Source organism: Lycorma delicatula, chromosome 1, assembly GCF_047948215.1.
Source record: "Lycorma delicatula isolate Av1 chromosome 1, ASM4794821v1, whole genome shotgun sequence".
Lineage (NCBI taxonomy): Eukaryota > Metazoa > Arthropoda > Insecta > Hemiptera > Fulgoridae > Lycorma > Lycorma delicatula.
Genome location: NC_134455.1, coordinates 10,674,619 through 10,783,319, shown reverse-complemented (window position 1 = coordinate 10,783,319; position 108,701 = coordinate 10,674,619). Strand labels below are relative to the sequence as shown.

Sequence of the window (108,701 nt, the reverse complement as noted above, 5' to 3'; positions counted from 1 at the left end):
TTGTATCATCTTGATACCTGTGCCCTGATGCAAGTCTTTAGGAGGTGTGCCTGTTGCTTGATTAAATGTTAAGTATTGTGTGTATAAATATAAAAAGTAAGCTAAGAATCACAAAGAAACCAACTGACAAGACATAATTACAATTTTCTTTATGTAACATGCATCTAAATTTCATTTCACATAAGTGTCCAACATTTATTTGTGTTCTAGGTTCAACAGTTTTTGAGGTATAAGAGTGCAAAATGTTACGATGAAGAAAGACAAATACAATAAGTGTTATAACATCCAGATCCAGTTTTTCAGATGCTACATTTTACTTCAGGTATGAAATTTTCCAATTTACACATTTTTCCCGATTCCAAAGTAACAACTTTTTAAAAAATATGTTTATTAAATTTCTACATGTTTCTATGTTTATGTTTGATAATAGAAAAGTTTTAAAATGTGCATAAATATTAAAACTTTTTTTTTGTAACAAACTGCATCCATTCAGGTGAATAATGTCCATTAATTTCAACGTCCTAAAGAAGCCATAAAAAAGTACAGATAGTCTGTTAAAAATACTGTGGTAAGTTCAAAATTTATGGATATGCAATAATTTCAATACTTTCATCATCTTCAACTGCTGCAGCAAATGAACTTCCTGAATGAACGCCTGAATCTGTATTTTGAGAACTACCACTTACTAAAAATATTAATATAAAAAAAGATTCATTTTTATATATTAGAATCCTTACGGTAATACTTGCAATAACCACCTAATTTAAGTAGATTATCCTACAATCAACTCATAAATTTACAATCAATGGTGCCTTTTAACTTCCAGTAGAAATACATAGAAAGCAATGTAAAAGTCTGTCTTATTTTATTGTTCTGTCTTAAAAAGACAGTATTGTTCTTATTTTAAAAGTTCTTTGTTTTAAAAGTTCAGAATAAAGAACAATAATTGCATTTAAATAATTGCAAAAATGACTGATAAAATGTACTAAGTAAATGATTATAAAGTTAAATATGGAAAAGTGCACAGCTGAATGTAAAGGAAAAAAGCAGATTATAATGTAAAGCTTAAGTTATCATCAGTAAAATAATGGTTAGATCTTTATCATTACTATTATCATATGTTATGCAAAGTTGAGTATTGAGAAGCTATATTTTGTACAAATTTGTAACATTCCTCAACTCCTTAATTCCTCAAAAGCATACAGTTTGCTAGTGACCGCTAGAACACAAACAAAAGATAGACATGACAAATCTAAACTTATATATCCATCATGTATTAATAACAACTACTAATAAAGTAAAATTTAATGTTACAATTTAATAATAAAATTGAGCCAAGAACATGAACTATAGGAAAGAAGATTAAGGTAAAAATATTAACAGTATTCTATAATATATAAATAAGTGTGCTGGAGGTCCTGTTAAAGAGATCAGGAATACATATAATGGTCTTAATGTAGAGACAACCAATGATGCACAGTCGCAGAAAATCCTAGGACTGAAAAATATTGGTGACTTTGCTGTAAAAGTCAATCCACACAACACACTCAATACATCAAAGGGTGTTGTGGTCTGTCGGGTTCTGCTAAATTGTACAGTGCAGGAGATGTTGAGGAATTGACACCACATGGAGTGCCGCAGGTTGAACATGAGAAGAAACGGCAAAGTTCTACCTTCTGCTTCCATGTCCTCACCTTAATAGACCAACCCTGCAGGAAAAAGTACATGCAGGAATCCACAGATTAGATGTGCACGTTTCTGTACCACAACCAATGCGGTGCTGCAAGTGTCAACATTTTGGCCACACTGCAGCTCAATGTGAGAGACCGCAAATATGTGTGTGTGTGGTGAAGAGGTTCATGAAGGGGAGCCATATAAGGATCCTCCTTTATGTGTAAACTGTAGAGGGCAGCGTTTGTGCAGATCCAGAAACTGTTCTGTTTACAAAGATGAAGTAGTTCTGAAAGAAGTCAAAACCCTGCAGAAAGTCAGCTACCTTGAGGCAAGGAAAATTGTAACGTCCGCAAGCCTACAGCAGCAACAACTTATGCTCAGGCTGTGGCTGCTCTTCCTGCTCCTGTTCCAGCTGCTGTCAATGCAAACCATCTTATTGGCAAACTTGCGCCCACTTTGGCTGATATGATTGAGAGAAATATAGAAACAAAAATGAATTCTCTCAGTAGCAAAGAATTACAAAGCCATGGATAAAAATACAGCCTCCTGATGATACCTTGACTAAGAGCAAAGGTGCTCTTGAACAGAAGAAAGTAGCTACCAGAGGTCCAAGTTCGTTTAATATTGGCTGATGGTTCAAGGAAAGTGACTGCTTCACAGTCTTCTATGGAGGCTCCCAAGCCTTCTGCAACCAAGGTGGCCTCTAAACCACAGAGGCCACTAAAAACACCACAGGAAGGGCCTATTTCCTCCCTGCATGAGGCAGTGACTGATGCGACTCCTGTGTCGGAGGCCTCTCAGGTTCCTGCTTCACAATCAGCACCTAAACCATGCGCCTATCCATTCCATCGTAGTCCACGACTTCAATGGTCTCCAATTCAGAAGCTGGGAGCTATACGGCCGATGGCATTTTGAACGAACATAAAGCTGTTCGTAAAATGGAAAAGAAGAGAAGAAAAAGATGGCCAAAGACTAACCCAAACAATAGACTAATTAAATATTAGTGACTCGATTCTTCAGTGGAACATCAATGGATGTTTGACAAACATCCATGAGCTCCAACGCTTGGTACATAATGTGGGCCAAATTTGTATATGCCTGCAAGAAACACATTTCTGCCAAAATGAAAATTTCCAATTAAAAGATACAATACATTTTGGTGAGATCAACCATCGAATATTAGAGTTAAAGGTGGAGAAGCCATATTAACATCAACTAGAGCTACCACCGAAGCGGTTGAAATAAACACAAATCTGCAAGTGGTTGTAATCAGAATGAAGGGTCTGCTGCAAATCACTATCTGCAGCATATACCTGCCAAATTTTTATTGGAAGCAGGATGACATTACACGTTTAATTGCTCAGCTTCCCCGACAAATACTACTGGTGAGAGACTTTAATGCACACAATTTTCTTTGGGGGTTGGATCGAGTAGATTGCCATGTAAGAGAATTGGAAAAGTTCCTGCTGAATTCTGATTTCGTTTTCTTAAATGATGGTTCAGGAATGCTTTTCAATGCTAAGAGATGGATCGACATCCTGAATAGATCTAGCACATAACTGGGTCGATAGCACCAAGATACACTTTCCATGTTTTAGAGGATCTACATGGAAGCAATCATTTTCCGATGCAGATTGTAACTAACATTACAAGGAAAATATATCCCTTCTCCAAAATATGGCGGTCTGATAAGGCAGATTGGACAAACTTCACTCCTAGGACAATACTCCCTGAACCAACTGGAGTTATCGAAGCTGATGTTGACGCAATAACTAATGCCATACTTGATATCAAGATATATTCCCAAAATATCTGGGAAACTCAAGAAGCAACCCATTCTGTGGTGGAACGATGAAATAAGTGAAGCTATTAAAAGAAAGAAAAAAGAGTATAATGCTTTTAAGAAATGTCCAACATTGGAAAACCTGATTGCCTTTAAAAAATACAGTGCACCAAAAGACTTAAGATGCTAAAAAACGATCCTGGCAGCAATATGTGTCATCCATTAACAGAAATACAACTGCGTCAGACGTTTGGATGAAAGTGAAGGCTATTAGTGGGCATGAAAACTTTACTCCCATAACTTGCCTACAATATGAAGATGACGTTAATGAAACTCCAAATGAAATTGCAGAGCTACTAATTAATCATTTCAAAGAAGCCAGCAAGACGCTAACTATGATGCATTTTTTAGAATGCATAAAACAGAACTTGAGGGTCTACTAAATTTCACAATTGAAATAAATTATTCATATAATGTACCTTTTAAAATAGAAGAACTTGTGAAAGCGTTAGAGAAAGTTGGCAACAAAGCTGCTGGTCTGGATGAAATTTCCTATGACATGATCAGCTGAATACCACTGCAAAATGTAGATTGTTAGAATTATATAATCAGATGTGGCAGGATGGAAGGTACCTGCAGTGGTGGAAAAAAGGACATATTGTTCCAGTTCCAAAGAAACAGATCCCAGTAGTTACCGTCCTATTTCTTTGATGTGCACTATGGAAAAAATATTTGAAAAAATTATAAATAATCGATTTGTTTGGATTTTAGAAAAATAAAATCTCTTATCTTCACATCAAACAATTTTTTGACAACACCACTCAACTACTGATCAAATGATCAACTTGGAGAACATCATATATAACAGATTTATCACAAAAAAACATTGTGTCGGAGTCTTCTTTGATCTGCAGAAGGCATTCGATATGACCTGGCAACATAGAATAATACTTCAAATACATTAATGGGGCTTTCGTGGCAATCTGCCAGTTTTACTCAGCAACTATATGAACGACCATACTTTCCAAGTACGCATCAACAACAAATATTCAACAGAAAAAAATTTTAAAATGGCATGCCACAAGGCTCGCTGTTGAGCGGCACCTTCTTCACAATTGCCACCAGTAAACTAATATTAGCCATTCCAGCAGCAGAAATCAGCAAAAGTGTCTATGTCGATGATCTGGCAATTGCATATGCCAGCAATACTACAACTATGGTGAAGTACAAATTGCAAAGAGCAATAAACGTCCTCAATGAAGTTGTAAGGAATAATGGATTCAAATTTTCACTACAGAAAACGTGCTGTGTACATTTCTATAGGAAGAGAATTTCTCACCGAAGTCCTGTTTTGACCATCGTATACAATACAAGGACATTCTATGATTTTTAGGTCTATTACTAGATAAATCCCTTATATGGGGATTACATATACAGGACCTGAGTGTTGATGTAAAAAACCCCTAAACATTATTAAATGGTTAACCAACAAGCAACGTGAAGCTGACTCGCAGAGAACAAGTGGCAATGACCAGACTAAGAATCAGTCACACACGAATAACAAATTCATATATGTTAATTGGTGAAGAAAGACCAATGTGCACTATTTGTAATAAAGCAGTTACAGTCAAGCACCTAATGGAAGAGTGTACCATATATGAGGACCTCAAAAATCGGTTCGAACTAAGAAATAATATTGTTGCTGATTTGGAAAATGGAAGTGAAGAAAAAATAGTTACTCATCATACCCCCCCGTTTGGTTGCCCTAAAGCATAAGACTGAGTGTCTGTGCCACAAAAGGCTACTGAGCCTCAAAACAGTTTAGCGACTAGTGTCCTAAATAGTTCCTAGAACTTACCTAACAGCGAGAGCGGACTAAGCGCTGTGTCATACACCACGAGTCCCAACCGCTCACTTGTAATATTTTTACTAAAATGGGTAGGCGCACCCCATCAACTACTAAAAATAAACATGACATCCATAAATTAAAATTTACTTTGTTAAGACAGCAATTCGCTGCGACGCCTAGGTCGCTGAATGCCAGCTAGTACCTGACCACCATATTAAAGTGCTTGGAGACCTAATTGGCTAGGTGTCGGTCAGCTATATATCTCAAGGTTAGCTTTCCACAGCAGTGCGTTAGGAGTCTTTCCCTTAAGTAAACTACTGATGTCGGCTGAACATAGGACACATCACGGAACTTCCACACGGTCCGGCAATGCAGCTCTCGCCGCTTGTGAGTGACCAATTTTCCCCTTGACCTCTAAGTTCCAGGGTGGCCCAGTCTCTTGCTCCCCCCCCAGACGCCAGACCCCCCCCCCCCCAAGAGCAGAGCAGTCAAATATCAGGTGTTCATTTGACTAGGCCTCCCCGCAGACGCACAGCTCATCAGCTGCCAGGCAGAACCGAAACATATATTGGTTCAAATTAACATGGTTGGTGCTTACCAACCTGGGCACACATTGCCCTTAAAAACGAACTCGAGGCATATCATCCCCCCAGATCCCGTATAAACTTGTACAGGGATCTTCCCATAGTCGTGGTGTCACATTCCAGCTGTAATGCTTCCAACGCAAGGCTTCTGCAGCCTCTTCCACAGGCGGGAAATGGGCAACTGAACGAAATTTAGATCTGGTGTATTGTGATCACCGTTCTGTTCCGGTACTGGCCCGGCCCGAAACCGCATCCCAAATCTCGGCCTACCGGCCTCTTCGCAATCTCCACATGGCTGCCCGAACTTTCACCACTAAATCGCTTGGGAGTGCCTTTCCCAATACGGAGGTAGCCTCGTAGGAGGTTGTTTTAAAAACATCAGTGTATACAATTAAGGCTCTGCGCTGGGCACTCCTTAAGTTTTGAACATGTGCTCTATTCATATTCAACCTATACGCCTAAACGGGCGCCGCGTAAGAGATCATGCTTTCGAAGACACCTCGGTGCACCACGTACATTTGACGGCCAGACAATCCATAGTGCTTCCGAGCAATCCTCCTAAGTTTGTGTATCACTGAGACGGCGTCCGCCGCCATTTGCCTAATGTGGTTGCTAAACAGCAACTTCTCATCAAACAAAACACCTAGGTACTTAAGAACTCTCACTCGGCTTATTGCAAAGCCTTTATACTTAATATGGGGATTTCGACTGTATGATAAATTGTCTGCACCTTTGAGAAGCATAAACTTGGGCACAGAAATCTTTAAATTTTGAATATTCATCTATCCCTCCGCAGTCGACAAGGCCGCTTGCGCTCGATCTTCCAGCTGCGGTCGTGAATTAAAGGAGGCAGTCATCGGCGAAAGCCTGGGCAGTGACCACTTCTGGGAATTCAATTTCAGAAAACCGTTAAATACCAAGTTCCACAGCAGGGGACCGAGAACGGAAACCTGCGGGCTTCCCCTGGTGACGGATTTTTCCACAGCTAGGTGCGCATCTTTAAACAGAGTCGTAAGATTAGACAAATAGTCACGTACTACGGCCTGCAGGGCTACGGGAACATTGCGGCGTTCCAACTCATAGAGAACAGAACTCCAACACAAGGAAGGAAATAGTGCCTGTGTCTATAAAAATTGCCAAAACATATTTACAGTCGGCGAAAACAGCATTTAAGATGCAATCCTCAGTGCCAACCCCTTTCGTGAAACCATATTGGCCTTGATTTACAAAACAGTTCACCTCATTGCTTTCCCAGAGCCGTTCCACAACCAGCCCTTCAAGCAACTTGCCGATTACCTACAAGAGGCTGATGGGCCGATAACTGCCGACCTCACTAGGATCGTTTCCTGGATTTAAGAGCACCCTTACCAAAGCCACTTTCCAACAAGTCGGGAAGCAGCCCCACTTGTTGGAAAGACTTGCTGATCACGGGGTCAGTTTCAGTTTGCCAAGCGGGTCTATTATGTGATCAGTGATCACATAATCACTGATCAGTTTGCCAAGCGGTCAAACTGATCAGTTTGCCAAGCGGGTCTCTTATGACAGGCAGCAGATGGTAGAATATATCCGGGTCAAGTTGGTCAATCCCCGGTGCCTTTTTCAATACCATTCGAGAAACCACTCGGTCTATATCTACCGGATCCACAGCCCATATGCCAGGGAAGGACGTAGCCCCCGCCCTAACGCCGACTTCTGCTTTACCCTCCGGAGCATCTGGAAACAGAGTATCCAGGAACACCTGGTAAGTCGCCACAGATGTTAAAGTGTGGTTACGACCACCAATCCCGCATCGAACACTGGACGGCACGTGCAATGGCTTTGGCTAGTAACATGATTTTGCAAGCTGCCAGGGGCTGCGCTGCAACTCGCGCATGGAGTCTTGCCATAACTTGAGTCTGGCTTCCTTAATGGCATGAACATACTCATTACGGGCGCGCCGGTAGATAATCCCAGTTAGGGAGCAACGCTGGCATCTTCTCATGGCGGACCTAACTCTTGCGCACACCACACTAAGGTCAGAGGATCACCACTTTTTCCCGGGTTTCCGCCTGCGTTTAACAGACGGCTCCCAGCACTCCCCGATCAGCAGACTGGCCACTACCTAAGGGTGTTCCATTAGCCGAAGCTGCCGTAGGACCCTATCGCAGCCAGTCTTGATGGCCCGGCCGAATTGTTCAGCCATCAATGTTACCTCCTCTCTGTGCTCCATGCGCTATTCCAACCCCTGCAAGGCAGCCGCGCACTCGCGCCGCAGCCTGTGCTGATCCAGGCCCCTTGGAGTTATAGCGTCCCCAATCTGGAGCTCTTGGACCGCCTTCGTAAACTATCTCATAGGTTATAACCTATGATCGCTCACACTGGCCTCGGGCCAGACAGTCTAATTACTTGCACTTCCCCAGTCACCAATGTGTTGTCGATGTAACTTTCCCCCAGTTCGGAAGAGAAAGTTGCCGGTTGTTCTGCATCATCATTCAAGTAGATGTTCCTGGCTTCCACCAACTTTTCGAGACCACCGCCTCTGGGATCAGTGAGTGGTGAACCCCTGGTGGGAGACTTGGCATTAGCATCCTTACGAGGTCGAATTGCTCCTTTGACGCGGGGGGGGGGGGGGACCCCGATGGGTTAAGTCCTTCAAGACAATTTAAAGTGGCAAGTCAACTGCCATGTCCTGTGGTGACTGGTGTAATGCTTTACGGCGGTTCCAGTTACCCTGGGGGTGCTTAAAGAGAAAAGAAAATAAGAATATTGGTATTGCAAAGACGTTCTTTTTCATACGTTTTAAATGTTTTGGACAGTAAATTTTAATGTTTTTTTAGATAAAATGTAAGGGCCGTTAACACCCTTGCATATGATGAACCTGATGGTGATCTACACTTCTTAAAGAATGTGATGAAGGCTAATGACCTTAGAAGTAGATGGCCATATAAAAAAAATTAAATATATATATTTATATAAATAGGAAAACACTTCAATAGAAAGAATTTACTATTTTCACTGAATAATGGAGTTCAAGTGAATTTCATCATTAGTAATTTCCTGACTAAATATGATATCTCAGAAGGATCAATTAATGATAAAATAAGAATAGACATGGTTAAACGTTTTTCAAACATAGATTCTGTAAAAAAAATCTTTTACAGAAAAATTATCTGTAAAATTTTTATTTTACTGCAAAGCCTTTATTAAAATTTAAATAGATTGGCAAAAGGATTGATTAGGTAGATACAAAATTGATTAAAAAGAAGCAACTAAATTGCTGTTTCTAAAGCAATAATTTATTCTGTAAAATGACTGAATCATAAATATATCAAATTCAATTATAAGACACACAGGTACAATATTTAAATTGTTAAAGATAAATATTAACAATATTAGTAATAAATAAATAAGCACATTTAGATAAATGTTCACATAAATAACATCATAATAGATACATACTGCATATTAATAACAAAATACACAATGCTGTATAATTAAATAAATGTGAATGATAAATCATTATTTATAACTATAAATTATCTAAATAAAAAAAAACTTTAAGTAAATTATAACTTTTAAGAAAAAAAAAACATTAAATGGCATAAACAAATGCATTTCAACTTTAACTGAAATTAATTAGTTACACATAAAAAATGATTCCTTTGAACAATCAGTACAATAATTATGAAATACTTTAAATACAAAGGATTAAGTATAAGTTCATAAGTAATATATACATAAACTTTATTTAAAAATAAGATTTTTTTTTTTGACATAAAAACAGACAAAAATATTTTTAAGTAAAATACTTTTTAATAGTATGAGGTCTGACAAATTTCATCCCATTATGCACTCAGCAACAACTTAAGTACTTAAATTATTTTATACAACTTTTACTCAATTATTATAGTGCTACATTTTTTCAAATACCATTAATTATATAAAATGTATTAACAAAAGTAAATTAAACGGGAAGTAAGATTTTGGTTATTCCAGGTTGAAGTGGAAGTATTATTTAGGATTACAAATTAATGTAATACCAGATTGCAGACATGCCAGGAAGGCTTATATTTTTAATTTATTTTGTGAATTTTTTCTCTTGTAATGATTTCTTTGTTCTGCATTCTGCAGTACAGCTTTTAATAATAGCGGTAAATGCATACCTGACTTTGTATTTCTTCAGGTTTCATAATTTTTATCACTCTTATATAATTTGAACTACTTCAATTGTTTTCATTAATTTTATTATTTTCATTTTTTTATGATATATTATTTTCTTAATTTAAATTAATCTGAATTTTTCAGATTTACATACATTAATTGTAACATTTTTGGTTTGAAATATGAATTTGACTACTTCATTTGGTGATAAAAATAAACTATTTATTAAGTTAGCGACTTGTTTACAAGTAGTAGAATATAGCAGTTCTCATTTTAATAGTATCTGCAAAAATTATAAGCCTGCTGTATCGTTTAGCATGATATAGGAGTAGAGTATAAGTATAGCAGGGAATAAGGCAAGCTTACTCATCTTAATATCCCCACAGTTATTACAAACTGAAATCGTATTTCATAAAATTCAGAATTCACCTTGTTTTAGAAAGACTATAAAACAGCAAACTTACAAATTCTTCTAGGAAAACCACCTTTTTAAGAAACTTAAAACTGGAAATGAAACCTTAAGTATTATTGTCAATTTATCCAATAAAATTACAATGCTGTGCTGGAATAATAATAATAATAATAAAAATAACATGAACTTCTGAAGAAGAAAAGAATTACCTCGATACGTCAAAACATTTAATTAAATACGTAAAGCCAACTGATTAATTCTCTTAATTGAAAAAAAAGACAACCAAGCTTGCAATTTGTAAACATTTTAAGAAAGGTAAAAACAGTTGAACCTTACTGATGAGAAACAGTAGATTCAATAAGCTGTCAATACACTACACACTAAGTACTCTTGGTATGGAGGACACATTTAACAAGAAGACAAATAAAAATTCTTTCTAGAAGACCCAAAAATCAATTCTTTTCCATAAAAAGAAATAACAGAAGACACTTGGATAAAAATTCAGAAATCAAGTAAACATGATATCTACTGGATCATGTTTAACAACCTTTTTTAATGACTGTTTTAACTTTATAATATAAATTCTAACAGATATTTTCTAAACTTTTAAATCATTTATAACTTAGTATATGTTTCCTTATAATATAAATAGATTTTAATTTTTTTTCCCTTTAATCAGTGTCAGAACTTACAAGTGTTTTGCGATTAAGAAAAAAAGTGATAATAATATTTCGAAGTTTATAAGTTTGCAAACATTGTCAGACCTTATAATATTCATTCGCAATATACCAATTAATGTGCTACAGATATAAAAGATAATAATTAAAAAAATTTTAAACATTAATATGAAATAAATAATAAAGAAATTTAGTAATACAAAATAAATATTACTTTCTAACAATATAAAAATAATTATTGAAAATATATATATATATATATTCTTTATTTATAAGTATTAATGAATAAATATATATATTTATTATTTTCTTATTTATCTAGTATATTCTACTAGTGTATACTAATACTGAACAGCATATTTTTTAATAAAAATAAATCTTCATTACAAATAAATTCAGGATAAAATTAATGAAATTAAGAATTTAAAAGCAGTATAACTCCATCAATCTGACATTTATTAAAACATAGGTTATTACCTATGTAAAAAGACCATTATAAAATTAAAAGAATAATATTAATTTTGAAACATAACCATTTCTAATAATGGTACAAAAAAATGCAACTGGCAATGCCAGTTGTATTTTTCTTTGCGTATTAATGTTTTAAAAAAAATATTACTATTATTTTATGTATAAATGTATTTAAGAATTTGTGCCACAGAAAATAAAATCATTTTATTAATTTTAATATTTCAACCATTGAAAAATGAATATAATCAATATTTGTAATGCAAGACTTATTCATATTATCAAAAACATTACCCGTACGGCAAATTTTTAAATTAAGTCATCCTTTTGCTTAAAACAGTGTACATTTAGCATTATCACAATTTTTTTTTGTTGAAAACTGGTCAACCCACAACACTGAATAAACGGGGTTATACTATATTTTACAATTTTAATCAAAATAAATAATTTTTTAAGTTAGGTGGAGGTCAGTGATCCAGGCCAGCATCAGTATTGCCTACAGTATCCTTCAACAGTTAAATTAAATTATTTAATTTATATATATATATATATATATATATATATACGTAGAATTATTAACAATAAAAAAAAAATAAACATTAATACTCATTTTAAAGAAGACATCAGCTTTAATTATTTTACATTTATATTATATATCAAGCAATATAACAATACATGCTTGCTTAGTTACAAACTCTGTTCCAGATCATTGCCCATCTGTTACACAAGGACTAAAATCCTCCACCTGACTTACACTGAATTAGCATCTAAGTATTTTAAGGTTTATAATTAACAGCTAACTATATTCATTAAATAAATAAATTTTAAAAACCAAACGGTTTTATTTTTAATTTCATGTAATGTTAGGTTTACTATGTTTCAGTCAAAATCGGAAGGAATTTAAAAAAATGTAAGTCACATGTACTAACATTTTTTTTTACAGTAAAGCTTGAAAAATATACAGAGAAAGATCTAGAAGGTTGCCAGATTATGCCCTAGAACTACATGAAATAGAAGGCCACAATCTTTGGTCTAGAAATACATAAAATATGACGACCTGATTTTTCAGTTTTAAGACTGTTGAAATAATTGATAACAAAAATAATGTCCACTTTAAATTTCACAAGCATTTTTCATAGATATTATTTAGCAATCATCATTCATATGATTCTTTGCAAAGATCCTCTTTTTATTTAATTATTGATTATCTCAATAACTATTTGACTGAAATTTTAATGAAGTAAAACTGTATCTATTGAAATTAGACAAATAATGTTACAGATAAAAATAGATCAGTGAGAATAAACCCATACGGCACTGATTACATCAAAAATTTGATGGGTACTCTAATGCTAACCAAGTAATTGCCAGAAAGAACAACGTACTCAAATGCTTTTGAAACATGACGCTACTTTTATTTTTTAAACTTGCTGTTTGTTAACAATAAACTATTTGTCTGCATGATGCACTAAATACAATTATAGAATCAACAAAAATATATGACCTTTTTATTTCTACCTTTATTCAAAAATAAAAGTCAATGAGTAAATTTGTATTTTACATCCAAACAAAAAAAAAAATAAGTTGATAAGGATGCACTAAACACTTAAACTCTTTTATTAAAAATTAAGCACCAGATTTAATTAAGAATAATATAAATTTAATTTCTCTTCTTTTTCGTTAAATAATAAAGAAAAATTCTCCAAATGTTTTTACTTTGTTAAATTATTGATTGTTTTTCTTATTAAGATTATACAACTTTTATCACTAGTAGTTTACTTAAATTTCACAGAATATAATTTTTTTCTAAACAGACATTGTTAGAGAATAAATTTCCAGATTTTAATTGGAAATACCATGGACACTCTTACAGATCATTTTTTTTCCTCCTGCCATGTGCAATAATGAATTTAATGTGTGTATCTTTCTATATGGATTTATCTAAAATAGCCTATATAGCTTTACACTACAAAGGAAACACTTTGACCCCTAAAATGGATATCTCCCTCCCTATTGTTATAATTATTGTAAAATAACATAAAGTATATGCAATGTTTCTTTGTTTGCTATCTAATTTAAGGTTAAAAAAACAGTCATAAGAAGTATAATTTGTCAATCTAAGGAAGTAGTAGATAGCTATATAGAAGAAAAAATAAAACTAAGGCCAAGTAAAAAAATAATTTTAGAATAATATATAAAAGCTTAATTTAATAAATTGTAAAGATTTTTGATACACAGATAATGAACCAAATATTTACAAACCAGGTAATGCATAAATTATGCTTCCATGAAAGAATGGAATAAAAAAATAAATAAAAATTATAACTAGGAATTCCATATGCAACCTATTTTATACACTCTTTCTTATAATCAGGAAATTAATTAAAAACTGAATAGAATACATTTCTTTTGCCTCAATACACAAAACTTTTCAACTTATCTACCAAGATTTACAAAAGTGTATGATGAAGTATGACAGTTAAACTGTGTAAACTATTTATTGACACATGGACACGCTTGCTGAGATGATTTATTTACAAGTATATAACCCTGCTTCACCATTCAACAATTGATAAAAAAGTAAAACTATGATGAATAGGATTAAGATCAGGAAAAATATACTAACTGAATAGATCATCTTGATATATTACACAAACTTCAAATACAGAAAAAAGTGTTGGTCATGAAAAAGAGAATCTTTAGGAAGAAGCCTAAAAATGTATTAGAAGATTCCCAAATGTAGTAAAAGATTCTATAATCAGCAAGTTTTTAAAAATAAAAGTACCGTTTTTTTACTAACTGAACATCATAAAATATTTTGTTTTTAGTTCCATTCGCTTTCTTAGGTAGAACTATTAAAAATAATGACAAATATAGAAAAAGAAAGGTTTACTTTTAACATTATAATATCAAAGGATAATTTTAACCTGGAACCTTGTACTTGATACAAAATTTAAGAAAAGAACATGAATATTATGTTTACAACCACAAAAAATCATATCACAAAATTCTTCTTGTTTTAGAAAATAAAATCTCTGGTTTCAGAAATATGTGTTAAATATATTGAAAAACTAAATTACTGAATATTTATATATTTATGGTCTGTGCAAAACTTAGCATCAAAAAAATAAATAAAACAAAAAATGTTAATAACAAGAAAAATAATATTATAAAGTGAAAAACAACTGTTTAGATAAAATACAAACATATCTGAATAACATAATAAACCTAACAATTACACTCATTAATGAAATTATAAAAACATGATACAAGCGGTCCAGAAATATTACTCACAGAACCTGTAAAATAAGGAATATAAATAAATACAATGATAATTTTCAATAAACTACCAGGTAATTAATGGTGTTGATTTTTAATAACATATTATCAAGTAAAATCAGTTTTAACACGCACCTCAATATAAAAATGATATTCATATTAAACATACATTTTGAAACTAAATACTAACTGTTAATCAAAAGCAAAATCTTATTTATATATTTATAAAAATAATTTATTATTTATGTACTTATATAATTTTATTCAGTTATGCTGAAAAATGTTTGGTCCTTTAAAAACTAAAAATACAATAATATGTTTGGTCATAAGTGAAATAGATAATCACTAAATAGTTAGGTTGTAAAAAAATGACAAAGGATAGCATGAACAAAAAAATAGAGGACTACATTCTAGATGAATTTTCAGTTTAGGAAGTAAATTGTCAAAAATTATTTCTCGAAATATTTTTTATAAAAACATTTTGATAAAAACTATTTGTACAATACAAAACTACTTAACAGCCTGTTAAATAACAAAATGACTTAAAATTAAAATTCCACACATTTACAATTTCTCTTATTCGTTAATTTAAGAAATATTTACTTGAAAAATAGTTGTAAACTAAGCAACATTACTTAAGAAAATAAGTATAGTACAAATTGAAACAATAATGATGTTTTGCTAATTTGATTTTAATCGGACAGTATATTAATAATTATTAATAAACATAAAGAATGTAGAGTGCTATACACTAATCGCCACATAACTTGGCGGTAACTCCACTATATTGTTGTCAAAAAAAATTAGTTTATAAGGTTGGTATTGGTTGATTTCAATAAGGTTGAATAGATTTAATTATACTATCAAAATTATCACCACAGGTTTAAAGTGCATAACACACGTGTTGTTTCCATTTTTATTGTGTTGTGAAAATAGAAAAAAATACATGGATTTTAAGGGTATTTTCTTAAAAGTAAAATTGAGACAGTTAACAAAATAATAACTAACTGATAGTGATAAAAATTTATATTTTAATAGCAGAAAATTGTAAAAAGTGTTATTCTTTAGGCGAGAATGTGTAGATGAAAAACTTGAGGAATTTTAAAGACACTAGAGATTTAGAGAGCAAACCTAACAAATATGGGTAAAAAATTTATGCTTTTGTTGAATTCAACTACTTTCCTTATACAAATTAGATTGCACCAGGAAGAACTTATAGTATAAGTAACAAATCGTCAGAGGTTTGCTTATTTTCCCAACCTATTTATGGATCAGGGTGAAATATAATAGCTGGTATTAGGTTAATATAATTCTGATACTGTATTGATTGAAGAATTAAAAAGCAGCAATATAAGTAACAATAACACAAGTTTTAAAAATAAGCTTTATATAATCCTTGAAATCATCATAAACACAAAAAGAGACTGGGTTTTTGGATTCAGAAAAAATTTCATGTTTGGATTAAAGAAGTATAATGCGTTCTTATGGCACTTGGTTTATGCGAGAAGAAATCAATATATTTTTATGCAGGGAGAAGCTATCTCTACAGAATTTTACAACAGTACTAAAGCAGGAATAATTACCACAGGTAAATTACAAGATATACTCAGCAAAAAATGTACACCATTCGCCAGTCATCATATTTTGTAAACATAAACATGAGTGATATCACACAAGTTATTTAATCCAAGAATGATCAAGCTGTTGATAAAAGTTTTTTTTTTAAATAGAGCATAAACACTTTAGAAATACAAGAAATCTCCAAGAATATCAAAACATTTTGGACCAGATGACAATGTAGTTAGTCAAAATGGATAAAAGTGACTGCGGGGAGGGAGGGGTGAAATGTATATCACTTGTGCACAACAGTGCCTAACCTCCAATATTTTACATACTTCATATGACTAAATATGCATGTCAAATAAGTTAAAATACATAATTTTATATTACAATACTTTTGTTGTTGTGCAATCTTTTGGATAACATAGGCCATATCAATTCATTATCTGCAACTGGTTAGTATCAATACATATAGCACAATGCATAAGTCAACCAAAAAATGCATGGTTTTAATGGAAATGAATTTAGAATAATTACATTTATTGAATTGCCACACACACAAAAATTTAAAAAGTTTCTATACGATTATAAAGTTTTACATATAAATAAAAAATGACCAATTCAGATGTAAGAAGCAACTGGTTTACAAGTGTAAAACAAGTTTGAGGTTTACAAGTTCAAAAAGAAAAATAAATTATCAGCGTGATAAATCCATTTTGCAGGCACTTGATTTAAAAATTATAAATTACCATTTCAAATCGTGCAGATTTGCCAATTAAAACCTCTGCAAAACCAAACTTCAGAAAATGAATTTTGTTTATCAAGAGTCTTCCTCTTTGAATTCAAAACCAATCTGTGAAATCAGGGAAGTCATGGAAACAAAAATAGGAAAAAGGAGATAAACAGAGGCATGTAATAAGACTGGTTTTTGGTGCCATCAACAGTCACGAGAGATTGTTGTTAAAGTGATGCTTACAAGTCACAGTAGGTCTTCCAATCATTAAAAAATTAAGATATGTTTTTTTAGGCGAGTACCATTTTGATATGTGTCTGGTGCAGTATGGCTGTCAATGTTTCACGCATGTGCACAGAGCAACTATATCTACTGGCTTGCTATAGACGCCATTATGTGATTGTTAGTCTTACAATTTCCTGTGCGTGTTAAAATACACAGTACCACATACTGTGAAATAAGTCTTATAATTTATTTCTTAAATCCAAGATACAAAAACAGCTCAAATTCATAAGCAGATTAGTGAAGGATAACATAATGTCCGATGGAGTTATGAGAAAATGGACTGACATTTAAAGAGGCCTGTACAAATATACAATGTGGCATGGAGTGAGTAACCATCTGTCATTACTGATGATTACTCTGCATGTGGTGCAGAGAGTTAATGGAAAAACCTATGAAAATTGATGGTTTACGTTTTCATTATAGAATGAATTTACTTTAATTTCATGAAATGTTCTCTATGAAACTGTGTCGAAAAGCTTAAATTATCAAAAGTTGTACTCAAGCTGGATACCAAAAATGCTGACCGAGTTGCAAAAAACAAACATTTAGCCAGTGCTTTGAATTTTCTCATAAGATACGACAATGAAGGTGATCTATTTTTAAGCTAAACTGTTACTAGAGACGAGACATGTCTCACATTAAACCAGAAACAACAGTCCATGGAATGGAGACATTCAACATCTCCAATGAAAGTGAAGTTCAAGCAAACAACATCAGCCCAGAAAATCATGTGCATTGTGTTTTGAGATAGACAAGGCCAAACACTGCTTGTTGATTTTTGTCAGGGATGAAATGATAAACACTGAGACATATTGTGAGGCCTTGACTAAACTTTGTCACACAATCCTAAAGTGAAGGCATGGCATGCTGAATACAGGAATTGTGTTGCTTCACGACAATGCTCAGCCACTCACAGCTCATTGCACCAAAGATCTCATTGCATCATTTGACTGGGAACAAATTGAACACTCACTGTATCGTCCTGGCCTGGCATCCAGTGACTACCACTTTGTACCTGCATTTAAAGTAGCACCTTGGCAGTCAGTGCCACAATGATGATGATATCAAAACAGCTGCTTAGCAATGATTACCTTTACAGGCAACAGATTTATATGAAGCTGGAATGCAGAAGCTGATGGAAGTATATACATGATCTACTAATGTAGGTCATGTACGCCTGTCTTATTTGACAGGCATTGTCAAATAATGCAGAAATTACAAATACTGATTATTTTATGTCGCTTCATATTCATAATTTTTAATGAATGAATTATTTTTATACAAAACAAACTATTAATAACCATTCATTAAAGTACAGATGAAAAATAGTAGTAAAATAAGAATTTAAATGCATATTAAATAGTGAATGTATATACACTTTAGCAGATTTCACATATTAATTTTACTTCATATGATGAATAATCCTGTAACTTATAAAAAATAAAATAAAAAGTTCTAACTTTTGTTAGTACTTTATAATTCTAAGGATTAGTAAGAATTTATAATTTTAAGCAAATTTAAATTATCATTATTTGTTCGCCATGTTGCCATGATAAAGTTGCAATGCAATAACATTTTTCACTAAGCCGTTAAAATATTGCGACAGGTTATAAGATACTACATTACAATTGTTTGTAAACTTCAAATGAAAATAAGATACAAGTGAGTAAAACTGATTACAGTTATACAGTAAACAAAACACATTCATCAAAACACGACAAACAAAAATTATTCATGACATTCATGCTACACCGAGGAGTTAAAGAACAATGATGATGCAACGAAAACCATAATTTTATGTATTTACACAATTTATAATCACATTTTTTAAAGATATCTAATTTTAAAAAAATTATTTAGTTTTTAGAGGCCAATAATATAAAACAAATACATTTTAAAAAATATAAGAATTAAATACTCAAAATAAAAATCAATATCAAGAATATAATTTTTTATAATCAGAACACTATAAATACTTTTTGGGACATCACACTTACTGAAGACATAAAAACAATGAGTAAAATTACACAGTTATAACTACTGCCGTTACAAATATAATAAAAAACATCTCTTCAGTTATAGCAAGCAGCAGACAAGGCAACAAGTATTATTTATCACCATTCCACAAAACACCAAAAGTATATACAAATACTCATTTAGTTTTTTATACTACAGTTAAATGCAACACATCACAAAATAAGGATCAGAACAAGCAATCTTTCAACTTATACAAAAGAAATTAATTAGTAAAGGGCAAATTAGAAAAACATGAATTACAAAATTTTCATGTTAATGAAAAAAAATTGACATATATGTTCCAGTACAATATCTGAAGCATCTAAAGCAACTAATGTCTCAAGCACAGGTATTGTGGGTAGATTTGTAATGTTGAACTTAGTTTAAATGTTTTACAAGTGATGAAATATATGATTAAAATTAATACGACGTAACAGATAAAAAGGGCAACAAATTTGCGCAGTATCAATAAATTAGTATTACTGAATAAAATGTCTGACTAATGAAATCTATATGATAGTGACCTTGGGAAAAGGTGTTATTTCATTGTGGACAAGGGTAAAAACCAACAATCACCAGTTTACAACTAATACCAGTAAGAACTGTGAGTTCACACACAGTTCTGAAACATACTTATTGCTGCTATAACACCTAACAGTGAAGAAAATCCATACTTAACACTAATTAAAACCAGTGCTATATCATAGAGAAAATTTAATACAATTTACAATTCTTGATTAAAACTTCACTTAATATTACAGTAAGAAACTGTTTTATGCCTCAAGAATATTCAAGAAATTCAAAGCACATACATAGAAACCTTTGACAAATCTGAATTGAAGAATAATTTTTATTAGTGACGTTATAACTCAGCAACAGCTGTCAGTAATACGTAATAACTTCCATGTAGCAATATTACAATTGCCACCACCAGTATGTCTGACTGAAAGTGCTGACCTGATGGTTGCTAACAATACTGTCACAGCAACTGACCCAAATAAGGTTGTTCACAACTATTCATTGCACAACTCTTCTCAATTTGTTCCATCTTCATTAATGATATACTAAGCTGTCTATATATCTAGCCAATACTTTGAGTAAAGAAGTATTATAAATTATTTTACTATTAAAGCGCTTTACCAAAAGATTATTTTCCCTGCAATATTATTAACATAGAAATAAGATTTGAAATTGGCAAGAAAATGATTATCATATAATATTTTATTATATCATTATCCTTATTAGATGATTTTTCTTAACTATACAAGATTTGAATATTAAATTTCTCTTCTTTGAAATGAAACTTTTGAGAGCAATCTTAAATGGTAGGAAACAAGCATAACCTGTCTAAAAAATTTTTCTATCAAGCCTATAATCATGCCTTGCATGGCATTTAATATATCTGCATATGCATAACCTGTCACTGGAACTGCATCTTTTACATTAAAAATATTCTTTTATTATAATGTCAGAAGAGTAATTATTGCTATAATATAATATAAAAATAATTATCTTAAGGGGAGAACACAAGAAGTAGAGATCAAAACAACCAAACATGGGGAAGAATACACTACAAATTCTAATAGACTTTGTAAAAAGAGGTGTTCCTAAGGGATAAGTTTTAGAAACTGTTTTTTACCTTATGTCAGTGACATTCCCAACTACTTAAATAACTACTCTGCATCTCTTATATTTGCTGGCATTGAAAAATAAAGCTGCTAAAGAACTGGAAATCAGGTCCTTTGCAGCAATGAATATGGACCAGCAGTATTCTGAAGCAAATGACTTGAACTAAATAAACTTAAAAACCTATAACTAATTGTGGGAAGGAAGAAGGATAAGGTGATGCATCTACCTGACATATAATGTCAACATAAGCAAAACACATTGATGTGATAATTGATCAGCTCTCATGGGCTGCTCATATTAGCAAACTATGTGGGAAATTGAGCTCATCCCTCTATGTATTAAAAAGGCTAAAAATAAATCAGCACATTGGCATGGCAAGAATTGCTTAATTTCCACTTTTTCACACTTTAGGTAAAGTCTAGCAGTATGGGGCAGCTCTTCTAAAACCAACCGACAAAGGATCCTGGTGCTACAATAAAGATTAGTCCACATTCTAACAGGTCTAGCCCCTCATGAATCATGTTGTAAAGCATTTAAACAACATGGGATCTTAACTGTAACATCACTTAATGTATTTGAGTGTAGACTACACGCAAAACAAGACTTTCATAGAGGGACTGACATTCATAATCACAACACAAGATCAACCAACAACTTGGCTCTTCCAATGCATAGCCTAACACTATGAGAAGCAACCAATGTACACTGGCATGAAGTACCTAAATAACCTACCACCTGAGGTGAAGACAGCAGACTGTATTAAGAGTCAGAAGAAAAACTACCACCTTCTACAACCTTTTTACATACTTGACAAAATTGAAAACTGAATGAAAAACTACTTTTTATGCATCTTGAAGAACTAATCATTAATTGTCATGAATGAAGCTTATTTATAACATTTTAATATATTGTATTAATATGAAGTAATAACTGTTCTCAATGAATATGTTAGAATGCAAACAAAAATATAAATAAATACAATATTTTTTTAGTTCTGAAATTGAGTCAAATTACTTCCGACTTACATTTGTCATAAATTCAATACTTTATAACTAATATATTTACCAGTAATAAATACTGAGAATATATCAAAAACATCCTGATTTACTCAACATTAAGTGTACTAAGTGAAGTAGGAGACAATGAGAGATTGAGTAGTCTGGCTGACAGAGCAAATTTTGGTAAATTTAGTTTTTTTTAACTGATAAGTTTAATTTTAATTATCTTTTACAATTAAACATTATTTAATAAAAAGCCCTTTGCCTCCAATGAGTTTACTTCAAACAAATCACTCTGCTAATCCTTTTCAATAATACGCTTGAATACTAACTTTTAGGAAACCCTATTAATTTTCATAATGTTCATATCAAAAAGTCACAGCTGACTATTTAGGGAAACGGTAACCACCATAATTATCATCATCAGCTAGATGCTGATTTATTCTGTGTTCTGCAGAAAATTCAAGCATGCAAGAATTCTGCAGATTCATATAATAACTTTTTGAAATACAAAGAATATATTATTTTTAAAAAGATTAATCATCCCAATAAGCCTTAAAGCTTCTAGAAACATACGTGAAATTAGCAATTTGAATATAATACCATTTTGAAAGTTGAATGGGATTAGAAACAAGAGAAAAATACTGTTTATTTCAATTTGACCAGATCTTAATACTGATTGAAAGTCTAAAATTTTAAGATTTTCAAACATGTGTGATTAAGTAAATACTTTGCTAATTAATAAATTAACTGTACAATTAGTAATTATTTATTATTACAGTACAAATTAAATAATATTAATGATTAAGAGAGAGACAAATCTCTTTGCGTTTGTACTGAAACATTTATGTGAAACAACTATGTTTTGATTTATTATGCATCGATATTCAAGAAGATCTAACTGGTTAAATAATTTTATCTTATTACTGCACCTTGAATATCAGAAAAGTTAATTTTAAATAAATGTTAAAACATTTTTATTCATATTTTTGAACCAAAAAATACAGGGAATATGAAGTGATAACCAAATACAAGTCTCTTGACCACAATGGGTTGTCCAGTGGTCTCTGGAAACTACTTCTCTACAACCACCTTGCTTAAGTCAGCTCCAAAGTGGTTAACTTATTGTACACACCATTTTACTAACACATCAGTCACTATTCAATGTTCTTATTTCTGAGGGAAATAAATCTGTCACCAATTCTACAACTTTTGGTTTTGTCCAGCTCTCCTATACTACCTTCTTTCTTTTTCTGTTTAGCCTCCAAAACCACCGTAACGTATTACTTCAGAGGATGAATGAGGATGATATATATATATATATATATATATATATATATATATATATATGAATGTAAATGAAGTGGTCTTGTACATTCGCAGGTTGACTATACTATCTCTACGCTTTCTATAAAAGCTGATAGTTACATTGTTGGAGAACTAGACAGCTTTAGAGTTTGCTAGGCAATACTTATGTATAGGTTTTATAGTTTGATATTTTAGTTATGTTTTATAGTTTTGTTAAAATTTTTTTAACTATAAAACATACCATAAATTTTAATTTATAATTTTTTTTAAATTTCGTTTTATGATGTGATGTTAAATGCATATGATGATTATGCATTTAACATCATAATCATGATGTTAAATACAATACAGTTAATTGTATTTAAGAATACAATTAACTGACATAAATTGTCTTTACCAAACTAACTTTCATCATAATTTTCCTTTTTTTTTAACACGTACTTGATGAAACACACATACTGATTTCAGCTGAAAATATGCAGGTTAAAGTAATACATCATGCGATGCAATGCCTGAAACAATGTAGGTAATTTTAGATTTGAAACTTAATTTTAATATTTATAAAAGAAAATATTCAGAAAAATGTTAACTAAGACAGAATTTAAATATCACTTCTTACAATGGATTCAATATCCATAGTCGGTGAAACCCAAAAAATTAAATTAAAAGACCTCTGAATTCATAAATTTTAATTTCATATCTGATCTCAAATAATTAATCCAAAATTTATATGTAGGTCTTCCATGATTTTATCATGAAATGACCAGTGATGGGCTCCCTAATGATCTTCAAAACACTTGTTTTCTCATTTATTACTGAATATTGACATCACTTTGTCATTTTCCTTTAATCTATTACTGTTTCAAACACACATGTTAAAATTATAATAAATTTCAGCTGGTATTATATAAATTCTTAGATTTAATTAATTAATTCACCTTAAATTACATTCAGCAGAATTTTATATTACAAAACAGTAGTGAGAAACAAATTAGGAACTAATGACTAAGAATTAACTAGAGAAAAAGAATGACCTATACAGCAAAAATGATTTAATTATTACCACACAACAATACTCCTAATATATACAAGAATTTTAAAATGAATATTAAATAAATTACTGAATCACTCCAATTTTTCAAACCTAAAACTTTGATCAAGGCCAGCATAAGAACAATGAATGTTAACATTTTTTAACTTATTTAGATTAAAACACAGCTCAAATGAATGAATAAAACCTAATTCATCAACTGGGTCAACATAGAAAAGAAATATTTCATGAGCAGCAATAAAATAAAATTTGCCAATCATGTAAAATTTTGTTTCTCCCTTCTTAATTTTCTGATCACATATAATTCATGATGTATTGCTGCTTTTAACTTTTTTTACATGGTTTAAAAATCAATTAATACAAGCATAAGAATGTAATAATTTAAAAAAAAAAATAAGATAACAAATGAAATTAATAACTATATTAAACAAAGTAGTAATAAAAATAGAGAACAACTGATATTAGTATAGCAAATTTATACATATACATTTATATAAAAATACAAAATTCCTTAGTTCTACTACAGAGACAGTTTTTTTCTAAATTGTTTTAAGTTTATTATTTACTTTTTCCACACTAAGAATTTCAAGCTACAATCACTTCTTGGTCTAAGCAAATTTGAACACTTTGAGAGTTACAGTTTTCTAAATTTATTCTCAAAACAATAATACAACAAATTTCTAGGTAAGGATACTTCATAGACTACTAAAAACTATGTATTGGTAAAAATGAATAAAAGGCCTTTAGAGGTAGCAAATCCAGTTATTTTGACAAGAAACCTTTTTTTGGAAAATACTATAATTCAAAAACATTGTATCTTAGAAGAAGTATGTGTAAAAATAATAAGTAATTCTGCAATGTTATTTAAATATTGTGTATGGAGGTAAAATATAAATTCCACACTATTTATGCACGTGAATGTTTCCACAACAATTTTTCTCTGTTAACACAGACAAATTTTTTTCTTAAAAGACTGTAAAATAAATACACAAAATATAATAATGTAAAATAAATTTTAGTATTACATTAATTATAATGAATTCTACACTCTTTGGTACTCCTCTATCATAGTATATAGTCTTATTTTATTTAAAAAAATATATATATGTGAATATATTTTGGTCTGATTAAATATACAAAATTGTTTCAGTTTATTTACATCAATGTCACTTAAACTATATTATAAATAAAAACAGATTTGGGAAAAGTAACTTTAAAAAAAATTCTAATCTCAATGAAGAACATAAATATAAAAATTAACAATTTTTTTAATCATTCATAAGCTGACATTAAATGCATTAACATGTAAAAATGTAAAATTTATATGAATTAACTCACATAAAATGACGTTCAGAACTTTTTATATCAAATTAAAAACTTAACCTGATTCATAGGAAGCAGATAAAATGGAATAGCAAGCATTTGGATATAGAAAATAAATGCCTTTAAAAGAATGGTGACAGTAAGCCAGAGAACATCTGCACATTAAAATGAAAATACATGATGCAGCATATTCTTCTATAGGAAACATATTTCATTATATGATATGCTTTAAATTTATATAACGTAAATACATTGATTTTTTTAGTTTTATATACATACATTATGTGTGTGTGTATATATATATATATATATATATATATATATATATATATATATATATACACTGTTAGTTTTAGATACATTTTTATATAAGTTATATATTATTATGTTATATAAACTATAAATTAAAATTTGTACATGAAAATTTATTTGTTGATGTTATTAATATTGTGAGAGACAAAAATAATAAAATGAGGTAAAACAGTGTAGTTAAATATAAATTAATAGCAAAACAACCGATAAGACAATTAGATGTACCCTCTACAACCAGATGGTTCTAATCCCAACTTAAATTAGTCATAGTAGTCCTACCTCTTAACTTATAAGAATCAAACTATAATTCAGAAGAATGTAACTCTTGATCACACCTCAAGAATAGAGAAAGAGTACCTTCTCCATGGCCAAATACTTAACGTAAACCACAGAGTTTAAAATATTAATTAGACCAGGATGACAGAAAATGGATGGATTAGAATCCAAGCTACACAAACAACAAATAATTTTTGAAACAAACCAGACATAAAATAACCTATATTTTTTTTTTTGTTTAAAAAGATTATATATAAATTAGATTTGGTTTAGGTTTAGTTTGTCATTAAAAATTAATGGTTTACAATAATTCATAAATACAGTAGTGCATCAAAACAACAGCCAGCTGATTAGCTGTGCTCTTTATCCAATGTAGAAGGTCTGCTCCATATTATAGTCAATATAGCAGATAATAAAAATGAAAATATAATCTTAAGAATTAATACACCATGAAACACAATTTAATATAACAAAAATAAATAATTAGTAGTAGTATTATAATTATTTTTTCATGATGATTAGAAATAATTACTTGAAAAAAAATACAGCCAAATCAAAGTAAAAATAATTCTCAACTTTTTCTTAGCTAATTATTCTGTTGCACAATAAATGCATAGAGACTATTAACTTTAATCTTCAGTTTTTTCAAAGTAGTTTTAAATTATTTATGAAATATTATTTGCCATTAATCGAAAAGCTATGTTATTGTGACAACACAAACACAATTACGCTTTTACATAATACTAGCGTACACTTTAACAAGAACAAAATTAAAAATCAAAATAAGTTACTAAACACTCCTGCAAAGACATTAATAAATTAGGAATAGTTTTGGTAATTCAACGTTTTACTGAACCTGAAAGGTTACAGTACAATACCTAGAATATCAATTGTCAGACCCATTACTACCTTAAATCACAAATTCACAAATTGATGGAAAACTTATTAAACAATTTCAATCAACTATTTAATAGGACATCAGCAGAAGTGACAGTAGTAAACTTTAATTGCATTCCATGTTCAAATATTTATGCGTTTGTTTTGTAGTTTAAAAATGCATCATCCTATTTTGAAGATTGTTACATGTTCCCAGTTCATTAATTATATCTCTAGCAATACTTACCTCACTGATAAGTTATTTTAGTCAACAGATCTCATTAAAAAATAACATAACTTAATACACTAGTATATTATCTTTAATTTACTGTATATTAAATTAATATATTAAATTAATAATAATGTAAAGAAAAAATCTGATAATAATGAAAATATTTTCCTACACTGGCATAGAGTATAAGCTACAAATCTAAATTTTGAATTTCAGTAATAAAAAAAGTAAAATGTACTCTGTGTTTACAAAACATTGGATTAAACTTTGGAATTTAAATAATAAAAAACTTTATTAATATATAAAATTCTAATCAGAAAAATATCAGTCATTAATTATTATTTACCACTTCAAATAGTAATCAGAAAAATTTGTTGACCTTCCTGGAGATTAACAGTGAAACTTAGGGTTTCTTAATAATTCAAAGAGGTTCTATAACTACTCAGCATATTAAAAAATTATACCATACGTTTCTTACCTAAACAAAAAAAAAAAAAAAAAAATCAATATTTATAAAACTAGTATTTGTCTCTCATTACAGTAGGAAAGTCATCAGAAAAACTGTCATCTACCTAATTCTATATGAAAAAAGTAAGACTAGCAGATTTTGTTAAGAGCAAAATATTTTCTGTAAAATTATCATTAAAATCTTCATCCATTACATTTCAAATAATTACATAAAGGAAAAGGGGTTTAAATAAAATTATTTTAAACAGATTAATTAAAACATGCTGTAATGCAAAGAAGAAAATGTACAATAACTTAAATTCATATTTACAAATAAAAAATAATAATTAAGACTACTTATCAATATTATTATCTACTAACAATTACATCTCTGGATGAATTTTGCTTTATTGTTGGTAGAACTGGCTGATTTAATTTGTATGTTGGTATTGAATAAATGCAAAGTGGTACCTTTGTATAAACTTGTAGAATTACACAAAACTCTTTTCCATCTAAAACTACAAATAACAGGACATAAGAAGCACAATTATAATAAATGGTGTACTTCAGAATTGAGAGAAATATATAACTTTCTTGTTGATATGTAAAATGTTCTGTATGTCAAAAGTGAAAATTTAAAATGTTTGAGGAAAATTTTAGTTATAAATAATTTTTTTTTTAAATACTACAAAATATGGAAAACCAATATTACAATAAACTGATTAGTAATTTTCACAATCCTTAAAAAATTATGTAGAATGTATTATTGTAAAACTGAAATAAAATATTACATCTTATCACAAAAAATTACAAAGGTAGTTCGGAAAGTAAACTCCATTGTAGCATAACGTTAGTAGTAATGTTAATGGCACCGCCATTGACACATTAGCATTAACTCTAAATCAGTGCGCTTCCAGTTGTGTCAGTGTGAGCTGCGTACTTAGCCCATTTGCTTGTTATAAGCTAAAAACATGGGCACTGTTAATAGAAAAATCCTGTGAAATGTGAGCACATGCAGTCATAAGATTTCTTTGGGTACAAAATGTTTTGGCAACAGACATCCATCATCAGTTGCGTACTGTAAATGGCCCAAACATTATGAGTGATGATGTAGTGTGGCAATGGGTCCAATTTTTAAAAAATGGAAGGACAAACATCCATGAAGAAGAGAAGAGTGGTAGGGCTTCTGTTGTGAGGGATAATCTTGTCAGTGAAATTGACATAAAAGTGTGTGAAAATTGAAGATTCACCATCTCTGAATTTTCCAAACAATTCTGATAAATTGGGCTACTGAAGTTCTACTAAGTTCTAAATTGGGCTGCTCAGTGGGTTTCAAAAAAGACACAGAGATCCATCAAACCAAATAAATGGGATCTGTCTTAGACTTCCTTTCACAATATGACGCAAAAGGAAAGAGCTTTTTAAAGAGAACTGTAACTAGGGATGAAAACAGGGTGGCCTATGTGAATACCAAAACAAAAACAACAGTCTATGGCCTGGAGCGATACCTGTTCTCAATGCAAGCCAAAGAAAGACAGCCAAACTCTCTCAGCAAACAAGGTTATGGCTATGGTTTTTTTGGGATGAGAGAGTTCTAGTTGATTTTATGTAATGTAGTATGACAATTACTGCAGTCTACTGTGAAACTTTAAAGAAACTTAGGCAAGTCATTCAGAACAAACGATACATTATGCTGTCATCCAGTGTTGTTTTCTGCAACGCTCCTCACAATGCTCACAATGCTCGAAGAACTCATGAACTTCTGAATAAATTCCAATGGGACATTTTTGATCACCCCCTTATAATCGGACTTTGTGCCAAGTGATTTTCATCTTTGCACTCACATGAAGAAATGGCTTGCATTACAACACTTTGATGACACAAAGAACTTCAAAATGCCATGAAAGGTTGGCCAAGTACCCAGGTGGCTGAATTTAATGAAGAAGGAATTTGTAAATTAGTGAAATGCTTGATAAATGATTAAATTTAAATGATGACAAAGTTGAAAAATAGTTAAAAGCTGTAGTTTTAAATTGTACATAAAAAAATATTTTTACTATGCAGGTTTTTGATTTATAACCAAACAGAGATTATTTTTCAAACCACCCTCGTATATCAGATGAGTTTAATTGCTATTTCATTCAATTATCTCTAGACATTACTAATCAACTTTCATTTAGTACACGTGATTCTCCCAAATTTGAGATTTTAGATGTAAGCAGGTCCTTGAATTTGACTTTATAAGAATTAAGAGAAATGGATCCTGCGGTGAAGTCAATAAAACATAGTTGCTGTTAAGATTATTACGACCATTAAATAAATATTATGATTTAACGTAAATGTACTGAAAAGATTACTCCCAACTTTTAAGGGTTACAAGGCTTTTAATAAATCGATTGATTAAAATCTTTATATACCATGAGGCTACAAAAGCTGCTCTTGTACTGTCTATTTATAAAAAGGGGGACTGTGATAATTTAACAAATTATAGACTTCTGTTAATTTTGCCAATTTCTCTGGAAAACTTTTGAAAAAAATTTAAAAAGGCTTAATAAGTTTTTTTTTGAGATTACTAGCATTTTCTACAAATCAATTTTGTTTCAGGAGTACCAGGAATACACACAACACAATATTGTATTTTTATAAATATACCTTATAGTGTTTTGGAGAATGAAGCTATTTAACAAACCATCTACAAACTAAATAAACCCTTTGACACGTAAGTCTAGTGAATATTTTCAAAGGAAAAGTGGATCACCATAATTTTTCAAAAGGTGTAATTTAACTGATAATGTATTTGTATGAGAGATCCTAAACCATATTTTATAATAAAAACACAACAATTTTTTTTTTTTTTAAATAGTAGCTGGTGTGATTCAGGTTGTCCTTGAGCCACTATTATGCATAATATTTACTGATAATTTAAATTTCAATAATTATTATTAAATTAAAGCTTAGTGACTGATGAATTTATAATAATAAATTGTTGTTTAACCAAGAAAAATTTACTCAACATCACTCAGTTTAAGAAATAAAAATGTTATTCTAATCAAAGAAATATTAAATTTTTAAGTATAAAAACTAGCCCAATTTATGTTGGATCATAAATTGCATGTCCGACATTTATCTACTTTCTTGCTTAAGGGATACAATTAGTTAAAATGTTTCAAGTAACACTTATTTTGGAAGTAATAATAAATAGTATTAAGTCATAGTACATTAAATTATTATAATTCCAGCATGAAGCCGTTCCCCACACGTTAAAGATCTTTTTGCTGTTCAAAGGAAAGCTATAAGAGTATGAATAGCACTGCACTCTCAGGCTGAATGTCACAAAGAATTTATCAAGATCACACTAATGCTTCTTGTATTAACATACTATATTGCAATCTATATGTTAATAGAAACCAGGAAGTACTTGTAATTAACATTAACGTGGATGATTATTTTACCAGACATAACCAGCTTTGTGAAAACACAATCAACTATCAAAGCAATAAAATGTTATTAATTATCGCAGTTGAATTTTACAAAAAAAATTTAGATATACGAGGGCTATTCAGAAAGTAAGGAACGTTTCCACCTGACGCCGTCAGGCGCACGCCAATCGTGTATATATTGGTGTGCTCGTGCTCGGCACCTCAGTCAGCGTCCAGCCGTGACAATGGGAACATCTCTGCACTGCCTGTTTTTTTATACACAAATTTGAAATGTGTGCTGCAATCGAAAATCCCGCCAGTCGTGAGGTGTGGTCTGCGATTGGTGTTTTGTTGGCAAAAAACTTAAAACCAATAGAAATTCATCAGGAACTGTGTGAAGTGTACGGGAACATCGTAATGAGTGAAAGTTCTGTCAGGAAGTGATGCATTTAGTTTAAAAATGGCCGAACAAACATTCACGATAAAGAAAAGAGTGACTGACGATCTGGTCTCCAAAGTTGACGAAAAGATTCGTGAAAACTGCCGTTTCACAATAACTGAGCTTTCTCTATGTTTCCCACAAGTTTGACGGACTTTATTGTTTGAAATTATTTCACAGAAGCTAGGCACCACAAATTTTGTGCAAGATGGGTGCGTCACTGAGTGGTTGAGATCACAGGCGGCAGAATTCTATGACACAGGAATTTCAAAGCTTGTCCACCGCTATGATAAGTGGCTGAATTTGTATGGTGATTATGTTGAAAAGTAGTATTTTAGTCCCTCTTTCACATGTATATAATAAAAAGTTTCTCTTGTACTTGGTTTTTAAAATTACAAAACGTTCCTTACTTTCTGAATAGCCCTCGTATTTCATTAATTTGAAGCAGTTTTATAACATGTTGATATTGGGATTATGTAGAAACATAAATGAATTAGCTACTGAACTAAAATAAAATAATAACTATTATTATGCGCTGATGTAATGAAGAGGAGTGCACTTTTGTTTATTATTTCTATATAATTTTTGCAATTTTTTAAATTGATATTACTATAAATTATGTGTTTACTATGTTTGTTTTAAAGTATGTGTTAGACTATTTTATAGTCAAATACCTATGTGACCTATACTATATATATACTAACCTATAGTCAAACCTATAAAGTGCCTACATGGATAAAAGTACATAGAAAAAGTAAAATAAAAATGAAATTTAGAGGTTAGTTTCAAAACAATAAAATAAAGCTAATTATGTTATGTAATCTGATACTTTTGAATGAAATGAAAGCCTGCAGTAATACAGACTATTTGAACAAAGAAGTGTGATAATTTTACAAAACAGGAATTTTGCAATTAACTACCTAGACCATCTTGCTGATTTCAACAGATGTGTTCGATCTTGTGAAGGGCAATTTCCAGTGCAAAGGTAAAACGAAACATTTTAACAATTCTTTAAATCATCAAACTTCCAGTAATACATGTACTTCAATGATTTTGTTACTTAATAATAGCACATAGTTACTTATTCTATGATGAAAAGAACTGTTAAGACAATACAGAAAACTGTATTGATATTCTCACGAAGGTCTTAAAAGTTCTATAGATGACTTTACTTTCTTTTAAAATAAATTTTAACATAAATACATTATAAATTCAAAATAATACAAACCACAGAATTAACCTGGAAACATAATGCTAGATAAGTTTAAAAACAGAGTAAACCGGTAATCAGAATAACATTTGATCCTAATCAATTTTAATTACAGGCAAGTTAGTATAATTTGTACAAGTATTTTATAAAAATAAGACACAGATTATTACAACTACATAAACAAAATAGATTTTTTATGTAAAATAAATAAATAAATATGTTGGAAAATAGTATTGTAATCCTAAACATAAACATCCTATCCTTATAACAAATGAGTGAATAAAAAACTAAAAAATACCTTAATTAAACCAAATCCACATTCTTTTGGTTTAATGGTTTATACCAAAAGAATGGTTTAATGGTTTACACCAAAAGAATGATTACTAATTAATAAAGTTATTTGGATTCATTTTTTCCAGAATAGAAACAATTTTCACAATGGCAGTTTTTCTTTTTTCATTCATCTAATACATAGAAAAAATTATCATTTATAGTAATTTAAGTAAATAATCACACAAATCTCAAATGCAAATTACATAACAGGTTTGATTAAAAAAAAATGTATACATAAAAATAAGACACATTATAACACCTTAAATGATACGAAATTCATAAAAAAATAACAGTTATTAAAATTGAAAAATGCTTAACAAGATATAAAAACCTTATATAACAAACAATTAAAAATCTACCTAAGCAAAATTACTCAGTATAAATTTATAAAATAAATAAATAAAAAGCTAATCTAGCAAATAAGAGAGGAATACAAATGTAGTTTTCTTTTCTCCTTTCTACATTATTTCTTTACTACCTTTATCATTTTTCTATCAGTCTCATTTGGAAGTCTTCATAAATAACATACACTGAAATATTTTCCATAAAAATATGCACCATAATAGTGACAAGTATTACAAAATTGAATCCCACAGTAGTTTATTAAATATAATAAAATAGTTTATTTCAACCAAATACTTAATAATAAGTGTTGATGTACTTACTGGTATGTAAAAAAATAAATAAATAAATAATTTATTTACTCCAGTTAATGAATTAACTGGAGTAAATAAAATTGTTTTAATGCTATTTTAATAACAGGTTGGTTCTTTTATGTCAGTACAAATTCTGTACAAATAAGTTTATCAGTCAAAAGAGAAAAAATAAATCTATTATTTAATGTGAACATAAAGCTGTTAAAATAGCAATTACACTGATAGTGTGTAATATTTAACTCCAACTATAGGGAAAATAATAAAAAGCATTTTTGGGTAAGGTATGAAACTGCATTTCTTACAACCAGATTGTTCTGTAACACCTGGGATATCTTGGACAAAGCATTCTGAAACTGAAAGATGTAAGGTAAAAGCCAACATGACAAAATACTCTTTTAATTAAAAAGTATTTTCTGTAAATCATTTTAGTCAAACATTAGTTGCAATTTACTTTATGTTTGTTTTTATTAACAGCTAATCACCATAGAAGTTAATATGCCACTTAAAAAAAAAAAAAAAGGTAACATATGTGAATAACATACATTAGTTTAGTATATAGAACAAAAATTTATTTTGATGCAATTGTTCGTACAGCAAAAATATTACACTAGGGAAATTGAAAAATATCATGAAATTGATAAAAGTCTATTTAACTTTGTTATGTCGAGTGACACGATGCTGTACCAGTACAAAGAGCTTTCAAGAATGACTGGTAAATAATATGTACGTTAGCATACATTCATTTTCAATTTCTCACTTCTGCTTTTTCATAAGGTTTATATGTTTATAAATTTATATATCTTTCTCATCTCAAGGAAGAAATTGTAACAAAATAATGTATAAAAAAATAAACAGATTTCTGTAAGTTAATTTTTTGAAATCGATTTATGCAATGAACTTTATTTATTCAGTATACAATTCTTAATAACGCTATTAAAAGTTAATTTCTATTAATGTTCAAATACAATAATTTTATTAACTCTATTGCAATGACTTGTGTAACAGCATGTGTTATAACATGCTGCAAGTTTTCAGAAGCAAATTCAATAAATACACACACGTTCCATTGAACAAGTACTTCTCCAGCATTTTTTATCTAAAAAATGTATTACATAATTTTAAAGAGAGGTAACAGTGTGCAAAAATTTTACATAAATGACTGATACTTTTGGCAGAAACAGTTAAATCAAAGTATAGGACACATTTTCAATCACGTATGTGTTACAGCAGGTACATAAGGTATATATATATATATATATATATATATATGACATATGATCTTAATAATGTAAATATTTCCTTATTTTTTATTTTCAAAAGGTTCTTAATGCATTTAAATTAGAAAATATCATTGAACTGTGTGATGAGATTGAAAGATTAACCCTTGAATACATGTACTGCATCATTCAGTGTTGAAAAAATACATACTTTTTTTTACCAGTCAGGCTATATCAGATTCATGTAGGCCTACAAATCTGATTTATTACTTTGGTATTAGGTCGGTGCAAAATTTTAATTCAGTTTTAAAGTAATTTACATTTTTTATTGTATTTTTTATCATATTTTTTTTTTTAAACTGGCTTTGCCATCATCAGGGACTGACAGGCTTCCAGATGATAAATTATTTGGCAAGTCCGATATAGATGGGGGATAATGGTAGTGAGCAGGAAGATAATAACCTAGCATATTCTGGGACTGATGAGTGTGAACCTTCATCTTCAGATGAGTCTACAGACGATGATGTTCATGAACAACTGAAGAGAAAACATCCTTGTAAAGCAAATAATAAATCCTCTACTTCAAACTCAGTAGTGAATAGCTTGCAAAACTATCACTGAGGTGGTTGTATCACTTAACAGTCATCTTATACCTGGCCAGTTAGTTTTGGCACAGACCCTGTTGATAGCCTATCTGCTGAACCAGAAATGGCATCTGTATGAATAATACACAAACCCCTGTTTGTACATAAAATGATTCTCCTTCTGATTCTGTAACTTCAACTTCACAACGAACAAAGAAAGTGGTAAAAGGAAAAAATGGTTACAGCTGGACTGAAGAACCTACAAGAGTAAGTACTCGATCAGCACGTAAGATACTTTACAAATAAACCAGCTACCTAACGGCAAAGGTAAAGATGTTCAAACACATCTGGATGCTTTCCAAATATTTTTTAGGACTCAATTATAGATTTAATAGTTACTCGCACAAACGAAGAGATAGTAAGAAAACAAACTTCATATGAAACAATTCAGCTTTCAAGTAGTAAAATATCATCAGAATTAAGGCAAACTTAGGTATTTTGCTAATTTCTGTCCTCTACAAAGACAATGACCTGAATACATCAGACATGTTTGATATGTCTCAAAGTAGTAATGTTTATAGGGCAGAATTTACTGAAAAACGATTTCAGTTCTTATTGAACTGTCTTGAATTTGACAACAAAATCACCTGATCAAAGAGAGTTGCAAAGGATAATTTTGCACCTGTTAGGAATCTTTGGGAATATTTCATGAAATCATGTATAGAAAACTATGAGTCTGGGTCATATTTGTCTATAGACAAACAACTGCTTGCATTTAGAAGTAGATATCCGTTTAAAACGTGTAAGTTGAAGAAACTAGCAAAACATGGCATAAAAATTGTCATGCTTTTAGCTACTTGTTTGTAACTGAGCCATATTTGGAGAAAAGTAACTGCATATTTGAAGTAAAGAAACTCACTGCTCCGTTTTATGGTTCTAACCGCAATATAACAATGGACAACTGGTTTTCAACTGTTCCACTGGCTAATGAGCTTGTTATGGATCCGTATAAATTAATAGTTTTAGGTACTATCTGCAAACCAGAGATTCCTAAATATATGACATCAACTAAGGATAGAGAAATAAGTGATTCCAAATATCTTTTTAGTGGGACAACAACATTTTTGTCATATAAACCCAAGAAGAACAAAGTAGTTTGCCTAGTTTCAATAATCCACCAAGAAAAGGGAGAAAACCAAGGAAAACCAATATTGAACGTTACAAGCAGACTAAAAGCAGAGTCGATACGCTGGATCAAATGTGTACCATAATATCGTACTCTAGAAAAACAAAATGATGGCCACTTTGTATATTAACTTTTTTATTAAACTTCTTCATTATAATGAACAGGATATTGGGCACACAAGGAAAACCCAAATGGCAAGGGAAAAGTTCTTAAGATAATTATATGAGCAGCTTCTTTATCCATGGATGGAACAGCGATTGACAATTATAAATTTACCACGGGAACTAAGAAATATCACTTGCAGTGTTCTTGGTCGAAAGGAGACCGCTGCTCCAGATTCTCCCCGTGTTGAGAAAAAAAGAACAACTTTCAAGATTTGTCCAGCTGAAAGGTACAGGATAACAACAAACTACTGCAATAGCTAAGGCAATGCTTTCTGCTTGGAGCACCGTGAAGAAATCTGCAATAACTGCAGCACCTAGACCTTAAATTCACACAGCAGACCTTCCCAAGTAAGAAAACTTTTGAGCTAAAACCAAGACATTTTTCTCTTAATCTTTTACGACAAAAATAATTATCTATTCAAATTCAATTAAGTAATTTTTTTCTTGTTTAAAATCTGACCTTTGAACTTGATGTTGACAACTGCTATTATTTTTTTTTTCAGTTTGATACAAGAAATATTTTATTTTACATTTTACTAAATTGTAGTCTTTAAACGTTTTATTAGAATAACAAATTAGTAAAATTATGGTAATTATGAAATTTTATCTTGAAAAACCCCTTTATTTTCAGAATCGTAAAAACTACATCATACTAATAATGTATCTCTTAGGTACCATACCATTTTAGGGTTAATAATACAATAATTAAAATTTTAGTGAACTATTGAGGGCACTTCAAGGTTAACTGAATGTTTCAAGAGGATTAATAAAAACCACAAAAAAGTCTGAATATAAAATTTGCCAAGGTTTTGAAATCACACACTAATAAATACTTCTAAAATGTAGCAGCACTAACATAACAAACTTGCTAAGTTAAATCACATTAATGTATTCAGCACTGCAAAATCAGAATGTCATAGAAAGAATTACAATAAATAATATAATCACAGACATAAGCAACAAAACATAATGTAGACAGAATCACATAAACAAATAACATTCAACAAATAGCAACTTTTTAACATCTTTATTTTCTATTGTGCAAATTAACTTCAATGCAATTGATCCCATTGCATTTTCACAACCACAACTTTCAGTAATAATATATAATTTGTTTTCATCATTATAAGGACAAATAAATAACTAAATCAATTTTTTTAACTAAACAAAATTTAAACATAATGAGTGTACACATCCTAAACATGATTTTGCAACAAGCACAATCATTCATTAAACTACTCCCCCTTAAGTTCTCATTCTGCTACATTGTAAAACTTTATAAAAATTAGTTCATACTGGCCTTTCATTTTGATAATAAATTAAATGAGTTATTCTATGAAATGTTTTAGTGATAAGAAAAAACCTTTTTGGTGACAAAACAAATTAATTAAAGCCATGAAATCCCCAAAAGATTTAACCATGTTTTAACAATAGAAATATCTTTAGTTAGACTAAACATACTTATTTAATATAAATACTATAAAAAGAGCAGAAATAACCTTAAGTGTCATGAAAATCATGACTGCAATAAGACCAATCTTCAAACAGTTGAACAAATGTTACCTGTAATTTTACATAAAATAATAAAAAATGTTAAAACTAAGTTATTTAAAGCATTAAAGTTTTCATTTAATTAAAGAATAATACTTATGTATAAGTAAACATACTAAGAAAAAGTTAAAAAGACTTCCTTTCATTATAATAATTAATATTCAATCAAATATTCAATTGAAAAACAATAAAATAATTTTAAGCACTAGTAAAATAACTCCTGAATTCATTATTTAAAAAAAAGAAAAAAGTCGATAAAAATTTACTTACTTATCATAATTGCTTGCCTATATAATGAGGAAAACAAATGTACACATTATTACTGAAAGTTATGTTAGTGATAATATAACGGGATCAACTGCATTGAAGTTAATTTGTCCAATAGAAAATAAAGTATTAAAAGGTTTGCCTTTTGTTGAATGTTATTTGTTTATGTTCAGAGAAATTTGAACTAAGCAACAAATGTGTATATATCAACCTGACATTTCAATTACTAAAAACATCACTGCAGATGACAGCTCAACCTATCTGTTTTATGTTACTCATCAATTATCAACAGAGCACATATAAACATTTGAAAAAAATATATAAAAATAATTGAACAAAATGGAAATTACTAAATAAAGTACTAAAGTACTAAATTAGTAACCTGAAACACTATTATCTGAAAAAAAATTAATAAAATTGAACCAACCTGTAACTAAATATAATAAACATAAGTACAAAAATTAATTTTAACTTGTTACTTAAATACAAATGATGTAAAACAAACGCATATGCTTAACTCAATAGTTTTTAAGAGGAACATCAAAAAAATATACACAAAAAAGGACAATTTTTTCTCCAACTTGAATTATTTCACTAACAGAAAACAACTAAATGATATCAATTGAGAAAAATAAAATAATTTACATGAAACTCTGGATTAAGAAATGTCATTTAAGACATTATTTCTGAAACAGTAAGTAATCAAAACATACTCTTAAATAACAAACTTGTATAAGAATTTACAAATTAGACTTTTACTACAGCACAGTAATTAACATACAGATAAGCACCAACATAACTACAGATTAGTTAAATTCTTACAACACTAACAGATGTATTATTTATAAAAGATGTGTTATTTATAAAAGAACTTATGTAAATGTTTGTATTACTTACTTAATTAATTACCATTAGTTAATTTTCTTAGCACTTAAGTAGAAAACTTTAAACTATAATAGAAAACTATTAAAGAACTTTACATTACAATATTTTATTCAATTAAACACACATAAATGTGATGATTATCACATATTTATTTCCTTTCCATGTCCAAATTAAATTTTAAACCGTAACATCAGTCAGCATCAGCATATATAACTATTATAAACAAATTAAGATGCTATATAATTTAATTGGTAACAGGATAACAGAGAACATTATTTATAAACCTTCCTACACAAGAGTCAATGGGTTGACTTCTAAACACTATTTCAGAGGCATTGCTGTATTGTTTAATTCTAATTAATAAACTCTTTAATGTCAAGTTTGGAAAATATATTTCAACCAGAAAATAATCCATGTATGTAACAAGCTATATGTATAATGATCATGAACAGAGATAGACACCTTAAAGTAGCAAATCACAATTCAACTAAGTTACACAAAATCGGAAGATTTCCAGAGCATCATAAAAGATTTTATTAATAAAGACATAAATACACAAAAGATTTACATTTTTACTCCGAAAGATCACAATAATGTTCTGTATCTCAAAAACATAATTTAACAGTAAATATACAGAATCTTGATTGTTTATTTACTATGAAACCCTAAGAGGTTGTTTAATAACTCAAGTTAGTAAGGTTTCAAAGAAATAATGTAAAAATATATTGGGCACCAAATGCAATTGGTCAAGTGTTCTTTATACAAACATTGCTTGTTGAACTGACTACCAACATTCTAAGGACTTAAGAACTGAATAAAAAAATATCTGTAATATTTAAAAATTTCCATCATTCACCTCAAAAAAAGAATTATTAAAATCAACAAAGAATTTGTAAAACAATGTGACAAAAATTTAAAAATAAAAATGAACCAAAATAAAATATACTTAATATAATTAAACACTTACAAAGAAAACTTCAACCGATAAAGAACCTATTATAACACTTTAAGAGCAATGTAATGAATTAGCAAAAATATACACATATATAAAGAAAGATATTTGTAAATAGGTGGAAAAAGATTTTTATGATGAACTTACATTACACTTCTGTAAAATGATCACTAAGCAGACTAGAATTTTGTAAATAAGCACAAGAGTTATATTAATAAAATTTTAAAATAAAATTGAAAATTTAATAATACTTAAGGAAGGATAATTCTCCCTATTTCAGTGAGAAAATCAAAGAGAAGTAACAATTATCTAAACAATTTAATTTTTACTCATATCTAATTTTATTATGATAGTGTTAAGTTAGGAAATGTTTTCAATACATTGTTTTTCATAATTTATTGTGTGATAAAAGTCATATGTTAAGTCATATGTTCACTGTGTATTGTTTGAGTTTAATAAAAAATCATCATTGTTTAAGTTCATTAATATTGAGTGCTGTATATGTTTTTGGATATATACTTCCAGCCCTAACATTTTTTGGTGCCAAAACCCAAGAACTAACGTTCTTGGGTTTTGGTATAACTAAATAATTTTTATGATATTCAGAACATTACATTCATTAATCATCAATACTAATACAAACAGTAAATCTGAACAAACATTGTGCGTATGTAACAAATAAGGTTAAAAACAGAATTCATTAGTTATGCTGAGATACTTGGTATACATTGTAGCAACTGAAACTACCGGATAATCTTGTCACCAATGAAGTCAGCCACCAGCTTATTGTCTGCATACGTAAGTAACTTTTCCAGTTATATCAGTGCATTCCTTTCTTATTTACACATATTCAGCTACACTTCTAATCTCTTCCATAATTACTGTTATGATATTTATGTTAAAACCTCAAATTCTTTCATTGTACTATGGATATTTTCATGTTTTTTCAATTATTTAAAGTCGACTTTATTTTCTTTAAGAGCACTGTTGTTAGTTAAGATGGACGAATTAGACGTAAAACATGCTCTAATAAAGGCTAAAATAACAAGATTTAGAACATGAATGAGAATCAAAAACGTATCGCGCAATTGCCAATGCATTTAAGAATGTTGGGATGAATTTAATAAAATTCAAGATAAAATAGAAAATTTAGATAAAAACTAAATCCAATGAACCAGAGTCAATGGTACGGTTAGAATTCGAGGATTCTTATTTTGAAGAAATAACGGATGCAAAATTATTAATTAGGCAATTTCAGCCTGACTCTAATCAAACATCTTCCATAATTAAAACTGAGACAACAGTTTTAGAATCACAAAATTCAGTTCAAGTTAAACTTCCCCAAATAAAAATTCCTACATTCTCTGGAAAATATGAAGATTGGATAGATTTTTGAGAATTATTCAATACTATCATTGATAAAAACCTATCACTTGATATTCGTAAGTTTTATTTTTTGAAACAATCTCTTAAAGACAGAACTGCAGCTAATTTAATCGATTCCATTGAGTTAACCAGTCAAAATTATGAAAATGCTTGGCAATTACTCAGTGATCATTTTCAAAATGAACCAGTGGACAATTGGACAAATTTCAATGTACAATTAACTTAAATTTAGAAATCACAAATAAAATTACTAAGAGAATTACATTATCAGAGGTTTAAAAAATTTCCAATCCATTGGGTTTAGTTAATCCAGTTATATTGAAGGCAAAAATTATCATTCAGGAATTATGGAAGGTTAAGTTAACATGGAATGAAAGCATAACTTCCATTCATAATGATTGGTTACAATTCGGGACCTCTCTTGCTTGTCTTACTACTTTCAGAATTCCAAGACTTAATCGTTGTAAAAACACAATTGCAATTGTAGAACTACATTCAATTTCGGATGCTTCTGAATTAGGATATTGATCTTGCATTTATCTGAGAAGTAAAGACAAATTTGGAAACATCAATGGTGTCAGTGAGTTCCAAAACACAAGTAGCCCCTATCAAGATGATCACACTGCCTAGGTTGGAATTATGTGATGCAACTCTGGCTGCCAAATTACCAGAAAAGACATTGCTTCTTTGAATTTGAAAATATAAAAAAGTATTTCTTGACCGATTCAACTATGGTTTTGCCTTGGCTTATATCAAAGTCATCAAACTGAGTACACTTATATCAAATAGAGTTGCAAAAATTCAAAGACTATCAAACATAGAAGGTTGGAAACATGTTAAGGGTCAAAAAAATCCAGCAGATTTTGTTTACCGTGGGGGTCACAGCTGAAATGGTTATGAAGTCATTATTGTAGTGGAAGGGCCCTGATTGGTTATTGAAAAAAGGTACCCGGGAGTTGGGTGAGAACATTCAAATTTATGCAGATGATGAACTTCCCAAACACAATGTATGTATAACAGAAAGTCAAACTGCAGTTCACCCTTACTAGAGAAATGCTCAGATATTCAGAAGCTTCAAAGAGTTATTGCTTATATATTAAGACTTTTTCATAGTACCAAAAAACACTAAGCAAAATAATCATCTTTATGGCCCATTAACTAACCAAGAATTGAATAAGGCAGAAATAAAGTTCTTTCAGATAATACAATGGGAACATTTCCCTGGCGAATATCAATCCTTAAAAAATAAGAAAAATATCTCAAATAAAAGCAAAATCACTTCACTATCCCCTTTCTTGGATGAAAATAATGTTATTAGAGTGAGTGGTCGACTTCAAAATTCAGAGTTCTCATTCGATCCTTCAGATTTCAGTCCTCTCACTCCTGGGTACTTTTTAAGTGGTCAACCAATAACAGCTGTTCCTGAAGAAGATGTTGCTGGTATAAACCTGAACAGGCTTACAAGATGGCAACAAATTAAACAATTACTCAACATTTCTGAGATAGATGGCGAAAAGACCGCATCACTGAACTTTAATCCTGAGTGAAGTGGAAGCAACCATATCATAGCATTCAAGTTAATACTCTTATAATAATACATGAAGATAATTTACCACCATCGATGTGGAAATTAGGGCATATTATTGAAACTGTCCCTAGTCCTGATAGAAAGGTCAGAGAGGTTAAAAGAAAAACCATATCATTAAGAGATTTGTAAACAAAGTGTGCCCACTTCTAATCAGTGACAATAATGAATAGATATTCTTGAATATTTATTATGTTATCTTTCATTTCTTGTTTCTATAATTTGTAACAACTATTATTGTGTGTAAAAACAGTAAATTCAGATGTGATGTTTTTCTTTTTCAATTAATATAATAATGTTATGTTATGTTTGATGAAAACTTATGTTTTCAATGTGGAGGGCATGGTAAGTTAGGAAATGTTTTCAATACATTATTTTTCATAAATTATTACATGGTTAAACTCATATGTGTTATATATCATATGTTCATTGTATATTGTCTAATAAAAAATTATCATTGTTTAAGTTCGTTAATACTGGGTGTTGTATATGTTTTTGGAATATACTTCCAGCCCTAACAGACAGTAAAAAAAGTGTTTCTTTTTTTCTTTTTTTTTTTTAAGAGGGAAAATCAAAAAGTAGAAGAGTTCCTCAGTGAAAATACATTAGCACTTCAGAAAATGATTTGCATTGACTCACAAGAAAAAATTATAAGATTGTAACTGAGGTTACTGATTGTTACTGAGAATAAGCCATAGCTCCACATATCAATCATCCAAGCAGTCATTAAATTTGAAAAAAGTCTGTATCCACAGAGTTCCTTGTGACTTAACAAGTGTAATCATTAAGGAAATTATCAAAAAAGCATCTAAGTATAAGAAGTTAAGAAGATTCATTTTTGACATTAATAAGCTTTGATAAGAAAAAAATTCATGACTGAATCCAACATTTGTAAAGTAATTAAGAATAAGCAGCAAACAGCAGAATAACCACTTTGAACGAAATTGTTATCGATGATTACATTTCTTCCTTGGTACTCACAAGCAGCAGAGAACTCATAAACTAATTACCTAACAGAGCTATACAATGAAGCATATAGAAACTTTGAAAGGATTATTATAAGGAGTGTCCTCCTTGTTATAATGTTGGCAATACGACAGTATTGCCAACTTTCTAACTAAAAATTTCCATTTACATACAAATTCTCTACCATATGAACACAATAAACAAGTAAAAATTATATACTGAAAAATAGTGTATTTTCCCAGAATGACAATTTTAACAATACATGAATTCATTTGTTCTGGGAAGTATTAAACAAGGACTAAGAAGAAAAATTAACTTAAAAATATTTCCAGTATTTAAAAATAAATTTATCCATCCAAAACAATAAGAATGAAGCATTTTGTGAACAGTATAAAATATATATATATATTCACACATGTGATCATATACACATCCACTCACACACAGAAAGAATGAAACAGGGAGGGGGGACAAAGACTTTTAAAAAAATAAACTATTGCATTTAATCAAATATGTTTTATGTTCTGCAACAAAAAGAATTGTATACATTAATATCAGAAGTTAACTTTAAAAAATGCACAACCACAAAATCGTCATGGGTAGTCATTTTATTTTTGTTTTTTTTTATATTCAGCAGATAACTTGAACATTTACACTGTATTTCACAGGTGGGGGGGAAGACTTTAAAAAAATAAATAAACTATTACAGTTTAATAAAATATCTTTTATGTTATGTAACAAAAAGAATTGTATACATTAAGATCAGAAGTTAACTTAAAAAACATCCACAACCATAAAATCGTCATGGGTAGCCATTTTTTTTTTTGTTTTTGTTTTATATTCAGCAAATAACTTGAACATTTACACTATATTTCACATCTATTCAAATCATAAACTTTCAAAACTAAATAACAAGATGACAAAAAATGCAATTAGTACTAATGTATTACATAAACTAACTTAATCTAAAAGAGATACTTTATAATTACACAAAGCAATTACCCTAGAGAATGGCAAGACTAAGAAATTTTTTTTCAAGATTTCACCCTAGCAATAGGTATCGCCAACCTTCGCAGCAGAGCGATACTGTCTGCTTTTGATCAGAAAGATTTTGGGTTCAAATTTTAGAAAAATATTGATATATCATTGCTATAAATTTCATGTACCATATTCTTACACACAAGCCTTAGGATTCTTATGAATTTATTAAGAAAAAAAACCCTAAGAAACTGATTTATTTCACATAAAATTAAAATCATGCCTAGATTACAGTCTTTTTTGCCAGTAAAAAATTAATTTGTTCCAATAGGTTAAGTTTAAACCTGACAGTTTATATAAACTTTTAAATATTCAAGCAAAAAAAAATAAATTGCACCACGGAAATTACAGACAAACACTCATTTGAAATTTTGAGATGAAATCGAAAGAGAACAAAAATTAGATCTTACAAAATCTTTAATAGCATAATATTTTTAATATTATGTTAATTTTAATATAATTTTATTTTAAAATGGACTTCTATAAGTGACAATCAACATAATTTTACTACCCGTATAATATTACAGGAAAATATGTAAAAATTAAATTTTCCAAAATATTATAAAAGTTAATTATAATTAACTATTAAAATAGTTATATACAAAAAAAAGTAAATAAAATCTATAACTTTTTTATAATGTGAAACAGTACTAAATTTTTTGGAAAGTATTCACAACCTAAGTGGAGTGAAAATATCAATAAATCACATTTTAGAAAAAATTATGTTCACATAATTGAACATTAAAGCATTATTCCACCAACTGAAATAAATGACACTAAGATTTTAGATTTTTTATTAAACCGATTTTTAGAGCACTTCAGTTCAGGTCAGTGTTGCCACCTGATCGGTTTTCCCCCCGCCCAGACCATCCGGTTTTTCAAATGATCCGGTAATTGGTTCAATTGTCCGGTTTTCTTCCAAACTGAGAATTTACAACAAAAAAAAGTTTTATGAGAATAGAGAAACTTGTATTTAAATTTCAAGAGTTCTGTTAAAGGACGATATTAGTTCACCGCAAGAAGTGACAAAAGCAAAAATGTTTCTTAACCTAACATTTATGAAAACAACTGCTCAATCCTGAGGCTCAATCATCTTGTTAGTGTGCTGTTTTTGATTTCTGAACTTTTTTTATACAACCAGAAGTACATTCACCGCAACATTGATACAACGTACATACATGGGGAAATATAGTACAGCATCTGGTTTTTTAAATAAAATGTTTATTTAATTTTTTTCATAATTTAATAGGAAATATAACAACTGAAACAACAAAGAGGAGACGAAATTGCAAATTTAATCAAAAGTGGTTACAACATGCAGATTATACAAAATGGTTACAAACAGTTCAAGAAGACGATGAAAAGGCAAGATGCTTGGCTATGCAGTATAACCTTTAGTGTCAAATGGAATGGTGTAAAAGTTGTAAAAATACATATAGAAGCAACAAGTCATAAAAAGAATGTAACTTCACTTGCTCATACCTCCAATTTGGAAAACTTTTTTAAACCAAAATGTTCCGAGTTTGAAGATCAAACAACAGCAGCAGAATTATCACAAGTTTACCACGGCATTAAGTCACATCATAGCTTTTTATCCATGACATGTGAAACTAAAGCTAATGCTACATTTCCTGATTCTATGATTTACAAAAACATAAGACTTAGGCGGACGAAAAAAATGTTTTGGCTCCCTATGCACTTGAAATAATTTAAAAAGTTGTGAAACATTTACCATTTAGTACTGATGCTTCAAATAAAGGTAATAAAAAGTTGTTTCCAATCACGATTTGTATTTTAATGTAAATTATTACAAGCAACCTATAGTTCACGCTCTCATCGACATAGTGCAAAACTGCTGAAGATATTTTTAATATTATTCAATCAACAATTAACCATGCAGAATTAGATATTAAGAACATTACCTCATTTGGAGCTGATAATGCAACTGTTAACTTTGTATGCAATTCTTCAGTTTTTACAAAATTACAAGAAAATAACAAAAATTTAATAAAAGCTAATTGTAATTGTCATATTTTTTATAACACTGCTAAATACGCATTAAAAACAATGAAATACGATGTGGAAACACTGGTCTTAAAAATTTACAACAAATTTTCATCCAGCACTCAAACCAAAGTACTAAAAGACTGTTTTGATTTTCTTGACCAGTCGTACTTTCAGGTATTGAAACATGTTTCAACAAGGCGATTGAGTCTGAACCAAGCCACTGATAGACTACTTATGAATTGTTCTGCTATAACTCTTTATTTTTTAAATCAAGGAGAATATGAATGCAATCCCACCATCTGGAAATTCATACGCAAACATGAAGATGGTATTACTGATACAAAATCCCAACCAGAATTCATGATTTATTTTCTTCTCTCTTTCTTACATATCTTCAAAAGATACATCCTAATTGTTGAAAAAGAAGACAATGATGTAATTGAGTCATACCGTGTGTTCACAGGGCTTAAAAATGATATACTGCAGAGAAAAGAACAATGCTTTTATGGTTTTATAGTAAATCAAACATTTTTGGATTTATCGGAAAATAATCAAAAACATTTCAAAGAAGAAACAGATATGGTGTACATAAGAGAATTAAAATATTTAGGTGATCGGTATGATTTTAAAAATCAATTTTACATTTCTGTTCAAAAATTTAATTTAAAAGATAATATTCTTCCCTACTTTCAAGATTATTGCGAAACAGATAAATAAATAAACAAAACAAATTTAAAAGAAAATGGTGATGATATTTTTAATGAAATTTCCACACTATAAAAGAAATAATAGAACATTTGGAAGAGAACATTAAAAAGGAGAAAAGAACTCACAATTACGGGCATACATATCTCACGAAAAGGCAATTTTCCTAAAGTACAAAAATTAATTGAATACTTAGCAACCCAGCATCCAATGCATATATTGAAAGAATTTTCTCTTTAAAGAACGAATTATGGTGGGATAAAAGAAGTAGATTAACAGCAGAAAAAATAAAAGCAGAATTATTAATCTGTAATAATTTAAATATTAATTGTAACTGATTCTTTTGATAAAATAATAAAAAATAAAAAGATTTTGAAAGCAGCGCACAGCAATAAAAAATATATTTTTAAGGCAATAAATAAAACATGAACCTATTATTATTATGTTCTGTAATTTTAATATAATTTTTGTGATTTTTATTATGTATTTTTATTTTTATTTTTATATCATATTGCTTAAAAATTATTTAATATTACTTAGTATTTGTATTTTTGTCAGAAGCTGGCTTTTTTTAATGTTTCTATATTTTATATAACTAATAAACACTGTACAAAAAATTTTATTTTTAGTATCCGGTTGTCTGGGTTTCGATCACTGACTAGGTGGCAACTTTGGTCAGGTATTATCATGTGATGGTCATTTAATATTATGGAAGAGCTATTTAAAATAAAGAAAGCAATAGTTCATGTGATGACCAAAGTATCTTATAAGAAGTCTAACCATTGTTTAAGGGAAACAGCATGGTGACTTTACAAGCCACGCATAAATGTGCATGAAATAATTAAAGTAATGAAGAAAAGTGTTTTTTTCCACATTACTTCAATGTAATTTCTAATATAAAGTTGTCAAAGGTTGTTATCTCAGACAACTTTCTCATGGTTATAAAATTAAACAAATGATTCTGTTCTTTCGTTATTCTTCTGGCAAGTGGATTTATAATAGACTCCAAAAAATGTACACACAAATTGAAGACACAAAATACTATAAAAAAAGTATAAACAAAAAAGGAACAAAAGATATAAATAAAAAGAGGTATTTCTGAATAAGAGCTATAATATTATAAATCAATATGTGAGCAATCGGTGAATCTACATTAAATAAAGAGATGGTTTAACTTGACATAATATTATTGAATTTGTGAAATTCAATTGTTATTAGTTATTATATAAATAACCTCATAATTTATAATTACATTAAGTTATAGCACAATAAATAAATAAAGGTCTATAAACACAAATTTTTATATATATGTCAGTATAAATTAACAGTAAAAAATAACTAACAAAATATTTCACTTAAATTTCGTCTCGTACACGAAACTAAAATTTAAAAATTGTCTGAATGTTGCCTCCTTTAATATTCCATAAAAAGAAAGGTCAAGAAAATAAATAAATTAGCTGAATGATTAAAATCAAATTCAACCTTGCCATTTTCAAGAGTCAAGCTAATAAAAATAATACCTTATCACTATATATTAATATATACGTAAAATAATGTATGTAAATAATATTTTTGGTTTCAAGTTGGAGAAACTTTCTCATCATTGCAGTACATTTCGGTAACAGAGAAGTAAAAAAAAAAAACCTACTTTTATAATAATAATATCATTGTTATTATTATTAATATAACTTAAGTATCAAATTGAAGCTAATAGAAATAATTAGTTAAAGAAAATAAAATACTGATTAAAAACAATAATAATGTAATAATGTAAAATAAGGTACCAGACAAGATTTGTAAGATTTATTTGGTTTTCGCATCGAGTTCAGAACGATCTTCGTCGGTAATATCTTTATCACCATAACCCCAAACAGGACGAGAACCATCCCCGCTTCGAAGGGCTTTGCGTCGGATCATATCAGAAGACACTGTTTTACAATCATAAGCCCATCCTAATCTACTGAAGAAATCAATAAATCCAGTAGTCAAATTCCACGTATAATCACCCAGTTCAGATGTCTTGTAATCCCATGGGAAAACATGATGGTAGTTATGCCAACCCTCACCAAGAGCACCGATGCTTACCATCACATTCTCAACAGGACTGATATTTCTGAAATATATATAATAAATATGTATAAAAAGGAATTGGTAATGCATACATAAATATTAATGATCTTTATGGGTTCAAACTTGGAAGCCAGAGAATGTTTACACTCTTCAAGTAACTGGAGAATAATTAATTTTTATTCTAGTACAAGGAGAATACTTCGATTAGCCTTAAAATATAATTTTTACTCTCTAGCATAAAGTCACACATCCTATTTCAGTAAAAAAAAATCTTTTAAAGCAATGCTAAATTCCTTAGCTATATTACATTAATTTTCTTTAACATGTATAATTTATATCATAAAGAGTAAAATTCTTTATTAGTTTTATTTAATTAATAATAAGTATTCCTCAACATTCATTAAATATTAATAATAAATTTTCCTGATTTTTTTTTTAATTTCTCTTTGTCATTTCAAAGTAGAACTTTTACAACGTTGCTCTCCACATTCTACATTTACAAGCAAATAAAATAATAAACAAAAGTCTTAATTTTAATTACACTGATCACATAAGGTAGACTAAATATGTATTGTCATAAATCAATAGCAACATATTTATAAACCACTTACTCAAGAGCAAATACATAGCAAAAAACACACAGAATAAACAGCAACAAGAATATTTAATTAATGAACAAGTAAAATTTGAACATGATGGCCAGATTAGGGAAATAATATATTTATTTAATTTAGTATATTCATATTTATAGTTAAAATACATACAAAAATTATGGTTTTTTTTTTTTGTCGTCAGTCATTTGACTGGTTTGATGCAGCTCTCCAAGTTTCCCTATCCAGTGCTAGTTGTTTCATTTCGGTATACCGCCTACATCCTTCATCCCTAACAATTTGTTTTATAAAAAACAAAAAAAATTATGATAGCAAAAATAATAATTTCAACTTCAATTTCTTCTTGAAGTACACTTTCTCAATTTTAAAAGGTAAATCTATTTACAATTTCATTTTGATGATTTATAAGAAACCAGAATGAAAGAACTTCGGATACATGGAAACACCTGGCTAAAAGATTAATAGTTTAAATACTCAGTTTAATACTTACTTATCATATGGGCGTTGACCATACATATGAGCAAAACTGTTGACTGCAAATGCCATATTCAAAGTTACAGAGAAACGGGTATTAAAACTGATAAAGAATGATTCTAGCAATGATTCATCCCAAAAATACCATGGAATTAAAACAGGTAACCCAATACATAGCAGTGCAAACAGTGGAATGTATAACCTAAAAACAATTTTTTTTTTTTAATTTTAAAAAATGCACAAGTAGGATAATAAAACAAACAAATATACATGAAAATAAAACTAATTAATATAAGAAAATAAAACTAACAAATAAATCACCATTTATTAATAAATTAAATAATTTATAGAAAACTAAAATATTACATACTGTAAACTAAAATCTCAATTATAATTTTTATAAAAATACAACAACTGTTTTTTGTTAACATCATAAGCAAAGTTAGCAAATCAATTTTAGAGTACCATAGTTTTAATCTTTTTTCTTAGTGATGCAAACATCAAACCCTAATCTCTGATAACAGAGAACAGAGTTAGGTAAATACAATCTAACTCAATTCCACTCGATTCTTTTATATATTTTGAATATTCATTTTAATTAAAATTATATTAATTTATGTTTATATTATTATTAATATTGTAACTTTGTATTACAATGAACATAATTTAATAAAGACATTATATATTGACTCACTCTGGAAACAATAGGGAGACACCAATCACAGCTATTATTTTTAATAATGAATAATTAATTTTGCAGCAAGTGGAAAATACCTCTTCTGGCCAATATTTGAACTCAGAAAATTCCAAATGGAAGGTGGCTACATCAGAAATATTTAATCCTTACTTCAGTAAAGGTAGAGTAAATCTACGTTTTACTGTTAGCCGATTCATAATATTAATACTTGGCTGGATTAAAAAAGCCAGAAAAAAATTCTACTGTAGTAAATCGATATCAAGTAGTTCTTAATTTACAATGCACACTAACTTATTATAAATTTAACTTTTGGTATATGTTACAGTAATTCAGAACAAAATGCTGCCTTTAGCTGCGAACCTGCAATTTATTTGCATTAAAACAAAGCTCTTTAAGGGGGAAAAATTATTTTTGCTAGCTCACTTTTTGTTTCTGCTACAATAAAGGCGTATTTAATTCATGTTAACGTAATTTAATTAAAAATCATAAATTTTATTAAAAAAAAAATTGAACAGTCTATGTAAATGAGAACAGCCAACACCACCTACACAACAATTAGTACTCAATCAGGAAACATAAAGTTAACTAAACATTTATTTCATTTACAAATAACATCACACATATTTTAAACATGACTCATCAAACTATCATTTCTTACATTAACATTAAGAGCAATAGACATAAAAACATTAAATCTACAGTCCACCAACCAGTTTAAACAGCATTTTTCTGGTAAAATCACCATAGCCTCAAGAAAACAATAATTATAATAAAAAAAGAAGCCTGATTTATTTATTGAATTTTATCATTACAAATATGCAATAACAAAAATTGGAACTGCTATAATAAACTAAATGATTTGAAAATTTTTTCAGTATAAAATATCCAATTTCATAAAACTTCAAAAAATTCCAATTAGCAATTATAAAAATTATTCCTAAAATAAAAATGAACAAGCATTATTGAAAAAAGATCTACCAATACACCAACAGGTATCACTCAAAATCTGATCCTTTCTGACTTAGCCTTGAATATTTAAAATTCAAGGATACTTTCTCACAGCAAAAAAAAAAACTGATAACAGCTGTGATTCAACTCCACAACTGTTTTTACAGAAAAGTTTCAAGATATATAAATTTTTTTTTCCCTGAAGTCAATACTTATAAGACCCATATTCCTCTGTACCAATATATTTTATTTTTTATAATCAAAATCCAACTTGAACACAAGTACAGAATTACAAAGTAAATGATATGATACTTATCTAATATTTTATTCCAAAAGCACTTTTGCAGGATCCCACATCATCAGTTGCATATAAAAGATATATTTATAGAAACTTACATCAAACACAAGTTTTTTTTTTTTAATTAAAATTAGAACACATACAAAAACATATTAAGTCAATTAAATACAATAACTATATGTATATAAATGTGATGTTTTAATTAAAAGTTTTTAAAATTAAATTTAAAACAAAATAAATAGATAGAAAATTTATACTATGTAACCTGGCCAGACAATGTTACATTACTCAGTAATGTCTAACATTACTAATAAACAAATAATACTGGATATTACTCAGTAATGTGTAACATTGGCTGGAAAATGTGTAACATTGTTAATGCAAATGATTTTGTTTATTATTGCAGTTCCAATTTTGTTATTGCACATTTGTAATGATAAAATGCAATGAATAAATCAGGCTTCTTTTTTTACTATAATTATTGTTGTCTTGAAGCTATGGCGACTTTACCAGAAAATGCAGTTTAAACTGTTTGATTGGTTTGGGTGTTACCTTAAAATTCATAACCGCATTAAAAATACCATAAAAATATTTAAAATATACCTCTTTTGCCACAAAACAATCGGATCATTCACAAGATCTGACATATCAACAGCTGCTCTACTTGCTTCAACAGCTGGGTGTGGAGTAAGTACAAGCCATCCAACATGTGAGAAAAAAAATCCCCGTCTAGCATCATGAGGATCAGCATCTGTTTCACTATATTTATGATGAACTCTATGGTCAAGTGCCCAAGCATATACATGCCTCTGTAAATAACAGATGCATAATTATTTTTCTAAAATCGATCCTTTTGAGAATCATATTCCTCTGCACTATACAAATTATATTAATCTGATCAACCCAAGTACAGAATTAATAAAATTAATTATTTAAATAAGTACAGAATTTTATTAATTCTACACTTGGGTTGATCGGATTAATATAACATATAATATACACATACATAAACATACAATAAAGCTTATTTCCATCAAACAACACAGAAATTAACTCTAATTTTAAAAAAATTAAGGCTTTGTAACTTGCCTAACTTACTTTCCATATTAAGACGTAACGCTTGAGTGTATACCATATGAACACAACTGAGAATTGTTTTTAACATCAAGAATAGAACAATTTATAAAATAAAAAGCATTTTGTGAAATATGTATAAACTTTGTAATCCACTACATAAAATATTCTGTTAAAGTGAAATAATCTTTCAGTTAAATTAAACACACTATAAAAAACGCAACAGAATTTATATAAAATAATATGTTTTGATTACTTCAAATAACTGCAAACAAGAAAAAATAAAGAATAATTTTTTTATTAACAACAAAAATAATTTAAAGAAAATTTATTTACTTAAAACAATTTTACAGAAAAAAATTATTTTAACAATTGGTTATAAGGATGGAAAACATCTCCTTTTTTCCATATTTTTTGCAGATTTGCAAAGAATTTGGAAACTGCTACTGTGCTCAGTTACGTTTATATACATATATATTGGGATTTAAAAACCTGAAGTAAAGGTGTCAGATGAATCTGTGGAATTTAGAGAAGCTTGAGAAAGAGGAAGTAAAGAAGATTGAGTAAAAAAGATAAGGTAGAAAATGTAGAAGAAGAATGGGAGAATGTTAAAAAGGAAATTCTTAAATCAGCAAAAGCGAACTTAGGCGGAACAAAGAGAACCTTGGGTTTCAGCTGGTATATTGCAGCTGATAGAAGAACATAGAAAATATAAGAATGCTAGCGATGAAGAAAGTAAAAGGAACTATCGAAAATTAGGAAATACTATAAACAGGGAGTGCAAAAGTAGCGAAAGAAGAGTGGATTAAAGAAAAGTGTTCAGAAGTGGAAAGAGAAATGAACATTGGTAAAATAGACGGAGCATACAGGAAAGTTAAGGAAAATTTTGGGGTACATAAATTAAAATCCAATAATGTGTTAAACAAAGATGGTACACCGATTTATAATATGAAAGGTAAAGTCGATAGGTGGATGGAATATATTGAAGAGTTATATGGAAGAAATGAATTAGAAAATGGTGTTATAGAGGAAGAAGAGGAAGTTGAAGAGGATGAAATGGGAGAAACAATACTGAGATCTGAATTTAAGAGAGCATTAAAAGATTTGAATGGCAGAAAGATTCCTGGAATAGGAATTAATTTCCCCATAATTGAAGGGACAAAAAACACATATTTTGATTTATTACAGCATTAAGAAAAGATTTCAATGTTGTTATAATAGACCATTTTGACAAGAATTTTATTCACACAAGAGCTTAAAATACATCTACTTATATATTTATTAATAAAAATATTTTCTTAAGAGATATTTCTTTTATGTATTTAATAAAATTAATCCATTGAACCAATTAAGTTTTAACTATTAATAAAAATAAATGTAAATATTGTCAATTAATTTCTAAATAATTAATTTTTCATAATATATTAACATTTCAACAAAAATGAAGCAAACTCCAAAATACTTATACATAATATAAAATATATTCATTAAATAATAATATATTTATTTGTTTGAACATATCAAAGAACAAAAATAGTTTTAATAAATTAGATGGATGAATTTATCCTAAATTCATATTAATTTGCAATAATCACATGTACCCACACCCATTCCTAATGAAAATAGTGATTTTCTACATTTATTCTCTGACGATGCACTTATAACACAAATTAAAAAAAAAATTAAATTATATAACTTTTTACATTAATATAAAAAATATTTCTTTGAAAATTTTAACTGGTACAAACCTATTTTATGATTTATTCATTACAGATATATTTTAGCCAGACATTAAGCAAAAAGATTAAATAAAACCATTACCAGTGAAACTTTTTGAAATTTAAAATAGGAGCTTGAAAATCCAGTAATTTTTTTCATATATTCAGAATTTATTCTGAAAAAATTTCAACACAAAAATGAAAATAATACAATTCATCCAGGAACCACTAATTAAATTTTGTAACAGTTGATTACCTTTTTTCTATATAATTTTCACTTTTTATTAGTTATTTACTAATAATTATTTTTAGAAACAATCCATTAATATATAACAGATAAAGTAAATAAAATTTGAACAACTTTGGCAAGAAATATTTTTCAGAATTTTTACTATAATTTCCCTTTCTGATAATAGAAAGGATCTGATAGCCAGATGAACGATGCAGAATTTAGCTAATGAATTCTTAAATACAAAAAGAGATAAATATATATAAACAAGCAACTTTAAATCAACAAATATAAATTTTAATTAATATACCTGTCCAGATATTGTGAAAAGGAAGACTAATAGAAGACGCAAAGGCCATTTTGCTTTATACGCTCTATGGGACCATAACCGATGTGCACCAGCTGTAATTCCAAATCCTGAGGTATATATAAGACAAAATGCTACAAAGAAAAAATACAGCAAACAATTAATTATGAGAACAAAAAAGAATGCATATAATAATAAAGTAACATCTAATACACAATCAAACAGAAATAATGAATAGATAAAATGTAACAGAAATCAGCCATCCACTGTCCAGCTAATTATTTCACAGAACAACATAAAACAGGAAAATAATGATTTCACTCAATTTAAAACAAACAAACTGTCATTAAATTTTACTAATATAATTTTGTTTAATAAAAAAAATGCCATACTCCTGCAAAAGTACAGAGCCAAAAACCTTTTTTGTTACCAAATTTGGAAAGAACATTAGTCCTGGTAAAATAGAAATATGTAGCATATGGAAACCTTACAGAAAACTGAGAAAACATACTTAAAACAGCTTTTTCCACCTTTCGGAGCTTTGGCAATGAAGTGTGTCCAATATAGTTACAAGTCACTTGCACCACTAGCTAAGGTTTTATGTAAGTAGTTATGCAGTTATGCATTATTGCATCCAATAGTGTCCAAGATGGTCTCATGGGAAGATGTTTTATTTTGCTGCTCTATAAGTGAAGCAAAGTTTAGTTAATCATTCCTAAATTTATGCCATAAAAATGATGAAGGGAATGTTTAACGATGAATATAATAAACATTCAATCAAGCTCAATACATTAACATTATTAGTTTAGGTTTCATCATTAAATAATACAAATGGATATGTGATGTGAGGAGTGCATTGTTAACATGATAGTACATGAAATGTAAGATATTTTTGCTAGAAAAAAAAAAATTAGCAGGAAAAAATGTTGAAGTAAATTCAATAACTGAAATAAGGTGAAATTCAATAATTTATGTACCATTCGATATGTATATTACAGTAAAAAAATAAATACAAAAAATCTGAAACAAATAACTGAACGCATGAGTACATGACAATCAAAAGAGTGTTAGATTATTAAAACTTCAAAAAAAAAAACTTTAGAACATATTCCAATAGACAATAAATCTGTGAAATTAATTAATAAATTTAATCTGTTAGGTTTATCAATTATTGATGATAAAAACTTTACTGAGGATAACATAAACTTCCTCCTCTATGAATCATGAGACCTTGCCGTTGGTGAGGGGGCTTGAGAGTAGCTGGACCGAAGGTGCAACCATATCGGAGAGGTATCTGTTGAGAGCCAGACTAAGGAATGATTCCTGAAAGAGGGCAGCAGCTCTTTCAGTAGTTGTTAGGGGCGTGAGTCACAATGACTTAAACGGCCATATCAACATCACTCAGTCCTCTGAGTACTGCGCAGCTGAAAGCAATGGAAAACTACAGCTGTTTTTTTTTTTTTACAAGAAAATGTGGCTCTGCATTTTCACTTAACAATAATGGAGGCGCCTTCCTTGGTAAAATATTCCGGAGGTAAAATAGTCCCCCGTTCAGATCTTCGGGTGGGGACTACTACGGAAGGGGTCACCAGAAAAGTAAAAAATAACATTCTACGAGTCGGAGCGTGGAATGTTAGAAGCTTAAAAAAGGTTGGTAGGGTAGAAAATTTAAAAAGGGAAATGGTAAAGGTGGATATAGTAGGAATTAGTGAGGTTCGGTGGGAAGAGGAAGGCGACTTTTGAGCAGGTGACTTTAGAGTAATTAACTCAGCGTCAAATAATGGGCAGGCAGGAGTAGGTTTCGTGATGAACAAGAAGATAGGGAGGAGAGTGAAGTATTTCAAGATGCATAGCGATAGAATCATTGTAACAAGCATAAAATCAAAACCTAAACCGACAACGATTGTTAACGTCTATATGCCTACAAGCGCCCATGATGATGATGAGGTAGAGTGTGTATACGAAGAGATTGATGAAGCAATTAAACACGTAAAAGGAGATGAAAATTTAATAATAGTTGGAGATTGGAATGCAAGCATTGGAAACGGCAAGGAAGGAAATATAGTGGGTGAATACGGGCTGGGCAAAAGGAATGAAAGAGGGGACCGACTTATAGAGTTTTGCACGAAGTATAATTTAGTAATTGCCAACACCCAATTTAAAAATCATAATAGAAGAATATACACTTGGAAAAAGCCAGGCGATACTGCAAGGTATCAGATAGATTATATCATGGTTAAGCAAAGATTTAGAATTCAACTCGTTGACTGCAAAACTTACCCTGGAGCAGACATTGATAGCGACCATAATTTGGTGATAATGAAATGTAGATTGGGGTTTAAAAACCTGAATAAAAGGTGTCAGATGAATCGGTGGAATTTAGAGAAGCTTGAGGAAGAGGAGGTAAAGAAGATTTTTGAGGAGGACATCGCAAGAAGTCTGAATAAAAAACATAAGGTAGAAAATGTAGAAGAAGAATGGGAGAATGTTAAAAAGGAAATTCTTAAATCAGCAGAAGCAAACTTAGGCAGAATAAAGAGAACTGGTAGAAAACCTTGGGTTTTAGACGATATATTGCAGCTAAAGGATGAACGTAGAAAATATAAGAATGCTAGTGATGAAGAAAGTAAAAGGAACTATCGGCAATTAAGAAATGCTATAAACAGGAAGTGCTAACTGGCGAAAGAAGAGTGGATTAAAGAAAAGTGTTCAGAAGTGGTAAGAGAAATGAACATTGGTAAAATAGACGGAGCATACAGGAAAGTTAAGAAAAACTTTGGGGTACAAAAATTAAAATCTAATAATGTGTTAAACAAAGATGGTGCACCAATATATAATACGAAAGGTAAAGTCGATAGATGGGTGGAATATATTGAAGAGTTATAAGGAGGAAATGAATTAGAAAATGGTGTTATAGAGGAAGTTGAGGAGGATGAAATGGGAGAAACAATACTGAGATCTGAATTTAAGAGAGCATTAAAAGATTTGAATGGCAGAAAGATCCCTGGAATAGGAATTAATTTTCCCATAATTGAAGGGACAAAAAACACATATTTTGATTTATTACAGCATTAAGAAAAGATTTCAATGTTGTTATAATAGACCATTTGTCTATTATATTAACATTGTTAATGTTACCATTATCTGGTGTGTAATATTTATAAAAAAGGGGAATTTCCATCAGACTTCAAAAAAAGTGTTATAGTAATGATAGCAAAGAAAGCAGGGGCAGATAAATGTGAAGAATACAGAACAATTAGTTTAACTAGTAATGCATCAAAAATCTTAACTAGAATTCTATACAGAAGAATTGAGAGGAGAGTGGAGGAAGTGTTAGGAGAAGACCAATTTGGTTTCAGGAAAAGTATAGGGACAAGGGAAGCAATTTTAGGCCTCAGATTAATAGTAGAAGGAAGATTAAAAAAAAACAAACCAACATACTTGGCGTTTATAGACCTAGAAAAGGCATTCGATAATGTAGACTGGAATAAAATGTTCAGCATTTTAAAAAAATTAGGGTTCAAATACAGAGATAGAAGAACAATTGCTAACATGTACAGGAACCAAACAGCAACAGTAACAATTGAAGAAGATAAGAAAGAAGCCGTAATAAGAAAGGGAGTCTGACAAGGATGTTCCCTGTCTCCGTTACTTTTTAATCTTTACATGGAACTAGCAGTTAATGATGCTAAAGAACAATTTAGATTCGGAGTAACAGTACAAGGTGAAAAGATAAAGATGCTACGATTTGCTGATAATATAGTAATTCTAGCCGAGAGTAAAAAGGATTTAGAAGAAACGGCATAGATGAAGTCCTACGCAAGAACTATCGCATGAAAATAAACAAGAACAAAACAAAAGTAATGAAATGTAGTAGAAATAAGAAAGATGAACCACTGAATGTGAAAATAGTAGGAGAAAAGATTATGGAGGTAGAAGAATTTTGTTATTTGGGAAGTAGAATTACTAAAGATGGATGAAGCAGGAGCGATATAAAATGCTGAATAGCACAAGCGAAACGAGCCTTCAGTAAGAAATATAATTTGTTTACATCAAAAATTAATTTAAATGTCAGGAAAAGATTTTTGAAAGTGTATGTTTGGAGTGTCGCTTTATATGGAAGTGAAACTTGGACGATCGGAGTATCTGAGAAGAAAAGATTAGAAGCTTTTGAAATGTGGTGCTATAGGAGAATGTTAAAAATCAGATGGGTGGATAAAGTGACAAATGAAGAGGTATTGCGGCAAATAGATGAAGAAAGAAGCGTTTGGAAAAATATAGTAAAAAGAAGAGACAGACTTATAGGCCACATACTAAAGCATCCTGGAATAGTCGCTTTAATATTGGAAGGACAGGTAGAAGGGAAAAATTGTGTAGGCAGGCCACGTTTGGAATATGTAAAACAAATTGTTGGGGATGTAGGATGTAGAGGGTATACTGAAATGAAACGACTAACACTAGATAGGGAATCTTGGAGAGCTGCATCAAACCAGTCAAATGACTGAAGACAAAAAAAAAACATAAACTTACATATGATCAGAAAGGCAAATAAATTAACATAAAAAGTTATTAAGTTGAAGTGAATGTGTATGGTGTTAGTCACAGATGAAGTTTAAAATCTCTCATTAATGTAGCAGTAATAAAATTGTAGTAAAAGGTAATGTAAAACCACGTTATAAGTTTCATAGTGTTATGGCTGGAATGGATAGATAAACAGTACTGGATAAAACAGCAGGTGTAAGAGGTACTTTTGAAAGAGATAATTTCACAAAACACTGTTTATTCATAGATGGTAGAGGTCAATTTAACCTACTAAATAAAATTCTTTCAGTGATAGAGAATGACGTATAAAGCGCTAACTCCAGTCACTGCCTTTGTTGGAAAACTTATAACTGGCCCTGATTATCCAGATAATAAAACAGAACCCAATAAAGTTAGGGCTAATTTTGATTAAAACAATGGTACAATAGACCTGATCCAGGTTAAATATCTATCTGGTTAGATGCAATCATAGATTATTTTGTAAAGAAATCACTTTTTTTCTAGCAATGACTAGAAGATACAAATATCACAAAAAAACGGATTGTTGTATATTTCAGTAATTCATATCACTGAATCAATTATCATAAGGAAAAGAATACAAATACATATATAAAGAAATTCTAAGGATCCAATTAACACAACACTCCAACTGTGACACACAGAAAGAAAAGGTCATACATTTAAAATGTCCGTACTGTACGACTGGTCAATGTAGCATGAAAAAAATTCATCATAGCTTAAACACTTTAGCATTATTCATAAAATGTGGCATTACAATCTTGCATGTAATTTAAAATGATGACACCAAATCGCCAATGTATAGATTTATTATATTAGGTAATTACAAGAATAATTCATACATCTTTGAACCACATTCAAAAAAGTTACACCCAAGCCTATGTAAACCAAAAGATGAAAGTCAAAAAATGTAGATAAGGTTTATGTCATCTCAGATCCATTATATAGGCTGACAGGCCATTATATAAACTGACAATTACTTAGAACAAAAAAAAATTCTTTGTAGTTCCGGATACAACTCTTTTTAATCTTACAGATGTAACTGGGTTTATCAATTTGTAGGAAAACAGAACTTATTAATGATGATCAACAGTATAACTCTGAAAAAGTGTAAGAACTTTATTGTGAAATTAAATCATCCAAGTCACTTATTACACAAAATAATTACATTAATAAGTTATAACAGTCCTATATGACTTCACAGAAACTAATTTATTTACATGTTTACAAGAAGTTTAAAAATGTTAAGAAAAAATTTTCTTCTAACTGCCACTGAGATAAATGAAATAAAATGCTTAAACTGATATTCAAAAGATAGATACCATGATGTTTAAAGTTAAATTTAAATATGATAGTATGTACACATACAAATACATTACTAACTCCATCAACTTTCATGAAATAAATACAACCTACAGTACATCTTGTTTAAATCATACTTAGTTGATGATAAATTGGAGTGAATCTCAGAATTAATTCATTACACCAGGAATGTATAAATGGCAAACTATTAATATATTAATGATATTTTAACAAAATTATCAAGACTAAGATACACAAAATTACATAAAATAAAAATAATGTAAATACATATTATTTACCCCAAAATATTGTTAATGCTTTAGCAGATGTCAATATAAGATAAAGTCCAAACAATCCTCCACAATGAACAAATATTTGTGCTAATAAATCAGGCCATCTTATTTTAGGCACATATTTTTTTCCAATGAGAGAATCTATATCGGTAACTTTATTATTGTTGTTGCATTGCGTGTCCATAGCCAGTTCCATGTCAAAAAATAGAACTTCAGTCTAAAACAGATAATATAAGTTAATAATAATAATAACAATAAAGACCATAAATTATTACACTTAAAAATCTTTTTTCTAAAAATTAGGGGAACTGAAATTAATATACAACAAAGTCTTTCACAATAGACATCATATGGACAAAATTAACATTAAGAGGTTGTCAGGCACAAAATTTCTGTCATTCTAGAAAGCCCAATCAGGCTAAAGATGTATTCAATGCACAAAAGGACACTTTTAATTACACGAGACATAATACGCCCCTGATGAATAAGGACATTGTACATCATCCATTACTAACAGTGCAATGGGTACAACAATCTGTTGCTTTAAATTATATCTTCCCCGTTCTTTTTTACAGGTATGATATATACAAAAGCTCCTGACCCACATGGGTAACAAATTATTGTCAATTTCCCTAACGAAAATTATGTTTGCTGTAACTAATATAAACACAGTAACAATGTCATTCATACAGAAGAATTTCAACTGCATTTTGGTGAAATTGAACAGTAGAGTACACTTGTACATTACTGAAAACAGAGTGAAGAGGGTAGGAAACTTAGTTTAATCCTCACTTTTGCATAAGGAATGGGATATTTGTCATTTTTGAGCAGGTTGTGCCATTTTCAAGAGTGACTTCCTCAGAGAAAGTTTATCTACCACAGATTTTTTACAGATAACTCATAATTAGGAGACATAGAGGCTTCAGCTTACATTATAATATTAGAGTTGCCTACAGCAAAAGGTAGGTCTTAATTCTGTAGTATAACCTATACAATAGTGTATCAACTGCTTGTAAAAGTTCAACCAGATACTAAAAACAAAAATAAAGAATGACTATTCATTGCTCTGTTCATTAGTAGCCCTTAAATATTTTTTTCATTTTATTTCACATTCTCTGTACATGTTATTTTACACTTCTTTTAAGTAATCAAAATAACAATGGTGTCATCTCTCATTAAATAATACTTTTTATGAAAGGATAATTTTAAAAAATCCATTTATGTCCATTTAATAGGAGATTTTGATGTACTAATTAAAAAACATATCTAATTAAACATATTTCTAAAATGAAGTAACAATAATAAAAAAAAAATGAGCAACAATAATGAAAATTTAATTTTTAAACTTCAATGACATTGAAAAAAATTAATACTGGTTCATGCATCATGGGTAGCTGCATAAAAAAAACTTAAAAGATAGGTTAAAACTGTTTAAAATGACAATCCAACTTAAAAAAAAAACCACACTTAACCCTGTTTAATAAACAAGCTACTTGTATTTTATTACTAAATCTATTTACCCTCAAAATCCTAAGTAACATTATGGGTGTCTAAAAATAAAACGGTAAATTTATAATACAAATATCTTTATATCATACTTTAAAATACCATTATATCATCATATTTTACAAATATGAAGGTAAAAACCCTTCATATTTCAAACAGAAGGTTTGAATCCTGTAGAGGCTAGGCTCAAATACTACATACAGAATGTCCATTGGTATACTTCAGGAATGCAAACTACAACTCAAAATAAAGAAATGTTTTACATAAATATAAGTTTCAGAAAATGTTTGTTTTGAGTTGTAACTGACAAAAGGTTTGCCCAACACTTCCATAAGAAATGTAAAATATCATACTGCATTTCTGTGGACATTAATTACTGGTCAAATTTTGTGAAAAAATTGTATAACTGGATTACAAAGCTGTAATATCAATAAAAATGAAAAATTTGACAATTTAATTTAAACCAAACAGAATACAGCAAAATATAAATGACATTAAAAAAAATATTATTATTATATGATGGTGTAATATATTTAAATGAAAATTTAACAGAATATAATAAGTTACTTCGTTCAAGTGTTAAAAAGCTAAAGAAAGGCTTCAATTATAAGTATGTCTGGGTTCCCAACAGCAAAATTTATGTAAAAAGGTTTGATGAGTCGATCACCTTGAATATAGAAAGCAGATGATTTGAGTAAGATTATTATTATTACTGTTTTTTCTTTGTTTTTGCCTAAAACATAAGAAAGTACTGGTAATACTTTGAAACGCAAACAATGAGAAGGAAATAATGTCTGAAATTTTTTTGTAGGTAGATCATCTACATATTCTCTTTTTTTGTTAAACTATATTAGATGGATGTTTTTGATTTCTTTCTTTTCTCACACATTAACTCAATTATTTAGTTATAAAGTCAATTATTGATCTTGTGTATAGTAGAAGTAATTCTTTTTCTTATATTCCTTTTGTTGTTAACCAAATTTTAATTGGTGTATCCATATTTGTTAATAATACTCGTAACACTAATAACAACAGTAATAATGTTTCCGATGGTAGTGAAAAAGATTGTGGTTTCTATTCTTTCTATAACACAAGTGAAACTAAAAGGCGGTTACTAAATACTAATTTTAATGTGTTAAAAAATCTCTTAAGCTCTAAGTATTTTTGCAATATTTTTTTAAAAACTTTTCAAAATATTTATCGAAATAGTTAAGTTTTCCGTAAAAAATCTTTCATTGTTAGTACCAATAGAATAAATTGAAAAAGGAATGGATTACATCACAGTTAGTAGGTCAAAATAAAAAAAAGATAAACTTTTTCAAAGATGGAAGCAATCTCCTCATAACCATGTGCTGAAAAATTGCTATCAGTTTCCAGAATCAATTTGATAAAAAAATTAAACAGCAGAAGAATAAATTTTACTTTGGTAAATTATCTTTAGATAAGGGAAACATTAAAAACACCTGGCATATTATTAAGGAGCTTTGAAAAAAGTCGGGTTTGGAAACTGAAGTAATTAAAAAATATTTTAAGGATGAAGAATTGACTGTAGCTAATCATTTTGCTGATTATTTTATTAAAGAGGTCAACATTATAAAGCACAGATACAATGTTTTGCTATCTCCTTATGTAGATTTGGCTCTGCTTGATGTTAGTTTCAATATGTCTCCTGTCACTGCCCAGGAAGTGAATAAGGTAATTTTGGCGTTAAATAGAAAGAAATCTCTTGGTGTTGATTTATTAGTCTTAAGTTTGTGGGAGATAAGTGCCTTAATTTGTAAATTTATTAATGCTTCAGTTACAGAAGGTATTTAAACTGATATTCTAAAAACTGCTATAGCTCGCCCAATTTACAATCAGGTTTTTATAGTGATGAGTCAAACTATAGATTTCTATGCTTTCTGTTCAGGATAAAATTTTTGAACGGTGTATACATAAAAGGTTATATTAATATGTTGAAAAAAGTGGGTTTTTTGGAAGGAGTCAGTTTGGGTTTAGAAGGCCCTGGGTATAAACTCTTTTCAGATTTTCTATCAATATAAATGGGAATTTGGATAAGGGAAACCCTGTTTTCATTTTGTTTATTGATTTTTCTAAAGCATTCGATGTCTTTTCTCATTCAGTATTATTGAGGAAGCTTAAAGAAATCAGGGTTGGTGGACGTATGCTAAAAAAAAAGGTTTCACAGCTATTTATCTAACCGCAATTTCTCTGTAAAAGTTGGTAAAAAATTGAGTCATAAAGTTCACTTAGATTGTGGAGTCCCTCAGGAGTCCATCTTAGTACCTTTGTTATATTTAGATAGTGTAATTGGTATTGATAAATTTTTAAAATTTTGTAGGTTATATCAGCTTAATGATAATGTTGCTTTAATCATAGCAAATACATCCTATGAACATGCTGTATTTCATATGGAAAAAGATCTTAATGCACTGTTATACTGGGCTCTTGAACAAGGCTTAATTATTAATGAAAAAAAGATGGCTGTAATGCACATCTGTTGCCCAAAATCAGTAATTAAAGAAAAATTATTTTTAAAACAGACTTGTATTTGTTTGCAAAATTACTGATGTTCATGCAATTGCCCTGTAGTAGCTTGTAAATCTGATCATAAGTATTTAGGCATTATTATTGATGAATTTTTTACTTGGTCAAAGCAAATTGGTGTTACTTCTGCTAGATTGCTTAGTATACAAAGTAAAATGTATCATCTAGTTTTGTTTCTTTAATTATGTTTTAAAAATTGTATATTACACAGTACTTGAGTCAATCATAAGATATGGTGGTATTACTGCTGGTGGACATGCTGAGAATTGTCATTTAAATACAATCCTTCCCATTCAAAAACAGGTAATCAAAATTATTCTAAAAGCCTATAACAATAGATATATTCCAACAAATAGCAAAGATTTTCATAGAATCAGCAGACTTCTATCACCCAGAGGTCTGCGGAATCAAATTATTATTATTATTATTATTATTGATAACCTTTTCTCATCAAATTTTTTAAAAATAAAAAATATGAACTATGAAACTCATAACACTCCTTACTTCATATACCGGCCTCATAATAAGTATGGCTACTGTACGTGGTCATATCTTATCCCAAAGATTCTCTCAGATTAGTCACTGGGCACATTAAATTTCATTTCTATGTGGAAGTTGAAGGATGACAATCTTAATTTTTGTTTAACTATTTAATTAATTTTAAATAACATGAAGGAGAGAACTGGAAAGTATACATAATATTAATGTTTATGAAGATGAGAAGATTTTTTGTTTTGTTTATGTTAATAATTCAAAAGTTATGGAATAACTCAATGGAATATAAGTCAATGGAATTATTTCTGTTTTTTTTGTTATTTATTATATTTATTATTACATGGAAACCCAGGACAAACTGTTGTGTCAGTTTAGGGGACCCTTTAAAAATGTAAATTGAATGAAATGAAATATATATATATTACTTCAAGTGTTTATTTTGAGTATTTAGTGATTTTTTAAAATATCAGTAAAATAATAGTAATAATACACAGTAACGGCAAATAGAAAAATACAATTGATATTTATATAAGCTAAAATCAAAATTAAAAATAAACTCATCAAACAGCTGTTTAATAATCATCATACATAAAATACTATTTGTAAAACTATTTGTATTTTCTTAGTATATGCTAAATGAAGTTTGTACAACATAAATTTAAATTATTTTATTTTAGAATGCCATCAATTTTCAAACGAGTGGTATGTAACTGTTACCTAACACTAATTAGCAGCCCTTTCTTAGGTATTGTATGTCACACTTGGCTTTGCATAAACCATCAAAAATGAACATTCTGAACCATATCTTTAAGATATAATTAATAAAATAATTTTGAATTAATTTTAATTTTAAAAAGTAATTATGTTTTTTAATAAATTGGTAATTTAAAAAATTTATTCATTTTTTGTTTTGTTATATTTTTTAAAAACATTTATTTTCTTAAATGTAAGTTATTTTATTTTTTTTAAGTTTATCAGTAATTAAAAAAATTTTATTCACTAAACATATTTTTAGAGATTTTTTTAAAAATTGTCTGTCAATCCTGTAGAATGCACTCCGGAAGCATGTCTATCAGCCTGTGGGACACCTTTGTTTCCACTTTACATGAAGAAAGCTTGTTTTATGAGTTATTCATAAAAAACAGTCAATACTGTAATTAATTTCACCTGTTTAGAAGTGATGTAAACTAACTATTCCAGAGCAAACTTAATTCAAAACCACTCCTACTAAGGTCAACAGATTTCTGTATGTACTTTGTGTCTCATAATACAGCCAGGCATCAGCAGTAATAAAAATAATATTTAATTAATCAACTGGTATGTAAACAATTCAATATTAATTTAGGCCCAATAATTTATTCCACATCAACTGCTTATTTATAATATACCCGCGCATATTATTTTCACGCACGCAAGCTATTGGTTTTTGTATCTTATTTATATTTAATTCTTGGTGCCATGCAACACTGCACTGTTTTCCTGATTCAATTGCTTGCTTCATTCATGAAGAATTTTTAAATATAGATTGCAACTCATTACGTGTAATACCTATTAATTTAATAGTCAGCCTACATTCCTAATATTAGTCAAATATATAACCTCACTGCTAGTATCAATTAAAATATGGAATCTATTGTAAAGCACAACCAAGGAACACATCAAAAAATTCATGATGAAAATTCTCAAGAATTTTTATTTTGCAAGGTGAAAATCTACTTTGTTGGTTTTTTATTACCACAAATACTACAGTGAATAGTCTAATAGATTACTACTAAATAACACATGCAGAAAACCAACCAAGGGACTAGTCATCAATCTCAGAGAGACAGTGAATCGAGCAAACCAGATTCAGTAGCTGGTAACAAATCCAGAATTTGTTTTAAATCCAAATCATTGTATTTTTGTCATTAGTATGACTAATGAGATGTGTCACGTTAAGCATTTCTGTGAGCTCAAGGCAACAAATGACAATTAACCGACAATCAAAATAATAGCAGCATCTGTTCACATCATTTCATTCGTAAGTGAAATGGAAATAAAAAAAAAGGTTAAGCGGTCTGAAGAATTATGAAAAATAAAGCAAAATGATATATTTTTAAAAAAGTATTTACAGTTATAATTCATTTAGAAATCCAAAGATAATAAAGGATATGTTTCAAAAATCAGAATAGTATACTCAAACACACTGAACTAGTAATCAATTTTGAGCTCTAAACATTTTGAAGTTTACATATCTAAATAAGCATTACCAAAAAAAGAAAATAAATAACTTAAAATAATTCTAATCCTTTTTTTCACATTTAATAAAAGAACAGTTTTCTCCACCCCACAGCACACAAAGAATGTTTATGAACACTGCATACAAACTAGCAGCTGCAGCTAATAACACATTAATTTACATAATTTTTTTTCTTAATTAAATTTAAAACTCCTCCCACCATCACTGATAAATTTTATTTAACATTTATTATGATGGATAAATAACATTTCACAGTGTATTGCTATTTCTTAATAAAAGATTCTAATAAACATCAATATACCACTTATTTATTTTAATATCTTCGATTATCTTCTACACCGGATGATGAACCCCATTTATTAGTCCAAAAATCTCTTCTGGAGGATTTAGTTGTCTGTGTACATGTTACAAGCATCACATTTTATTTTATCCAATTCTACACAATTAAAATTAATTTTTACTTTATGATTATCTTGAAATATGTTATATATATATATATATACATATGTAAGTTTGAAATTAATTTTTTAATTATTTCTGTACCTATAAGCTATTTATTCATATTTTTAGATTACAGTAATTATCATTTATTATTTATTGGTTTTTCCATACAGATAAATTTCTTATCAATCATTTACAATATATTAAAATTCATTAATAAAATTAACTTACAACTATTTTTCGCTATAATATTTTTTATATGACAAATATTTAACAATTTAATTTATTGGTATTATTATCAGTACAAATAATACAAACTCAATCATGTAATCATTAATTTAAGCATTATGTTTCTGAATACAATTTGTTAGAACATTTTTATGTGGAGTAATACTAATGGATTTTATGAAATTATATTTCTAACAACTTACCCATTAAGGTAATAATCTACAATACAATCTATCCACCCAATAATGTTACATAATTAAACACTTTTGTATAAAATTATATTCTTAAAATATTATTATAACAATATAATACTTGTATTAACCACAAGTTTCAAGAAAATTTAAACAAAATGAAAATTTCCTGAATTTTTGTCAAACTGCACTCAAAATAGATTAATTTGTTTATCTAGCACCAAAACAAAAAACATCTATTTTAAAACCAAAAAAAAAAAAAAGTTTAACTATGAATTCTTGTATAATAAGCATTCCTACATTATTCCATGGTTTGGCTAGTTCTCAGGTTCCTATTTTTTTACTATTACTTGTTTTTCCCTTCTCACTTACGGTGCAATTTGGTGGCATATCAAAGAACACAGCAACTTCATCAACAATATCAGTTTGACTGTGACAATATTTTTTCTTTAATCGTAGATTGATTACATAATGTTGATACTGCACTAATTAATCTGATGGTAACTTCTGGCAAATTGAAGTACTGCGATGGAATTTTGCGAAGACATTGCCTTTTATGAATTTCTCACACCATCCATGGCTAACTTCAAATTAAAGACTATTATTCCTGGCAATTTCCCTGGCCTTTAACATCAGTTTTCCATCTCTTGTTACTGGAAGACCTTTTCTACAGAGTTCCTTGTAATAGGCCAAAACAGCAGCATTGATTTCCGGATTTATTCTGTGTTTTCGTTCGTTTACACACAAATAATTTCTATTTCATACTGCGCCACTGATGCACAATCGCTTCGTTTATCGACAACTGATTGCCGGCAGCACGATTTCCGACCTTCTTTCTTTTCCTGTTTAGCCTCTAGAAATTACCATTCAGATATTACTTCAGAGGATCAATGAAGATAATATGTATGAGTGTAAATGAAGTGTAGTCTTGTACAGTCTCAGTTCGACCATACCTGAGATGTGTGATTAATTGAAAACCAACCACCAAAGAACACTGGTATCCAGGATCTAGTATTCAAATCTGTATAAAAGTAACTGTCTTTACTAGGACTTGAATGTTGGAACTCTCGACTTCAAAATCAGCTGATTTGGGAAGACGCGTTCGCTACTAGACCAACCTGGTGGGTTACGATTTCAGACTTGTTCAGCACATAAAATAACCTTGCATTTAAAGTCTGTGTTGTATGTGAAACACTTTTCAATGATGAAATGGTTAGGAAAACACAACAAAAGGTAGAACGGAACAGTTATGAAAAAAGCATACCGATTTATAATTACAGAAGTATATCGTATGCCTGTTCAACATCAAATAGAGATTACTCCTGAAAGAACAGTTTGTGCATTGCAAGGACGCAACTTCTTGACAAGAGGATTGGCAGTGAAACATGCACAGACTATGTTGGAAGGAATACAGAGGCGCTGGATGGATATATAATATATGGAATCATATCAATCTTTAAAAGGTAAAGTTTACTGTTTTTAACCACGGAAAAAATAATAATTATAAAATTAGGGGTATAAATAATAATTATCAGTAATTGTTACTGTTATGTTTCTACCATTTGGTGAACATTTTTTTGTAACGGCATATTTTGTTCATATATGCTATATAAAGATAATAAACTAGTTAAAGATGATATTAAAAATTAATAATTATAATAATGATAATAAATTAATTTTAATTAGGAAATCTCTATTCAAATTAAATGGTTTGAAAATTGGAAAATTATGTCTAATAATGATTATAGAAAATTACTACACTCATCTAAAAATGAACAGTTTGTCAGCTTACCAACATATACTTTCTTAATAAATTAGATTCACATATTCATTTCCCTTAAATACATCATTAATCAAATAAAAAATCAATGGATGAACAATTCTCTGACATATAATAATGGAATAAAAAATACCAATGACACTATTATACTGACTGATAATAAAGGAACTAACTAGTGAAGCAGTATGCAAGAAACTAACAAGAAATAAATAATATTGTAAAATACTAGTATAGTCTGGTATACAGTACAGGCAGAACCAGAATACATTCTGGCTTTCACTGTTAAAGCTACCATTAATATTATAACCATGTTTTGAATGGAGTAATTTAATGTACAATATTACATTATATATTATATAATGTATACAATGTATATAATGTATGTGTATGTATATAATGTAATACACACAAAAATGTAAGATACTGTAATGTATACAGTACTTTTTGTATTTACAGAACACACATCTACAATATTCAGTAGTGTTAAATTTTTTTTTTAATATTATGACTAATAAACATAAAATTATTTCAACCAAATAAAAAATTTTAATTATTCGGATGTTACAATTAGAAAATAAGCAAATTGATGATCACAATAATTTTAATTTGGCTTTCCCTACAAAAGGAACAACATGGAATAAAATTACTGAATGCACACAAAGGAAATAAAAATTGTAAAAAAATTTGAGTACCCATTTACTAGTATTGAGATGAAGCAGATTTCAGGTGTTCCAATAAAAAAAATTCATTTTCTAGTTAACAGACCAATTTTGTAAACCAAGGAAAAATTCTTCACAAAAAATCTGGGTATAAAAATTTTTGAAGATGCCAACTGCTGGCTGAAGAAATTTTAACATCACAACCATTTAGTAAAATTAATGGTGAAGTAAAAAAATGTTGGGTATTGATGAATGAGTAATTTGCAAATATGTGGCCTAGAATATGTAAGCTTATATGAAAGAAGGCATTTTTTAATGCTGATAAAATGTGATTTATTTTAAAATGGTACCACATAAGACACTAACATTTGAAAAAGTATATACAGGAGGAAAATTGTCAGATGAGTTCTTTTAATTCTAGTTTTTACCAATATATGAGAACTGAGAATGGGCAAGTTATTAGTGATAGGCAAGAATAAACAAAGCCTAAAAGTTAAAATCATAAAGCAGTTGCCTATGCATTGCCTAAACAATAAATCTGCAGGATATGCCTGTGATCTTCAAAAAATAAATATGAGAACAGGATAGTGAATAGAGTGAAAAAGAAGCATTCTTTTACTGATGGGTAACCAAGCAGTACAACCAGACATGCAGACTCACACAAATTAAGATTGTCATTTACCAGCCAATCCTACAAGTGAATTGCTACTAGGCCAGTGTTGCCAAATGTTCTGCAGACCATTAAAGAAGAAAAATGCTATTTTGACTCATTGATTAAGAGAAAATTAAGACATTTAACCTGTATCATACCATTGCATTTTTGAAAACGCTTGAACGTTTTTTTTTCACCCTACTCCCCAGAGCCGGACATACAGTTAAGTAAAGTTCAGCCCAACAGAGTGTCCTTTATACTTTAACTCTAAGGGGGCCTCCCCACCTACCGGCAGTAAGACAGCATGGCAGGTCAGCCCAAACCGCACAGTTGGATCTTTTATTTTAACACCAGCCTCAAATCCATGAAGAGGAGGAAAACCAGACCCGACTACGTCGTTGCTGCTCCCCAGAGACCACGTCTCAGCCTGTATGTTTTAATGCCTTTGCCTCTAACCACCGCACAAGGAACCAGGCCCGACTATGTCGTTCCTGGGCCCAGGACGGTGGCTGGGGCTTGGACTTTTATCTTATCCCATTCCTAAAATTCCCCTGGAGTTCCCAGCCGATCACTGAAACCGGCACACAGCATGCCGGTCCTCACAACTGGGGCTATCCACCCATCCCTAAAAACCACGGTTCCTTCCCTCGACGTCTTTGGTTTGTAAGACCTCTATTGAGAACTGATCCCTGGCTCGCCAGTTATCCTCCAAAGCCTAGCATATAGGTGATAAGGTTTACAGAGCTCAAACCCACAATGCCTGCTCAAGAGTATATACCAGTATATACCACCTCGGGCAGAAAATTAGTGTATGCTTTGCTGTATTGTCTGCATAGCAAAACACACATCCAGGCATGTCACATCTGCCTATACGATGAAGCTAAGACTCAAAATTTTCATGCCCAGTTAACAACTGGGCAATGTGAAAATTGTTCTCACCATGTCCTCTATTGCACCAAACCATTAGATCAGGAATGATCCTTCTAATTCATTCAGCTTTGAGACCATCTCTCCACCTTTGACTCCAGATGTTCATAGTAGTTAATGACGCTTCCGCCTTGCTCATGCCACTGTATCTGTGTGTTCCTATACCAAGAGATCAACAGGAGGCACAGTAACCACCTCATACGATATTGTACGAATTGCAGAAATCATGCCCAACAACGCTTTATGATGTATACTTTGCATCCTTCGAAGATTTTGCGCTTTTCCAAAGCCTTACCCCAGACTGGGGCAGTGTATAATAATGGAGACATCAATGCTGTCATAATAAATTTTCTTTTCAACGACTTAGGTACAACCTGGATGACATGATCCACCTCAAGGCCACTAGAGTGTTCTCAACCTTGTTACAACTGGCCAGACGTATTCGCTGAATCTATCAGCTTTGTCAATAACAAGTCCTAGGTACTTTGACAAGTGTTTTTGGACTCAAGGTGTTAATCTCCAATCAGATTAATGCAGCCTGTCTATCCTCCTCATCCCAGTTAATGTTATGTATTCATACTTCTCTGAGGCAATTTCTAATCCGTGTCTCTTCATCCCGTTATCAATTAATTCTAATGCCTTGTTTCCTAGATCCTGTATTTTCCATTTTACCACTAACCAAAATGGCAATATCATCCACATAAGCAATCAGTTCTGTATGTTCTGATAGACATACCCTCAGAATACTGTCAAAGACTATGTTCCAGAGGAGGTGACCCAACATAGAGCCCTGTGGGACCTCACCAAATATCTGGAAACATTGAATACCACCCTGTGTTTCTGCCGTAATAAATCGGTCTCACAGATATTCACTAACTTGCCTCAGAAGGTATTTACTGATGCCTTTCACCTCTAACGCCTCCATAATGGCATCCCATGGTACAGTGCCAAAAGCATTACAGACATCGACCAAAATCAACATTGGCATCTGTCTTGTCCTCCAAGCCTCCATTCTCTCTGTAGCCTCCCAATCGGATACTCTTGAAACTGCCTGGGTGGTAAAACGGCCCTTCCAAAAACCATATTGATTATCATTTAAACGCCGCTATTCAGTTCTTCAATGATACGATTTGCCAGCATACGTTTCACAGCTTTACCCGTGTTATTCAATAGGTAGAGAGGACGGTAGCTATCAGCCTGATCTTCACTTCAGGACTTAGATAGAAGGACCAAGCGAGCCGTTTTCCAGCAAGACAAGAAGATCCCATTTTCTAGACATTGGTTAACCATCTCAACCAAATCCCAAGGGATTTGTTTCATCAGTCCTTTTAGGACCCAGGACGGTAAACCATCTGGACCTGGGCTTCGCTTCTCACCTAGTTTATTGACAGCTGTAGTGACTTCAGCTAATATAAAACACCTCTCCTCAAAATCACAAGGGCTTCAAAGCACCTTCTAGCCACACAGAAAGTCCCTAGTTCTCTTATGCATCAGGATAGGCAGGCACCTCCCCAACCATTAGGTAACTATCCAAAACACCTGCCCCCCAGCGATCATTGTCCCAAGTCCACACATAATTCTTGCCATTTTAGTTTTTTGGCCCTCTTTATTTCACAGTTCAGTATCTTTATATGTTCTGTATACTGTAGTGCAGCAAACTCATACCTCTCCCTAGAGTTACAATGAAGACGTTTTAATCTTCTATAAAACTGGAGCTCCCTTCAGAGTTGAGCTATCCGCGGCATCCACCAGTACGCAGCTTTATACTCATTCGCCCAAGTGGAAGATCAGCGATCTCCTGTATAACAGTCTTGGAGTACCTCAGGCATGAGCTTAAGGCCTTCTCTAACCTTAGTGACTAACTTCGTCGTCACCAAATCCGATTGAAGATTAGAAAGTCTACTGGATTGCTGACAATCCCTCACAAGAAAAGCAGGATCACGGATCTCAAGTAGTGTTGCCAAATGATCACTACCTGTTCCATCGTTTAACACTCTCCATGTACACAGATTCCAACCACAATCTAGTATAATGAGGTCCAACACAGAACTATAGCCTCTCGCCTCATAAGTTGGGGTATCATCATTGATAGTATAAGGTTAATGAGTCCTTCATCTCAGTCAGCAGCTCTCCTCTCTAGTTAGTGTACGGGCTCCCCATCTCGGTGGATTTACAGTTGAAATCACCCATTAGTATTACTTACTTGGTTGCTCTGATAATAACACCCTGTAGCCTACTCACAAAACTCTCATAGTCATGCAGTTCGCAATTAGGTGAAATACAAGCACCCACCAGTTCAACACCTGCCAATTCAATTGCCACTATTCCACTCTCCCTGTCTAAAAGCTGCCAACTATGTCTGTGACTGACACATTGTATTATTACATCACACTTTCAATCTATACTCAAACCATTTCTAGCTGTGAAATTCAGTTAGGCTAGGCCGTAATAAGAATATTGACACCATACTTCTTTGCAATCTTTCCAACAGGTCATGGGAGAAGAACTCCTGTTTGCATTGATTAATATCAGCTTAATCATTATAAGGTTTTTTGCACGCTGCGCCTCACATGCAGTGTTCACTACCACAGTCTAAACATTTAGCAGGCTCATTACAGCCACAATTGTAGCAGAGATTACTTCTGTTTGGTTCGTAACAATCAACACACTTTTGTCCCAAACCCCAGCATTGAAACCTGGTTACATTTAAAATAACGAAACACTAATGCTGTCTCATTTCAGCTAATTCAACTATAATTCTGCAAACAGATGCTAGCAAAGAAAAACAAGGATGACTTTTTTACTATCTGTGACTGTTTAACAAAACCAACTTCTAACTCATGAATTTTTCAATTAACATGTATCAGAAAATACATATTTTCTGATTTTATTTTAACATTTCCTTCTGCAAATGTTTCCTCCTGAAAATGTTTATTTTCTAACTTGATACTATTCAGTTCACTAACCAGCTTGAGTTTTTCACCTTCTGTAGATGTACTTAGTGCAATGCTTTCAGCTCTCTGAGAACCCGTCATGGTGAGATTTATCTCTTCAGCATTCACTGATGAATTTCCATCATTTTTTGATGAAGTAACTTTTTTTTATTTCAGACCTCATTTATTTGTTTCTTCCTTTCTATAATTTCACTACCATACGTTCCTTGAACCAGTTAATCTGCTGTCAGTTCCTGTTTTACATAAGTGCTGAGTAGGAAAAGCATTTTTTTTTTACTATATGGTTCATAATTTAAAAGTTCACTTTGTAAGTCTCACTCATAGTGATCAGGTCTATAATGTATGCTACAAGCTGTCGTGTTGACAACATTAAAATTGTCTTGTCTGACGTATTTATTTACCCAGATTTTTCTGGGTTATTAATAAGACAAACCACTATTTCTGTAAACTATTATTAGGGGAGACAAATATGGACTCAAGAATACATTTTGAAGACTTGCAGCAAATTTTACGAGTGGTTTGGTAATGAGTAATGTGGCTTGAGTAATGTTCAAGTATCAATTCAAATGCATGAGTCATGAATGATATTTAAATCAATAAAAGTCTAAATGTTCAAGCCATATATAATGAAAATGTAAAACATCTTCTGCAGCTCATTTTGGAAGGAGAAACTGCTGCAAGTGAAGTACCAAACAGAAGTCTATGGTTAAATAATCTGCAGTAGAGGTATAAGAAGACTTCCAGTAACTCGTTTCAAGTAGCAGTTCATAGTTTCATGTTAACCATTTCACGTTTCGAACTGTTATACAGAACTTGTTCTGTTATATCAAACAGTTAGTTTGATACAACAGAACAATAACTCTCACAATGATCATCATTTGATAAATGGACACAGCACAAAAAATAAAATTATCCTGATTAAATCTACATAATATTTATATCCATATGCTAAAGGAAAATAAGTTCATAAGCAGAAAAATTGCAATCACAGATACTTTAAGAAGGTTTTTTTAATAATAATTTTGGGATTTTCATATTAAGTAATGAGGGCTAGTCACAAAACAGGATCATTTATTTTATAAGAAAAAACAAAATCTAATCAAAACATATCACCTGAAAAGAAACTGAACAAAAAGAATTATTATACTAGGTTTTTCCTTAATAACAATACTAACTTATATAATAAAAATAAAACTGTCATTGTAATACTTTTTTATTGCAGTTAAAGCCATTTATAACTAAGCAAATAGAAAGTAAGAAAAAGTTCACATGAACCTACCTCTAACAGAATCAAGAACAAAATCGACCTGGCTGTTTAAATAATCAGTTTTATAAGATTTTGTTTATTTCCTATTAATATTTTCATTAAACAATTTTCATAAGTTGAAAGGACAATCAGTTAAAAAAAGTGTTAAATTTGAGATTTTTTAGCCTTAGAACTGTGCAAGAAAACACTTTTTATTGGTTTACAATAATTTTGTTAAATGAATATAAAATAACAGTTTTATACTTCTATATAACGCTACAGTACTTTATTTTATAAAATTACAATAAATCTAATTTCCTAAGTATACAATGGAATAATACAGATCATATTCAGTTTAGAGAGTGCATTTCCACCACTCGCATTGAAAAACTAGTATCCATTAATAGAATTATGGGAGAATCAATTAAGTACTTAAAACAAATATTTTGAGATACAATGATAAATATAACAGAAATAGATATACCAGTATAATTTTTTTGCAATGCGGGAGTTAAACAGAAATTAATCTGCTCTTTTTACAGCCGAGTTTTCACTTCAGCTTTTTCCTTCAGTTAACTGTTACAATATGTAATTTTAGAAATTTATTTAAAAAATGGCAGACAATTATATAAAAATTACAGCCTTAATCTTTCCTTGTATAAAATTACAGCCTTAATCTTTCCTTGTATAAAAATTACAAGAAATTACAAAAATTATTTTTAAATACTTCAATGGTTATTTTAAAACCTTACTTTCAAAAACTCACAATTTTACATGGTACATTAATATAGAAATAATGCTGATTGGTGTAGTAAAATTTATAAACTTTATATCTTTATTTGAAATAAGAAGTTGATAACAAATAAACTGCTTAGTAGAACTTATTTGTAATACAAGATATCCACACGATCTAAGAGAGAAAGTTAGAGTACAAAAACTAAAATTATTTTCTTAAAAAATTTGCAGTCATGGAGTCGATTGTTGGGAATGAATAAAGATAGTTTTACAAATCGGTGAGTCATCCATCTTCAAGCTAGCATGACCTGAAGGCAACAGTCTGTACACAAAATAGGAAAACTAAAAAATGTCAACAGAATTCAGACTTTGTTTTGTAAAGTATTCATTTAAACTGAACCCCAAGTTGGAGTAATAAAAATCATATTAAACTTCAAACATAATTCAATTTATCTGTACAAATAGAACAAAAATCTGAGTAACAACCACCCAGTTTAATTACAACAACTGAAACAGTTTGAATATAATAAGTCTTTTTATATTTACTGATGACATGAAAAATCGATTTTGCAACTGCCAGAGCCCGTTCAGATTTCTTAAGGAAGATTATAAACTAAAATTTTAGTTATTTATTCTCTAGAAAATGACAAGACAATGCAATGCCCAATTACACACTTTATAGTGAACAAATTTTTATAGCAGGTAAAAATGCCAAGCTTGTCCAGGATTTGGCCACAATAACATATTAATCTTTGTATCTTTTACTGCAAACATATAGTTTATTTATAACAAAATGTAATAAATATTAAGTAAATAAATGTTAAGTAATAAAGAATAAAAATTTTTAAAAAAACTACAAAACAAAGCCTGTTTTCAATGCACAGCTAGGGAAAATTTGAATAAAATTTCAGTCCCATATTAATTAAATAAAAATAAAGATTCTAAGTGATTAATATGAAATGATATCAACAAATTTATAGATGAATAGTATATAAATCAAATTCTCTGATGAGTGACTTTTCAAATCTAATCAAATGTTCCCTTCATCTTAATAAAAAAATATAATTAGCTACAGACATAAACAGCAGATTTATGACTGTTTGGTGTAACACTCTTTTAATTTACTAAAAATAACCAATTGACAATTTTCATACAAATAAAAGAGAAATTAATTGCTGGTTAAATGTATTAGTGATAGTTCACAGCATGTTTCTGACATTCCTTGACCCAAAACTCGCAATTTCTTTCTAACACAAATAATCATCTGACTCTAAATTTCATTTTTACAGTAGTTTGTACCCCAAGTATTACATATACTTGTAATATTATTACAATAATATTATTGTAATAATATTTCTGTAATATAAATGTAGTTTTACAATGATAATTTCAAATTTTAGAAATATTTGTTTTCTTAAATTGCCTGATATGCTTAGTGAATTGTTTTATGACAACTTTTCAAACATTTGAAAAGTTGGCATACATTTACAATGTATTGTGTACATTTATTTTAATTTTAACATTACTTTATAATCATTGTAATTAACTTTTCTTCAAAGGAATTACCAGCCTAATTAAAATAATTAATATGTATGCTGGAATATAAGCTTTTAGTGATGTAATGGCAGAAAAGAGGTAATCAGCTACCTCTTCACCTAAATAATCAGAAATGAAATAAGCCACAAAATATTAATTATTATATTCAGTTGTAATGTAAAAACAAACACAAGCATTTGGAAGAAACCAAGAACAAGGAGTGTTGTATAAGAAAGTTAAGTACATGTTTGGTGTTGTGAATATCAAGTTACCAAATAAAGAGAAATGCTTCACTAATGCTATCAAAGAAAACAACAATTAGTGAAATACTCATGCCATAAGTTGGAATAAATTTTAACAGAATTAATTACCGAACCTAATTGATATCCCAAACAAATAAATATATCTGTAAAAGCATTGTCAATAATTCAGATCTTAATGTAACAATGATCTGAAACTGAAGTAACACTCTCAGCTAGGAAAGGGCAATTTAATAGATTCAGAAGGGCCAAAATACAAAACATAAATATTCAATAGAGCTACAAATTTACTTAATTGCTAAGGAAACAACGCTCTATTAAAAACATATTATAGACATACCAAAAAAGAAAATTATATGCTTATTCCAATGCTTCAAAAGACCAGGGATACTGAAATGTTTTAATGAACTATGGAAAATTACATAATCTAGTTATTCAATTAAAATATTATGATTTAACCTCGTCAAAAGAAATTCAAGGATGAATTTTCCTAAAGTTGAGTCATGGACATGGTTTAACACTTACTTTAATGAGGAAGAATGGACGATGAAATAGTTGGAGAAAAAATGCCAAACCCTTACCAGGAACTGTTTCCAAGACCAGCTGAAATTTCAGCAACAATTTGGCAGTATTATCCTATGGGACTGATTTATGACTATCCACCAAGAACCAATTAGATTTTTATAGCAAGGGTATACTGCAAATTCAATTCAATTTATCAAAAAAGCACACTTCTTTCCTACATTTATGGTGACTTTTGCAAATCATTGAATTTAATTATAAATAGAAATCAGGCTTATTCTAGTAATTAATTAGTAAAAATAGGCCTTTTCAAGACAATCACTTATGGCGAGTTATGAAGTTTTATGAAAACTTCATATCGTAAAATAACTTGTCTTCCATTAACTTAAAAATGTATGTAAGTATAACTTAATACATCTAATGTATTAATAAAACACAATAAATCGTATCTCCTCATTATTCAAGTATATATGACTCATTATAGTTTATAAATTATCATAGATATTAAATTCTATTTATTTTTCATTTAGCAATTTTAATTGATTGGATTTTAATTTATAAAATGTGTGTTAATGGGTATTAAGATAAATTTCTCTGAATTCATAAGATGGTGAGAAGTTCTAATGTATGATAACACATCTATTTCTAATGAAAAGGTCCATTGGCTATTAAAAATATTATTAAAACACAGTAAACCATATCTCCTCATTACTAAAATAGATATGACTAAAGTAGTAATATGAGTCATATTATAACTATTATAATAGTTATTAAAATCTAATTATTTTTCATTTAGCAATTTTAATTGACTGAATTTTAATTTATAATAATGTGTGTTAATAGTAATAAAATAAATTACACCAAATTCATATATATGCTGAGAAGTTATAATGTATTATAAATACATCTAATGACAAAGTTCATTAATAATGAAGTTTTTTAGTAATGAAAAGTTGAACTGACTATTACAGTAACAGTTTTTATCAATTCCAACATACAAATTCATTGCAAACCAATAAAAAGTAAAAACCGAATCTGTAATAAAACTGAATAAAAAATTACAGAAATGTTATAAAGTAATAAACTAAAGTTGATAATTTTATCGTTTATTTTTATTGTATTTTTATCTTTAATCAGATAAAAAGCATCTGTAGTACACCATAAATTTACAAAAAAAAAAATGTTCAGCTACGTTTACAAAAATTGCAACAAAATTAACTGTACAAAAAATTCACTGTTCGTTCTCTCACTATTTACATTTAAAATTTTAAAGAATGACTAAGTAATTGGTACAAATGCAGTTGGTTTAATCAAGAAATTTTTATAAAAAGATTGATACACGATCATCTTTATTGATTACATTAAGATCATGACGATTATCAGTAGCAAACACACAAATTTAATTTGTTACTGTTGGGTATTTTTCATACCATCATACATTTACGTCCTTTGCATTTGCTGTAAATTATTAAGTGTCAGAAGTGTAAATGGTTCACTCTCTTATCTGTGATAAACATTACAGTAGAACAAAACTTAGACTTTTAATGATTAAATTATATGAGCAGCACTAACAAAAGACTATAATTTTTTAGTCATTTTTTTTCTCATACATTAGAAGATTTCATAAAATCAGTCCTAACCAGTCCAAACTAACAAGAGTAAATAAAAGTATTTTTCTTTTTTCACAAAGTTAAACTCCTAAAAAATTCAAAGTTATTACACTTCTAACAATTGCTAACATGAACAGGAACCAAACAGCAACAGTAACAATTGAAGAACATAAGAAAGAAGCCGTAATAAGAAAGGGAGTCCGACAAGGATGTTCCCTATCTCAGTTACATTTTAATCTTTACATTGAACTAGCAGTTAATGATGTTAAAGAACAATTTAGATTTGGAGTAACAGTACAAGGTGAAAAGATAAAGATGCTATGATTTGCTGATGATATAGTAATTCTAGCCGAGATTAAAAAGGATTTAGAAGAAACAATGAACAGCATAGATGAAGTCCTACGCAAGAACTATCGCATGAAAATAAACAAGAACAAAACAAAAGTAATGAAATGTAGTAGAAATAACAAAGATGGACCACTGAATGTGAAAATAGGAGGGGAAAAGATTATGGAGGTAGAAGAATTTTGTTATTTGGGAAGTAGAATTACTAAAGATGGACGAAGCAGGAGCGATATAAAATGCCGAATAGCACAAGCTAAACGAGACTTCAGTAAGAAATATAATTTGTTTACATCAAAATTTAATTTAAATGTCAGGAAAAGATTTTTGAAAGTGTATGTTTGGAGTGTCGCTTTATATGGAAGTGAAACTTGGACAATCGGAGTATCTGAGAAGAAAAGATTAGAAGCTTTTGAAATGTGGTGCTATAGAAGAATGTTAAAAATCAGATGGGTGGATAAAGTGACAAATGAAGAGGTATTGCGGCAAATAGATGAAGAAAGAAGCGTTTGGAAAAATATAGTTAAAGGAAGAGACAGACTTATAGGCCACATACTAAGGCATCCTGGAATAGTCGCTTTAATATTGGAAGGACAGGTAGAAGGGAAAAATTGTGTAGGCAGGCCACGTTTGGAATATGTAAAACAAATTGTTAGGGATGTAGGATGTATACTGAAATGAAACGACTAGCACCAGATAGGGAATCTTGGAGAGCTGCATCAAACAAGTCAAATGACTGCAGACAAAAAACACTTCTAAACTGTTATGTAATTGACCCTCTTATGACCAAGATACACAAAAAGTGTTATTTGTAATGCGAAAATTAAACAAAAAAAGTTATTTCATTTCAATATACTTACTTACTATACTTTCAATACTTTTATCTTACTATACTTTCAATAAAGCACTGTTAATGCAAATCATAAAGCAATATATATATATATATATATATATATTTCTCTCTCTCTCTCTCTGTGTGTGTGTGTGTGTGTGCATGCACGCTCACACACACGCGCAAAAATTGTTTTACAAAAAATAATTTGCCAACTATATTTTCTTCAGATAGCTGAATTCCCAAAATTTCATGAATAAAAAATTACAGTACAGAGTTACCCAAACAAACATATAGAGATTAAGGCAAATACTAGCTAGGTACTTTTAGGGTAAGGCTTCAATGGGCTTTCTTCTTACACTTAAATAAGACATTAACATTTACATTACTATTCTGTTGAGATAAAATCATCACAAGCTGAAATCATTCAGGAAAATTTGTCATTACACAACTAACCTTCACTTAAGTATAGAGTATACATAAAAAATCTTGTTCATACCATATCTGAGTCCATTACTATTACACAAGGTGAGCAACATAAAACTGAACCCATAATGAAATCGCTACCCAACACTATTTATGGGGTCAATCCATTTGAAATGTCCCAAAAAACATAAGCTGGTTGCTTGACAAATTCAAATAAAAATTGAAACTTACCCACTTGTTTCCTACATGTTTCATGATCTTAAAACTATTTTTTTTTTTTTTTTTTTATTATTTAAGCAGTTTACCTGTGGCAGCCATATTTGTTAGTGTGTACACCTATTTTTGTGATTGTAAGGGTTTATGGGAAAAATTATGAGTAAAAACTGGTCCTGGAAGGATGAAACAAAAAGCAATTTAATCATATTTTGTCATGGTAAAAGATTGGTCCAGTGGTTTATTTATATATCTCAATTCTTTCTATGAGAAAATGACCAATAAAGTTGAACATGAAAAACAGTGAAATTTTACTTTTGGTAAATTTTTTTCAAGAAGCAGGGATAGCATACACAGTTTGAATTTTTATATATATATACACATATGTCTCTTGAAAAAAAATTTACTAAAAGTGAAATTGGGGCTGTTGATAAAAATCTCAATTTGCACAACTTACAGTGTTTTTTTTTAGATGTTACGGCAAACAAAAAGGTTTCTTGTGTATTCTACTAATAAAAACAAAACATTATAACCTCTCAAAAATCATGTAAAACCTGTTAAAAGTGATACCATTTTGATTCATTAAAAAAGTGTTCCAAGGGGGTTTCTTGTCTTCTTTGCACTTTATATTTAGCCACTTTGTTGACGTTTTCAATATTTTTAAAATAGTTTTTTTTTAAATTATTATTGATAATTTAATGATAACTTAACCAGTGCCAGTAACCTAATACAATTTTGATTCACAAATACTTGTAAAACTTACCCAAACTGAGATTTCAATGAGTAATCTACATCTTTTTTCAAAAATTCATTTTTATTTTTGTAAACACTATCAAAAAGAAAAAAGAAATTGTAGCAAAATTTTAATTATTCTTCAATGAAATTTTATTATTTAGGGTGGTTAGCCAACAGCTGTGATATCTCTTTTGATAATTCACTTAAAATTGAGTGAGAGTACCCGTCACTGTAGTTAGTTCAAGTGATGTCAACTTTCTGAGGACTGTGCAGATCAGTACCCACACTATGTCTTGTTGAGGCTTTTGAAACGATGTACATGGTCTAGAAAAAATGAACCTGCACATCATTGTTTTCGAGGCTAATATCTACCACTTCTATCCACCACTGATTGCACTTGTGCATGCACACAAACAATAGTCTTTTTCTTAAGTGAAGGTGGTACAATACTTGACACAGGAGGATGATCTTTATAGTCCTTGGAGTCTGAAGTAAAGTTACATCTTACAATGCCTTCTGATACAGGAACATACTTGTGGTAGCTTCTAGTACCAACAGCTCTTTCACAGCAGTCAAAACGTTTTTTTAGTTTCTGAAATCTTAGCTATCTCATCTGATTAATTAAAAAAATCTGTGTTTTTTGGCTTGTGATTATAAAATGAATACATTTCATCACTGTTTAGTAGTATCCAACTGTTTGGTGAGAAAAAATACATTTGAAACGTTTAACAGAAAGAGACTTTCCAGGAAGTAAATTTAGATTTGGAAAAATGTGTTCTTTAGGAGCTTGCTCTAATGTTATTTGTCTTAAGTTTTTCCTAACTGTTTTTTAATTTGTTTTCAAAACGTCACAACAGAACTGTCCATACAGGTGACTGAATTTTAACAAAAACGTTTTTCATGACATTTACAAGCACTAGTGACATCTGAATTAACATGTAAAAAAATAAGTTGTTGGTTTTCATCAACAAATTTACAAATTTTAATGAGTTCTTTTGGCACCGAACTATACACTGCTTTATAACACTCTTCATTCACATAAATTTCAACAGGACATTATTTTTCCATTGTTTTATGTGAAATTATTAGAAAATAATGTAAAAATTTAACTAATTTTAAAATCTGCAAATGTAATATTATTAAGTAAAACTTACTTATTTAATAAACACTTCCAAATACAGTATGAAATATGAGACACTTGGTAAAGATGGGAATAGGTCACTGACTAATTTCAGACTGACCTGTCCGTAACTGCAAAGCTAAATTACACAACAAGCAGAAATAAGCATGTAGCAACATGAATTTTCTTGACTGGAAATGACTTCAAGCGCATGTTATAACACAAACACTGCAGTTTAATGGTTCAAACAGGACTATTTCAACTACAGTAATAAGTACAAAAATATTAAAATGCCAAGAAGATAAGAAACCTACTTGAAGCACTTATTTAGCAAGTCAAAATGGTATCACTTTTAACAGGTTTTTCATGGTTTTTGAGTGGTATAACTTTTTTATTAGTACAATAAACAAGAAATAAGTTTATTGGTTATAAACATCTACAAAAACACTGCAAGTTGTACAAATTTGACATTTTTATCACGTCTCATAAGACAGTTATTTGAAGCCAAAATTTGAATTTTTTAAGAAAAATTAGTTTTCAAAAATTCATACAAATTTAGGAATAAGTATATCATCATTAATATTATTTATGGTAACACTACTAACATATACCTACATATAAAAAATAATTCAAACTGTTTATGTCATCCCTTCCTCTTGAAAAAATTACTAAAAGTAAAATTTCACTGTTTTTCATGTTTAACTTTATTGGTAATTTTCTCATAGAAACAATTGAGATATGTAAATAAACCACTGGACCAATCTTTTACCTTGAGAAAATATGATTAAATTGTTTTTTGTTTCATCCTTCCAGTTCCAACAGTGTTCTGGTAATGAATTTTCCATAAACCCTTACAATCACAAAAATAGGTGTGCACACCATAACAAAAATGCCCACCTAAACTATTGAAATAAAAAAATTTATTAAAATAGTTTTAAGGTCCTGAGACATGTAGGAAACAAGTGTGTGAGTTACAATTTTTTTTTTAATTGCTCTATCAAGCATCTTTGGATCACTTCAAATGGATTGACCCTATGAAAGACTCACACAACTAGCATAACTAGTGGATGTATATATTATACTGATTGTTGCTGCCATTTGTCAAGTGGTTATGTGTCAGTGCAGCATACATTTTGCTGCAGTGCAGTAGTATTTGTATAAACCTACCAGATTAGACATGGCATTCTGTTATCCCGGTCAGGCATGGCATTTTCACACACACTACAAATCATTCATCTCATCTTCTGAAGCAATACCTAATGGTGGTCCGAGGTTAAAAAATAAAAAACCACCGGGTTCATCTAGTGATGAATGTGTCTTCCCAATTCAGCTGATTTGGAAGTCGAGAGTTTCGAGCATTCAAGTCCTAGTAAAGGCAGTTAACTTCTTTAGAAAGATTTGAATACTAGATCGTGGATACCAGTATTGTTTGGTGGTTCAATTAACGACACATCTCAGAATTGATCGACCTGAGATTGTACAAGACTGCACACTTCACTTACACTCATACATATCATCCGCATTCATCTTCTGAAGTAATACCTGATGGTGATTCCCGGAGGCTAAACAGGAAAAAAAAGTTGTTTGTGTAAAATGCCTTATTCGGTCCACAAGAGGATAGCTACAGTTGAGACCTATTATTTGTTCTGGATCATTTGAAGAATGACATCAAGTTATCGTAGAAAAATTTCCGAATGCCTGTACCCCAGCAAAGAGTACCATACACGATGTAGTTAAGAAATGACATACAACAGGTTCGGTTTCAAATACAAAACAAAATAGGTAACTTTCTGTTAGAACTCCACAGGCCATTGCTGATATTGAAAGGAGAATCACTGCTAGTCCAGAAAATGTATTTTTGAAGAATTCTATGTGCAATTAACTCATAATGAAAAATAATACAACTTCTTCCAACAAGATGGAACAACGTGTCACACATCAAACATTTCAATGAATTGCATTCATGCAGCTTTCACAAATGAACAAGCAGTCAGCAGAGCATGGTGGCCTCCACATTCCCCAGAATTGTCTACTTGCGATTTTTTCCTTTGGGACTACTTAAAGGAGAGAATTCATGCATCTAATCCCTACAATACTGATTAACTGAAGGTGAACAATCAACGAAAAATCAATGCTGCTGTCAATAACAGGTTGTGACAAACGACACTGAATATGATCAGTAGAATACAAAAGTGCAACTCATGCCCAGGGTTGTCATTTTGAACATTTTTTGTAACAATAAGTTAAATAAATGCAACATTTAAATTACATTTTATGTTCTTCTTGTTTAATTTATTTGTGTCATTCATAAAATCTCATTCAAACATAATCTACTGATTCTGCAGGGGTTACAATATGGATTCGGTTTCCTGTTGCTCACTATGTATAACACTGTTTTCAAATTAGTGAAAAGTAATGAGAACATAAGTTCACCTCATGTTAGCATTAGCTGATTGTAATAAAACAAACAAAAAAAAACTGGTAACTAATATTGTCATTTCTTTCATTATATTGTAACAATACAAATTCAATGAAAAAATTAATTACTGTACTCTGTTTTGGCAATGCATGTGATTAACCAATGAATTTTTCTAATCACAAAATAATATTAAAAAAATAATGAAAATAAAAATAAAAAGATAATATAATAAAATATCCATTTTTGTTTCTAACTTCATACATACAAGTAAGAAATATAAATGATAAAAACATATCATAATAATGATTCATTAAAACTGTGCATTCATATGATATTAAGTCTTGACAAATATTTTTTTCCAAATATTGTGTTTTACACAGCTAAATTGGTAATTACAATCACTAAATCTGAGGGAGTAATAAGAAAAATCATAAGGGATGCATTGGGTGAATTTACTGCACTACATAATTTTCCAACAATACTTCTGCACAGAATACTATGCAGTCTCTTTGCATATGTATAAGAAACAATCTGCCTGGTAAAAACATTTTTAAAGACTAAAAATGAATGTAGTCATATTCCAAATCCTAATCCAGACACAGGAAATTATTATTAGTTAGGGAAAAATAGTCAGATATACCAATAATGCATTTAATGAATAATTATTACTTGGATTTAGACAAAAACTAACAAAAGATCAAAAAAATAATGTCATCAAGAAAGGCTACGTTTTCAAAATAATCAATAAGTATTAAAAACAAGATGCTCAATGTAATTAATAGCCAATGAAATTTTATTTTAAAAATACTTGTAACTAATCGAAGCATATAAAAAAAATTATGCATACTGTAAGCAGAGTAAAAAATGTTATTATAAAATAAAAAACAGAAACATGAAAACAATAAAATAGAATTTTACTTAGAATAATTTAGTTTTATTAAACAAATGGGTACAAGAAATAAATAAGTTTTAGTAGCAAAAGATATAGGAAAAATTTATCGAGAATAAAAAAAAATGATTGAAAGATATTTTATAAAATGTTATTACTACCTTTATTATAATCCTAGCTTTTTATAAAAATTAATATATCCTAGTTTAAATATCAATATCCTGAATTGTATAAATTACACATTGTTACACAAAAAAAAAATTCCTTATTAATGATGAAAATGTAATAATACTTGAAGAATCACAAAACACAATCTTAAAATTTTCAACATTTCATTCTACAGACAGAATAATATCTTATTAAAAATAATAGAAATTAATACCTCTGATTTTCTCAGTAATTTTTTTTTTATTAGAACTTTTGTAACCATTATTACAACTTCAACTGATAAAATATGTAAAACAACTATATACAAAAAATTATTTAAAATAATAGAAAAAAGTTTAAAAGGCTTGTTTAACTATTTTAAATAATTATTAACTCCTTAATTACCCCATGAGTTATATATTGTATCTATACATTAGCATCTAACAAGGTGTTTTAACTGAAGCGATGAGTAGTTCTGCAGAAATCAGTCGTGTCTGAACATCCAATTATAGTGTTGCAGTTTGTATCGCTGAAGACGTATTCAAAATCGTAGTGGTAATGTAATGTAGTAATACGTTAAACTACTCCAAGAATCAAACAAGACTATTTGTTATCACGCATATTATTTAATTACTGTATCAGTGATGCTACTATACTTTCAAATTCTTATATATGATTATAGATATGCTTTCTGTTATGTATATAGATATATGCTTTCTCTTAGAGATATTATGTTTCTGACAGATCATCAAGCTGTAGTAACAAGGAAAAAGGACCATCTGAAGAAGGCAGTATTTAATTTTTACTCCCTAATTCTGGACTAAAATTCAGAATAATCCATTGGGAAAACAAAAGTATTTCAAAAATTTACAAATATTAATTTTAATATGTAATAATCTATTGCTAAGGGTGAAAAATTTCCATTTCATCCTGGCATCTACCTATTTTTAAATCTGAAAATCGGTTATAATTCAGAAATACAAGGAAGAGTGGAATAGGTTGAATAGTAACAGGATTCCCAAAATCACAGAAATTTAAACCAGTTAACAATACAAGAATAAAAGAGGAAATCCACTTACTTAAATGAAAACTATTTACAACTAAATAGTTATAAATATTAAATATTTCTGTAATTTGAATCACTCACTTATTTATAAAAAAAAACATAAGTCACTTTTTTTTTTGCAAATTGAGTTATGACCATAGTATCAAAATACGAATGAATACATTCTGCTTCGTTATGAAATAACTCAAATCCATTGCCTAATACCCCAGATACAGATGATGTATTTTGTTTATTTATGAATTAACATAAGGCACTGACCTATGTGGAGCTTGGAGCTGGAGTTTGCACCAGAAAAAACTGAAGCAGTGAACCTCAACAAAAAGAAGGCCCGTACTGACTTTTGAGTTTGAAGGTAAGAAGACATTTACGAGGCCAGCCATTAAGTATCTTGGAATATGGATCGACTCCAGACTTAGGTTTGGAGTCCATGCCATCGAGGCAAACAGGAAGGCAGGAAAGGATGCTATGGTTGGTTGCCAGTCTCCTTCCAAACAGGGGCGGCCCACTTAGCAACGTAGGAAAGTTCCTAGTTGGAGTGGCATATCCTGCTCCATTGTATGGAACCAAGCTGTGGGCAGGAGTGGCTGAGTATGCCAAGTGCTGACAGAACATATTAGCAAAGAAATTAAATATCTTGATGCATCACTTAACACTAAGATTATGTTTGAATTATTCAAGAAAAAGTATCCACATTCCGAAGTCAAATATTCAATCTATTACAAAACTTACAAGGAAAACTCTGATTAACACTTTAGTCGCTCACAGATAGATACATGTTGTGAATGTGAAAGACTGAATTTAAAATTAAAAGACAATAATCTTAATTCACTACCAAAACTTGCTGCAGATTCTGAGCTTTTAGTCCATAAAAGAAGGAGTATTAAATTTTACTCTTATTTGCATCAATCAATTGAACTTGCAAAACTGAAGAAAGCATCATGTGCTTAACCTTTGACTACATGCAAAACATTTCTTTACCATGTATTACTATTCAGGAAATGTATTACTTGCATTAATTATCAGTTGTTCCTTTTTTTGTTCATAACACAAAGAATAACAATGCAACGATCTTTGTATATCATGAAGAAGGCCAGAGCCGGAATGAAATGTCTTCATTCCTTTATGAGTACATCAACTCTGAGGTTCCAAAGTACGTTACTGAATTGCACTTACACAGTGATAACTGTGCAGGCCAAAATAAGAACCACTCTGTTCTTCATTGTCTTCTTTTTTTGACAGACAGTGAACGAATCAGAAAAATTGAATATCATCACCCAATAAGAGAACACTCGTTTTTGCCAAATGATTGCAATTTTGCAGTTGTTAAAAGAAAGTTAAAAAGGCACAATAGGTATTACAGTGATGCAAGTGATGAAACTTTTTTTTTTGTCTTCAGTCATTTGACTGGTTTGATGCAGCTCTCCAAGATTCCCTATCTAGTGCTAGTCGTTTCATTTCAGTATACCCTCTACATTACATCCTACATCCCTAACAATTTGTTTTACATATTCCAAACCAGTCACCAGTACACCAAAATTGTGTAGGCCTGCCTACACAATTTTTTCCTTCTACCTGTCCTTCCAATATTAAAGCGACTATTCCAGGATGCCTTAGTATGTGGCCTGATGAAACTTATCAAAGAAAAATAATTTTTTTACCAATAAAGTTGAAACAAAAAAAAAATTAATTTTAAAAATTAGTAGCCACGGTATTATAAAAAATATGCCACATCACTTTAAACGATCACAAAAAAACAAACCTTCAAAATAAATAAAGGTTCCAGTATACCAAAAGAACCATCAAACAAAGCTTATGAAGAAAAGTGTCCCATATTTAAAGACAAAATCAATGATTTACAAAAATGCATGCAGAAAATGCCAGAAGACAGAAAAAGGTTTTTTGATGATATAACACAAAATTAGCCAACTAGAAACAAAGATTAATTTTTAAAAATTTATATAATTTAAATTTCCCGAATTTTGTTTTTATCATTCACTTTTTGTTTAAAATAATACTGACTCTTGTATTATTAGCCATTATCCTACTTTCTTTTTACAATCAGCAACTTAATTTTTTTCATGTTTATTCTGTAAATCATATTTTAATTTAGAGTTTTGTGCATTTTGGACAATTTACCTACATTTAATAATAATTATGTAAGTATAAAATAATTAACTGTTATCCAATGATTTTTGTTCTTTAAAAATACAATGTTATAACTATTGTATTTATTTTTGAAACTCCATTAGTAACCAATATTTAAAATGTTATTATAACACCAAGGAACATTTTTTTTAGTAGTTGGTATGATTAGAAACTTAAAAAGTTTCTACAGTAGATTTTTACATGAATTTTTGTGATTTTTATATTAACACTTTTTAAAAAAAAAACAGTTTTTTTATCTCCTGAAAAATTTGCACTAAATGACTTATGGTCATTTTTTTATAAATAAGCGATTCATCTATAATACAATGCAATAAAATATATATTATATAGTTTATAAAGATATAATTTATAATATAAAAATATATTTTAGTTGAATAGAGCTTGGCCATGGAAGAAATTTTAAAGTTTAACCTATACTACGTAGTATCAGCCGTTATCAGCTATCACCTAAGTAGACTGACAGGTACCTACCAACTATCACATATCACCATCAGATGCAGACAACCATTAGTAATGTTCACCTGTTGGCATCCCAGCTGCCAATCACACACACATTCAGAATGCCTGCTGAAGGAGCAAAGTAATCAAACCCTAGCTGTTTCCAAGTGAGGGTTAATGCCAAGAGCAATAGATTTCTGTCATAGGCGGACTTGGTTTTAAGTTCACCAGTGCCTACAGTCAAGAACAAATCCTACTCCAGTGTAGTAACCAGACTCGTCACTCAAGGCCACTATGCCACCAAAAAACTGCCACAAAAACACAACCTGAATGCAAGGCAAAGGCCACATTAACAAAAACATGTAGAAACAAGAAACCATCCACGAAGCCCAAAGCACATCCAGGTTCCTTCCTACCTGCCCTAATATTAAGGGCCATAACTAAACTCACAAGTCCAAACCTCAATCACCTGAAGCAATTAAAATTTTTGCATTACCTTTATGTTAAGGATACCTAACAGTACCTGTGATGCCAAAAACTCTTTTGTTTTTATACCCAAGCCAACTACCACTTGTACGCAGAGTCGAATGCTTCCTGAATTTAAACCCTCCATGGGACAATTCACATGACTATGTCGGCTCAGCATTTAACAAAGCACAAATCACAAAGTAGTGATTATCACAAAAGCAAATGAAAATTTTGTGGTAAAAAAAAATAAAAATATTAAAAAAAGATCCAAATATTTGGCTGCTTAAAAATGTGTCCTGTAGGACAGTGTCCAGGGAGGCGGTTGAGGTGATTGCTGGATTCCCACCTGTAGACTTGATAATGCGGTGTAGCAGAACTAGGGAACTGAGAACACTCCCATTAGAGGAAAGTAAGCGCTCTGCTGAAGAACTGGAAGAGATTGCACAAACATGGCTGGAGCAGTGCGATCAGGCCACAAAGGGTAGGTGAATCCACCACTTATTGGGGACAGGGGTGGTGCCAGAGGACCCATGGCATGTTGAGTTTTGAGTTAACATAATTCCTGGTGGGTCATGGGGGATTCAGGTCTTATGCATAGATTTGGGCTCGATCAATCTGAAAAATGTTTGGAGTGCGAGGTGGAAGAGACCCCCAACATGTTTTCTTTTTGTGTCCGCCATTCGCCATAGAGAGATGCTCAGCAACCTGAGAAGTGAGCACATGTTTCGCCCTGAAGATACCCTACGAGTCCTATTGCAAGGTGAGGCACAGTGGAAAGATTCATCAGAATGGTCATGAGGAAGCTCCAATTGTATGAGTGGTCCTGCAGAGGAGAATGGCGCCGGAGGGCGCGGGGCAGACAAAACCTTGGCTGAGCGGCTAGGGTAAGCGACTCCCCCTCCGAACATGTGGGGGTCGCCTGGGTGCGATGAGGCCGGATCATTGCACCCAGGCGAAGAAGGTGTAAGAAGGTAAGGTAAAAATGCTGGCTTACTCTCAACCATGTTTTATATAGGTCGAGGATAAAATTATCAGTATACGGGGAAGGAAAAATAAATACCATAACTTTTTCAGATAGTACACTCTGTTTGTGCGTCTGATGGTGGCTACTGTTAAGTGGTGTGACTATTTAAGTGTTCTGTCTTGACGGCTGTGTGGGTGTGTAATGCGTGGGTGATGTGGATGTTAGTAGCTTGTCCTGTTTTCTGCAGGTTCTTGTGTGTTGTTGTCAGTGTATGTATTTGATGTGCTATATGTGTTGCTTCCAGTAGTGTTGTTGTGTGGTGTGTGACATTGTTGGATTGTTATGACTGTATGTGTGGGCGATTCCCCCTTCTGATGAAATGTTTTTATAAGCAGTCCCAGGAAGGGGGAAGCTAGGGGTGGAGGTTTAGTCGGTAGTGTGCAGGTATACATAAGCCCTTCGTTATAACTGGCGGAACCTGTTAGCAAGCCCGACACTGCTTAAGCGCGCGTAAATGGGGTTCTTACACCTCTTTAAAATATAAAAAATGTAAGATTCAAAGAAAAGTGAAAGATGAATATATATTATGATAAAAATTAGAATAAAATTTAAAAAAAAACAGATTTACATCAAAAAAGGGGGCAAGTATTACAAAATGTTTGTAAAAAATCATGTTCACATACAGTGGTGAATCAATAAATTACAGAAAATGAAAAAATTATTATCAATAAAAGAAAAACAACTAAGTGTTTGTGATACTAAAACCATTCTAATATAAAATAATAATACCAATAAACTAGACTTCAAATTAAAATCTACAGTCCAGTGTGTTAAATAAATATATAAAATATAATAAATACTTACATTAAGCAATAATTTTAATTAAAGCAGACATAAAAAACATATCCAAAATATATTGGGGGAAAAAACAGAGGTTATGAAATGAATGAATTAGAAATAGATCACAAAATATTAACATCAAGTACAAAATTAAGAGAGAAGAATATGGATTAGGGAACAGAAAAGCCATAAAGATATAATTGGACTAATAAGAGTGTAAGAGGAATACAGAAAAGTTATCAAATAGGGCAAGCTAATGAAAATATTAAAAAGTCAAACTTTAGATTAAAAAAACACAAAATTACATAACTGTATCTAAATTAGTTAACAGCTACGAGAATAAAAAATACATAAACTTAAGTGTTTTATCTAGTAAGAAGGTAAGGTAAAAATGCTGCTTACTCTCAACGATGTTTTATATAGGTAGAGGATAAAATTATCAGTACACGAGGAAGAAAAATAAATACCATAATTTTTTCAGATAGTACGTTTTAAGATGAAGAGAAAAATATGTAGATAAATTCAAAATTATAAGTCATTATCTAACTGTCTACAATACATAAATGAATTTTAGGAAAACAGAAGTTAATGAGAATAGGAGGCCACGAATCATTAACACAAAATAAGAATTAAATTAACAAGTAAAATAGTACATATATTTAGAAAACATGTCATCAGAAGATTCGAAAAGTTAAAAGGAAGTAAAAACCAGCGCAGCAATGGTTAACAAAGCATTTACTACAAAGAAACGGTGGTTATGATTATATAACCACCGTTTCACTGAATCATGCAAACCAGTGAAAAAATTGATACATGGACACTAAGGAAAAAAACAAAGAAAGCAGGCTTTCTGAATACAGGGAAAAAATGAGACCAGAGATCAAGAGGGCAGAATTAATAATTAAAAAGTGAAAAAGAATGGAAGCTTAATCAAAACAAGAATAGGAAAGCCAAAAAGGTAGGAACCGACCATATCATAAAAGAAACAGTTGATTAAAACAGTATTAGAAGGATCAGTACAAAGTGAAAAAAGAAGTAAAAATTATAGATAATGTTTAAAAGAAGATAGGAGCTGTAGGAACACAATTTAATTTAGGTATAGGTAGAAAAAATGAGACAGGCATAGTATGTTGCAAAGTACATGCCTCAGGAAAAATAATCCTACATGATTAATATTAACACAAATTAAAGCAAATTTTCAAATTGATCATCAAATTTAGGGTAATGTAACTTAAGGAAGAAAAATTCAACAAGACACAAAAGATACAAATTACTAGATGCAAATGCTACTACTGCCAAAGTTTGTGCAAAATCACAATACAGTGCTCTAAAACCACAGCTACGAAGTGTTGGAACATGTCTCACAACACGGGCAAATATAATTTGTCATTCATAAATTTTCAACATCATGCAGAATAAATATACACCTGAAAACTTATATTCTAATAATAAGAAAAACAATGCAGGCATTATATAATTACAAAAAAAGTACAAAACTTGTCAAACACCTGCTTTCACAATTCACATAATAAGAAGCATCTTGCAAAATAACCAATAATATATTCTTTCATTTAGATTTTAAATAATTCTAAAACAAACTTCTAGCAAATTCCTCTTGTATTATTTTTATTCACTAAGTAGTTTTTTAAATGTACATTCAAAAATCTTGCTTATCAGTTCTGTCACCAACAATTAACAAAAATAATTGTCTATTGCTAGTATCAGACCAATATAAGCTACTTACAGAAAAATGAAGTTAAAGCACCTAACTGTATATTAAATCAATATAAATGTGCTGGTTTTTATAAAGGAAAAAAGATTAAACTTGTGTAAACTGACAGCAGATAACATAATTCAGTAAAAGCAAATACACAATATCATTACATTTTTTTATTTATTTACTAATAGGATAAATACTTTATTTGTTTGTATGTGTGTGTTTGAATGGAGGGCAGTTTGTAGGAGGGGTGTATCTTGTATGTATGAAATAAAATATTTCAGAAAATGCATAAAATAAAATAAAATTATTATAAATATCATTAAACATGTTGTTTTAATGAAGTTACCTACATAATTAGGCAATATTTACATGTAAATGAGATATTAATTATGTGTAAAGGATAAGAAAAAAAAAAAGAAAAAAATTTCCAAGTAAAATTACACCATTAATAAGACAAAGCGGACGATCCAATAGTAATGTGTTTAGGTACTGAAGTTTAATATTAAATGCATTTTAAACCAAAATCAAGGTATAATCCATGGGTATAGTTTTCAGTTATACTTCACTAGTTCAGCATTATGTAACTGTTCAGTCAGAAATATAGTAATAAAAATCAATAACTGAATGACTTATTCAATAGTAAAGCTAAATAAACATTAACTAAACAAGAACAAACATCATGCTCAAATAAATGCTTACATCTCATCAGTCCAAATTAATTGCATTTTAACAAAAGTAAATTGTACAAATCTGAGAAAGAATAGGGAATATATTGTTAAAGGATTGCAGCTAAATATGTCAATTACACAGGAATAAAAAACTTCTATATTTTATTATGTAATGTACTGCAATTAAATATAACAAAAAATATTTTAAAACATGCAAAATATAAATATTTTTAACAGCCTAAGATGAAAACTGTAAAAATGCATATACTGTAACATGAATAAATATGTTATGTAATAAAAATTGGGTGATTTAATAAACAAGCAAAATTTTAAAAAAAAGACACTGTTCAGATCAGAATTATGTAACACCCCTTTTATAAACTTTCCATCTTTCAATTAACAACAATGTAAGGAAAAATGGTAATTACTTTCGAAACTGAATGAAATTTAAATTACTAAAGGCCTACTTTACTGAAATTAAAAATGCACAATCTCCTACATTCATTTGATAGTTTCAGACAGCCACGTTTTTTTAAAGATCATGACTAAGTCATAATTAAAGCACTTCTAAATACAAATTTTTTACAATTATAAAAAATGTCAATAACAAAAATATCTATTATAAAAACCGATAACTACAATGATATTAAAGGGATATTTCACAAGAGATGATCTTAATTAGATCTACTTCAAAGTAATAAAGAATACACAAATATTCTTTAGTAACTATTAAACAGATTACTTTTCTGATAATGTAGATTCCATTTAAAATGGCAGTTTCAAGTGATTCAGAATCAATTACAAACAAACATAAAGAAAACTGCTTGTTAAATTAATAAACACTGCAATAAAAATTCAGAAAAGGAAATTACACAACATTTTAACACAATAAAAAATGAATTTTATAAATACCATGAGAATTATCAAAACTTACTCCTGTGTTCTAAGCATATTTAATGATAAGAATTATCAATTTCCTAAGGGTCAGTACATGAATATATCCTAAATATCAGCTAAATTAAAATGACCACAAAACTATGGAATGTGACAAACAAAAAAGTTAATAAAATACTTTGTGTAAAATCTCTCAAAATACATATTCTAACGTGTTAAAACTGAACTGAAATCAGCTTAATGAAGCACTATGACAGCTAAATTTTTGTGCTTAAAATGCTATACTACTGAAAATAACAGCCACTCGCTCGTAATAACATATTAATACCTGCAATATAATAGAATTTGCATTTTGTAAAAAATTTCGCTGTTTATCATTTGAATGGCCATTTTAAAGTTAAGGTTAAGAAATGAAGTGTTTACCCACCAAAAAACTTAAACGTATACTGCAAAATGCAGTAAAATGTGTTAAGACAAAATGCTACGGTACCGTTTTTTTATATTAACACTACCAATAATTTTACGATTTTAACCCACGGGTTGCACCAGTTCACACCAAACAAATTCGCGACTACAAGTAACAGTCCGACAAGCGCTCACATCACAAGTGACCAACACACAAAATTTAAAAATACATTCTGTATATTTCTAGAATTTTGTCAAGCTTTACTTCGGAATCTGTCGTTTTTATAACAGAGAATAGGGGATACGTTTATTCACACTGCAACAGTTAAAACGTGGAAAAATAATAATGCAGATTAAAATAATAAAAGACAGATCGGAAATGAGTAATTATTCGTACTTCTAAAAAAATATATATATATATATAAATACTGTCCGTCATTTGAATATCAAATTCATAACAATAATCTTTAATGCACTCATTTATTTGTTACTCGTGGTAAAAAAAAAACCAATAGATCAATTAATTACAAATTCCGATGTGAGGCGTGTTATGTTAAAAATATAGTGCTGCCAACTTTGGTTTTGAAAATTCGTTTTTTACTGTGACTGTACATAACGGATATTATTTGAATGAAAGATTTAGAGTACTAACAGTTACGTTGATAACCGTACTGCTTAAAATGTTCTTACAGCAATGTACCTGATAATTTCCAAGTAGATTTTTAAAAAATGTGAGCATTGGTGGAAAGTATGGTAATTATTTAGAAAGATGAAGCTCATTCAAATCGGGTATATATTATTTTAATCATCAATAAATAATAAAAAAGTGTCGATCTACCGTAGTTATTAAAATTTACCTTGTTTTTGTTGTATTAATAATGACAATTTTTTGGTAATTCTGAGCTATTATTAACCCAACCCCAATTTTTCCTATATAGCAATATGTTATATTGGAGAGAAAAAATTTGCGGGAATGTTACCAATATAATTAAAGGGTTAAGTTTGGTTCGATTATATTTATTATATAAATTTATATATATGTATTTATTAATTTGGTATCTCATAACCGAACATGGACATTGCCTTTTCGTTATCTTCAACTGCTCATTTACTTTATCTACGTTCCGGCAAATTTTTCTTTTGTTTCGTCTTCATGTTGAACTCCCAATATAACATTACAATATGGGAAAACTTGTGGTTGGGGGAATAATTGCTCAGAATTACCAACTTTATTTTACTTTTTCTTAACAAACGAGTGTTTAATATATTGACATATGACTTGTCAATCAGATTAACATATAAGAAGCGGAAAAATGTCAGTTACCACCCAAACATCAGTATTCAAATAATTGTATTTTTATACACTCTACTGTAATGAAAATGACTAGCATATATCGTCAAAAAAGCCTCAAAAGTCAAAGATGCCTTTCACCCTAGTTACTTACGTAAGTTACACAGAACCCTTATCAAAACTGTTGTAATTCAGTACTGTAGTGCAAAAAACGGTATTTTCGAACTAAATAATTGGTTTTTATACACAATCATTGACTCAACCTAACAATCGGCCAATTTAAAATTTAAAGTAAATTAGATGAGGTTTTAGAAACAAAGCGACTTTTTTTAGAACATTTACAAATAGCGCTGAGAAAATAATAATATAAGCCAATATTATTGACTTTTGCATGCACGTTATCTTTCTAAATAATTACCGAAAATATATATTTAACTAGCTGGAACCAACTCAGGGGCCTCCTGGGATCAAGGAGCCTACCCCATTGCCTCTGAGCTTGCTCCGCTCACCTGTGAAGTCAACCTCTGAAGTCATCAGGTGCCTTAAAAATCCTTTCAGCCCTTTCACAGCACTCCAAAATGTGTTCATAACCGTAGTGACTTGTTGATTGTCACACCAAAGTACTTCACCTTAAGGCTTGTATGCAGTGATTCCCTGTTAAGGAAAAATACTGACACTTATCAAGAGCAGTTCCAGACTGTGGTCTCTCAACCATATATGGATCAAATCAAGCACAGCATTGCCCCTGTGCAGGATCTCCTGCTCCGTCCTGTCACTAATAATAAGGACTAAATCACTCGCATAAGCAATTGATTGTTATGCTGCAATAACTGAACACTCAATATATCATCAAAAACAATGTTCCAAAGGAGGGGGCCCAACACTGAACCTGTGGTACTCCCCCAAACATCTGGAAACTGAAACAGACATAACATCCCAAGGCACAGAACCAAACACGTTCCGGATATCCAAGAACACCAAAACAGGGATACCCCTCATCCTGTGCCTCTAACTTCCTTAGCCCAGGATACCACTCGTGATACAGCTTGAATGACCGATCTGCCTGACACGAAATCATATTGATTTTCAAGTATACCGCCTTCTCTGTTGAGCTCCTACATGATTATTGATGCCAACAACCTTTCAGCAACTTTACCCAAATTGTTAAGGAAATATAAACAGTCTAAACCCTCTAGCCATGTCATCAGCACCACCTTTAGGAAGGAAGGCAAGCCACCCTTTCTTCCAACAGACTGGGAATGTCCTACCTTTCAGTTCTTTATTGAATATGTCTACTATGGCCCATGGCACTCTACTAATTGGCCCTTTAGCACCTTGGCCGGGATTCCATCCAGCCCTGGACTTTTCTCATTCCCCAGCCTGTTTATTGCCATGATAACTTCATCAACAGTATATCTATCAGTAGAATAACAGTAACTATGGTAACTACAGTACACACACATGTTTGACGACAAGAAATTCATAACTTATTTCTTTGCCATGGTGGCTGAAATATAATAAAGAAGTAAAAGGATTTTCTTTTTTTTTCCTTAATGGTTATCTTTAATTCACAGATTTATCTTTTGGGGAGAAAAAAATAATATTTTTTAATATCTTAACCTTCGAGGGAGCTAGGGCCTCAGTCGATGGCGTAAAACCTTCCTTGGGATAACATGAATGTATCCTTCGAATTTAAAAGTAATCAGGTTGGTTCTCATGTGATATGATAACAAACAAGCAGACACATATATATATATATATATATATATATATATACATTTCTGAATAACCATGATTTGCTAAATTGAGAGTGTATTATAAAAGCGCTCAAGGGGCACCCTGTTTGTTACCAGTTGATAGTGATTGGTTTAGCCTCTCACAAGGTGCTCGCATACCTTACCACTCTTAACACAGTCCTCACAGGTAGTCCATTACTGTTAAACAGAATTTTTTTTAATATATTAAATATTTTTTTTAACATTAATTTGATTCTATTATTTTTAAATATTATTTATTCAATTGATTCTATCAATCAGTTCAAGCCCAGCTCACACAGTGATAGAGACTCACAGTTCATTATTTCAATTCATTAAATTTTGTGCTTCAGCCAGAAAATCTTCATTACTACATATATATATATATATTTTTTTTATTTTTGAGCTGAAATATATCCAAAAACCTTCTTAGTTATGCTAAGAAACATGGGTAAAAATTTGGTTGCTACTGATTGAGTAGTTTTTTTTGTTATCCCAACAAACAAAAACCCCCTAAAACTCTTGACATAATAGTACAGATGTAGATTAATATCTATAAATTATCAACTTTTGTTTTAAAGATCAAAATATGTAGCTGTGAAATTGAGTAAGAACTTACAAGTAATTAGTCTTGTTTACACATCAATTTTACAATAAATTTATAGTTGTATACAAGCATAATTTTTATCAGGGTGAAACTGATAATTATCAACAAAGATTTTAAATGTGTTTTAAGTACTTGTGCAAGTTTAGCCCCACTACATTCTTAGGATGTAATTTTAAAGTCCAACAAAATCATGATTGCAAAGGCTTAGTATTTTCTGGATGTTTTGGTAATTAGTTGCTCATAGGAGATATTTAATAGTTCAGTCAAAAATATTTCTTCTAGGGTATTGTTTACTATGTTTACATTCAAACTAAACATTGCAATTGCCAAGAAAATAGTTTTAAACTATAAACTTTTCAAATGAAAACTCAAACCAGATTTTATAAACATGTTTTTAATAACTTAATGTTTTCAGTTGCTCATGCTGGTGTTCTCACCTAGTGTTAACTGTTGATATTGGTGATGGTTTTTGTTGAGTTTGACATACATATATATATATATATTAAGAAAGATCTCAAAAAGTGTGTGCGATTTTAAATTCGTTGTGTATTTATATGTTTCATAATGTTCAAATAAGCTAAGATGCAGGTTTTTCATACATAAAAATACAAAGATTGTTCTCAGAAATAATAGATTTGTGATTGAATCTACGAGATGATTGGCAAACGTTAGCTGTATATTGCTATCAAGTGCTTTTACTTAAAAGTTCTTATTGTGGTGTTCAACTTGTGTGTAATGACTTGATTTGTTTGTTCATTACAGATCACATTGTACTTTGATTTTTTAATTCTTGAGCTACATTTTCTGAGCTTTTTAGGTGTATTAATTGTTACTACATATATCCCTAATTTAATATCAGCGGGCGATAATGGTAGCAATGATGTGAGCGGGGCGCACAATATGCGGACGCGCTGATACAAGCATCACTCCCACCGCGCAGTTTTCCCACCATAACGGCGCTGCAGCCCCCCCCCCCCCCCCCACACTATCAGGCTCCAATAAAAGAGCGTGCACGAGAGTGAATTAGCAATGGGTCGATTCCTTCCTTGGCAGTCATACAGAAAGGTTGTGTTTCTTAGTGCTCTGTGAATAGTGAGTGTTTGTGCAGCCCAGACCGGTTTACTTCTACCTGCGTCGCCTGACCATGTGAGGAGGTACCGCTAGGACACCAGCTGGGCGGCCAGCTACCTGCATTCCAGGCCATTGTATTCAAACAGCTAAGGTTAGAATAGATTTTTATCTTACTTTCTTGTATTATGTAAATTGAATTTTGTTAAGTCTTTAATAATATATTTTAATAACCTATACAAATTTTGTATAGGTCTATTGTGAACTTATATAAAATAATTTAATTTTAAATTATTCTTTATAACAGGAAAGATTAACTTTCTAATTTTATTTTTCTTTGTGTAGTGTTTTATTACAGGAAGTGTAGTTTGTAAGAAGTGACTATTTAAGTTTAATTTTAATTTTTCTTTAAATTTAATTTTTCTAGCTTTATTTTTCCTAAAATGTAAGGAAAAATAAGTCCACCTCCATCCCGTTCTCCCTCCCCGGATTTGTCCGTTGGTGGAGAGGAAAGCGGGGCTGGCGCTAGGAAGCGCCAGAAATGCCGGGACTCCGCGCCTCCTACGGAGACGGAGCCCGTAGCGGGCTGCAGCCGCCACCCCACAGGCTGATGGTGGCCCATCACAGCCTGCTACCATCAGGCGGGAGAAAATACTGCCGATAATGCTGGACTGCCCGAAGGAGTGGCCAGCATTAGCAAGAGACATAAAGTCAAGGATTGGGGGGCGCCTGGTTACCAAAAGCACCGGGCTGTCCGTCAGGCTGCAGCTAGGCAGACTACCGGGCGGTGCAGAGTTTTCTGCACTCGAAGGGGGTTGTCTTCCACTCCTTCCAGCTCCCGAAGGACAGGGAGCTGAAAGTAGTCATACGGGGAATCCCCTATGGGCTACCCCAGGGGAACTGACCTCCCTTGGATTTGAGGTGACTTCTGCGAAGAAGCTCCTCACCAGGGATGGCCGGGAAACCCCGACCTGCCTAGTGGCCCTTAAAAGGACCCCCAATGCGAGACAGATATACGACCTTAGCAGTATTTTTTACTGCAAAATATTTTCAATCACTCTTACACTAGTGTTATGTTTTTATTTTTATCTATTTTACATAAGAATTTGAAACTGGATGTGAACTCTCTCTTTTTGCGCGCGCGAGTATGTATGAGGGAGTTAAGTATATATATTAGGAATTTTAAACTATTGTATTTTCTGTGACTAAAAAAATCCAATTACATACTAGTTTTCATATTATGTCGCCGAATGGCTTCGACGGCACGTGGCACTTAATAACCTTATGGTGGCCCTGAAAAGGGTCGTCAATTGGCTTCGAAAGCTCGTTGAAATTGCTGATCTTAGGGTAGCCCTAAGTAGGGCTGTTGTCGTCGAATGGCTTCGACGTTTCGTAATCCATAACCTTGTCGTGGCTCTGAAAAGGGCCGTTTTTTCCGTTAGCTCTGAGAAGAGCTGTTGGGTCCGGAAGCTGGTCTCAAACGAAGTCGGGAGTTGCGGCTCGTCCATTGAAGTCCGATCGGGCTTTCTCTCAGTGACAGTTGGGTCCCCACTACAGCGTAGCAGGGGCAGCCCCCTGAGCCCCGCAGTGTCGGTTTGGCATCGGTCATCCTTCGCCGGCGCGGCCGAGGCGTTCTCCCCGAGTGATCACACGCTGGGCGGGCTACTGCTGGCGATTCCGCCGGCCAGAGTGATTGCAGCCCGGCGAGCTGGAGCTGAAGCGGGGAGGTAGCGTCCGCGTCCAGCGACTTCATCGGCGGGCCGGCTAGGTCTGCTGCTCCGGCGGGGATGCTGGCATCTGCCGGGAGGTCCCACGTTGAGCCGGGCAGGGAACTTCTTCTGTCTTCTTGGTCTTCTCCAGATGGTGGTCAACGATGAATTGCTAATTCGGAACGGAACGGAACGCAAAGGTGGCGGAAGTTTCATTTCTCCCTTCGAAAACGCAGAGCCTGGACAATGTCCCTTGCTGCTGTATCTATATTATTCGGGCGTGTTTATGGTTTTATTTTAATGTCGGGTATGATTTTAGTGGTTTCTTTTAGTTTCATGGACGGATTTTGTATAGCGTTCCGTGTCCGTTCATCCAGCGTTATCACACCCAATTCTGGTTCAGACCGCAGGAGGCTAGCCTTTTTAAAACCCGTGCTCCCGACGTGATTCCCCTTCAGTCCGTCCACTGAAGTCCTTACGGTGCTAACGCTTTATTGGCTAGCAGGAACACAAGGGGGATTGGTTATTTGGAGGGAGCAATGCGCCCCCTTCTCCGGAGGAAGTCGCAATTGCTGATTTAATTGTAACTTATAAGTTATGTAGAAAAGGGTTAAGTAAAAGCTCATCATCCACTTCTTTGATGGCTGCCCTTCAGGACGCATCTCTGCTGGGCTCATTCCCGGACTCCCGTCCAGGACGTTGGGTCGCGTAGACGGTCTTCTGTCTTCTTCTCCTTCCGATGACCTCTTCGTTCTTCTTTGGCCTGCACTTTCCGAGAATTGGCAGTAACCGAAGTTACATGCCATTAACCTTGAAATTCCCGTGGCCCTGAAGGGCTGAACGGGGAAAAGTGCAGGTTTCTTCTTTCTTCGTTCTTCTGTTCAGTCAGTGGCTGCTGGGCTCGTTCCCTCTTCTTCTTTCTTGAAAGGAAAGGGAATAGGGAACTTACAATTTTTGATGATACCTATTCGCGATCGCGGTAATGGGGCGGCGATCGCCTTTGTAGAAAAAGCAAGAAGCAGGTTCTCTACTACACATCATAATATTAATCTCCAGACACACGTGTGTCCGGGAAGGGTTTGGGGGGACCGCGTGGCCGCAGTGAAGAAACCATTTATGTTTGTTGTGGTGGCTGTGAGTATCTGTAACAAAAGAAACAGAAAACACACACGAAAAAAAAGAAGCAGAAAAAGGAATTTATATTTTCTTTTTATTTTGGGATGGCGGGATTAAAGGAAGGGGGCGCTTCCCTCTCTATTTCGGTGAGTGCTTAGCCAAAGACCAAGACGGCATGAGTCGCTCCACACCCACGTCTCTCACGTTTCTGAAACAAGAGAAACAAAACACACGCACGAAAAAAAAACGGCGTTTGATCTTACCCTCAATATTGTTGTGGCAGAGTTCCACGTTTGCAGAGCGGAAGTTATGTCTGAAAAAAAAAACAACTTACCGCATTTTGTTGCCCTGAGACCGTATAACTCGTTGACTTGTACATTTTACACTTGAAAACCATTCACTCGCGACCCCGGAAACGTTTCTGACGCGTTTTTCCGTTTGTGGCTCATGCGATATGGAGGCCCCTAACCCTGGTTTGTCGATTCTCGGCTCCCGCACCGCACCATCACGGTGGTTCGTCAAGTACGGCGTGAGGCCGCTTCCTTACAACTGTCGGAGTTGGGTTCTCTCGGCAGATGTCCCGAAGATGACTGTGTTCGGACACAGCCGCTCTCCCGAACAGTCTGCGCGCCTGCGTCACTCCCACCTCGGACACGGATTGCAATCTCGCATCGGATCGGAGAGTGGCGTTCCTGACGAACCACGGAACTCCAAATATCGTCCGCAACGCAATGTTTTGGACGGCCTCAATCTTCTTTTGAAGCGAGGAGCTCAACATTGTCCCCCATGCCGGGTATAGACATATAAGCATATAAGCATATGTGACCTCCAGG

General features: G+C 30.7%; 1 protein-coding gene across 2 annotated transcripts; it reads right to left on the bottom strand.

The window, feature by feature from the left end:
* Positions 1-33,101: 33,101 nt before the first annotated feature.
* Positions 33,102-100,507, bottom strand: LOC142326373 (acyl-CoA Delta-9 desaturase-like). 2 transcript variants are annotated; one of them, XM_075368945.1, is made up of 7 exons: positions 100,346-100,507; positions 63,050-63,260; positions 56,892-57,022; positions 54,164-54,369; positions 51,634-51,819; positions 50,247-50,575; positions 33,102-33,444 (listed from the first exon to the last, which is right to left on the bottom strand). In XM_075368945.1, the coding sequence occupies exons 2-6, from the start codon at positions 63,237-63,239 to the stop codon at positions 50,266-50,268; spliced, it is 1,023 nt and encodes a 340-aa protein (XP_075225060.1). In that variant the 5' UTR covers positions 63,240-63,260; positions 100,346-100,507; the 3' UTR covers positions 33,102-33,444; positions 50,247-50,265. The 2 variants fall into 2 exon arrangements, with proteins under 2 accessions (XP_075225060.1, XP_075224982.1); XM_075368867.1 differs by lacking the exon at positions 33,102-33,444 and having other exon boundaries at positions 49,885-50,575.
* Positions 100,508-108,701: the final 8,194 nt, after the last annotated feature.

Coding starts and splice junctions, on each gene's coding strand:
- LOC142326373 (XM_075368945.1), bottom strand. CDS start 63,239: ATGGAACTGGCTATGGACACGCAATGCAACAACAATAATAAAGTTACC. Junction 57,023..63,049: donor AGCATTAACAATATTTTGGG/GTAAATAATATG, acceptor TTTTCTTTGTAG/CATTTTGTCTTATATATACC. Junction 50,576..51,633: donor GGTCAACGCCCATATGATAA/GTAAGTATTAAA, acceptor TATATATTTCAG/AAATATCAGTCCTGTTGAGA.